Source organism: Pseudophryne corroboree, chromosome 10 (genome assembly GCF_028390025.1).
Source record: "Pseudophryne corroboree isolate aPseCor3 chromosome 10, aPseCor3.hap2, whole genome shotgun sequence".
Taxonomy (NCBI): Eukaryota; Metazoa; Chordata; class Amphibia; order Anura; family Myobatrachidae; genus Pseudophryne; species Pseudophryne corroboree.
In genome coordinates this window covers 327988054-328121256 of record NC_086453.1, presented here as the reverse complement: position 1 = coordinate 328121256, position 133203 = coordinate 327988054, and the positions used below count along the sequence as shown (strand labels likewise).

At 47.0% G+C, this 133203-nt stretch overlaps 2 protein-coding genes across 6 annotated transcripts; one reads left to right on the top strand and one right to left on the bottom strand.

The window, feature by feature from the left end:
• Nucleotides 1-25027: 25027 nt before the first annotated feature.
• On the bottom strand, nt 25028-73074 carry LOC134966665 (T-cell surface glycoprotein CD3 gamma chain-like). 2 transcript variants are annotated; one of them, XM_063943587.1, is made up of 6 exons: nt 72837-73074; nt 71792-71827; nt 54137-54340; nt 52923-53054; nt 27300-27343; nt 25028-25256 (listed from the first exon to the last, which is right to left on the bottom strand). In XM_063943587.1, the coding sequence occupies exons 1-6, from the start codon at nt 73057-73059 to the stop codon at nt 25188-25190; spliced, it is 708 nt and encodes a 235-aa protein (XP_063799657.1). In that variant the 5' UTR covers nt 73060-73074; the 3' UTR covers nt 25028-25187. The 2 variants fall into 2 exon arrangements, with proteins under 2 accessions (XP_063799657.1, XP_063799658.1); XM_063943588.1 differs by lacking the exon at nt 72837-73074 and adding an exon at nt 72089-72248.
• Nucleotides 28118-131863, top strand: UBE4A (ubiquitination factor E4A). Of its 4 annotated transcripts, none has more exons than XM_063943584.1 (20): nt 28118-28219; nt 82814-82989; nt 85361-85534; nt 86513-86625; nt 86741-86893; nt 87006-87165; nt 108679-108881; nt 115123-115314; nt 116794-117127; nt 117450-117576; nt 119348-119655; nt 120561-120693; nt 120962-121149; nt 121235-121335; nt 121422-121535; nt 122817-122991; nt 123603-123783; nt 123905-124052; nt 129215-129372; nt 131011-131863. In XM_063943584.1, the coding sequence occupies exons 2-20, from the start codon at nt 82848-82850 to the stop codon at nt 131147-131149; spliced, it is 3243 nt and encodes a 1080-aa protein (XP_063799654.1). In that variant the 5' UTR covers nt 28118-28219; nt 82814-82847; the 3' UTR covers nt 131150-131863. The 4 variants fall into 4 exon arrangements, with proteins under 4 accessions (XP_063799654.1, XP_063799656.1, XP_063799653.1 ...); XM_063943586.1 differs by lacking the exon at nt 28118-28219 and adding an exon at nt 78274-78495 and having other exon boundaries at nt 82814-82968; XM_063943583.1 differs by lacking the exon at nt 28118-28219 and adding an exon at nt 78274-78495.
• The last annotated feature ends 1340 nt before the right edge of the window (nt 131864-133203 follow it).

Genomic DNA, 133203 nt, shown 5'->3' with positions numbered 1-133203 from the left:
ATGATCTTTGCGTATGCTCTGTGCGGATGCTCTGTGCGTAGGCTCTGTGCGTATTATCTGTGCGTATGCTCTGTGCATAGGCTCTGTGCAGATGCTCTGTGCGGATGCTCTGTGCATAGGCTCTGTGCGTATGCTTTGTGCGTAGGCTCTGTGCATATGCTCTGTGCGTAGGCTCTGTGCATAGGCTCTGTGTATAGGCTCTGTGCATATGCTCTGTGTGTAGGCTCTGTGCATAGGCTCTGTGCATATGCTCTGTGCGTAGGCTCTGTGCATAGGCTCTGTGTATAGGCTCTGTGCATATGCTCTGTGTGTAGGCTCTGTGCATATGCTCCGTGCATAGGCTCTGTGCATAGGCTCTGTGTGTAGGCTCTGTGCATCGGCTTTGTGCGTATGCTCTGTGCATAGGCTCTGTGCATATGCTCTGTGCGTAGGCTTTGTGTGTAGGCTCTGTGCGTAGGCTGTGTGCGTAGGCTCTGTGCATATGCTCTGTGCGTATGATCTGTGCGTATGCTCTGTGCATAGGCTCTGTGCATAGGCTCTGTGCATATGCTCTGTGCAGATGCTCTGTGTGTAGGCTCTGTGCATATGCTCTGTGCATAGGCTCTGTGTGTATTCTTTGTGCATGGGCTCTGTGTGTATGCTCTGTGCATGGGCTGTGTGCATAGGATTTGTGCATATGCTCTGTGCGTATGATCTGTGCGTATGCTCTGTGCATAGGCTCTGTGCATAGGCTCTGTGCATATGCTCTGTGCAGATGCTCTGTGTGTAGGCTCTGTGCATATGCTCTGTGCATAGGCTCTGTGTGTATTCTTTGTGCATGGGCTCTGTGTGTATGCTCTGTGCATGGGCTGTGTGCATAGGATTTGTGCATATGCTCTGTGCGTATGATCTGTGCATATGCTCTGTGCATAGGCTCTGTGCAGATGCTCTGTGCGGATGCTCTGTGCATAGGCTCTGCGTGTAGGCTCTGTGCGTTGGCTCTGTGTGTAGGCTCTGTGCATAGGCTCTGTGCGTAGGCTCTGTGCGTATGCTATGTGCATAGGAGATGATATGGGGGACTGAGGCAGAGGAGGTGATATGGGGGAGTGATGCATAGGAGATGATATGGGGGACTGAGGCAGAGGAGGTGGTATGGTGGAGTGAGGCACAGGAGGTGAGATGGGGGAATGAGAGGAGCAGGAGAGTGAGGCACAAGAGTGAGAGGTGCAGGGGTTAAGATAGAAGCAGAGGATGAAGGGGTAGCAGGGAGGGAGAGGTGTAGGGGTAAGTAAAGGAGAAAAAGATGCAGGTGATTAGACATAAAGGAGAGTATATAGGGAGTGAGAGGGTTACCTAGGATGAAGATATGAACACATGAGGACAGTGACAGAAAAAGGAAACAGAAGGGACACATGGAAGACATAAGAGAGGTGAGCAAAGGTTGTTCAACATATACTGCTACATTGCGAACCACATCTAAAATTGTGGGGGGGGGGGGGACTGCTGTGGGCATTGTGTGTGTAAGTGGCACTGCTACTGTGGGCATTGTGTGTGTAAGCGGCATTGTTACTGTGGGCATTGTGTGTGTGTAAGTGGCTCTGCTACTGTGGGCATTGTGTGTGTAAGTGGCATTGCTACTGTGGGCATTGTGTGTGTAAATGGCACTGCTACTGTGGGCATTGTGTGTGTAAGCGGCATTGCTACTGTTGCCATTGTGTGTGTAAAGGGCACTAATATGTGGGGCAATGTGAATACGATTGTGCTACTGTGAGGCGTTGTTTTGAATTAGGGGTACTATTGCGTGGCCACGCCCCTTCCTAGTGAGGCCACTCACCCTTTTTGCGGCGCGTGGCTGGTGAGGGAGATGAGTTCCCCCACCTCTCCAAGAACACTTTAAGCCCTGTATATACAGTGTGTATACATATCTGAGTTATGACGGGGCTACAAGGATGGTTTTCTCAGTGCCTTTGCAAGATGTGGCAGCTGTTTATGGACTGTGGACCAAAAATGAGGAACATCGGGTCTAAGGGTAGCTCTATTGCCATACTTGCCGACCTAGCTGCCCCCTCGTCCGGGGGCATGGCCGGTGGGAACTAGAGTTGCTGGGAGCGTGACCGGCAGGGTGGTGGGTGTGCCATGGGCGTGGCCTTGAGAATGTGTCATTGTGGCTCCACCCCCACTCTACAATGCCAATGAAACAGGCACTGTTGAGCAGGGGGCGGGGCTACGATTACACTATTCAGCGCAAATCGCGTCATTGGCCCCAGCACCGCCCATTTTCACTCAAATCTGAAGAGGATTAGATCCGGGACACTTGCCTCTCCCAATTTTTGGGAGCCTCCCGGCCTTTCCCGGAGGGTTGGCAAATCTGCCTATGGCTATGACGACAGGCCGCGGCAGTAGCAATGCTGGTGCCATGTGTCGCAGCTGAAGGCTAATACATGCCCCAAAAACAGCCATGACGCACCTCCGTTTTTGTTGCCACTCCCCATTACCTCCCCCAAGTGGTTCCTTCCTGTCAATCACTCTGCGGCTAAGTATTCACTGCAACCGTGATGGCAAGAGTACCGTGGCGCGTGCGCACTGCGATCGTGGCACATGTGCAGTCTGTGATAATCGCTGCGTTGCGTGAATATCGGCATTGCACACAAACATGAATTAGGCTCAGTGTACAGTAAAGTTGGCAGATGATTGTTTTATAAGAAGAAGTTTACCTTTAGTGATATATTATGTGTAGATGGGTAACATGACTCCCCAGCAGGTGGTGTGTGTGCATTCCCAGGGTTCCCCTCTATGTCAGTTGGTGGTCAGGCTGAGGTCTGTGAGCAGATTCTCCAGCACATGGCACTTGTTATACACAGAATGCATTAAGGGAAAGTAATATCTATAACCGACAATGGAAGCAGCTAGTTTATAGGCTGGTACATTGGGGGTCATTCCGAGTTGATCGCTCGCTAGCAGTTTTTAGCAGCCGTGCAAACGCTATGCCGCCGCCCACTGGGAGTGTATTTTAGCTTTGCAGAAGTGCGAACGGTTGTATCGCAGAGCGCCTGCAAAAAAAATTTGTGTCGTTTCAGAGTAGCTCAAAACCTACTCAGCGCTTGCGATCAATTCAGACTATTCAGTTCCGGATTTGACGTCACAAACCCGCCCAGCGTTCGCCCAGCGTTCGCCCAGCCACGCCTGCATTTTCCCTGGCACGACTGCTTTTTCCCTGGCACGCCTGCGTTTTTCCTAACACTCCCTGAAAACGGTCAGTTGCCACCCAGAACCACTCTGCGGCCACCAGTGCGATTGAAATGCATCGCTAGACCCTGTGCAAAACTGCATCGGTCGTTGTGCTCGTACGTCGCGCGTGCGCATTGTGCCACATACGCATTCGCAGAACTGCCATTTTTTTGCCTGATCGCTGCGCTGCGAACAAATGCAGCTAGCGATCAACTCGGAATGACCCCCAAATTCAGGAGACTCGGCAACCTGGCCTGAAGAAGTGATTTTATAATATTACCGGCAGTTCCGTAACAGGGCTCAAGTTTGTGCGTCCGGAGTGTCCTGGGGATGATCCGATCAGCTGTAGACTGCAGGGTTCCTTCCTGGAGCGTCCTAAGGATGCTCCAGCGGTGCAGCAGGCACCCTGCTAGCCAGAAGCAAGTGGGCGGCACTGAATGCATGAACCTAGTTACAGCCCTGACTACTGATACTGGGTCATGCTGAATAAAAACTAGGGGGTCTATTTATCACCATCCGCATCTGATGATACGGATGACAGGTGATAAACTAGACCAAAGTTGCACTGCTAGAATTGAGTACATCGCATTGATGTATCAATTATCACATGCAGGGACAGAGCTTGTGGGCAAGCTCTGTCTCTGCGATACCTCTCCGCAGCATCATTGGGGTATATTTCATAAAAATACCCCGATGTCCTGCTGCGCATGCGCCTCTCCGTCACTACTATCCCCACACCGCGAAAAGCACCCCCCTCCCCCAGGATTTTATAGTTACCAGTCCCTGGAGCCGGTGTTCACTACTCCAGGAGGCTTCCGGGTCCTTCTTCTGTGCTGTGACCCCCGGTGCTGTAAAGTGAGCTGCCGTTTTGCAGCGTCACTTTACTGCACCAGGGTCACAGCGCAGCATATGGAGGACCCGGTGCCCGACAGCACTCACCGGAGCACCGATCACCGGCTCCTGGGACAGGTACGTATGTTTTGGTTTTTTATTACACACTGGACGATATCGACGGTTAATTTGGACGATATGAGAGTACATACATCTATATCATCCAAATTGACTTAAGGGCACTACACATTCAGCGATCCGCCGCCGAGCTGCCCGACGGCGGATACGACTGACAGGTGACCCAGCGGCGGGGGGGGGCAGTGACGAGGGGAGTGAAGTTTATTCACTCCCCCCGTCACCCGGCTCCATAGCATCGCAGGCAAATATGGCCGAGATTGTCCATATTGGCCTGCATGCACAAGCGACGGGGCACCAGCGATGAACAAACGCACGGCTGCACATCGTTCATCGCTGGTGCCTCCACACTGAAAGATATGAATGGTATCTCGTGCATCGATGAACGAGATCGTTCATATCTTTGACTATTATCGCCCAGTGTGTGGGGCCTAGAACATGTATAAATAAGGATAGATCAACGATGAACTATCGCGGGGCCACGCATCGTTCATGCATACACACGCGCACAGCATCTATTCCCGATGTCCTGCTGTAGGGTGAACCAGTGACCAGCTAGGCATGGACCAAAAGGTGTTGTATGAATCTTGGTTCAATGTGGCAGTCGTGTTGTACAGGTCGCCGGCTGGGCAGGCAGCAAAAGAGTCCTAGACCATCAAGCTTCCTTCTCCATGTGTGACAGTTGGTGTCACAGGAGTATACGCTTCCCGGTGTGTTAAATCCCACCGTTTAAAAGGGCAATGCTTTTGTTTTGCTATTCAAAGCATCGCCCTTTTATATGTAGGGCATAAGCACAACAGAAAGTGATGATTTTTACAAAGTTTTGGAGTGTGCTAAAGACCTCCAGTACAGGAACAAGAATGGGACACATTCCTAATGGAGGTCATCGCCAAAGTGTCACAAAATGGGGATGAAAGACTTTATCTGATGCGGACGGGGTTTGTACTTGGGCCAATGCTCCTTAATTCCTTTATTGATGACATTATCTAATGATACTGAAGGTAATAATCTGTCTTTTGCAGATACCACAGAGATGGGTTGGGTATGTGTGACCACTGCTGGGGATACTGGTGGTCAGCGTACCAACCGCAGGATCCCGGTGACGGAATGCCGGCAGGGGGGGGTGCAACAAGCCCCTTGCGGGCTCAGTGTGCACTCGCCACAAGTTCCATTCCCACTCTATAGGTGTTGTGGAATAGTCCCTGTTAGTTGGCAATGCCAACTTTGGGGATTTAGTGGGGATTTAGAGGGGGCGGGATGTAGATGGAGGTATTGTGACCAGCGGTCTCCTGACTGCCGGTCATATAACTACATCCAACAGAGATACAGTATGTTACATGACAGAAGCCGAAGCTCATACCCTGCTTTATTCCGGGTTTTTAAATACAGGTTGGACCCCGTGCAACAGTTCCTACACACTGCAGATTGTAACTGGGTCATTCCCGAGTTGACCCCTTTCACACTGAACCTGGGTCTGCCAGGTAGATACTCCCTTGAGACTGGCCCCCAGATACGCAGCCAATCAGCAGCTTTGACCCTTTAACCCTTGTTGCACCCTGTCAGACAGCAGGCAACCCGGTTTCGACCCTGGAATAACCCTGGTAGCGAGCAGGGTCACGGTCCCCGTAATTTGGACCCAGGTAGACCCTTTCACACAGAAAAAGGACCCGGCAAATTCCTGTATCAAATTCTCTGCCTGCAAGGGGGTATGATTGATGATCTAGGTAGACTAGAGGGTCCAGGGTGTTGTAATTACAGTTCAATGTGAAAAAATAAAAAATCACCGTCTTCGGTTCCAAATAATCCCAAAACTGGATAAAGTACTAATGACATTAATGCTGCATTCACACCGCAAATGCCGGGTCCTACCCGGTAAGACAAACGTGTACTTACCGGGTGGGATCCGGCATTTGCGCTCCGTTGCAGGCTTCCCGACCCGGCAATATACCGGGTCGGTTGCCATGACAACGGAGGCCGCAGCAGCAGCAGGGGCGGGGGTGGAGGCGGCGTCGGGAGATGAGCTCATCTCCAGCGCCGCCTCTCCCTATCTTGTGAATGGGAACCGTGTCGCATCGACACGGCTCCCATTCACACCGCACCTGACCCGGTAATCAACCCGGGTAAAACCCTTCTTTTTTACCGGGTTGATTTACCGGGTCAGGCGACCCGCTAAATCGCCCAGTGTGCTTTCACATCGCACACTGACCCGGTTCGACACGGCAATATGCCGTGTCGGTACCGGGTTATTTGTGCGATGTGAAAGGGGTATAATATATCAACAGCTGGGGATGAAAGGAATCTGGGATCCACTATATCAGGAGATGTATAGGAAGGGAAACAATGTAGCAAGGGCAAGCCAGCTGGATGCTAGGCTGCAGAGGGAGATAGATTTCTGCAGAGACCACATCTTAAACACTCAGTTGAGTTCTGTGTGAAGGAAACTACTAGTAGATTAGAGATTGTGCAAAGAATGACAAATAAATGGTACGTTACAAAATTTACCAAATGTTACTGAAGGATCTAAACATATAGGGGGTAATTCCAAGTTGATCGCAACAGGAAATTTTTTAGCAGTTGGGCAAAACCATGTGCACTGCAGGGGAGGCAGATATAACATGTGCAGAGAGAGATAGATTTGGGTGTGGTGAGTTAAATCTGCAATCTAAATTGCAGTGTAAAAATAAAGCAGCCAGTATTCACCCTGCACAGAAACAAAATAACCCACCCAAATCCAGTGCCAGATTAAGGTCCTCATTGGCCTGGAGCTGAAATTTCTGAAGGGCCTATTGTGTGCCACTGCGGGGGGGGGGGGGGGGGGGGGGGGGCAGCATAGTTGGGGTGTGGCTACTGATATTGTGGCGTGACCAGTGCTATGTGTGTGTAATTGTATGTATGTGTGTGTGTGTGTGTGTGTATATATATATATATATATATATATATATATTTATATCTCCATAGCAAAAACAAGAGCACACATTGGAGTTATTTCAGCAGTAGTCGCAGCTACTGTACGTCTTTTGGCAGTCATGAATCTTTGGCTTTATGCAGATGTTGGTACAAGCACTTCCTGTGTGTACAAGTGCAAGGACTGAGATGCCAACTGTTACCATCTATATACACAGTCCTTACAGCCACCATCAGTCACACCATAGGAACTTGCACCTGCCCAATGGCCATTTGAGTATGGCTTCCAATTAGAGATGAGCGTGTTCGGTTCCTCGAGATCCGAACCCCCCCGAACTTCACCCATTTTACACGGGTCCGAGGCAGCCTCGGATCTTCCCGCCTTGCTCGGTTAACCCGAACGCGCCCGAACGTCATCATCCCGCTGTCGTTTTCTCGCGAGATTCGTATTCTATATAAGGAGCCGCGCGTCGCTGCCATTTTTCACTCGTGCATTGGAGACATAGGTGTGCGCAGGGGGGGTGCCTGGTGCGCACAGCCACCCCCTAATATCTGGCACCCCGATCTCACATGCCTGATGCAGTGATCGCCGAGCAGGCTGATTACTGTCCCCTCTGCACTGCACCCTGTCAGGACTGCATTACTGACCGGACACCTGGGTTAATCAAGGGTGCCACTGCCACCGGCTTTCAAACTCCCGGCTCCACCTCCATGTACAAAAACAGCGTGATGTGACGTGATGACATCAAGCTGCTTGCACGCCCACCCGTCACACGCCCACCTCTCTCCTTCTATTCTATGCCAATGCCAGCCAATGATGAGGATCAGCATGCAGCCAGCCTTCCTCTTAGGAAGACAAATTCAATACTGGCAGGCGGTCGGCAGCAACTTTGACACGTCACTTGTTTTTCCAGCAGCAGCAGTACTAGTCTGCGACTGTCAGTGTAAGTGAGTGACTGACTGTAAGTAAACTGCTGCAGCTTGCAGGGGAAAGGGAGGGGGTGGATATATACTTACCTGTACAACCAGATCACATCGAAGGCACACAAGGACTCTAACAATGGTATCATTTGAGTAGGTCATCTAAGTGAATCTAATTTCTGTTATGGTTTCATAATATGTATATTTTGGGATTACGTTTCTGACACCCGTGTGGGACTATGAAACATCCCACAAGAATGGGGACAAATGTGAAACAATATACCATCCAATAAGTGACATTGCAGTATATGTTTTCATGGTAATTGTATGATATAATATGGAATATGGAGAAGATGTTTTAAAATCCACATTAAGATGAGTTTATTCAGGACACGTACTTAACAGCACCATGTTTTATTCAAGCGCTTTAATAATTTATACCCTTCTTTTGAGCTTTGTAAAATAATTGGAACAATACACACTGAGATCTCGAAGGACCCAATCATGTGATCGGGTCGAGTGTTTACACTGTAACCATGTAATGAAGAAGTGACGTCGGATATCACGTGATCGGAGCGGGCCGAGTGTTTACACTGTAACCATGGAATGAAGAGTGACGTCGGATATCACGTGATCGGAGTGGGCGAACGTCATTGCCCATGTGACCAGTGCCCAGAATGGGACGCAGGTGCGCCGCGATTGGCGGAACAGCTCACATGATCTGCATCTGACCCACGATTGGCTGCGGTCAATCCTAGAAATCAGGCTCACGGAAGGCAATCGGGTTCAGCCTCGTTAAAGCTATACAGCGAAACGTGCACGTCGGCGTTTCAGTGGCCTGCCACACTCCTTAAAAATGTATTAAATGGTGTAGAAATTATTGGATAGATAGTCTCTGTAGACCTCTTGATACCCTTGAACATTGAGGTGATAGCAATTAATGCAAGTATCAGGATAGGTTATCAGAGGAAGTTACTAAGAGTGTCTAAACTGTATAATAATTCAGACTCTCAGATACTGATTGCAAATGAATGAAACTCTTGCTTAATATATGTGCAAGTCTAATTACCCAGGCGCTTGACTTAGCATGTATTAAGACATAGATTATAAGGAAGGATGTTAATGTTTAACACATGTGTATGTCAGTAGTAGCACTGTGTTGTCACCTTGCAATTTATTTAAATGGATGCTACTTATAGCAAGTGGTAATTATATAAGATACTTACCATACTCTACAGTGAGAGTAGTTGATTGATGGTAACCATGCGCAATACAGCGCTTCACTTACTAATATAAAAAGATTGAACCAGTGATCTATGGTAACCATACACAATACAGTGCTCCACTTATTAATATAAAAGACTGAACCAGTGATCAAGTATATACTTTCTAGCCCCCAAGCAGAACCTAGTGACACACAAGTGAAGTGTATTGTGCAGTATAACTCGATACATTGTATAATCACAAACACATGTGCAGCCAGACTAATAACAGCAATGCAGCAATAGTATTCACAAGTGAAGTGTATCGTGTAGTATAACTCGATACATTGTATAATCACATACACAGGTGCAGCCAGATTAATAACAGCAATGTAGCATTATCATTCCTGTGTTATTTATTACAAATACAGATTGCTACAATACTAAGGTGAAAGCATCACTGATAGATAAATGCTGGCAAGCGCATAGGAGTGCTAGAATTGTCATCTACACAATTTAAAAGCAATAGCACAATTCTGTGATATATCCCTGGATCAGTGTTTACTACAGGGACATTAATTTACTGTATCCCCTTAATAAAAATCTATAAATTGTGAAATGAATAAGTGGAATCTGTCTAAGTATATAAAGAAATAAAAGACATAATTTTCCAGTAATTCAGATCCCTACTGCAGGCGCATCCAATTGTGGGGCACTTTTTCCCAATCAAAAAGTCAGTAAGATTCACATGCAGTGATGGTGTTAATGTATAAAATAAAATGAATAAGAACATGTAGACATATGTATATTTAATAAACACACACCACATCTGCCACAGAAATTTATTGGGATAAGTGATCTTTTACATCATAATCTCACAACACTAGGTTGCAATTAGACATACACCTTCCTATTTTGTAAAACGTCATCTGTTGTAATAGGCTGCATTAACAGTGAATAATCAGTACTGAGCGATCAGATTGAATATTGTATTTGGACTCATAAGGGCACCACAAATTCTATTTTCTACACCACATTGGGAGGTATATGTGGTAGTGCCACTTTTTAAATCTATTCTCACGTATCTTTATTTTTTCTCACTCACTACATGTTTGTATATGTCTAATATTTTTAACCTCTATGTTTTGCTGTGTAATTTCCCAGAGATAAGGGACCTTTTAGAAGGCATAAGCAATAAAAGCTAAGTTTTAAATAACATATCAGAATACAAATTATATCAGTGCGCCCTACTAGGCAACTACTTTCCGATTTCCCTCCCTGTCCTTTCCCTCTCTGTTCATATTTAGTTTGAGTTGTAATTGGGCTGCACCCCCATATAGTGAGATCTATTAATAGACTTATATTTTCCTTATTGGGGTTAAAATATCAGATAAGATTTAATTAACTTATAGACTAGTAAGTGTGCAGATACACTCTCCTTTCCTGTACAGAAAGTGAGGGGGAGCCAGACCAGGCCGAGGAGGAGCACTGTAATTGCAGTGAGTGCCATCAGGGGTGTTTGTTTGGTGCACACCACAACATCTGACAATGTATCTGCTTTATTAGGATTGGTACAAGGGTGGATATTTTATATTGCGTTGACCGTCAATAGATGGTGCTAGACACGCACAAAAGGCAGTGCTAGACACACCCCTCCGATGGTGCACCCCCTAATAAAATGTGCTGCGCACGCCTATGATTGGAGATGATAGCGAGAGGACGTGGCTGGCGTTCTCTCAGTTTCTGTGTTCAGTGTGCTGCAAATATCTGTGTTCAGTGTGCTGCAAATATCTGTGCTCAGTGTGCTGAAAATATATGTGCTCAGTGTGCTGAAAATATCTACGTTCTCTGCCTGAAAAAAAACGCTCCATATCTGTGCTGCATTGTAGTTGTGCACAGTATATAGTAGGAGGACAGTGCAGAATTTTGCTGACCACCAGTATATATATAGCAGTACGGTACAGTAGTCCATTGCTCTACCTCTGTGTCGTCAAGTATACTATCCATATCTGTGCTGCATTGTAGTTGTGCGCAGTATATAGTAGGAGGACAGTGCAGACTTTTGCTGACCACCAGTACATATATAGCAGAACGGTACAGTAGTCCATTGCTCTACCTCTGTGTCGTCAAGTATACTATCCATATCTGTGCTGCATTGTAGTTGTGCGCAGTATATAGTAGGAGGACAGTGCAGAATTTTGCTGACCACCAGTATATATAATATATATATAGCAGTACGGTACAGTAGTCCATTGCTCTACCTCTGTGTCGTCAAGTATACTATCCATATCTGTGCTGCATTGTAGTTGTGTGCAGTATATAGTAGGAGGACAGTGCAGAATTTTGCTGACCACCAGTATATATATAGCAGTACGGTACAGTAGTCCATTGCTCTACCTCTGTGTCGTCAAGTATACTATCCATATCTGTGCTGCATTGTAGTTGTGCGCAGTATATATAGTAGGAGGACAGTGCAGAATTTTGCTGACCACCAGTATATATATAGCAGTACGGTACAGTAGTCCATTGCTCTACCTCTGTGTCGTAAAGTATACTATCCATATCTGTGCTGCATTGTAGTTGTGCGCAGTATATATAGTAGGAGGACAGTGCAGAATTTTGGTGCACCTCTTTTTTTTCTTTGCATCGTGTGCTGTTTGGGGACAATTTTTTTAAGTGCCATCCTGTCTGACACTGCAGTGCCACTCCTAGATGGGCCAGGTGTTTGTGTCGGCCACTTGGGTCGCTTAGCTTAGCCATCCAGCGACCTTGGTGCACCTCTTTTTTTTCTTTGCATCATGTGCTGTTTGGGACCTATTTTTTAAATCTGCCATCCTGTCTGCCACTGCAGTGCCACTCCTAGATGGGCCAGGTGTTTGTGCCGGCCACTTGGGTCGCTTAGCTTAGCCATCCAGCGACCTTGGTGCACCTCATTTTTTTCTTTGCATCATGTGCTGTTTGGGGACTATATTTTTAAGTGCCATCCTGCCTGACACTGCAGTGCCACTCCTAGATGGGCCAGGTGTTTGTGCCGGCCACTTGGGTCGCTTAGCTTAGTCATCCAGCGACCTCGGTGCAAATTTTAGGACTAAAAATAATATTGTGAGGTGTTCAGAATAGACTGGAAATGAGTGGAAATTGTGGTTATTGAGGTTAATAATACTATGGGATCAAAATGACCCCCAAATTCTATGATTTAAGCTGTTTTTGAGGGTTTTTTAAAAAAAAACACCCGAATCCAAAACACACCCGAATCCGACAAAAAAAATTCAGGGAGGTTTTGCCAAAACGCGTCCGAATCCAAAACACGGCCGCGGAACCGAATCCAAAACCAAAACACAAAACCGGAAAAATCTCCGGTGCACATCACTACTTCCAATGTGAGTGATGAAGTTACAATAATGTATACATACATGTGTACACAGGGAGCGCTATGTATACATTATTGTAATTTCTTGTTTGGTTTGAATAATTGCAGATTATTCATTGGGAGCAGCATTGTAGATCTTCCTTATCCAGGTTATTTAAAGTTGGTAATAAGTGCGCCTGATTGCCTCTTTCTAAGTAAAATTAGTGTGAGTTTTATAATGAGTGATGAAGTGTCTGTGTAGAAAAACACTTTAGCAACAGCCCGTGGCACTTCCAGAACACGCCAGTGAGACAGACCATTGTTGTGCGTATTAATAGCCACCTCCAAATCACTACCCAGGAATGCCCATCACTTTTCCAAGACATCTCTGATACCGTGCATCTCAACCACAACAGTGCCTCTGTGCGTACACAGGGCCTTATTCAGAGATGGATGCAGATCGCCCCAAAAATGGTCCCGGCCTGTCCCCTCCCGACAACGCATCGTCACCGCCCCGCGGTGCAGCTGCAGGTGTCAGAATGGTCAGTGCCACTGACCGTTCACACATTGCCCTGTATATTGGCACTCTGATATAGACAGCGGCACATGCAGCACACACCACCACTTTAATACATGGGGGGAAAGGGTATCAGCGCGCATAAATGCCCTGATACCACTTCCCCCATACTGCCGCATAATACATCTACCCCAACATGTGGGATGCGGGTCATGCAAGAGTGTTTCATAACTGATGCTGGCCAGATGAGCACTCACTGTCTTCCCTCCTCATGTCTGTCTGTTTCTCTCTCTCTCTTCCCATGTTTGTCTCTCTCTCTCTCTCTACCGGTGTCTGTCTCTCTCTCTCTCTCTCTACCGGTGTTTGAATCTCCCTCCCTCCCCGTGTATGTTTCTCTGCTCATGTCTGTCTCTCTCTCTCTCTCTCTCTCTCACTGTGTCTGTCTCTCTCTCTCTCTCCTTGTCTGCATCTCTATCGCTCCCTGTCTGTCTCTCCATCACTTCCTTTGTCCGGGATGTACTAAAGAGAAAAATGCGGTAAAACCCCTGTTTTGGGGGGTTTTACCACATTTTCATATGTACTAAACCCCGGCCGCCGCGTTATCGCCCCTGAGGGTATCGACACCCTATAGAAGCCTATGGGCTTCTTAACGCCGACCTCCACAACCCGCCGCCTCCGCCACCCCCCACTGCCTCCGCCGACCCCCCCCCCCCCCTCTCCCCGACATACCTCTGATAAGGCAGGCCAGGTCCCGGAAGCTAAACGCCTCCTCCCCCTAGAAACCCAGCCGGAGGTCCTTCCGGCTGCAGGGGGGAGGAGGAGGCGCCCAGGACAGCCTGCTGTTGCTTCCCGGGCAAGGAGGAGAGAGAGCCCAGGGAGGTGACGCACTGACGGAGACCCCCCGCACACCACCTCACAGGTATCGCGGGGGCCTCTGTTAGTATATATGCGATTAGCATCGATGCGAGGGGCGGCGATGTATTTTAATACATCCCGCCCTTTGTCTCTATCTCTCTCTCCATCTCTTTCTCTCCCTCCCCATTTCTGTCTCTTTTGCCCTCTCCATGTCTGTCTCTTTCTCTCTCCCCGTGTCTGTCTCTCTATTTATCCTTGTGTGTGTCTCTCCCTCCCCACATCTGTCTCTCTCCCTGTGTCTGCTGTCTCTGTGCCTGTCTGTCTCTTATTTTCTCCATGTCTCTCTCTCTCCCTCTCTCTCTGTTCAATATATATATATATATATATATATAAAATAAAGGACGCACTTCTATCTTTAAAAGTCTGGTGAGTGCTGCCTATCTGCTTCACAACGTGTGTGTAAATAAATATATATATATATATATATATATATATATATATATTCGTGTATAATTATATATATATATATATATATATATATATATATTTATATGCAAATCTGGACCCCCACCCCTCCCTAAAAATCCTGCATTTGCCCCTGAAAAATATATTTCTATACACACACACATATATTCACTGCAAACACATATATATAGTTACTACATATGAGTATATATATATATATATAATGTATCCCATATACCAAGGCAATGTCTCAATTATACTTTTTAAATTAGCAGCACCAGGCTGGCAGCCAGCAGGACTGATACCTCACCTCAGGAGGATCAGTCACGATGCCGTGCTCAGGCAGCCTCAACGGAGCTGCTTGCTGTGCTGTCACCGCGCTGCTGCTTCCTCCAGTGCTCACCCGGCTCGGTGGTAGCGGAGCGGTGCCTCTGTGATGTCCCAGTTCCTGACATCACAGCATATGCGGCAGCGGCACAAAGGCACCAGTCCAGGGTAAGCCGTTTCTTTATTCCATCGGCGGCAGTGTTTGATCCGCCGAAGCGGAGTGAGAGGAGAAAGGGGGGGTCGCAACTGGGGGGCGGGGCTTCCGGCGGACTGGGTCAGGCTGCTGTAGCAGGAAAAAATGTTTTCCTGTCTGCAGCCGCAGCAAAGGAGACGCTTTGGGCCTATTTTGATGGGGCGGCCTGGAGCTGCAGCTCCATCCGCCCCATTGTTAATCCGGCCATGCCCAAATCTAACTCTCTCTGCAAATGTTATATCTGCCCCCCCCTGCAGTGCACATGGTTTTGCCCAACTGCTAAAAAATTTCCTGATGCGATCAACTCAGAATTACCCCCATAGCTTCTAGCAGATAAGGGAAGTGTGAGCGAGGTGGATATGATACAAGAGTTTTAACAAGGTAAAGGCAGAAGTAATCTTCTGAAGAGAAGTATTAGAATAAGAGGACCGGCACTAAAACTGGAGGATAGTAAGTCTGTGGGAAAAGTAAGTAAAGTTACTTCTCTGCAATGGTAGTGGATAATGGCCCTCATTCCGAGTTGTTAGCTCGCTAGCTGCTTTTAGCAGCATTGCACACGCTAGGCCGCCGCCCTCTGGGAGTGTATCTTAGCTTAGCAGAATAGCAAACGAAAGATTAGCAGAATTGCTACTAAATATTTTCTTGCAGTTTCTGAGTAGCTCCGGACCTACTCCTAGACTGCGATCACCTCAGTCCGTTTAGTTCCTGGTTTGACGTCACAAACACGCCCTGCGTTCGGCCAGCCACTCTCCCGTTTCTCCAGACACTCCTGCGTTTTTACCCGGCACGCCTGCGTTTTTTAGCACACTCCCTGAAAACGGACAGTTTCCGCCCAGAAACACCCACTTCCTGTCAATCACACTACGATCACTCGAGCGTTGAAAAAACGTCACTCAAGCTTGTGTAAATCTCCAAAGTTTTGTGAAAAATTACTTAACGCATGCGCGTTTTCCACCTAATCGCTGCGTTGCGAAAAACTGTAACGAGCGAACAACTCAGAATGACCACCATGGTGCAATAGCTCCCCAATAGAGGTGGCAGAATTGAACGCTCTACTCCACTCTTTTCACTGCTTCATGAATAGACCCCTAATTGTTTGTATTGATCTACTCTAGGGGGATTCACATGCTGGATTAACATAAGGCTTAAGTCTGTAAAAATCTGTGGATCAAATAGGGTCTTGTGTCATCAGTGAAGGCTAGATGGGCCAAATGTATAATATCTGCCATCCAATTATATGTCTTAATGCCACATGTTCTAGACAATGGTATTGTATTTACAGCCTGCATCAATAGATAGTGAGCATGAGCAGGTTGGGTTCTGAGTGTATACAAAATGTAGAGGACTTGGGCTTATGACATACTGGCCCACTTGGGCATCCCCTATGTGTAGAAGTTGCCCATTGCAACCAATCAGCTGCTCTGTATAATTTTATAGAATGCACTTTATAAATGTTACCTCAACACTGATTGGCTGCTATGGGCAACTTCTCCACTGGCTCACTTCTCCACTCTTTTCACTTCTTCATGAATAGACCCCTCAAACAGCAGGATATAGGGTCTACTACGGTATGCCGGTGCTTGGGATCCTGGCGCCCAGCATACCGGCGCCGGGATCCAAACCGCTGGCATGCCGGCAGTGGGGCAAGTGCAAAAGAGACCCTTGCGGGCACGGTGGTGCGCTAAGTGCGCCACGCTATTTATTTTCCCTCCAGGGGTGTCGAGGACCCAAGAGGGAGAACAGTTGTCAGTATGCCGGCTGTCGGGATTCCGGTGCTGGTATACTGAGCGCCGGGATCACGACAGCCGGCAAATCAAAAGCCTCCTCAGTATATAACAGTAAAAATGCCTTTATTGAGGTATGCAGAATGAAAGCTAATGTAAAGTCTTTCCAGTAGAAGACTGACCCTCTCTGAAGTCACACACGTAGATGATGTATACACATAAAAAAATGGAGAACAAAAATGTGGAGGGTAAAATAGGGAAAGATCAAGATCCACTTCCACCTCGTGCTGAAGCTGCTGCCACTAGTCATGGCCAAGACGATGAAATGCCGTCAACGTCGTCTGCCAAGGCCGATGCCCAATGTCATAGTAGAGAGCATGTAAAATCCAAAACACAAAAGTTCAGTAAAATGACCCAAAAATCAAAATTAAAAGCGTCTGAGGAGAAGCGTAAACTTGCCAATATGCCATTTACGACACAGAGTGGCAAGGAACGGCTGAGGCCCTGGCCTATGTTCATGGCTAGTGGTTCAGCTTCACATGAGGATGGAAGCACTCAGCCTCGCGCTAGAAAAATGAAAAGACTTAAGCTGGCAAAAGCACAGCAAAGAACTGTGCGTTCTTCTAAATCACAAATCCCCAAGGAGAGTCCAATTGTGTCGGCTGCAATGCCTGACCTTCCCAACACTGGACGGGAAGAGGTGGAGCCTTCCACCATTTGCACGCCCCCTGCATGTGCTGGAAGGAGCACCCGCAGTCCAGTTCCTGATAGTCAAATTGAAGATGTCAGTGTTGAAGGGGATCGGTATGAAATACCTCCAATCAAAATCCCGACGTTCAAAATCCCGACACCAATTGACCGATGGCCAAAATCCCGACAAGGTAAAAATACCGACATGGACAAAATACCGACATTTAAAATACCGACAAGGTCAAAATACCGACAGGTCAAAATACCGACACATTTTCTTGTTGTTTTTTGTGTGTATGTCGACATAAGTCAACATGGACACCATATAAAGTGTACCGCGTCCCCTCGAATGGCTCGCTGCGCTCGCCATGCTTCGGGCACGGTGCCTCGCTACGCTCGGCACACTATTATATTCCCCCTCCATGTCCACTGGGATGGTAAAGTATGAACAAGTCGGTTTCAATGAAAAAAATCATGAAAAACTCATGTCGGTATTTTGACCTGTCTGCATTTTACATGTCGGTATTTTGACCTTGTCGGTATTTTGTCCATGTCGTGATTTTGACCTTGTCGGGATTTTGACAATCGGTCAATTGGTGTCGGGATTTTGAACGTCGGGATTTTGATTGGAGGTAAACTGACTGCATCCCCTGTTGAAGTACACCAGGATGAGGATATGAGTGTTGCTGGCGCTGAGGAAGAAATTGACAAGGAGGATTCTGATGGTGAGGTGGTTTGTTTAAGTCAGGCACCCGGGGAGACACCTGTTGTCCGTGGGACGAATATGGCCATTGACATGCCTGGTAAAATTACAAAAAAAATCACCTCTTCGGTGTGGAATTATTTTAACACAAATGCGGACAACAGGTGTCAAGCCGTGTGTTGCCTTTGTCAAGCTGTAATAAGTAGGGGTAAGGACGTTAACCACCTCGGAACATCCTCCCTTATACGTCACCTGCAGCGCATTCATCATAAGTTAGTGACAAGTTTAAAAACTTTGGATGACAGCGGAAGCAGTCCACTGACCACTAAATCCCTTCCTCTTGTAACCAAGCTCCTGCAAAGCACATCACCAACTCCCTCAGTGTCAATTTCCTCCTTACCCAGGAAAGCCAATAGTCCTGCAGGCCATGTCACTGTCAAGTCTGACGAGTCCTCTCCTGCCTGGGATTCCTCCGATGCATCCTTGAGTGTAACGTCTACTGCTGCTGGCGCTGCTGTTGTTGCTGCTGGGAGTCGATGGTCATCCCAGAGGGGAAGTCGGAAGACCACTTGTACTACTTCCAGTAAGCAATTGACTGTCCAACAGTCCTTTGCGAGGAAGATGAAATATCACAGCAGTCATCCTGCTGCAAAGCAGATAACTCAGGCCTTGGCAGCCTGGGCGGTGAGAAACGTGTTTCCGTTATCCACCGTTAATTCACAGGCAACTAGAGACTTGATTGAGGTACTGTGTCCCCGGTACCAAATACCATCTAGGTTCCATTTCTCTAGGCAGGCAATACCGAAAATGTACACAGACCTCAGAAAAAGAGTCACCAGTGTCCTAAAAAATGCAGTTGTACCCAATGTCCACTTAACCACGGGCATGTGGACAAGTGGAGGAGGGCAGACTCAGGACTATATGACTGTGACAGCCCACTGGGTAGATGTATTGCCTCCCGCAGCAAGAACAGCAGCGGCGGCACCAGTAGCAGCATCTCGCAAACGCCAACTCGTTCCTAGGCAGGCTACGCTTTGTATCACCGCTTTTCATAAGAGGCACACAGCTGACAACCTCTTACGGAAACTGAGGAACATCATCGCAGAATGGCTTACCCCATTTGGACTCTCCTGGGGATTTGTGACATCGGACAACGCCACCAATATTGTGCGTGCATTACATGTGGGTAAATTCCAGCACGTCCCATGTTTTGCACATACATTGAATTTGGTGGTGCAGAATTATTTAAAAAACGACAGGGGTGTGCAAGAGATGCTGTCGGTGGCCCGAAGAATTGCGGGCCACTTTCGGCATTCAGGCCTCTATATGCTTCAGAGGATGGAGGAGCAGCAAAAGGCCATTCAAGCCTATACATCTGCCTAAGATATAGGCAAAGGAGGGTGAATGCACCTGACTCAAGCGCAGTGGAGAATGATTTCAACGTTGTGCAAGGTTCTGCAACCCTTTGAACTTGCCACACGTGAAGTCAGTTCAGACACTGCCAGCCTGAGTCAGGTCATTCCCCTCATCAGGCTTTTGCAGAAGAAGCTGGAGACATTGAAGGAGGAGCTAAAACAGAGCGATTCCGCTAGGCATGTGGGACTTGTGGATGGAGCCCTTCATTCGCTTAACCAGGATTCACGGGTGGTCAATCTGTTGAAATCAGAGCACTACATTTTGGCCACCGTGCTCGATCCTAGATTTAAAACCTACGTTGTATCTCTCTTTCCGGCAGACACAAGTTTGCAGAGGTTCAAAGACCTGCTGGTGAGAAAATTGTCAAGTCAAGCGGAACGTAACCCGTCAACAGCTCCTCCTTCACATTCTCCCGCAACTGGGGGTGCGAGGAAAAGGCTAAGAATTCCGAGCCCACCCGCTGGCGGTGATGCAGGGCAGTCTGGAGCGAGTGCTGACATCTGGTCCGGACTGAAGGACCTGCCAACGATTACTGACATGTCGTCTACTGTCACTGCATATGATTCTCTCACCATTGAAAGAATGGTGGAGGATTATATGAGTGACCGCATCCAAGTTGGCACGCCAGACAGTCCGTACGTATACTGGCAGGAAAAAGAGGCAATTTGGAGGCCCTTGCAGAAACTGGCTTTATTTTACCTAAATTGCCCACCCTCCAGTGTGTACTCCGAAAGAGCGTTTAATGCAGCCGCTCACCTTGTCCGCAATCGGCGTACGAGGTTACTTCCAGAAAATGTGGAGAAGATGATGTTTATCAAAATGAATTATAATCAATTCCTCCGTGGAGACATTCACCAGCAATTGCCTCCAGAAAGTACACAGGGACCTGAGATGGTGGATTCCCGTGGGGACGAATTAATAATCTGTGAGGAGGGGGATGTACACAGTGAAAGGGGTGAGGAATCGGACGATGAGGAGGAGGTGGACATCTTGCCTCTGTAGAGCCAGTTTGTGCAAGGAGAGATTGATTGCTTCTTTTTTGGTGGGGGCCCAAACCAACCAGTCATTTCAGTCACAGTTGTGTGGCAGACCCTGTCGCTGAAATGATGGGTTTGTTAAAGTGTGCATGTCCTGTTTATACAACATAAGGGTGGGTGGGAGGGCCCAAGGACAATTCCATCTTGCACCTCTTTTTTTCTTTCATTTTTCTTTGCATCATGTGCTGTTTGGGGACTATTTTTTTGAAGTGCCATCCTGCCTGACACTGCAGTGCCACTCCTAGATGGGCCAGATGTTTGTGTCGGCCACTTGTGTCGCTTAGCTTAGCCATCCAGCGACCTTGGTGCACCTCTTTTTTTCTTTGCATCATGTGCTGTTTGGGGACTATTTTTTTGAAGTGCCATCATGTCTGACACTGCAGTGCCACTCCTAGATGGGCCAGGTGTTTGTGTCGGCCACTTGGGTCGCTTAGCTTAGTCACACAGCTACTTCATTGCGCCTCTTTTTTTTTTTGCATCATGTGCTGTTTAGGGACTATTTTTTCAAGTGCCATCCTGTCTGACACTGCAGTGCCACTCCAAGATGGGCCAGGTGTTTGTGTCGGCCACTTGGGTCGCTTAGCTTAGCCATCCAGCGAACTCGGTACAAATTTTAGGACTAAAAATAATATTGTGAGGTGTGAGGTGTTCAGAATAGACTGAAAATGAGTGGATATTATGGTTATTGAGGTTAATGGCGTCATTCCGAGTTGTTCGCTCGGTAAAAATCTTCGCATCGCAGCGATTTTCCGCTTAGTGCGCATGCGCAATGTTCGCACTGCGACTGCGCCAAGTAAATTTGCTATGCAGTTAGGAATTTTACTCACGGCTTTTTCATCGTTCTGGCGATCGTAATGTGATTGACAGGAAGTGGGTGTTTCTGGGCGGAAACTGGCCGTTTTATGGGCGTGTGGGAAAAAACGCTACCGTTTCCGGAAAAAACGCAGGAGTGGCTGGAGAAACGGGGGAGTGTCTGGGCGAACGCTGGGTGTGTTTGTGACGTCAAACCAGGAACGACAAGCACTGAACTGATCGCAGATGCCGAGTAAGTCTGGAGCTACTCAGAAACTGCTACGAGGTGTGTAATCGCAATATTGCGAATACATCGTTCGCAATTTTAAGAAGCTAAGATTCACTCCCAGTAGGCGGCGGCTTAGCGTGAGCAAATCTGCAAAAATCAGCTTGCGAGCGAACGACTCGGAATGACCCCCAATAATACTATGGGATCAAAATGACCCCCACATTCTATAATTTAAGCTGTTTTTGAGGGTTTTTTGTAAAAAAACACCCGAATCCAAAAAACACCCGAATCCGACAAAAAAATTTCAGGGAGGTTTTGCCAAAACGCGTCCGAATCCAAAACACGGCCGTGGAACCGAATCCAAAACCCGAAAAATGTCCGGTGCACATCACTAATATATATATATATATATATATATATATATATATACACACATACACTTATTCACACACTAAAACACACAAATACTTATACACACACAAACAAAAATTCATACATAGTCACACACATACATAAATTCAGTCACAGACACACATACAGACAGACTATATAGTAACCCCCTCACATTACAGACAGGGTACGCTGACTGCATGTACTTTAGTAGCTCATTGTCCTCTCTTCCTCTGCTCCATGCTGTTGGGCTGCCCGGCAGTGAGTGTCGTGTAGTCCCACCCCCGTGCTTCCACTCCGTCCACGGCCCTAGCCAAATGCCGGCGGCACAGCTCAGCACTAGTGATCACTCAGACTCAAAGTAAACTACAGCTCCTAGCAGCCCTTGGTGCCAGGAGCTCCCAGCAACAAGGGCTGCTGGGAGCTGTAGTTTATGTTGAGTCTGATTACAAGTGAGGTGCAGTGCGCTGCTGCCGGACACTGGCGCCGGCATTAACAGACAGTCACCAAGTGTAACAGTACCACTTGGTTCTACCCCCTGGCCATGGATGGCACAGCCGGATGGTGCCCCCTCCTTGCCTGGCGCCCCTGGCGAGTGCCATCCTGGCCAATAGGTAGATAGACCCCTGTGCAGGTTCATACTTGCCTTACACAGGAGTGATTGTGCAGCTGCGTGGCCCAGATGTCCCTTGTATGCAGTTATTAGCAGTATGATTTACAGACGGACACAATACCGACGGTCAGAATCCCGACAGCCATTGGCCTACAGTCAAAATACCAACATTTATTATGCTGACATGTTCAAAATGCCGACATAGAATACTGGCATTTGAAAATGCAAACGTGAGTTTTTCTGTTTTTTGTGTCAATGTCGACATAGATCAACATGGACACCGTCTAAGTGTACCGTGTCCCCTCGCATGGCTCTCTGCGCTCAGGACACTATTATATTCCCCCTCCATGTCCACTGGGATGTTAAAGCATGAACAAGTCTGTTTTGGGGCAAAAATTCCTTAAAAACGCATGTCGGCATTTTGACATGTCGGCATTTCAAATGTCGGTATTCTGACTATGTTGGCATTTTGAACATGTCGGCCAAACTGTTGGCCTTCCTACAACAGGGCCTGGATTTAGGCCCTCGTCTGGCCTCCCTCAAGGTTCACATTTCTGCCTTGTCGGTTTGGTTTCAGAGAAAGATTGCTGCCCTTCCTGATGTTCATACCTTCACTCAGGGCGTGTTGCGGATTCAGCCTCCTTTTCTCCGGCAGGGTCCACAGGTTATCCGCAGGGTGATGGTGGGATATGGTGGAGCGACGGCAGATTGGCGCCAGATGATCGCAGGCTTTCGGTCCTCCCGGGATGCGACGGGCTCGTCCATGTACTTACACAGGAGGGATTGTGCAGCTGCGTGGCCCAGATGTCTCCCCATCCGACTCTCCACCTCTCTACAAAACTTCAAACGGGCTCTCAAGACCCACTACTCTCCTCCTAACCCTCTTGTCTATGCTCACTGTCTACCCCGTCTACCCCGTCTGTGTCACTCTGGTCTGTTAGCCCCTCACCTTTTAGATTGTAAGCTCGCAAGAGCAGGGACTTCTTTCCTCATGTGCCTTTCCTTTTCTTACTTACACTATCTTATACTCCATACTCCCTTTGATGGCACCTAACCCCGGGTTTTCTATACCTGTCCTATTTTGTCCTGTACTGTAAGTGCGGTTTTCTTGTTTGCTCATTTTATTATGTACTGTGTAATGGGCGCTGCGGATCCCTTGTGGCGCCATATAAATAAAGGATAATAATAATAATAGTAATGAAATGAAAGTCGGTATTTTGACCATGTCAGTATTTTGACTGTCGGGATTATGACCGTCTGTAAATCAACTGCTATCCATTAGCCAGGCTAATCAAGCATTCAGGGCTAAGGTTCATAGTGTTTCATCCAGCGATATAAAGTAACACAGGTGATCACAACATGAAACAATTTATAACCAGAGCTGCAGAAAATTCTTGCTGCGCTGCGATCAGGTCAGATCTGCGCATGCGTATGCAGCGCAATGCACAGGCGCGTTGTACGGGTACAATGCGGATCGTTGCTGAGCGATGGATTTAATGAAGAATCCATTCGCACAGACGATTGCAAGGAGATTGACAGGAAGAAGGCGTTTGTGGGTAGCAACTGACCGTTTTCTGGGAGTGTATAGAAAAACGCAGGTGTGTCCAAGCGTTTGCAGGGAGGGTTCCTGACGTCAATTCCGGTCCCGGACAGGCTGAAGTGTTCGCAGCGGCTGAGTAAGTCCTGGGATACTCAGAGACTGCAGAAGATCTGTTTGTACAGCTCTGCTACACGTGCGATCGCACACTTACACAGCTAAAATACACTCCCCCTGTAGGCGGCGACTATCTGATCGCAGCAGTGCAAAAATCACTGCCCAGCGATCAGTAGCGGATCTTGCCACGGGCAAGCAGGACTTTTGCCCGGGGCGCCGCGTTCCGGAGGGCGCCACACCATGGCAAGATCCGCTACTGCCCCCAGCTGCCCGCTTTGTCCCGCTGCCGCTGTGAAGGGAACTAGACGCGTAGCATCTAGTTTCCCTTCGTGAACAGGACCTTTACTGTGCGGTGCGCGATGACTTCATCGTGCACCGCACAGCATTTCAGCGGCGCTACTCTACAGAACAAGAGGCGTAACTGACCACGCCCCCTGTATGAAGCCACACCCCCATTTCCCGCCCGGGCCGCAAAAAGCGCTGGAACCGGCCCTGCCAGCGATCAGGTCTGAATTAGCCCCTCAGATCCATTCACACAGCAAACTCAGTAGAAGAAGCTGCTACCACTGGGCATGTGCAGCAGCTCCGCTCCGTCCCATAAACTGCATAATGTGGTGGCAGCTCTAGTATTATATACCATTGCTATTGTTGTTATAATGTGAGCCACTTGACAAGAGGAAAGGGGGTTTCTGGGCAACCAGAAAGCCCCCCCCCCCCCCCCCCCCCCGCGTTTGCCTATGACCTCTGAATCGGGCCCCCAGTCTCTTAATCATGCTCCTGTCTTATCTTGCCTTTGACTCAAGGTTTCATGCTGGGCTAGATCACAGGTGGAAGTTTCCTCCCCCTCTCCCACAGCTAAATAATACCACAGAATTTCCGTTGTTCTCATGCTTTTATTTAGCGAAGAAAGACAAATACACATCACATTTTCCAAGACCATACCCTCTAACTTGTGCCACAGACAGCACTTCTCCTGAGTGACGTCATGTTACACAATAAACAGTTGCTGCTCTTTGTTGGCGCTCAGTCCTTGTTAGAAAGCACCTGTCTTCATGCGTGGGGCTGGCTGGCTGTACGGGTCTTCGTTACGGGGTCCCAGAGCCTGGGAGGGGAAGACGAGAGGATAGATGTAACACACACAGGTGTATGGCTCTACACCTACAGTTATGTGCAAATGTTATGCATGAAAACCAAAAAGGAGAACAATGATTTCATGATTAGAGGGGTCTATTCATGAAGCAGTGAAAAGAGTGGAGAAGTGATCCCGAGGCGAAGTTGCCCATGGCAACCAATCAGCTGCTCCGTACTACTGTATGGTATGCAAATTATAAATGTTACTTCAGTGCTGATTGGTTGCCAACTTGCCATGGGCAACTTTTCCACTGGCTCACTTCTCCACACTTTTCACTGCTTCATGAATAGACCCCTAAATCATATACTCTAAATATGTATTTGTATTTATAAGTATATGTATAAGTATATGTACTGTATATTCTAAGTATATGGCATCTATTTTTATATATAAATTGCCAGCACAATAGACTTTATCATATCTAACATAAAGCACAGTAACTCATGTGTTGTTTAAGAACTATTTTATAAAGCTGTATTTACTCCCTTTGCCTGCTGTCATTGTCATTGTTACTAGGGATGACCATCGGTGGCTAATGGCCATCGATGATATAAAACCAATGGGAGGCATTCAAGTTGTGGGCTACCGGGATCCTGGCGGTCAGCATATGGACACCAGAATCCTGACACCCGGTCAAATGCTGAATCCACCATCCCCACTCCGGTGGTGGTCCACGCCACCACCCGAGGGGGAATATAACCTTGTGGCGACCAAAGATCGCCACTGGGCCCGAAGTGTGGAGAGGGCAAGTGAGCCAACGAGAGGACACGATGCGCTTGCCGCCGGTATTCTGGCTGTCAGGATCCCGGCGTCGGTCTCCGGGATATCATACTGAATCCGAACCAACCAAGCAGCAACAATTACCGACAACAATTGACCGACGGTCAATACACCGACGTTGTCAAAATGCAAAAAAGGTCAAAATCCCGGCATTTAAAATACCGACAATGTAAAAAAATGCCGTCATCTAAAATGTCGACAGGCCAAAAAGTCGACAATGTTTTCAGTGTTTTATTTGGTGTGTGTGTCGACATAGGGTAACATGGACACCGTATAAGTGTATCGCATCCCCTCGCTGCGCTCGGCACACTATTGTTTTCCCCCTCCAGGTCCACTGGGATGGTAAAGTATGAACAAATCGGTTCCAATTAAAAAAATCATGAAAAACTCATGTCGACTTTTTGACCTGTCGACATTTTAAATGTTGGTATTTTGGCCTTGTCTGTATTTTGACCGTTGGGATTTTGATGTAGGTAAATTGACCGCATCCCCTACAATTATTTGTCAAATATTATTATATGTCCAACAAGAGAGCGGCTTAGAAGAAACGTCTTACTGATATACAGGCAGGTTGCGGGAAGTAAACTGTGCAGACTTAAATGTATTCCTTATGTATCGTGGCCCTCATTCCGAGTTGATCGCTCGCAAGGCGATTTTAGCAGAGTTACACACGCTAAGCCGCCGCCTACTGGGAGTGAATCTTAGCTTCTTAAAATTGCGAACGATGTAATCGCAATATTGCGATTACAAACTACTTAGCAGTTTCAGAGTAGCTTCAGACTTACTCGGCATCTGCGATCAGTTCAGTGCTTGTCGTTCCTGGTTTGACGTCACAAACACTCCCAGCGTTCGCCCAGACACTCCCCCGTTTCTCCGGCCACTCCTGCGTTTTTTCCGGAAACGGTAGCGTTTTTTCCCACACGCCCATAAAACGGCCTGTTTCCGCCCAGTAACACCCATTTCCTGTCAATCACATTACGATCGCCAGAACGATGAAAAAGCCGTGAGTAAAATTACTAAGTGCATAGCAGATTTACTTGGCGCAGTCGCAGTGCGAACATTGCGCATGCGCACTAAGCGGAAAATCGCTGCGATGCGATGAAATTTACCGAGCGAACAACTCGGAATGAGGGCCCGTGTACGCCTGACCAGAAAGCCTGATCTATGCAAGGAATTTAAAACAAAATGAAAATATTGTTATTACCATTACTTGCTGCATGTATTCCCACTCACCTGATAGGCACCATCGTTCTCAATCAGATTTTGTTTGTCAGAAGCTGTACAAAGAGCAGAACGAGACACTCAGTACTTAATCGAGGCAATGTAATCACTGATCGCAACTGCTGAATCGTTGTATATAATTCCTGCTGAGTCTATTGGCCTAGATAACATAACACAAGGAGCGGAATAAGAGAGGAGGGGTCCGTGTGCAGCCTTCATAGGGGACCCCCTGTGTCGCACATGTGGACACTAGACTAGATTGGTCTTCTCCACCATCAACACTGTGATCTTTTGTATGTGACCAGTTACGTGCCTAGGTGGTCACATATTTAGTGGTTTCTCGTACATGAAAAGTGTGTCAACTGGGTGAGCGCACGGAAGAGAACCATCTACTGGTAGCCTGGTAGGGGCGTGTCATGGGAGTGTCTTGGACGTGTAGCCAGAGTTGCAGATACTGATGAGACACCTATTTCAGACTATGGATGGCCATCGGAGCACTTTCTATCGATGGTTACCATCAACGATGGTAACAAACTATGGGATACTGTACCATTGATTTTTTAACCATCATAGTTCCTGCATGAGTCCAGGAAGCTTTGTTGTGAGGCCCAGAGGTTAAAGTGAGCCGAACTGGGCGGAACTGCGTTCCATCAGTTCCATTTGGAGGTAGAACGCAGTTCCGTCTCCTCCGGCTCACCTAACCCAGGGAGAAGTCGGGCGCCCGCTGAGATTCTGTTACCAGCGGGCGCCAGCTTCTTCCTCTCAGTGGCCACCGGATGCCGGAGCTCACTCCTAAGCTCTGGCTTCCGGCTCAGGCAGTGTGCGCGTGCGGCACTATGGGAGAGACATCATGACGTCTCTCCCATAGATCCGAAGAGCGAGCGGGCGGCCAGGAGGAGGACAGAAGCGGTACAGAAGCAGGAGCGGGGCTGGTGAGTATTGTGTTTTTTTCTATTTTTTTTTGTGTATGTGTGTAAGCGGCGTTACTAGGGGGCACATCTACTGGGGGCACAATGGCTGGGGTCATATCTACTGGGGGCACAACTGCTGTGGGCACAATGGCTGGGAGCACAATGGCTGTGGACACAATTGCTGGGGGCACATCTGCTGCTGGCACATTTACTGGTGGCATAACTTCTGGCTGGGGGCATAATTACTGGGGGCACATCTACTGGGGGCACAACTGCTGGGGGCATATCTACTGGGGGCACATCTGCTGCTGGCACATCTACTGGGGCATAACTTCTGACTGGGGGCATAACTACTGGGGGCACATCTACTGGGAGCTTAACTGCTGAGGGCACGTCTACTGGGTCACGTCTACTGGGTCATGACTACTGGGGCATAATGTCTGACTGGGGCATATCTACTGGGTGTATAACTACAGGGGGCATAACTACTAGGGGCATAACTATTGACTGGGGGCACAACTATGGGGGACATAACTACTGAGGGCATAACTACTGACTGGGGGCACAACTACTGGGGGCGTAACTACAGGGGCATTACTACTGGGGGCAACACTACACGGGGCATTACCACTGGGGGCATTACTACTGGGGGCACTACTAATGAGGGCATTGCATAGGGGTCACTTTATAAGGGGCATCACTCCTGGGGACATAAGGGGCACTACTACTGGGGGCATTGTATAAGGGGCACTATTGCTGTGGGAATTATGTGTATTAGGGGTGCTACTACTGTGGGCTTTGTGTATAAGGGGCACTAATGTGTGTCATAACAAGAAGAAGGGACACTACTATGTGGTGTAATGTTAATAAGATTGTTCTACTGTGCGGCATAATTTGAATTGGGGATACTATTGGGAGACCACGCCCATTATTAGACCACACCCCTTTTTGCGGCGCGCACTCCCTTTATTTCATGGGTGTGGGGGAGGGGGGGGTTCCACCACTTTAAGCACTGGTGAGGCCTGTTGTGACTGGTGGCTGGGCTGCTGACTCACATACAGTGTGTTGGCATGCCAATGTCTTGCCTCACTCTATAGCTGGCTTGACAAGCCCAGCTATCAGTCAGCAGCCCTGCACTACCTCCGGCAATTACACACATTGCAGCACTGTGTAAGGGGGAGGTGCCATCCGGACCACGGCAACCATCGATGGAAAAACCATTTAACTTCGGCTGGAGACAATCGATGGTTTTCAACCGTCGATGGTCAGTGGCCATCCCTAGAGGGGACACCCGTTTCAGACAGGTGTAAGTCCTGTTCTAGTGATGACAGCTGCACTGGCAAAAGGAAAATGGTAGCAAAATATTGGCATCCTGAATGTGGTCGCATACAAGGCTGCGTGCTACCCAGAACCAGGCCCGCTGTGTGCAGACTGTCAGTTGTTGGTAGGAATGACTGTCGCTATATGACTGTCGCTATATTGTATGACTGTCGCTATATGACTGTCGCTATACTGTATGACTGTCGCTATATGACTGTCGCTATACTGCATGACTGTCGCTATATGACTGTCGCTATACTGTATGACTGTCGCTATACTGTATGACTGTCGCTATATGACTGTCGCTATACTGTATGACTGTCGCTATATGACTGTCGCTATACGACTGTCGTTATACTGTATGACTGTCGCTATATGACTGTCGCTATACTGTATAACTGTCGCTATATGACTGTCGCTATACTGTATGACTGTCGCTATATGACTGTCGCTATACTGTATGACTGTCGCTATATGACTGTCGCTATATGACTGTCGCTATACTGTATGACTGTCGCTATATGACTGTCGCTATACTGTATGACTGTCGCTATATGACTGTCGCTATACTGCATGACTGTCGCTATACGACTGTCGCTATATTGTATGACTGTCGCTATATGACTGTCGCTATACTGTATGACTGTCGCTATATGACTGTCGCTATACTGTATGACTGTCGCTATATGACTGTCGCTATATGACTGTCGCTATATGACTGTCGCTATACTGCATGACTGTCGCTATACGACTGTCGCTATACTGTATGACTGTCGCTATATGACTGTCGCTATACTGTATGACTGTCGCTATATGACTGTCGCTATACTGTATGACTGTCGCTATATGACTGTCGCTATATGACTGTCGCTATACTGTATGACTGTCGCTATATGACTGTCGCTATACTGTATGACTGTCGCTATATGACTGTCGCTATACTGTATGACTGTCGCTATATGACTGTCGCTATACTATATGACTGTCGCTATACTGTATGACCGTCGCTATATGACTGCCGCTATACTGTATGACTGTCGCTATACTATATGACTGTCGCTATACTGTATGACTGTCGCTATACTATATGACTGTCGCTATACTGTATGACTGTCGCTATACTGTATGACTGTCGCTATATGACTGTCGCTATACTGCATGACTGTCGCTATATGACTGTCACTATACTGTATGACTGTCGCTATATGACTGTCGCTATACTGTATGACTGTCGCTATACTGTATGACTGTCGCTATATGACTGTCGCTATACTGTATGAATGTCGCTATATGACTGTCGCTATACTGTATGACTGTCGCTATATGACTGTCGCTATACTGTATGACTGTCGCTATATGACTGTCGCTATACTGTATGACTGTCGCTATACTGTATGACTGTCGCTATATGACTGTCGCTATACTGTATGACTGTCGCTATATGACTGTCGCTATACTGCATGACTGTCGCTATACTGTATGACTGTCGCTATATGACTGTCGCTATACTGCATGACTGTCGCTATACTGTATGACTGTCGCTATATGACTGTCGCTATACTGTATGACTGTCGCTATATGACTGTCGCTATACTATATGACTGTCGCTATATGACTGTCGCTATACTGTATGACTGTCGCTATATGACTGTCGCTATACTGTATGACTGTCGCTATATGACTGTCGCTATACTGTATGACTGTCGCTATACTGTATGACTGTCGCTATATGACTGTCGCTATACTGTATGACTGTCGCTATATGACTGTCGCTATACTGTATGACTGTCGCTATACTGTATGACTGTCGCTATATGACTGTCGCTATACTGTATGACTGTCGCTATATGACTGTCGCTATACTGTATGACTGTCGCTATACTGTATGACTGTCGCTATATGACTGTCGCTATACTGTATGACTGTCGCTATATGACTGTCGCTATACTATATGACTGTCGCTATATGACTGTCGCTATACTGTATGACTGTCGCTATACTGTATGACTGTCGCTATATGACTGTCGCTATACTGTATGACTGTCACTATATGACTGTCGCTATACTGTATGACTGTCACTATATGACTGTAGCTATACTGCATGACTGTCGCTATACTGTATGACTGTCGCTATATGACTGTCGCTATACTGTATGACAGTCGCTATATGACTGTCGCTATACTGTATGACTGTCGCTATATGACTGTCGCTATACTGTATGACTGTCGCTATATGACTGTCGCTATACTGTATGACTCGCTATATGACTGTCGCTATACTGTATGACTGTCGCTATATGACTGTCGCTATACTGTATGACTGTCGCTATATGACTGTCGCTATACTGTATGAATGTCGCTATATGACTGTCGCTATACTATATGACTGTCGCTGTATGACTGTCGCTATACTGTATGACTGTCGCTATATGACTGTCGCTATACTGTATGACTGTCGCTATATGACTGTCGCTATACTGTATGACTGTCGCTATATGACTGTCGCTATACTATATGACTGTCGCTATATGACTGTCGCTATACTGTATGACTGTCGCTATATGACTGTCGCTATATGACTGTCGCTATACTGTATGACTGTCGCTATATGACTGTCGCTATACTGTATGACTGTCGCTATATGACTGTCGCTATACTGTATGACTCGCTATATAACTGTCGCTATACTGTATGACTGTCGCTATATGACTGTCGCTATACTGTATGACTGTCGCTATATGACTGTCGCTATACTGTATGACTGTCGCTATATGACTGTCGCTATATGACTGTCGCTATACTGTATGACTGTCGCTATATGACTGTCGCTATACTGTATGACTGTCGCTATATGACTGTCGCTATACTGTATGACTCGCTATATAACTGTCGCTATACTGTATGACTGTCGCTATATGACTGTCGCTATACTGTATGACTGTCGCTATATGACTGTCGCTATACTATATGACTGTCGCTGTATGACTGTCGCTATACTGTATGACTGTCGCTATACTGTATGACTGTCGCTATATGACTGTCGATATACTGTATGACTGTCACTATATGACTGTCGCTATACTGTATGACTGTCGCTATATGACTGTCGCTATACTATATGACTGTCGCTATATGACTGTCGCTATACTGTATGACTGTCGCTATATGACTGTCGCTATACTGTATGACTGTCGCTATATGACTGTCGCTATACTGTATGACTGTCGCTATATGACTGTCGCTATACTGCATGACTGTGGCTATATGACTGTCGCTATACTGTATGACTGTCGCTATATGACTGTCGCTATACTGCATGACTGTCACTATACTGTATTACTTTCGCTATATGACTGTCGCTATACTGTATGAATGTCGCTATATGACTGTCGCTATACTATATGACTGTCGCTATATGACTGTCGCTATACTGTATGACTGTCGCTATATGACTGTTGCTATACTGTATGACTGTCGCTATATGACTGTCGCTATACTGCATGACTGTCACTATACTGTATGACTGTCGCTATATGACTGTCGCTATACTGTATGACTGTCGCTATATGACTGTCGCTATACTGTATGACTGTCACTATATGACTGTAGCTATACTGCATGACTGTCGCTATACTGTATGACTGTCGCTATATGACTGTCGCTATACTGTATGACTGTCGCTATATGACTGTCGCTATACTGTATGACTGTCGCTATATGACTGTCGCTATACTGTATGACTGTCGCTATATGACTGTCGCTATACTGTATGACTCGCTATATGACTGTCGCTATACTGTATGACTGTCGCTATATGACTGTCGCTATACTGTATGACTGTCGCTATATGACTGTCGCTATACTGTATGACTGTCGCTATATGACTGTCGCTATACTATATGACTGTCGCTGTATGACTGTCGCTATACTGTATGACTGTCGCTATATGACTGTCGCTATACTGTATGACTGTCGCTATATGACTGTCGCTATACTGTATGACTGTCGCTATACTGTATGACTGTCACTATATGACTGTAGCTATACTGCATGACTGTCGCTATACTGTATGACTGTCGCTATATGACTGTCGCTATACTGTATGACTGTCGCTATATGACTGTCGCTATACTGTATGACTGTCGCTATATGACTGTCGCTATACTGTATGACTGTCGCTATATGACTGTCGCTATACTGTATGACTCGCTATATGACTGTCGCTATACTGTATGACTGTCGCTATATGACTGTCGCTATACTGTATGACTGTCGCTATATGACTGTCGCTATACTGTATGACTGTCGCTATATGACTGTCGCTATACTATATGACTGTCGCTATATGACTGTCGCTATACTGTATGACTGTCGCTATATGACTGTCGCTATATGACTGTCGCTATACTGTATGACTGTCGCTATATGACTGTCGCTATACTGTATGACTGTCGCTATATGACTGTCGCTATACTGTATGACTCGCTATATAACTGTCGCTATATTGTATGACTGTCGCTATATGACTGTCGCTATACTGTATGACTGTCGCTATATGACTGTCGCTATACTGTATGACTGTCGCTATATGACTGTCGCTATACTATATGACTGTCGCTGTATGACTGTCGCTATACTGTATGACTGTCGCTATACTGTATGACTGTCGCTATATGACTGTCGCTATACTGTATGACTGTCACTATATGACTGTCGCTATACTGTATGACTGTCGCTATATGACTGTCGCTATACTATATGACTGTCGCTATATGACTGTCGCTATACTGTATGACTGTCGCTATATGACTGTCGCTATACTGTATGACTGTCGCTATATGACTGTCGCTATACTGTATGACTGTCGCTATATGACTGTCGCTATACTGCATGACTGTCGCTATATGACTGTCGCTATACTGTATGACTGTCGCTATATGACTGTCGCTATACTGCATGACTGTCACTATACTGTATTACTTTCGCTATATGACTGTCGCTATACTGTATGACTGTCGCTATATGACTGTCGCTATACTATATGACTGTCACTATATGACTGTCGCTATACTGTATGACTGTCGCTATATGACTGTCGCTATACTGTATGACTGTCGCTATACTATATGACTGTCACTATATGACTGTCGCTATACTGTATGACTGTCGCTATATGACTGTCGCTATACTGTATGACTGTCGCTATATGACTGTCGCTATACTGCATGACTGTCACTATACTGTATGACTGTCGCTATATGACTGTCGCTATATTGTATGACTGTCGCTATATGACTGTCGCTATACTGTATGAATGTCGCTATATGACTGTCGCTATACTGTATGACTGTCGCTATACTGTATGACCGTCGCTATATGACTGTCGCTATACTGTATGACTGTCGCTATACTATATGACTGTCGCTATACTGTATGACTGTCGCTATACTGTATGACTGTCGCTATATGACTGTCGCTATACTGTATGACTGTCGCTATATGACTGTCGCTATACTATATGACTGTCGCTATATGACTGTCGCTATACTGTATGACTGTCGCTATATGACTGTCGCTATACTGTATGACTGTCGCTATACTGTATGACTGTCGCTATATGACTGTCGCTATACTGTATGACTGTCGCTATATGACTGTCGCTATACTGTATGACTGTCGCTATACTGTATGACTGTCGCTATATGACTGTCGCTATACTGTATGACTGTCGCTATATCACTGTCGCTATACTGTATGACTGTCGCTATACTGTATGACTGTCGCTATATGACTGTCGCTATACTATATGACTGTCGCTATATGACTGTCGCTATACTGTATGACTGTAGCTATATGACTGTTGCTATACTGTATGACTGTCGCTATATGACTGTCGCTATACTGCATGACTGTCACTATACTGTATGACTGTCGCTATATGACTGTCGCTATACTGTATGACTGTCGCTATATGACTGTCGCTATACTGTATGACTGTCACTATATGACTGTAGCTATACTGCATGACTGTCGCTATACTGTATGACTGTCGCTATATGACTGTCGCTATACTGTATGACTGTCGCTATATGACTGTCGCTATACTGTATGACTGTCGCTATATGACTGTCGCTATACTGTATGACTCGCTATATGACTGTCGCTATACTGTATGACTGTCGCTATATGACTGTCGCTATACTGTATGACTGTCGCTATATGACTGTCGCTATACTGTATGACTGTCGCTATATGACTGTCGCTATACTATATGACTGTCGCTGTATGACTGTCGCTATACTGTATGACTGTCGCTATATGACTGTCGCTATACTGTATGACTGTCGCTATATGACTGTCGCTATACTGTATGACTGTCGCTATATGACTGTCGCTATACTATATGACTGTCGCTATATGACTGTCGCTATACTGTATGACTGTCGCTATATGACTGTCGCTATATGACTGTCGCTATACTGTATGACTGTCGCTATATGACTGTCGCTATACTGTATGACTGTCGCTATATGACTGTCGCTATACTGTATGACTGTCGCTATATGACTGTCGCTATACTGTATGACTGTCGCTATATGACTGTCGCTATACTGTATGACTGTCGCTATATGACTGTCGCTATACTATATGACTGTCGCTGTATGACTGTCGCTATACTGTATGACTGTCGCTATACTGTATGACTGTCGCTATATGACTGTCGCTATACTGTATGACTGTCGCTATATGACTGTCGCTATACTATATGAATGTCGCTATATGACTGTCGCTATACTGTATGACTGTCGCTATATGACTGTCGCTATACTATATGACTGTCGCTATATGACTGTCGCTATACTGTATGACTGTCGCAATATGACTGTTGCTATACTGTATGACTGTCGCTATATGACTGTCGCTATACTGCATGACTGTCACTATACTGTATGACTGTCGCTATATGACTGTTGCTATACTGTATGACTGTCGCTATATGACTGTCGCTATACTGTATGACTGTCACTATATGACTGTAGCTATACTGCATGACTGTCGCTATACTGTATGACTGTCGCTATATGACTGTCGCTATACTGTATGACTGTCGCTATATGACTGTCGCTATACTGTATGACTGTCGCTATATGACTGTCGCTATACTGTATGACTGTCGCTATATGACTGTCGCTATACTGTATGACTCGCTATATAACTGTCGCTATACTGTATGACTGTCGCTATATGACTGTCGCTATACTGTATGACTGTCGCTATATGACTGTCGCTATACTGTATGACTGTCGCTATATGACTGTCGCTATACTATATGACTGTCGCTGTATGACTGTCGCTATACTGTATGACTGTTGCTATACTGTATGACTGTCGCCATATGACTGTCGCTATACTGTATGACTGTCACTATATGACTGTCGCTATACTGTATGACTGTCGCTATATGACTGTCGCTATACTATATGACTGTCGCTATATGACTGTCGCTATACTGTATGACTGTCGCTATATGACTGTCGCTATACTATATGACTGTCGCTATATGACTGTCGCTATACTGTATGACTGTCGCTATATGACTGTTGCTATACTGTATGACTGTCGCTATATGACTGTCGCTATACTGCATGACTGTCACTATACTGTATGACTGTCGCTATATGACTGTCGCTATACTGTATGACTGTCGCTATATGACTGTCGCTATACTGTATGACTGTCACTATATGACTGTAGCTATACTGCATGACTGTCGCTATACTGTATGACTGTCGCTATATGACTGTCGCTATACTGTATGACTGTCGCTATATGACTGTCGCTATACTGTATGACTGTCGCTATATGACTGTCGCTATACTGTATGACTGTCGCTATATGACTGTCGCTATACTGTATGACTCGCTATATGACTGTCGCTATACTGTATGACTGTCGCTATATGACTGTCGCTATACTGTATGACTGTCGCTATATGACTGTCGCTATACTGTATGACTGTCGCTATATGACTGTCGTATACTATATGACTGTCGCTGTATGACTGTCGCTATACTGTATGACTGTCGCTATATGACTGTCGCTATACTGTATGACTGTCGCTATATGACTGTCGCTATACTGTATGACTGTCGCTATATGACTGTCGCTATACTATATGACTGTCGCTATATGACTGTCGCTATACTGTATGACAGTCGCTATATGACTGTCGCTATATGACTGTCGCTATACTGTATGACTGTCGCTATATGACTGTCGCTATACTGTATGACTGTCGCTATATGACTGTCGCTATACTGTATGACTGTCGCTATATGACTGTCGCTATACTGTATGACTGTCGCTATATGACTGTCGCTATACTATATGACTGTCGCTATATGACTGTCGCTATACTGTATGACTGTCGCTATATGACTGTTGCTATACTGTATGACTGTCGCTATATGACTGTCGCTATACTGCATGACTGTCACTATATGACTGTCGCTATACTGTATGACTGTCGCTATATGACTGTCGCTATACTATATGACTGTCGCTATATGACTGTCGCTATACTGTATGACTGTCGCTATATGACTGTCGCTATACTGTATGACTGTCGCTATATGACTGTCGCTATACTGTATGACTCGCTATATGACTGTCGCTATACTGTATGACTGTCGCTATATGACTGTCGCTATATGACTGTCGCTATACTGTATGACTGTCGCTATATGACTGTCGCTATACTGTATGACTGTCGCTATATGACTGTCGCTATACTGTATGACTGTCGCTATATGACTGTCGCTATACTATATGACTGCCGCTGTATGACTGTCGCTATACTGTATGACTGTCGCTATATGACTGTCGCTATACTGTATGACTGTCGCTATATGACTGTCGCTATACTGTATGACTGTCGCTATATGACTGTCGCTATACTATATGACTGTCGCTATATGACTGTCGCTATACTGTATGACTGTCGCTATATGACTGTCGCTATACTGTATGACTGTCGCTATATGACTGTCGCTATACTGTATGACTGTCGCTATATGACTGTCGCTATACTGTATGACTGTCGCTATATGACTGTCGCTAAACTGTATGACTGTCGCTATATGACTGTCGCTATACTGTATGACTGTCGCTATATGACTGTCGCTATACTATATGACTGTCGCTGTATGACTGTCGCTATACTGTATGACTGTCGCTATACTGTATGACTGTCGCTATATGACTGTCGCTATACTATATGAATGTCGCTATATGACTGTCGCTATACTGTATGACTGTCGCTATATGACTGTCGCTATACTATATGACTGTCGCTATATGACTGTCGCTATACTGTATGACTGTCGCAATATGACTGTTGCTATACTGTATGACTGTCGCTATATGACTGTCGCTATACTGCATGACTGTCACTATACTGTATGACTGTCGCTATATGACTGTTGCTATACTGTATGACTGTCGCTATATGACTGTCGCTATACTGTATGACTGTCACTATATGACTGTAGCTATACTGCATGACTGTCGCTATACTGTATGACTGTCGCTATATGACTGTCGCTATACTGTATGACTGTCGCTATATGACTGTCGCTATACTGTATGACTGTCGCTATATGACTGTCGCTATACTGTATGACTGTCGCTATATGACTGTCGCTATACTGTATGACTCGCTATATAACTGTCGCTATACTGTATGACTGTCGCTATATGACTGTCGCTATACTGTATGACTGTCGCTATATGACTGTCGCTATACTGTATGACTGTCGCTATATGACTGTCGCTATACTATATGACTGTCGCTGTATGACTGTCGCTATACTGTATGACTGTCGCTATACTGTATGACTGTCGCTATATGACTGTCGCTATACTGTATGACTGTCACTATATGACTGTCGCTATACTGTATGACTGTCGCTATATGACTGTCGCTATACTATATGACTGTCGCTATATGACTGTCGCTATACTGTATGACTGTCGCTATATGACTGTCGCTATACTATATGACTGTCGCTATATGACTGTCGCTATACTGTATGACTGTCGCTATATGACTGTTGCTATACTGTATGACTGTCGCTATATGACTGTCGCTATACTGCATGACTGTCACTATACTGTATGACTGTCGCTATATGACTGTCGCTATACTGTATGACTGTCGCTATATGACTGTCGCTATACTGTATGACTGTCACTATATGACTGTAGCTATACTGCATGACTGTCGCTATACTGTATGACTGTCGCTATATGACTGTCGCTATACTGTATGACTGTCGCTATATGACTGTCGCTATACTGTATGACTGTCGCTATATGACTGTCGCTATACTGTATGACTGTCGCTATATGACTGTCGCTATACTGTATGACTCGCTATATGACTGTCGCTATACTGTATGACTGTCGCTATATGACTGTCGCTATACTGTATGACTGTCGCTATATGACTGTCGTATACTATATGACTGTCGCTGTATGACTGTCGCTATACTGTATGACTGTCGCTATATGACTGTCGCTATACTGTATGACTGTCGCTATATGACTGTCGCTATACTGTATGACTGTCGCTATATGACTGTCGCTATACTATATGACTGTCGCTATATGACTGTCGCTATACTGTATGACAGTCGCTATATGACTGTCGCTATATGACTGTCGCTATACTGTATGACTGTCGCTATATGACTGTCGCTATACTGTATGACTGTCGCTATATGACTGTCGCTATACTGTATGACTGTCGCTATATGACTGTCGCTATACTGTATGACTGTCGCTATATGACTGTCGCTATACTATATGACTGTCGCTATATGACTGTCGCTATACTGTATGACTGTCGCTATATGACTGTTGCTATACTGTATGACTGTCGCTATATGACTGTCGCTATACTGCATGACTGTCACTATATGACTGTCGCTATACTGTATGACTGTCGCTATATGACTGTCGCTATACTATATGACTGTCGCTATATGACTGTCGCTATACTGTATGACTGTCGCTATATGACTGTCGCTATACTGTATGACTGTCGCTATATGACTGTCGCTATACTGTATGACTCGCTTTATGACTGTCGCTATACTGTATGACTGTCGCTATATGACTGTCGCTATATGACTGTCGCTATACTGTATGACTGTCGCTATATGACTGTCGCTATACTGTATGACTGTCGCTATATGACTGTCGCTATACTGTATGACTGTCGCTATATGACTGTCGCTATACTATATGACTGCCGCTGTATGACTGTCGCTATACTGTATGACTGTCGCTATATGACTGTCGCTATACTGTATGACTGTCGCTATATGACTGTCGCTATACTGTATGACTGTCGCTATATGACTGTCGCTATACTATATGACTGTCGCTATATGACTGTCGCTATACTGTATGACTGTCGCTATATGACTGTCGCTATACTGTATGACTGTCGCTATATGACTGTCGCTATACTGTATGACTGTCGCTATATGACTGTCGCTATACTGTATGACTGTCGCTATATGACTGTCGCTAAACTGTATGACTGTCGCTATATGACTGTCGCTATACTGTATGACTGTCGCTATATGACTGTCGCTATACTATATGACTGTCGCTGTATGACTGTCGCTATACTGTATGACTGTCGCTATACTGTATGACTGTCGCTATATGACTGTCGCTATACTATATGAATGTCGCTATATGACTGTCGCTATACTGTATGACTGTCGCTATATGACTGTCGCTATACTATATGACTGTCGCTATATGACTGTCGCTATACTGTATGACTGTCGCAATATGACTGTTGCTATACTGTATGACTGTCGCTATATGACTGTCGCTATACTGCATGACTGTCACTATACTGTATGACTGTCGCTATATGACTGTTGCTATACTGTATGACTGTCGCTATATGACTGTCGCTATACTGTATGACTGTCACTATATGACTGTAGCTATACTGCATGACTGTCGCTATACTGTATGACTGTCGCTATATGACTGTCGCTATACTGTATGACTGTCGCTATATGACTGTCGCTATACTGTATGACTGTCGCTATATGACTGTCGCTATACTGTATGACTGTCGCTATATGACTGTCGCTATACTGTATGACTCGCTATATAACTGTCGCTATACTGTATGACTGTCGCTATATGACTGTCGCTATACTGTATGACTGTCGCTATATGACTGTCGCTATACTGTATGACTGTCGCTATATGACTGTCGCTATACTATATGACTGTCGCTGTATGACTGTCGCTATACTGTATGACTGTCGCTATACTGTATGACTGTCGCTATATGACTGTCGCTATACTGTATGACTGTCACTATATGACTGTCGCTATACTGTATGACTGTCGCTATATGACTGTCGCTATACTATATGACTGTCGCTATATGACTGTCGCTATACTGTATGACTGTCGCTATATGACTGTCGCTATACTATATGACTGTCGCTATATGACTGTCGCTATACTGTATGACTGTCGCTATATGACTGTTGCTATACTGTATGACTGTCGCTATATGACTGTCGCTATACTGCATGACTGTCACTATACTGTATGACTGTCGCTATATGACTGTCGCTATACTGTATGACTGTCGCTATATGACTGTCGCTATACTGTATGACTGTCACTATATGACTGTAGCTATACTGCATGACTGTCGCTATACTGTATGACTGTCGCTATATGACTGTCGCTATACTGTATGACTGTCGCTATATGACTGTCGCTATACTGTATGACTGTCGCTATATGACTGTCGCTATACTGTATGACTGTCGCTATATGACTGTCGCTATACTGTATGACTCGCTATATGACTGTCGCTATACTGTATGACTGTCGCTATATGACTGTCGCTATACTGTATGACTGTCGCTATATGACTGTCGCTATACTGTATGACTGTAGCTATATGACTGTCGTATACTATATGACTGTCGCTGTATGACTGTCGCTATACTGTATGACTGTCGCTATATGACTGTCGCTATACTGTATGACTGTCGCTATATGACTGTCGCTATACTGTATGACTGTCGCTATATGACTGTCGCTATACTATATGACTGTCGCTATATGACTGTCGCTATACTGTATGACTGTCGCTATATGACTGTCGCTATATGACTGTCGCTATACTGTATGACTGTCGCTATATGACTGTCGCTATACTGTATGACTGTCGCTATATGACTGTCGCTATACTGTATGACTGTCGCTATATGACTGTCGCTATACTGTATGACTGTCGCTATATGACTGTCGCTATACTATATGACTGTCGCTATATGACTGTCGCTATACTGTATGACTGTCGCTATATGACTGTCGCTATACTATATGACTGTCGCTATATGACTGTCGCTATACTGTATGACTGTCACTATATGACTGTCGCTATACTGTATGACTGTCGCTATATGACTGTCGCTATACTATATGACTGTCGCTATATGACTGTCGCTATACTGTATGACTGTCGCTATATGACTGTTGCTATACTGTATGACTGTCGCTATATGACTGTCGCTATACTGTATGACTGTCGCTATATGACTGTCGCTATACTGCATGACTGTCGCTATATGACTGTCGCTATACTGTATGACTGTCGCTATATGACTGTCGCTATACTGCATGACTGTCACTATACTGTATTACTTTCGCTATATGACTGTCGCTATACTGTATGACTGTCGCTATATGCCTGTCGCTATACTATATGACTGTCACTATATGACTGTCGCTATACTGTATGACTGTCGCTATATGACTGTCGCTATACTGTATGACTGTCGCTATATGACTGTCGCTATACTATATGACTGTCACTATATGACTGTCGCTATACTGTATGACTGTCGCTATATGACTGTCGCTATACTGTATGACTGTCGCTATATGACTGTCGCTATACTGCATGACTGTCACTATACTGTATGACTGTCGCTATATGACTGTCGCTATATTGTATGACTGTCGCTATATGACTGTCGCTATACTGTATGACTGTCGCTATATGACTGTCACTATACTGTATGACTGTCGCTATACTGTATGACCGTCGCTATATGACTGTCGCTATACTGTATGACTGTCGCTATACTATATGACTGTCGCTATACTGTATGACTGTCGCTATACTGTATGACTGTCGCTATATGACTGTCGCTATACTGTATGACTGTCGCTATATGACTGTCGCTATACTATATGACTGTCGCTATATGACTGTCGCTATACTGTATGACTGTCGCTATATGACTGTCGCTATACTGTATGACTGTCGCTATATGACTGTCGCTATACTGTATGACTGTCGCTATACTGTATGACTGTCGCTATATGACTGTCGCTATACTGTATGACTGTCGCTATATGACTGTCGCTATACTGTATGACTGTCGCTATACTGTATGACTGTCGCTATATGACTGTCGCTATACTGTATGACTGTCGCTATATGACTGTCGCTATACTGTATGACTGTCGCTATACTGTATGACTGTCGCTATATGACTGTCGCTATACTATATGACTGTAGCTATACTGCATGACTGTCGCTATACTGTATGACTGTCGCTATACTGTATGACTGTCGCTATATGACTGTCGCTATACTGTATGACTGTCGCTATAGGACTGTCGCTATACTGTATGACTGTCGCTATATGACTGTCGCTATACTGTATGACTCACTATATGACTGTCGCTATACTGTATGACTGTCGCTATATGACTGTCGCTATACTGTATGACTGTCGCTATATGACTGTCGCTATACTGTATGACTGTCGCTATATGACTGTCGTATACTATATGACTGTCGCTGTATGACTGTCGCTATACTGTATGACTGTCGCTATATGACTGTCGCTATACTGTATGACTGTCGCTATATGACTGTCGCTATACTGTATGACTGTCGCTATATGACTGTCGCTATACTATATGACTGTCGCTATATGACTGTCGCTATACTGTATGACTGTCGCTATATGACTGTCGCTATATGACTGTCGCTATACTGTATGACTGTCGCTATATGACTGTCGCTATACTGTATGACTGTCGCTATATGACTGTCGCTATACTGTATGACTCGCTATATAACTGTCGCTATACTGTATGACTGTCGCTATATGACTGTCGCTATACTGTATGACTGTCGCTATATGACTGTCGCTATACTGTATGACTGTCGCTATATGACTGTCGCTATACTATATGACTGTCGCTGTATGACTGTCGCTATACTGTATGACTGTCGGTATACTGTATGACTGTCGCTATATGACTGTCGCTATACTGTATGACTGTCACTATATGACTGTCGCTATACTGTATGACTGTCGCTATATGACTGTCGCTATACTATATGACTGTCGCTATATGACTGTCGCTATACTGTATGACTGTCGCTATATGACTATCGCTATACTGTATGACTGTCGCTATATGACTGTCGCTATACTGTATGACTGTCGCTATATGACTGTCGCTATACTGTATGACTGTCGCTATATGACTGTCGCTATACTGCATGACTGTCGCTATACTGTATGACTGTCGCTATATGACTGTCGCTATACTGCATGACTGTCGCTATACTGTATGACTGTCGCTATATGACTGTCGCTATATTGTATGACTGTCGCTATATGACTGTCGCTATACTGTATGACTGTCGCTATATGACTGTCGCTATACTGTATGACTGTCGCTATATGACTGTCGCTATACTGTATGACTGTCACTATATGACTGTCGCTATACTGCATGACTGTCGCTATACTGTATGACTGTCGCTATATGACTGTCGCTATACTATATGACTGTCGCTATATGACTGTCGCTATACTGTATGACTGTCGCTATATGACTGTCGCTATACTGTATGACTGTCACTATATGACTGTCGCTATACTGCATGACTGTCGCTATACTGTATGACTGTCGCTATATGACTGTCGCTATACTGTATGACTGTCGCTATATGACTGTCGCTATACTGTATGACTGTCGCTATACTGTATGACTGTCGCTATATGACTGTCGCTATACTGTATGACTGTCGCTATATGACTGTCGCTATACTGTATGACTCGCTATATAACTGTCGCTATACTGTATGACTGTCGCTATATGACTGTCGCTATACTGTATGACTGTCGCTATATGACTGTCGCTATACTGTATGACTGTCGCTATATGACTGTCGCTATACTATATAACTGTCGCTGTATGACTGTCGCTATACTGTATGACTGTCGCTATACTGTATGACTGTCGCTATATGACTGTCGCTATACTGTATGACTGTCACTATATGACTGTCGCTATACTGTATGACTGTCGCTATATGACTGTCGCTATACTATATGACTGTCGCTATATGACTGTCGCTATACTGTATGACTGTCGCTATATGACTATCGCTATACTGTATGACTGTCGCTATATGACTGTCGCTATACTGTATGACTGTCGCTATATGACTGTCGCTATACTGTATGACTGTCGCTATATGACTGTCGCTATACTGCATGACTGTCGCTATACTGTATGACTGTCGCTATATGACTGTCGCTATACTGCATGACTGTCACTATACTGTATTACTTTCGCTATATGACTGTCGCTATACTGTATGACTGTCGCTATATGACTGTCGCTATACTATATGACTGTCACTATATGACTGTCGCTATACTGTATGACTGTCGCTATATGACTGTCGCTATACTGTATGACTGTCGCTATATGACTGTCGCTATACTATATGACTGTCACTATATGACTGTCGCTATACTGTATGACTGTCGCTATATGACTGTCGCTATACTGTATGACTGTCACTATACTGTATGACTGTCGCTATATGACTGTCGCTATATTGTATGACTGTCGCTATATGACTGTCGCTATACTGCATGACTGTCACTATACTGTATGACTGTCGCTATATGACTGTCGCTATATTGTATGACTGTCGCTATATGACTGTCGCTATACTGTATGACTGTCGCTATATGACTGTCGCTATACTGTATGACTGTCGCTATATGACTGTCGCTATACTGTATGACTGTCACTATATGACTGTCGCTATACTGCATGACTGTCGCTATACTGTATGACTGTCGCTATATGACTGTCGCTATACTATATGACTGTCGCTATATGACTGTCGCTATACTGTATGACTGTCGCTATATGACTGTCGCTATACTGTATGACTGTCACTATATGACTGTCGCTATACTGCATGACTATCGCTATACTGTATGACTGTCGCTATATGACTGTCGCTATACTGTATGACTGTCGCTATATGACTGTCGCTATACTGTATGACTGTCGCTATACTGTATGACTGTCGCTATATGACTGTCGCTATATTGTATGACTGTCGCTATATGACTGTCGCTATACTGTATGACTGTCGCTATATGACTGTCGCTATACTATATGACTGTCGCTATATGACTGTCGCTATATTGTATGACTGTCGCTATATGACTGTCGCTATACTGTATGACTGTCGCTATACTGTATGACTGTCGCTATATGACTGTCGCTATACTGTATGACTGTCGCTATATGACTGTCGCTATACTGTATGACTGTCGCTATATGACTGTCGCTATACTGCATGACTGTCACTATACTGTATGACTGTCGCTATATGACTGTCGCTATATTGTATGACTGTCGCTATATGACTGTCGCTATACTGTATGACTGTCGCTATATGACTGTCGCTATACTATATGACTGTCGCTATATGACTGTCGCTATACTGTATGACTGTCGCTATATGACTGTCGCTATACTGTATGACTGTCGCTATATGACTGTCGCTATACTGTATGACTGTCGCTATACTGTATGACTGTCGCTATATGACTGTCGCTATACTGTATGACTGTCGCTATATGACTGTCGCTATACTGTATGACTGTCGCTATACTGTATGACTGTCGCTATATGACTGTCGCTATACTGTATGACTGTCGCTATATGACTGTCGCTATACTGTATGACTGTCGCTATATGACTGTCGCTATACTGTATGACTGTCGCTATACTGTATGACTGTCGCTATATGACTGTCGCTATACTGTATGACTGTCGCTATACTGTATGACGGTCGCTATACTGTATGACTGTCGCTATATGACTGTCGCTATACTATATGACTGTCGCTATATGACTGTCGCTATACTGTATGACTGTCGCTATATGACTGTTGCTATACTGTATGACTGTCGCTATATGACTGTCGCAATACTGCATGACTGTCACTATACTGTATGACTGTCGCTATATGACTGTCGCTATACTGTATGACTGTCGCTATACTGTATGACTGTCGCTATACTGTATGACTGTCGCTATATGACTGTCGCTATACTGTATGACTGTCGCTATATGACTGTCGCTATACTGTATGACTGTCGCTATATGACTGTCGCTATACTGCATGACTGTCACTATACTGTATGACTGTCGCTATATGACTGTCGCTATATTGTATGACTGTCGCTATATGACTGTCGCTATACTGTATGACTGTCGCTATATGACTGTCGCTATACTATATGACTGTCGCTATATGACTGTCGCTATACTGTATGACTGTCGCTATATGACTGTCGCTATACTGTATGACTGTCGCTATATGACTGTCGCTATACTGTATGACTGTCGCTATACTGTATGACTGTCGCTATATGACTGTCGCTATACTGTATGACTGTCGCTATATGACTGTCGCTATACTGTATGACTGTCGCTATACTGTATGACTGTCGCTATATGACTGTCGCTATACTGTATGACTGTCGCTATATGACTGTCGCTATACTGTATGACTGTCGCTATATGACTGTCGCTATACTGTATGACTGTCGCTATACTGTATGACTGTCGCTATATGACTGTCGCTATACTGTATGACTGTCGCTATACTGTATGACGGTCGCTATACTGTATGACTGTCGCTATATGACTGTCGCTATATGACTGTCGCTATACTGTATGACTGTCGCTATATGACTGTTGCTATACTGTATGACTGTCGCTATATGACTGTCGCTATACTGTATGACTGTCACTATATGACTGTAGCTATACTGTATGACTGTCGCTATATGACTGTCGCTATACTGTATGACTGTCGCTATATGACTGTCGCTATACTGTATGACTGTCACTATATGACTGTAGCTATACTGCATGACTGTCGCTATACTGTATGACTGTCGCTATATGACTGTCGCTATACTGTATGACTGTCGCTATATGACTGTCGCTATACTGTATGACTGTCGCTATATGACTGTCGCTATACTGTATGATTGTCGCTATATGACTGTCGCTATACTATATGACTGTCGCTATATGACTGTCGCTATACTGTATGACTCGCTATATGACTGTCGCTATACTGTATGACTGTCGCTATATGACTGTCGCTATACTGTATGACTGTCGCTATATGACTGTCGCTATATGACTGTCGCTATACTATATGACTGTCGCTGTATGACTGTCGCTATACTGTATGACTGTCGCTATATGACTGTCGCTATACTGTATGACTGTCGCTATATGACTGTCGCTATACTGTATGATTGTCGCTATATGACTGTCGCTATACTATATGACTGTCGCTATATGACTGTCGCTATACTGTATGACTGTCGCTATATGACTGTCGCTATACTGTATGACTGTCGCTATATGACTGTCGCTATACTATATGACTGTCGCTATATGACTGTCGCTATACTGTATGACTGTCGCTATATGACTGTCGCTATACTGTATCACTGTCGCCATATGACTGTCGCTATACTGTATGACTGTCGCTATATGACTGTCGCTATACTGTATGACTCGCTATATAACTGTCGCTATACTGTATCACTGTCGCCATATGACTGTCGCTATACTGTATGACTGTCGCTATATGACTGTCGCTATACTGTATGACTGTCGCTATATGACTGTCGCTATACTGTATGACTGTCGCTATATGACTGTCGCTATACTGTATGACTGTCGCTATATGACTGTCGCTATACTGTATGACTGTCGCTATATGACTGTCGCTATACTGTATGACTGTCGCTATATGACTGTCGCTATACTGTATGACTGTCGCTATATGACTGTCGCTATACTGTATGACTGTCGCTATATGACTGTCGCTATACTGTATGACTGTCGCTATATGACTGTCGCTATACTGTATCACTGTCGCCATATGACTGTCGCTATACTGTATGACTGTCGCTATATGACTGTCGCTATACTGTATGACTCGCTATATAACTGTCGCTATACTGTATCACTGTCGCCATATGACTGTCGCTATACTGTATGACTGTCGCTATATGACTGTCGCTATACTGTATGACTCGCTATATAACTGTCGCTATACTGTATCACTGTCGCCATATGACTGTCGCTATACTGTATGACTGTCGCTATATGACTGTCGCTATACTGTATGACTGTCGCTATATGACTGTCGCTATACTATATGACTGTCGCTGTATGACTGTCGCTATACTGTATGACTGTCGCTATACTGTATGACTGTCGCTATATGACTGTCGCTATACTGTATGACTGTCACTATATGACTGTCGCTATACTGTATGACTGTCGCTATATGACTGTCGCTATACTATATGACTGTCGCTATATGACTGTCGCTATACTGTATGACTGTCGCTATATGACTGTCGCTATACTGTATGACTGTTGCTATATGACTGTCGCTATACTGTATGACTGTCGCTATATGACTGTCGCTATACTGTATGACTGTCGCTATATGACTGTCGCTATACTGCATGATTGTCGCTATATGACTGTCGCTATACTGTATGACTGTCGCTATATGACTGTCGCTATACTGCATGACTGTCACTATACTGTATTACTTTCGCTATATGACTGTCGCTATACTGTATGACTGTCGCTATATGACTGTCGCTATACTATATGACTGTCACTATATGACTGTCGCTATACTGTATGACTGTCGCTATACCGTATGACTGTCGCTATATAACTGTCGCTATACTATATGACTGTCACTATACTGTATGACTGTCGCTATATGACTGTCACTATACTGTATGACTGTCGCTATATGACTGTCGCTATATTGTATGACTGTCGCTATATGACTGTCGCTATACTGTATGACTGTCGCTATACTGCATGACTGTCGCTATACTGTATGACTGTCGCAATACTGTATGACTGTCGCTATATCACTGTCGCTATACTGTATGACTGTCGCTATATGACTGTCGCTATACTGTATGACTGTCGCTATATGACTGTCGCTATACTGCATGACTGTCACTATACTGTATGACTGTCGCTATATGACTGTCGCTATACTGTATGACTGTCGCTATATGACTGTCGCTTTACTGTATGACTGTCGCTATATGACTGTCGCTATATGACTGTCGCTATATGACTGTCGCTATACTGTATGACTGTCGCTATATGACTGTCGCTATACTGTATGACTGTCGCTATATGACTGTCGCTATACTGTATGACTGTCGCTATATGACTGTCGCTATATGACTGTCGCTATACTATATGACTGTCGCTATATGACTGTCGCTATATGACTGTCGCTATACTATATGACTGTCGCTGTATGACTGTCGCTATACTGTATGACTGTCGCTATATGACTGTCGCTATATGACTGTCGCTATACTATATGACTGTCGCTATATGACTGTCGCTATACTGTATGACTGTCGCTTTATGACTGTCACTATACTGTATGACTGTCGCTATATGACTGTCGCTATACTGTATGACTGTCGCTATATGACTGTCGCTATACTGTATGACTGTCGCTATATGACTGTCGCTATACTGTATGACTATCGCTATATGACTGTCGCTATACTGTATGACTGTCGCTATATGACTGTCGCTATACTGTATGACTGTCGCTATATGACTGTCGCTATACTGTATGACTGTCGCTATATGACTGTCGCTATACTGTGTGACTGTCGCTATATGACTGTCGCTATACTGTATGACTGTCGCTATATGACTGTCGCTATACTGTATGACTGCCGCTATATGACTGTCGCTATACTGTATGACTGTCGCTATATGACTGTCGCTATACTGTATGACTGTCGCTATATGACTGTCGCTATACTGTATGACTGTCGCTATACTGTATGACTGTCGCTATATGACTGTCGCTATACTGTATGACTGCCGCTATATGACTGTTGCTATACTGTATGACTGTCGCTATATGACTGTCGCTATACTATATGACTGTCGCTATATGACTGTCGCTATACTGTATGACTGTCGCTATATGACTGTCGCTATACTGTATGACTGTCGCTATATGACTGTCGCTATACTATATGACTGTCGCTATACTGTATGACTGTCGCTATATGACTGTCGCTATACTATATGACTGTCGCTATATGACTGTCGCTATACTATATGACTGTCGCTGTGCTGCCATACGAAATGCTGTATTTAAAGAACGTAATGTAATAATATGGTGCTAAACAGAACATACAGTACTTGTATTTAAATGATGTCTATATCTGAAGCGTGCAGTTTATTCTTCCCCACATCTTACACAATACAAACAGCAATCAGTTATCATATAGCATGCTTACAGTATAAGAATCATGCATTTCTCATACTATAAACAAGTGCAATACATGCACCATTCATTCACCTTATAGGATACGCATGATACAAGCACTACTTATGTGTAATATATAACATATATAATAAACAACATATATATTACAAGTACCATTCGTTCATCCTATAAGACGCACACAATTCAAGCACCATTCATGTGATTTAAAAAGTATGATATATGTACCTGACAATTACTTTCCGTCTACCCTATGATCATGGTACAATGGGGGTAATTCAGAGTTGATCGCAGCAGAAAATTTGTTAGCAGTTGGGCAAAACCATGTGCACTGCAGGAGGGGCAGATATAACATGTGCAGAGAGAGTTAGATTTGGGTGGGTAATATTGTTTCTGTGCAGGGTAAATACTGGCTGTTTTATTTTTACACTGCAATTTAGATTTCAGTTTGAACACACCCCACCCAAATCTAACTCTCTCTGCACGTGTTATACCTGCACCCCCTGCAGTGCACATGGTTTTGCCCAACTGCTAACAAATTTGCTGCTGCGATCAACTCTGAATTACCCCCTCTACACGTTATATACTGTATATGATCTCACCTCGTCCAGGTCTGCGGGTCTCCACGCCGGAAACAAAATATACAGCCATGGCAATAAGACCAATCATAATGACATCAGCCACAAGGAATCCGGAGATAGTTCCGGTGTCCAGCTCTATGCAGTTCTGGCACTCTGAGAAGAAAACCATAGACGATCAAACCAGGGACTATTTGTGTGATGCGCAGAAGATGGAATAGAAGAGGAAGATGGGAAATAGAGTTATGTGATACGGCTAATTAGACGAGGGAGAAAACCAGAGAAGATAAGACTACAGGGTCGGACTGGCCCACAGGGGTACAGGGGAAACCACCAGTAGGCCCCGCTGCCTGAGGGCCCACTCCTTCCTCTAGGGATCAGATTCCAGACTGTGCACTTGTATATTTATACATGGTAGATATGTTGCATTACACTGCACTAGACTATTGTACATTTCAAGTCTTTGTGGAGGCTGGCCACACCCCCTTTGTAGATTGGCCACACCCCTAAGTATGGGCCCCTATTACGGCATTCTCCCGGTGGGCTCTTCATACCCCAGTCCGACACTGTGAGACTGTATGCCAGACACGTGTATACATATACTGTACATTTAAGTATAGAACATAACAGGAACAGATGTTACTTTCATGGTACCAGGTCATGGACCTATTATCTTGATATGCAGCTTTGCTTGATTAAATCAATACCTTAACCAGTAAGCCCTCACCCCATTGTTTCATAACAGATATGTATTGTATTATGCCCTCTCCTCTGGTTCTTGTTCCCTTATATTCTGGGCTTGTTGGATGATGTGTAAGAAACACACTGCTTTTACCAGGATATGGGGTTGGCTATAAAATAATCAAAAAAGAAGAAGCAATGGACATCGGAAGCCTATCATCGAATGGTGGGCAGGCTTCTGGCATTGAATCTTCCGATACAATCTTATCTTACCATCCCGTCATGTGTAATTAAGAACCATCGCGAACAGTTGTTTACAGCCATATTTTTATCATTGGAAGACCACTGCTTCCACCCCATTCGTAGGTGGCGAAGCTCAAGAAGCCACCATCGAATAATAATACCACCAGCATCGGAAAATAAACATTGACTATCCATGTTCATACCTAGTTAGAAGTCACTTGCAAGAAGAGAGCAGAAAACAAGCAGATGGTACCTTGTACCCACCCTTCTGCCCTATGCTATAGTGGCAGCGACTGCTTCTCACGGCTACTCACTTCTCACGTGCACATGGATATATTGCGGTGCTCTCGGGTCAGGTGCTGCATCCCAGCAGGAGTAGACTCCGCGAGGATCATTCCACAGAGAGCCCAAGTCCAGGTCTGTATTATTAAATTCCAAACCTAGATCGCTGTCGTCCTTTTTCCAGCTGTACTGATTGAAGGAGCAGTGGAGGAACAGCTTTTCATTTTTCTCATATGCTAGTGGGGAGAAGAAGTGACTGGTCAGGTGAAACGCAAGTACCCATATGGGAGAGGTGCAACTGATGCATTTAAATATCCATTTACTAACATACATTGGCCTGATTCTGATTTGCAAGCAAAGCCAAAAGGCAAGCAACTGGGCAAAACTATAAGGCACTGCAGGTAGGGCAGATGTAACATGTGCAGAGAGACTGTGATGATGTGTACCCAGCCGATATGTCAGGTTTTAGGTCCTGGGTAGACATTGAACGATGTTATGAAGGTTGGGTCGACTTAACGCTCCTTCCTTCATTACATATGTCACAGTTATTGCACGGTTGACCAACTGGGCAGCGTTACTAGCGACTGCGGGCACCCACAATTCGGGAACACACACTGAGTGATATGCCCGATATGTTGTTCCGATTCGTCCGGAAATTACAAAACGGGCCGATATATTCCCAATGTGTATCCAGCTTAACATTTGTGGGCTACATGCAAAAGCAGCCAGTATTCACCCTGCACAGAAAAAAATATAAATGTATTTGTTCCCATTGCATGGCAACATGGATTGCTCCAGACACATAGTTAGTTACTTGCTTTTTTTCTGAATCAGGCCCAATGATATAACACCCTATGTTCCTCTACAAACCATTAAAAAAATAAAAAATGTACAGTGTAAACATATAAATATAAATATATATATATATATATATATATATACTGTATATATATAATATATGTATATATTTACACCAGTGTTCTTGTTCATCCTGTGCCGATTGCTGTGGACCAGATCCAGCCTGTTCCTAACCACTGCTATCATGTCCGTCCCCCTGATCTGTCTGCCTATCTCTCCATAACAAACCAGCTTGGGCCATTCTCCTTGGTCCCTATTCTATAACTTGCATCTCTGTCTCATCTGGTAATTGCAGCTAGCTATATGAAGGCGGCAGTTAGATGACTGTGACTTGCGGACTCCCAGCAGCAAAGTCCAATCTGATTACCCTCTCCAGCCTATTGTGCCTAATCCATTTGTGTTGTGGCTATATGATATGTGTCTGTTTAGATTTCATATATTTAAACTAGTGATGTGCACCGGAAATTTTTCGGGTTTTGTGTTTTGGTTTTGTGTTCGGTTCCGCGGCCGTGTTTTGGATTCGGACGCATTTTGGCAAAACCTCCCTGAAATGTTTTTGTCGAATTCGGGTGTGTTTTGGATTCGGGTGTATTTTTACAAAAAACCCTCAAAAACAGCTTAAATCATAGAATTTGGGGGTAATTTTGATCCCATAGTATTATTAACCTCAATAACCATAATTTCCACTCATTTTCAGTCTATTCTGAACACCTCACACCTCACAATATTATTTTTAGTCCTAAAATTTGCACCGAGGTCGCTGGATGACTAAGCTAAGCGACACAAGTGGCCGACACAAACACCTGGCCCATCTAGGAGTGGCACTGCAGTGTCAGACAGGATGGCACTTCAAAAAAATAGTCCCCAAACAGCACATGATGCAAAGAAAAAAAGAGGTGCAATGAGGTAGCTGTGTGACTAAGCTAAGCGACCCAAGTGGCCGACACAAACACCTGGCCCATCTAGGAGTGGCACTGCAGTGTCAGACAGGATGGCAGATTTAAAAAATAGTCCCCAAACAGCACATGATGCAAAGAAAAAAAGAGGTGCACCAAGGTCGCTGGATGGATAAGCTAAGCGACCCAAGTGGTCGACACAAACACCTGGCCCATCTAGGAGTGGCACTGCAGTGTCAGACAGGATGGCAGATTTAAAAAATAGTCCCCAAACAGCACATGATGCAAAGAAAAAAAGAGGTGCACCAAGGTCGCTGGATGGCTAAGCTAAGCATCACAAGTGGCCGACACAAACACCTGGCCCATCTGGGAGTGGCACTGCAGTGTCAGGCAGGATGGCACTTCAAAAAGATAGTCCCCAAACAGCACATGATGCAAAGAAAAATGAAAGAAAAAAGAGGTGCAAGATGGAATTGTCCTTGGGCCCTCCCACCCACCCTTATGTTGTATAAACAGGACATGCACACTTTAACGAACCCATCATTTCAGCGACAGGGTCTGCCACACGACTGTGACTAAAATGACTGGTTGGTTTGGGCCCCCACCAAAAAAGAAGCAATCAATCTCTCCTTGCACAAACTGGCTCTACAGAGGCAAGATGTCCACCTCCTCCTCATCGTCCGATTCCTCACCCCTTTCACTGTGTACATCCCCCTCCTCACAGATTATTAATTCGTCCGCACTGGAATCCACCATCTCAGGTCCCTGTGTACTTTCTGGAGGCAATTGCTGCTGGTGAAAGTCTCCACAGAGGAATTGATTATAATTCATTTTGATGAACATCATCTTCTCCACATTTTCTGGAAGTAACCTCGTACGCCGATTGCTGACAAGGTGAGCGGCTGCACTAAACACTCTTTCGGAGTACACACTGGAGGGGGGGGGGGGGGGGCAACTCAGGTAAAAATAAGATTTTACTCACCGGTAAATCTATTTCTCGTAGTCCGTAGTGGATGCTGGGACTCCGTAAGGACCATGGGGAATAGCGGCTCCGCAGGAGACTGGGCACAACTAAAGAAAGCTTTAGGACTACCTGGTGTGCACTGGCTCCTCCCACTATGACCCTCCTCCAGACCTCAGTTAGGATACTGTGCCCGGAAGAGCTGACACAATAAGGAAGGATTTTGAATCCCGGGTAAGACTCATACCAGCCACACCAATCACACCGTATAACTCGTGATACTATACCCAGTTAACAGTATGAAATATAACTGAGCCTCTCAACAGATGGCTCAACAATAACCCTTTAGTTAGGCAATAACTATATATAAGTAATGCAGACAATCCGCACTTGGGATGGGCGCCCAGCATCCACTACGGACTACGAGAAATAGATTTACCGGTGAGTAAAATCTTATTTTCTCTGACGTCCTAAGTGGATGCTGGGACTCCGTAAGGACCATGGGGATTATACCAAAGCTCCCAAACGGGCGGGAGAGTGCGGATGACTCTGCAGCACCGAATGAGCAACTCTAGGTCCTCCTCAGCCAGGGTATCAAACTAGTAGACTCTTGCAAAAGTGTTTGAACCCGACCAAGTAACAGCTCGGCAAATTTGTAAAGCCGAGACCCCTCGGGCAGACGCCCAAGAAGAGCCCACTTTCCTCGTGGAATGGGCTTTTACAGATTTAGGGTGCGGCAGTCCAGCCGCAGAATGTGCAAGTTAAATCGTGCTACAGATCCAGCGAGCAATAGTCTGCTTAGAAGCAGGAGCACCCAGCTTGTTGGGTGCATACAGTATAAATAGCGAGTCAGTTTTCCTGACTCCAGCCGTCCTGGAAACATATATTTTTCAGGGCCCTGACTACGTCCAGTAACTTGGAATCCTCCAAGTCCCAAGTAGCCGCAGGCACCACAACAGGTTGGTTCACATGAAAAACTGATACCACCTTAGGAAGGAATTGGGAACGAGTCCTCAATTCCGCCCTATCTATATAAAAAAATCAGATAAGGGCTTTTGCATGACAAAGCCGCCAATTCTGATACACGCCTGGCCGACGCCAAGGCCAACAGCATGACCACTTTCCACGTGAGGTATTTTAGCTCCACGGATTTAAGTGGCTCAACCCAATGCGACTTCAGGAAATCCAACACCACGTTGAGATCCCACGGTGCCACTGGAGGCACAAACGGGGGGTGAATATGCAGCACTCCCTTAACAAAAGTCTGAACTTCAGGCAGTGAAGCCAGTTCTTTTTTGGAAGAAAATGTACAGAGCCGAAATCTGGACCTTAATGGAACCTAATTTTAGGCCAATAGTCACTCCTGACTGTAGGAAGTGCAGAAATCGACCCAGTTGAAATTCCTCCGTTGGGGCCTTCCTGGCCTCACACCAAGCAACATGTTTTTGCCATATGCGGTGATAGTGTTTTGCGATCACATCTTTCCTAGCCTTAATCAGCGTAGGAATGACTTCCTCCGGAATGTCTTTTTCCTTTAGGATCCGGTGTTCAACCGCCATGCCGTCAAACGCAGCCGCGGTAAGACTTGGAACAGACAGGGTCCCTGCTGCAGCAGGTCCTGTCTGAGCGGCAGAGGCCATGGGTCCTCTGAGATCATTTCTTGAAGTTCTGGGTACCAAGCTCTTCTTGGCCAATCCGGAACCACGAGTATAGTTCGTACTCCTCTCCTTCTTATTATTCTCAGTACCTTGGGTATGAGAGGCAGAGGAGGGAACACATACACCGACTGGTATACCCACGGTGTTACCAGAGCGTCCACAGCTATCGCCTGAGGGTCCCTTGACCCGGCGCAGTATATTTTTAGCTTTTTGTTGAGGCGGGACGCCGACATGTCCACCTGTGGCCTTTCCCAATGGTGTACAATCATTTGGAAAACTACCGGATGAAGTCCCCACTCTCCCGGGTGGAGGTCGTGCCTACTGAGAAAGTCTGTTTCCCAGTTGTCCACTCCGGGAATGAACACTGCTGACAGTGCTAACACATGATTTTCCGCCCATCGGAAATCCTTGTGGCATCTGCCATCGCCATCCTGCTTCTTGTGCCGCCCTGTTGGTTTACATGGGCGACCGCCGTGATGTTGTCTGACTGGATCAGCACCGGCTTGTGTTGAAGCAGGGTCTAGCCTGACTTAGGGCATTGTAAATGGCCCTTAGTTCCCGAATATTTATGTGTAGGGAAGTCTCCTGACTCGACCATAGTCCTTGGAAGTTTCTTCCTTGTGTGACTGCCCCCCCAGCCTCGAAGGCTGGCATCCGTGGCCACCAGGACCCAGTCCTGTATGCCGAATCTGCGGCCCTCTAGAAGATGAGCACTCTGCAGCCACCACAACAGCGACACCCTGGCCCTTGGAGACAGGGTTATCAGCCGATGCATCTGAAGATGCGACCCGGACCACTTGTCCAACAGATCCCACTGGAAGATCCTTGCATGGAACCTGCCGAATGGATTTTCTTCGTAAGAAGCTACCATCTTTCCCAGGACTCGCGTGCATTGATGCACCGACACCTGTATTTGTTTTAGGAGGTCTCTGACTAGCGATGACAACTCCTTGACCTTCTCCTCCGGGAGAAACCCTTTTTCCTGTTCTGTGTCCAGAACCATACCCAGGAACAGTAGACGCGTCGTAGGAACCAGCTGCGACTTTGGAATATTCAGAATCCAGCCGTGCTGTTGTAGCACTTCCCGAGATAGTGCTACTCCGACCAACAACTGCTCCCTGGACCTCGCATTTAAAAGGAGATCGTCCAAGTAAGGGATAATTATAACTCCCTTTTTTCGAAGGAGTATCATCATTTCGGCCATTACCTTGGTAAATACCCTCGGTGCCGGGGACAGACCAACGGCAACGTCTGGAATTGGTAATGACAGTCCTGTACCACAATTTTGAGGTACTCCTGGTGAGGAGGGTAAATGGGGACATGCAGGTAAGCATCCTTGATGTCCAGTGATACCATGTAATCCCCTTCGTCCAGGCTTGCAATAACCGCCCTGAGCGATTCCATTTTGAACTTGAACCTTCGTATATAAGTGTTCACAGATTTCAATTTTAGAATGGGTCTCACCGAACCGTCTGGTTTCGGTACCACAAACATTGTGGAATAGTAACCCCGGCCTTGTTGAAGGAGGGGTACCTTGATTATCACCTGCTGGAAGTACAGCTTGTGAATTGCCGCCAGTACTACCTCCCCTTTCTCCGAAGGCAGCAGGCACGGCTGATTTGAGGTAACGGCGAGGGGGAGTCGCCTCGAACTCCAGCTTGTATCCCTGTGATACTACCTGCAGAACCCAGGGATCCACCTGTGAGCGAGCCCACTGTTCGCTGAAGTTCCCGAGACGCGCCCCCACCGCACCTGGCTCCACCTGTGGAGCCCCAGCGTCATGCGGTGGACTCAGATGAAGCGGGGGAAGATTTTTGATCCTGGGAACTGGCTGTCTGGTGCAGCTTTTTCCCTCTTCCCTTGTCTCTGTGCAGAAAGGAAGCGCCCTTGACCCGCTCGCTTTTCTGAAGCCGAAAGGACTGTACCTGATAATACGGTGCTTTCTTAGGCTGTGAGGAAATCTGAGGTAAAAATGTTTTCCTTCCCAGCTGTTGCTGTGGATACGAGGTCCCAGAGACCATCCTCAAACAATTCCTCACCTTCATAAGGCAGAATCTCCATGTGCCTTTTAAAGCCAGCATCACCTGTCCACTGCCGGGTCCCTAATACCCTCCTGGCAGAATGGACATTGCATTAATTTTGGATGCCAGCCGGCAAATATCCCTCTGTGCATCCCTCATATATAAGACAACGTCTTTAATATGCTCTATGTTAGCAAAATAGTATCCCTGTCTAGGGTATCAATATTATCTGACAGGGTATCAGACCATGCTGCAGCAGCACTCTCCATGCTGAGGCAATTGCAGGTCTCAGTATAGTACCCGAGTGTGTATATACAGACTTCAGGATAGCCTCCTGCTTCTTATCAGCAGGCTCCTTCAAAGTGGCCGTATCCTAAGACGGCAGTGCCACCTTATTTGACAAACGTGCGAGCGCCTTATCCACCCTAGGGGATATCTCCCCACGTGACCTATCCTCTGGCGGGAAAAGGTACGTCATCAGTAACTTTTTAGAAATTACCAGTTTCTTATCGGGGGAACCCACGCTTCATTCACTCATCTGATGGGGGAACAAAACACTGCCTGCTTTTTCTCCCCAAACATAAAACCCCTTTTTTTTTTTTTGTGGTACTATGGGTTAATGTCAGAAATGTGTAACACATTTTTCATTGCCGAGATCATGCAACGGATGTTCCTAGTGGATTGTGTATATGTCTCAACCTCGTCGACACTGGAGTCAGACTCCGTGTCGACATCTGTATCTGCCATCTGAGGTAGCGGGCGTTTTTGAGCCCCTGATGGCCTTTGAGACGCCTGGGCAGGCGCGGGCTGAGAAGCCGGCTGTCCCATAGCTGTTACGTCATCCAGCCTTTTACATAAGGAGTAGACACTGTCGGTTAATACCTTCCACTTATCCATCCACTCTGGTGTCGGCCCCACAGGGGGCGACATCACATTTATAGGCCTCTGCTCTGCCTCCACATATCCTCCTCAAACATGTCGACACAGCCGTACCGACACACCGCACACACACAGGGAATGCTCTGACTGAGGACAGGACCCCACAAAGTCTTTTGGGGAGACAGAGAGAGAGTATGCCAGCACACACCAGAGCGCTATATAATGCAGGGATCAACACTATAACTGTGATTTTTCCCAATAGCTGCTTGTATACACAATATTGCGCCTAAATTTAGTGCCCCCCCTCTCTTTTTAACCCTTTGAGCCTGAAAACTACAGGGGAGAGCCTGGGGAGCTGTCTTCCAGCTGCACTGTGAAGAAAAAATGGCGCCAGTGTGCTGAGGGAGATAGCCCCGCCCCTTTTTCGGCGGACTTTTCTCCCGCTTTTTTTATGGATTCTGGCAGGGGTATTTTACACATATATAGCCTATATGACTATATATTGTGTAGATTTGCCAGCCAAGGTGTTTAATATTGCTGCTCAGGGCGCCCCCCCCCCCCCCCCAGCGCCCTGCACCCGTCAGTGACCGGAGTGTGAGGTGTGCATGAGGAGCAATGGCGCACAGCTGCAGTGCTGTGCGCTACCTTGGTGAAGACCGAAGTCTTCTGCCGCCGATTTCCAGGACCGCTTCTTGCTTCTGGCTCTGTAAGGGGGACGGCGGCGCGGCTCCGGGACCGAACGATCGAGGTCGGGTCCTGTGTTCGATCCCTCTGGAGCTAATGGTGTCCAGTAGCCTAAGAAGCCCAAACTATCTCCAGTCAGGTAGGTTCGCTTCTTCTCCCCTTAGTCCCTCATAGCAGTGAGTCTGTTGCCAGCAGATCTCACTGAAAATAAAAAACCTAAAATAAACTTTCTTTTTCTAGGAGCTCAGGAGAGCCCCTAGTGTGCATCCAGCTCAGCCGGGCACAAGATTCTAACTGAGATCTGGAGGAGGGTCATAGTGGGAGGAGCCAGTGCACACCAGGTAGTCCTAAAGCTTTCTTTAGTGGTGCCCAGTCTCCTGCGGAGCCGCTATTCCCCATGGTCCTTACGGAGTCCCAGCATCCACTTAGGACGTCAGAGAAATAAAGCCAGTTTCTGCAAGGGCCTCCAAATTGCCTCTTTTTCCTGCCAGTATACGTACGGACTGTCTGACGTGCCTACTTGGATGCGGTCACTCATATAATCCTCCACCATTCTTTCAATGGTGACAGAATCATATGCAGTGACAGTAGACGACATGTCAGTAATCGTTGGCAGGTCCTTCAGTCCGGACCAGATGTCAGCACTCGCTCCAGACTGCCCTGCATCACCGCCAGCGGGTGGGCTCGGAATTCTTAGCCTTTTCCTCGCACCCCCAGTTGCGGGAGAATGTGAAGGAGGAGCTGTTGACAGGTCGCGTTCCGCTTGACTTGACAATTTTCTCACCAGCAGGTCTTTCAACCCCAGCAGACTTGTGTCTGCCGGAAAGAGAGATACAACGTAGGTTTTAAGTCTAGGATCGAGCACGGTGGCCAAAATGTAGTGCTCTGATTTCAACAGATTGACGACCTGTGAATCCTGGTTAAGCGAATTAAGGGCTCCATCCACAAGTCCCACATGCCTAGCGGAATCGCTCTGTTTTAGCTCCTCCTTCAATGTCTCCAGCTTCTTCTGCAAAAGCCTGATGAGGGGAATGACCTGACTCAGGCTGGCAGTGTCTGAACTGACTTCACGTGTGGCAAGTTCAAAGGGTTGCAGAACCTTGCACAACGTTGAAATCATTCTCCACTGCGCTTGAGTCAGGTGCATTCCCCCTCCTTTGCCTATATCATAGGCAGATGTATAGGCTTGAATGGCCTTTTGCTGCTCCTCCATCCTCTGAAGCATATAGAGGGTTGAATTCCACCTCGTTACCACCTCTTGCTTCAGATGATGGTAGGGCAGGTTCAGGACTGTTTGCTGGTGCTCCAGTCTTCGGCACGCGGTGGCTCAATGCCGAAAGTGGCCCGCAATTGTTCAGGCCACCAACAGCATCTCTTGCACGCCCCTGTCATTTTTTAAATAATTCTGCACCACCAAATACAATGTATGTGCAAAACATGGGACGTGCTGGAATTTGCCCACATGTAATGCACGCACAATATTGGTGGCGTTGTCCGATGTCACAAATCCCCAGGAGAGTCCAATTGGGGTAAGCCATTCTGCGATGATGTTCCTCAGTTTCCGTAAGAGGGTGTCAGCTGTGTGCCTCTTATGGAAAGCGGTGATACAAAGCGTAGCCTGCCTAGGAACGAGTTGGCGTTTGCGAGATGCTGCTACTGGTGCCGCCGCTGCTGTTCTTGCTGCGGGAGGCAATACATCTACCCAGTGGGCTGTCACAGTCATATAATCCTGAGTCTGCCCTGCTCCACTTGTCCACATGTCCGTGGTTAAGTGGACATTGGGTACAACTGCATTTTTTAGGACACTGGTGAGTCTTTTTCTGACGTCTGTGTACATTTTCGGTATCGCCTGCCTAGAGAAATGGAACCTAGATGGTATTTGGTACCGGGGACACAGTACCTCAATCAAGTCTCTAGTTGCCTGTGAATTAACGGTGGATACCGGAAACACATTTCTCACCACCCAGGCTGCCAAGGCCTGAGTTATCCGCTTTGCAGCAGGATGACTGCTGTGATATTTCATCTTCCTCGCAAAGGACTGTTGGACAGTCAATTGCTTACTGGAAGTAGTACAAGTGGTCTTCCGACTTCCCCTCTGGGATGACGATCGACTCCCAGCAGCAACAACAGCAGCGCCAGCAGCAGTAGGCGTTACACTCAAGGATGCATCGGAGGAATCCCAGGCAAGAGAGGACTCGTCAGACTTGACAGTGACATGGCCTGCAGGACTATTGGCTTTCCTGTCTAAGGAGGAAATTGACACTGAGGGAGTTGGTGGTGTGGTTTGCAGGAGCTTGGTTACAAGAGGAAGGGATTTAGTGGTCAGTGGACTGCTTCCGCTGTCATCCAAAGTTTTTGAACTTGTCACTGACTTCTGATGAATGCGGTCCAGGTGACGTATAAGGGAGGATGTTCCTAGGTGGTTAACGTCCTTACCCCTACTTATTACAGCTTGACAAAGGCCATACACGGCTTGACACCAGTTGTCCGCATTTCTGTTGAAATAATTCCACACCGAAGGGGTTGATTTTTTTTGTATTTTGACCAGGCATGTCAATGGCCATATTCGTCCCACGGACAACAGGTGTCTCCCCGGGTGCCTGACTTAAACAAACCACCTCACCATCAGAATCCTCCTTGTCAATTTCCTCCCCAGCGCCAGCAACACCCATATCCTCATCCTGGTGTACTTCAACAGTGACATCTTCAATTTGACTATCAGGAACTGGACTGTGGGTGCTCCTTCCAGCACTTGCAGGGGGCGTGCAAATGGTGGAAGGCGCAACCTCTTCCTGTCCAGTGTTGGGAAGGTCAGGCATCGCAACCGACACAATTGGACTCTCCTTGGGGATTTGTGATTTAGAAGAAGCACAGTTCTTTGCTGTGCTTTTGGCAGCTTAAGTCTTTTCATTTTTCTAGCGAGAGGATGAGTGCTTCCATCCTCAGGTGAAGCTGAACCACTAGCCTTGAACATAGGCCAGGGCCTCAGCCGTTCCTTGCCACTCCGTGACGTAAATGGCACATTGGCAAGTTTACGCTTCTCCTCAGACGATTTTGAGTTAGATTTTTGGGTCATTTTACTGAGCTTTATTTTTTTGGATTTTACATGCTCTCTACTATGACATTGTGCATCGGCCTTGGCAGACGACGTTGATGGCATTTCATCGTCTCGGCCATGACTAGTGGCAGCAGCTTCAGCACGAGGTGGAAGTGGATCTTGATCTTTCCCTATTTTACCCTCCACATTTTTGTTCTCCATTTTTTAATGTGTGGAATTATATGCCAGTAATAGATCAACGTATAATACTGGTGGTCACTGGTCAGCAAAACTCTGCACTGTACTCCTCCTATATAATACTGCTGGTCCCCAGTCCCCACAATAAAGCAGTGTGAGCACAGATATATGCAGCACACTGAGCACAGATATGGAGCGTTTTTCAGGCAGACAACGTATAATACTGGTGGTCACTGATCAGCAAAACTCTGCACTGTACTCCTCCTATATAATACTGCTGGTCCCCAGTCCCCACAATAAAGCAGTGTGAGCACAGATATATGCAGCACACTGAGCACAGATATGGAGCGTTTTTCAGGCAGACAATGTATACTGGTGGTCACTGGTCAGCAAAACTCTGCATTGTACTCCTCCTATATAATACTGCTGGTCCCCAGTCCCCACAATAAAGCAGTGTGAGCACAGATATATGCAGCACACTGAGCACAGATATGGAGCGTTTTTCAGGCAGACAACGTATAATACTGGTGGTCACTGGTCAGCTAAACTCTGCACTGTACTCCTCCTATATAATACTGCTGGTCCCCAGTCCCCACAATAAAGCAGTGTGAGCACAGATATATGCAGCACACTGAGCACAGATATGGAGCGTTTTTCAGACAGACAACGTATACTGGTGGTCACTGGTCAGCAAAACTCTGCACTGTACTCCTCCTATATAATACTGCTGGTCCCCAGTCCCCACAATAAAGCAGTGTGAGCACAGATATATGCAGCACACTGAGCACAGATATGGAGCGTTTTTCAGGCAGACAACGTATAATACTGGTGGTCACTGGTCAGCAAAACTCTTCACTGTACTCCTCCTAAATAATACTGCTGGTCCCCAGTCCCCACAATAAAGCAGTGTGAGCACAGATATATGCAGCACACTGAGCACAGATATGGAGCGTTTTTCAGGCAGACAACGTATACTGGTGGTCACTGGTCAGCAAAACTCTGCACTGTACTCCTCCTATATAATACTGCTGGTCCCCAGTCCCCACAATAAAGCAGTGTGAACACAGATATATGCAGCACACTGAGCACAGATATGGAGCGTTTTTCAGGCAGACAACGTATACTGGTGGTCACTGGTCAGCAAAACTCTGCACTGTACTCCTCCTATAATACTGCTGGTCCCCAGAATAAAGATATTTGCACTGCAGCCCCCTGAAACAAAGTGAGAGGATGACAGCCACATCCTCTCACTATCATTTCCAATGCACGAGTGAAAAATGGCGGCGACGCGCGGCTTTATATAGAATCCGAATCTCGCGAGAATCCGACAGCGGGATGATGACGTTCGGGCGCGCTCGGATTAACCGAGCAAGGCGGGAAGATTCGAATCTGCCTCGGAACCGTGTAAAAAGGGTGAAGTTCGGGGGGGTTCGGATTCCGACGAACCGAACCCGATCATCACTAATTTAAACCTTACCACAATTGTGTCAAAGAAGCAGAACATTCTCTTTGTACTCAGATGTGATGGGCAGTCCAATCAACACATTTAATTAGTATCACTGTAAAAAGATGTAATTTCTCAAGTTGTACTTCAGAGCATAGTTACCGACATTCTGGCTGCTCTCTGCGGGAGAGAGCAGCCAGGTCGGCTGAGAGGGCGGGCAGGGGAGGCTGTGACGAAGAGGAGGGGGTGGGCCGGAGGCGGGACGGGGGCGGAGCAAGGGCGGGCGGGGGTGGAGCAAAGGCGGGGTCACAATGACACCTCCTTTAAGCCACACCCCCGCTCTGTAATGCCGCGATCACCGGCATTACACTGCAGGGGGCATGGCTATGATGACGCGATTCTTGCAGAATCGCATCATCGACTGGCCGGACCGCCCACTTTACGCACTAAGTGGGCAGACGGGCAGGGGGGACCCCGCGAATCGGGAGACTTGCCTGCTCTTCCGTGGGGCCGGGATGGTCACCCGATTTTCGGGAGCCTCCCGGCCAATCCGGGAGAGTAGGCAAGTATGCTTCAGAGGTAACCATTGAAATATAGAATGTGACGGCAGATAAGAACCACTTGGCCCATCTAGTCTTCCCCTTTTTTTTTTTTTACCATTTTTTTTAATCCCAAACCTTATTTGATACTTATTTCTTTGTAAGGATATCCCTATGTCTATCCCGGGATCCGGTCTGAAGATCGACAGTGTCTAGGTCGACAATGTTTAGGTCGACCACTATAGGTCGACAGTCACTAGGTCGACATGGATGGAAGGTCGACAGGGTTTCTAGGTCGACATGTGCTAGGTCGACAGGTCTAAAGGTCGACATGAATTTTTCACATTTTTTTGGGGGGGGGGGATTTTTTCATACTTAACGATCCACGTGGATTACGATTGGAACGGTAAAGTGTGCCGAGCGAAGCGGTAGCGGAGCGAAGGCACCATGCCCGAAGCATGGCGAGCGAAGCGAGCCATGCGAGGGGACGCGGTGCACTAATTTGGGATCTCGGTCACTCTACGAAGAAAACGACACAAAAAAAATAAAAAAATCCTCATGTCGACCTTTAGACCTGTCGACCTAGCACATGTCGTCCTAGAAACCCTGTCGACCTTCCATCCATGTCGACCTAGTGACTGTCGACCTATAGTGGTCGACCTAAACATTGTCGACCTAGACACTGTCGATTTGATGAACCACACCCGTCTATCCCAAGTATGTTTAAATTGCTCTACTGTGTTAGGCTCTACCACCTCTGACGGGAGGCTATTCCACTTGTCCACTACCCTTTCTGTGAAGTAATTTTTCCTCAAATTTCCCCTGAACCTCCCCCCCTCCAGTCTCAGTGCATGTCCTCGTGTCCTATTGCTTCTCTTCATTTGGAAAATGTTTCCCTCCTGGACCTTGTTAAAACCCTTGATATATTTGACTAGACTAGGAATAAAGTTATGTTTTGTTTTATTTGTGGGGGGGGGGGGGGGGGGCACTGTGTAATGCAAGTTATTAGTAACTCTGTAAAGTAGCCCTGGACATTCCAAAAGTCACCATGATCAGTTAATATACAGTGTGCTGTTAACGGTAGTAGGTAGCTCTAATTGTCAGGGGACTAGTTGTCTGGGGGCACTAGGATGTGAGAGGTGCGGACCTCTTGTGATAGTGTGGGATTATTGCACTGTGTTTGCACCAGTAGTCCTGGCCAGGGGATTGAGCGCCAGCCAGAATGTGAAAGGGACTAGGCTGACCCCCTGCGATTGCGAGGATTCTTCTCAGAAGCTCGGGACATCCTCCTGGCTGATTATCAGAGCCGGCCTTAGGCATAGGCAAACTAGGCAACTGCCTAGGGCATTTGGCATGCCTAGGGGCACAAGCAGCTTCTGATGATTAAAATGATGTGCGGCATGCCTATATTCTGTGTGTAGCATTTTGTATGCAGATACAGCAGGGCCGTTTCTAGACAATTTGGCTCCCAGTGCGAGATTTCAAAATGCGCCCCCCCCCCCCCCCCTATTGCTCTAAAAAAAAAATAAAAGTGTGCCCCCCCATATAGCCATAAAAAGAAAAAGCATGCGCGCGCCGTAGGCGCGCACGCTCCCGACAAGGGTGTGTGGCCTGATTAAAATGGGCGTGGTCTCATTAAAGTGGGCATGGCCTCATCTGATATCATCACACCCACCACAGTACGGAAAAAAATAAAAATGTCCCCTTTTTACACATTACAGCAGGCAAGTGTCCCCATATTACACAGCGCGGCAGGCAGGTGTCCCCATTTTACACAGCGCGGCAGGCAGGTGTCCCCATTTTACACAGCACGGAAGGCTGGTATCCCCATTTTACACAGTACGCAGGCAGGTGCCCCCATTTTACACAGTACGCAGGCAGGTATCCCCATTTTACAAAGTGCAGCAGGCAGGTATCCCCATTTTACACAGCGCGGCAGGCAGATATCCCCATTTTACACAGCACAGCAGGCAGATATCCCCATTTTACACAGCACAGCAGGCAGATATCCCCATTTTACACAGTACGCAGGCAGATGCCCCCATATTACACAGTACGCAGGCAGATGCCCCCATATTACACAGTACGCAGGTAGGTGCCCCCATATTACACAGTACGCAGGTAGGTGCCCCCATATTACACAGTACGCAGGCAGATGCCCCCATATTACACAGTACGCAGGCAGATGCCCCCATATTACACAGTACGCAGGCAGGTGCCCCCATATTACACAGTACGCAGGCGCCCCCATATTACACAGTACGCAGGCAGGTTCCCCCATATTACACAGTACGCAGGCAGGTGCCCCCATATTACACAGTACGCAGGCAGGTGCCCCCATATTACACAGTGTGGCAGGCAGGTATCCCCATAGGCAGGTGCCCCCATATTACACAGTGTGGCAGGCAGGTATCCCCATAGGCAGGTGCCCCCATATTACACAGTGTGGCAGGCAGGTATCCCCATAGGCAGGTGCCCCCATATTACACAGTGTGGCAGGCAGGTATCCCCATAGGCAGGTGCCCCCATATTACACAGTGTGGCAGGCAGGTATCCCCATAGGCAGGTGCCCCCATATTACACAGTGTGGCAGGCAGGTATCCCCATAGGCAGGTGCCCCCATATTACACAGTGTGGCAGGCAGGTATCCCCATAGGCAGGTGCCCCCATTTTACACAGTGCGGCAGCGGCAGGCAGGTTTCAAGCTGAGGAGAAGGAAGGGGGAGAGAGAATACTTACGTCTTCCCGCTCTTCGGTCCCGCCGCCTCACGTCCCGCGCCGGCCGCCTCCTCCTTCTTGCCTCTCCCGAGCGCTCCTGCTCGGGGGGCGGGGCTTTGCGGAATGACGCGTTTGCGTCGTGACGTCACGACGCAACGCGTCATTCCGCGAAACTCCGCCCCCCGAGCAGGAGCGCTCGGGAGAGGCAAGAAGGAGTAACTAAGTGCCGCGGCGGGCGCCCCGTGCAGTTGCACGGCTCGCCCGCCCCTAGAAACGGCACTGAGATACAGCCACAGTCACACCCCGTATATAGGCATGCAGCATATCATTTTAATCAGCAGAAGCTGCATGTGCATCCTAGCCACATAGTAATGCAAACAAGATGCATTTTCATCAAAAATAGGCACCTGCCTTTAGCAGAGTTGCCAGTTGACTCACACCAGGAATCTCCTGCTGCATGGCGCACTGAGGCAAGATTTATGAGGACACATCTGTATCCAAGCAGAGGCAGAGGTCACAGTGTTAGTGGTCATGTGAGTGCTGTGTTTGTGTGAGTGGGTTGGTTGTGTAATAGTGTTCGGCATATGTATAAGGGGCAATAAGTGTGTCATGTGTATAAATACATTCATAATGTGCAGCATATGTGTAAGGGACATTATGTGTGTCTTTATGTGTATAAGGGCATTAATGTGTGGCATATGTGTAAGGGACATTAAGTGTATAAGGCCCTTAATAAAGCTTGGCATAATGTGTAAGGTGCATTATGCTTATAAGGACATTAATAATGTGTGTCATATATGTAAGGGGCATTACTGTGTGGTATTATGTGTATAAATGCATTATTAATGTGTGGCATTATGTGTATAAGATGCTCTACTGTGTGGCGTAACATATAGAAACGGCACTACTGTGTGTTCTAGCGTGAATATAGAGCAATATGGTGTGGAGTAATGTGCATAAGGAGCAATTCAGTGTGATGTAATGTGAATAAGGGGCACTACTGTGAGGAGTAACATATATAAGGTGAAGTGGTATTACTGTGTGATTTAACATGAATTAGGGACACTATCACATGATAAATTGTGAATAAAGTTGCACTACTGTGTGGCATAATTTGAACTGGGGGCACTAAGGTGTGGCCATGTCCCTTGCCAGCAAAAACACGCTCCTTTTTGGGCTGTGCGCCAGATGTGCGCAATGTTCCTGTTTAAAATATAGGGGGTGGGAAGGAACACAAAATAAGGACTGCTATGGGTGAGGTGTGATGGTGCTGGGAAAGGGGTGCAGGGTCAGAGGTGGAACTAGCGGTGGCGCTAGGGGGCACCAACCAAAATCTTGCCTAGGGCATCATTTTGGTTAGAGCAGGCTCTGCTGATTATGGTGGGGTCTGCACACCGAAATACTCCTTTTACCATACCTGGCCCCCTGTAACCTTAGGCTAGGCACCAAAACCTCATGTAAAAGTTCACTGCATACATAAGAGTAACACATTTGGGAGTTTGGGGCCCACTACCTCGTCCCTGTTGAGGTTTGTGGCCGCCCTTTGCAGAATCTCCAGGCACCTCTGCTATGAATAACAAGTCACAGTAGCCATTAGTTTAATACCTAGTAATAAATAAAAATGCTACTCATCCGCCCCCTTGTTATATAATATATATATACTAGTATAATACTAAATACACAATAATTAGAAATGTGACATTGAAGTTACTAGTTATAATTGTGTCTTTTCTCACTGTACTTATTCTTAAACATGTGAAGCTGCAATCTTAATAAATAAATGTGATGACTTACGTTTAATGGGCTCAGGGTTGCTGGTAACGTCGGCGTCTTTTCAAGAGAAGATCAGCACAAAACAGAAACAAATAAAACAGATTGTAAATGAAAGCTGATTTCTGTATTAAGTCATCACCACTCGTTATTGTACCTTCTAATAATCGGATATCTCTCTACCGGGATCCGGTCTCTAGGTCGACAGTAACTAAATCGACCTAGTTATTTCCATCAGTAAACCAATATCCTGGAGCCACTACACGGGACATCTGCTATCTCTGGAAGGCATGAAGCATCTCAGATATTTCTCCTACCTACCTTGCGCGGAGGTGCCTGTATGTAGGCAGATATAAGCTAGACAACACAGGGCTATAGCAGGATATGCCATAATGCTCCGTCTAGTTGATTCTTAAAGTTTTGATGAAGATCAGTGTACTTGTCTGTACCTTGCTTGTACCGGAAGCCAGCTGTAGGGAGCATGGCTTAGCAGAATATACCACAGATATCCTGTGCACTCTTTACTGTGCACAACCTCCCTTGAGTTTAAGGGGGACATTTACTAAGCAGTGATAAGAGTGGAGAAGTGAGCCAGTGGAGAAGTGCCCATGGCAACCAATCCGCACTGAAGTAACATCTATAATTTGCATACTATAAAATGATACAGAGCTACTGATTGGTTCATGGGGCAACTTCTCCACTGGCTCACTTCTCCACTCTTATCACTGCTTAGTAAATGTCCCCCAAAGTCACTTAGGCTGTCCATAGTATTCTACCATAGCTACCAAGAGAAACCCAAAGCTTTACATCATCGTGTGGTATCCCAAATAATATTTCTATGTATTTGTTTACTCTGTTGTGGTATATGGATTCTAAGGAATAACCCTGCACAAGAGTTACAGGGCAGTCCTGAAGAAAGGGCATGTGAACCTTGAAACGTAGGCAGCAATATGTCTGGTGGTTTGCTTACAGTGATGGCTCCTACCTCTTTATCCAAGCGGGTGTGCAGGTCTGAAATGTGCGCATTTGTGGGATCACGATCCCGCAAGTGCAAACAAATCCACATTACCTGTTGGTATTAGCCTCCTGTTGGTGATGCCTGCAGCGAGTCCCGGACAGCTGGCTGTGTTGCCGGGGGAGAAGGAGGCTGGGGGATCCGGGAGGCAGCCAGCACAGGAGTGAGGGGGGCCAGAGTGAGTGGTGCTGGGCAGCTGAGGCGGCGGGATGTGAAAAAAAGCCTTTAGGACAGTAAAAGCTGGCGTTAGCCTCTGCATCGGTAAGTGAGCGTCCATGGCTTTGTACGTATGAAATTGGGGTAAATACATAAAACATTTTTTTTTAACGCATGTTTCCTCTAGTACATGCCACCCACAGGCTTCTAGAAGCCAGCTAGGACTGCTGTTATAGCAGCAAAGAGGCTTCCCATTGTAGCTTGTACTGGCAGTCCCAGGGGAAGAAAACACTGCTTCTCCGGCTGTGACTAGCAGAGAGCACTTCCTATGGGAAGCCATTGCTAGGCAGGCCCTGTGGGTGCTGGATTTTACTGGGGGGTAGGGGGCTGCAGTCCTGCAGCCCCAAGGTAAAATCCGCCACTGTTTCTTTATATTCCATAGACGCAATCTGTAATTATGTACTGAGAATCTGTATGCAATAATACAGTTCCTGTCAATTTGATACTAAAGGGATGATGTATCAAACAGTGAAAAGAGTGGAGAAGTTGCACAAATCAGCTTTGAGGTAGTATTTATCATGTACATTCTATAAAATGATAGGTAGCAACCAGTAGCGGATCTTGCCACGGGCAAGCAGGACTTTTGCCCGGGGCGCCGCCTTCCGGAGGGCCCCGCACCAGGGCAAGATCCGTTGCTGCTGTGCCGCCCGCTGGCCGCGGAGAGGTCCTTTACTGTGCGGTGCGCAATGATGTCATCGCGCACCGCACAGCAAAGGTCCTCTCCATGAAGGGAAACTAGACATGACGTCATCGCGCACCGCACAGCAAAGGTCCTCTCCACGAAGGGAACTAGACGTTACGCGTCTAGTTTCTCTTCGTGGAGTGGACCTTTGCTGTGCGGTGCGTGAGGACGTCATCGCGCACCGCACATTAAAAGACCTCTCCACGAAGGGCTTCACAGCGGCCAGCGGCAGCGGGGGGCACATTTCAGAGCGCTACAGTAGTCTGTATAGGGGGCGTAAATGACCATGCCCCCTGTACGAAGCCACGCCCCCCATTGCCGCCCGGGGCGCGCAAAGCCCCAGAACCGGCCCTGGTAGCAACAAGATGTAGTTATGTGACCGACACCGGAAGCCCGAGCGCTGGACAGCCTGACAGTCAGCATGCAGACTAACAGGGACTTTTCCCAGTCGTGGGAATACAACCTGTGGCAAGCACAGCGAGCCACCAATCCCGCAAGGGGCTTCTTTGCACTCCCCCCCCCGGCATTCTGGAGACCGGGATCCCGGGGTCGGTATGGTGACCACTGGGATCCCAAACATCGGTCTCCCAATACCAACCCGTAGCAACTCATTGGTTGCTGTTGCAGCTGGTCCACTTCTCCCCTCTTTCCACTGCTTGATACGTTAAACCTTAAATTATGTGTCATCTGTTGTTTTAACTAGAACATGTGCATGTGCTTCAGTGGTGTAACTAGACATTTTAGCGATGTATGCAAGAAACAGCATCGGCGCCCCCCACCACATATAAAAACAGGGCCAATGCGCGCCGCAGGTGCGCACCAAAAAATGTAGGGGCGTGGCTTCATGTGGAAGGGGCGTGGCCACATAGCTCTCTTTTACACAGTACGGCATGCAGAGTCCCCATTTTACATAGTACGGAGAGCAGTGTCTCCCTATTACACAGTACGGCAGGCAGAGTCCACCTTTTACACATTACTGCAGGCAGAGTCCCCCTTTTTTACACATTAGGCCGGCAGAGTCCCTGTTTTTACATATTAGGCAGGGTCCCTGTTATTACACATTACAGCAGCAGAGTCCCTGGTTTTACACATTATGGCAGCAGAGTTCCCGTTTTTCACATTATGGCAGCAGAGTCCCCATTTTTACACATTAGGCAGGCAGAGTCCCCATTTTTACACATTAGGCAGGGTCCCCGTTTTTACACATTACGGCAGCAGAGTCCCCGTTTTTACACATTACGGCAGAAGAGTCCCCGTTTTTACACATTATGGCTGCAGAGTCCCCGGTTTTACACATTATGACAGCAGATTCCCCGTTTCTACATATTAGGCAGGGTCCCCGTTTTTACACATTATGGCAGCAGAGTCCCCATTTTAACACATTAGGCAGGGTCCCCGTTTTTACACATTACGGCAGCATAGTACCCGTTTTTACACATTACGGCAGAAGAGTCCCCGTTTTTACACATTACGGCAGCAGAGTCCCCGGTTTTACACATTATGGCAGCAGAGTCCCCGTTTTTACATATTAGGCAGGGTCCCCGTTTTTACACATTATGGCAGCAGAGTCCCCATTTTAACACATTAGGCAGGGTCCCCGTTTTTACACATTACGGCAGCAGAGTCCCCGTTTTTACACATTACGGCAGCAGAGTCCCCGTTTTTACACATTATGGCAGCAGAGTCCCCGTTTTTACGCATTAGGCCGACAGAGTCCCCGTTTTTGCAGAGTCCCCGTTTTTGCAGTGTCCCCATTTTTACATATTAGGCGGGGGGGGGGGGGAGAGACTGTGTGTCTCACCTGAGGCGGCAGCTGAAGACAGGCGGTGGGTGCGATCCGGCATCCAGGGCCACACACACACACGTCCGGGAGCTGCCTGCGCTCCCACTTCCGTCCTCTGGCGGCGGCGGGTCTTAGTGGCTGAATAACGGCACAGGAGTGTGTGTTGCGACATACACCCTGCAGCACCGCTCCCCATCCCTTGCAGAGGCGGCAGCTGGAGGCAGGTGGTGGGGGTTGATCCGGCAACCAGGCTTCACACTTCCGGGAGCTCCCGCTCCCACTCCCTTGCAGAGGCGGCCGCGGCTCTCAGTGATGAATAACGGGACGGGGTTGTGCTGCCACATAGCGTCTGTGGCACCGCTCCCTGTCACTTCAGCGGCAGCGGCGGGATTTCAGTACTCAGTCACTGGACATGATGACCATACGGAGGGGTGTGCTGCCAGATGGTGCGCCCTCAGTGCATTTGCACTGTGGGCAAGGCACCATCGGCACACACCTAGTTATGGCCCTGATGTGCTTCACCCCAATCTCTGTCTCAATTCTGTCGTTTCCAGCTACGCAACATTACTCGCATCAGGCCATTCCTCTCCCAGAGTGCGACTAAACTTATTATCCACTCACTGGTCATGCAACATTCTCCTCACTGGCCTCCCACTCCCATCTCGCTCCACTCCGATCTGTTCTCAACTCCGTGACATCATGACTGTGGTTTTTGTGAACCCTGCGTGTATGTGAAGTCCGTGCAGGTAACTGGAGGACTATGTGTATATTTGGCTGGTCTGTGGGAATCAGTGAGATTAAGTAGTAAGGAGCAATCCCTGACCGGGGTCAAACCCGGGCCTCGGCAGAGGGACCCGTATCCTGACCACTGGATCACCAGGAACTTGGTGTTGATAGCAGGATGGTGAATGTATTGATGAGAACAAACTGGATATACTGTCACAGGAGTAGGTGTTTGTGTACTCAAGGTTACTATGAAACAGGTTCTCTGGCGTTGCGCAGAACAGGGAGGAGTACTGAAGACGTTGAACCGGACTGGTTACCGGTGAGATTGAGAACTGCACTGTGAACTGGGCTGGGTACTGGTATAACTGGAACACAACTGTAATCCGGGCTGGTACCGGATATAACAGGAAACGCAACTGTATGTAGAACAATGACTGTGGCTGGGACTTTAAGATGAGGCTGAAGAAGAACTGAGGACTGTAGCTGTGACTTTAGGACGAGGCTGAAGTAGAACTGTGACTGTATCTTTAAGACAAGACTGAAGAATACTGTGACTGTGGGGGTGATTCAGAGTTGATCATTGCTGTGTAAAATTTAGCACAGTTACGATCATCCACACTGACATGCGCGGGGACGCCCAGCACAGGGCTAGTCCGCCCCGCATGTCAGGCCCGGCCCCACCGCACAAGTACAAAAGGATCGCACAGCGGCGATGCTTTTGTACTTGAAGAGTAACTCTCTACCAGCGCAGCTCCTGCATGCTGGTAGGGAGTTACTCGTCATTGTGATGGTCACAGCAGCTGCGTGTGACGTCACGCAGCCGATGCGACCCGCCCCCCGCACGGTCCGGCCACGCCTGCGTTGGCAGGACTGTGCCCACAAAACGCAGCCGTGCCGCCCCCTCCCGCCCAGCGAATGCCACTGCCTGTCAATCAGGCAGAGGCAATCGCTAGGCAACGACAGCCGTCGGCTGTCTGGCATTCGCCGGCGCATGCGCACTTCTGACCTGATCACTGCGCTGCGATGAACGGCAGCGTGCGATCAGGTCAGAATGACCCCCCACAGTCTTTAAGAGACTGAAGAATACTGAAGACTGTGACTGTAAATTTAAGATGAGAATGAAGAATACTGCGGCTGTCTCTTTAAGATGAAACTGAAGAATACTGCGGCTGTGACTTTAAGACGAAACTGATACTGGATATAACTGGTAACACAACTGTTATGGAGTCCCTGCAGTCCCCACCCTGAAGATTTCTCCAGAGTGGCCACAACAGGGCCAAGGTGAAGCAGCCCAGCCTGATCCTGTCACCGGCTACGGTGTGGTGGTACCTACTGCCACTTGAGACTGACCACCCACTGCGCTGCTTCTACCTGCTGTGGGGGGCCAATATATTGGCCGTGGGGGGCCAATATGATTGGGTTTTTGCCTGTGGGGACCAATGTGTTTATTTTTTCCTATCAGGGCCAATGTGTGTGTGCTTTTTTCCCTGTAAGACCAATGTGCATAGTTTTCAATAATAAAACTTTGAATAATAAAAGTATTAATTATGCATAGAGCTGAATGTGGGGGCTCCAAAATGTCCTGCCCAGGGTGCTGGCAGACCTGAAGCTGACCCAGGGTGGGCACTACGCTGCACCTGTATCGTGGTGTGCTAATGTGTGTGTGATGGCATTAGCTATATATATTCACAAAATATATTTGACAATAGTGTTTATATACCCTCCAACATTATCAGAGTACATTGTAGCAAGCCCACACATTACATGACACTGGTGTCACATTGCTGACAGTGCATTTAGATGTAACCCTGACACTGAACCACAGCAGCTAGTGCAACCTTTGACTTTGCTGTAGATTACCACATTATCAACACTGGCTGCTGCAGGCTGTGGCACAGCGCACATTTTGCAGCCAAATACAACGCTACGGTACTAAATGACAACGGTGACAAGACTGCAGCTGCAGTTCCCACAGTCCCCGCACGATGTCGCTGCAGCAGTAACCAAAGCAGCAGTGACAGGTAAACACGGGCATCACCTGACACGAAGCCACGTGCTCCTGCTGGAGGCGGAGCCTCGCACTGCGCGACTCTAGTAGTATCAGCAAGCCCGGCGGCGGAGGGTGGGCCTCCCAGTACGAGTCGTACAACCACCACCAGGGGGGCGTGGCCTCGGCGCACCTCGCGCCTCACCTCTGACAGCTGCTCCTCCTCCAGTCACTCCGGCGGCTCCATCCCCGGTGGGTGGGCGTTTCCGCTGAGCCCAGATGTGAGGGCGGAAGCGGAAGTGTCAGGAAGGTGGAAACGGTGAGTCAGAGAATCTGAGGAGGTGTTTACTCGTGTAGTGTGTGTTCCTAGCATTATATATATATATTTATATTTATCTGTAGCTGTCATTACCAGGGGGATGCACACAGACCCACACACAGGTATTCCCTCACACATACACATCCTGCCCAATCACAGCACGACACAGGGCATATGGTGTTATGGTGGTAGAGCTCATTCTGCTTTCTAAGCTCTGCTTGCCTGCCTGGTGATACAGTATAACTGCGTTGTACGTATATATACAGCGTGCCTGCGTTGCATGGTGTACATACAGCGTGCCTGCATTGCATGGTGTGTATATATACAGTGTGCCTGCATTGCATGGTATACATACAGCGTGCCTGCGTTGCATGGTGTATATATAAACAGCGTGCCTGCGTTGCATGGTGTGTGTATATACGGTGTGCCTGTGTTGCATGGTGTACATGCAGCGTGCCTGCATTGCATGGTGTGTATATATACGGTGTGCCTGTGTTGCATGGTGTGCATACAGCGTGCCTGCATTGTATGGTGTGTATATATACGGTGTGCCTGTGTTGCATGGTGTACATACAGCGTGCCTGCATTGCATGGTGTGTGTGTATATATACAGTGTCCCTCTGTTGCATGGTGTGTATATATATATACAGTGTGCCTGCGTTGCATGGTATACATACAGCGTTCCTGCGTTGCATGGTGTGTATATATACAGTGTGCCTGTGTTGCATGGTGTGCATACAGCGTGCCTGCATTGTATGGTGTGTATATATACGGTGTGCCTGTGTTGCATGGTGTACATACAGCGTGCCTGCATTGCATGGTGTGTGTGTATATATACAGTGTCCCTCTGTTGCATGGTGTGTATATATATATACAGTGTGCCTGCGTTGCATGGTATACATACAGTGTTCCTGCGTTGCATGGTGTACATACAGCGTGCCTGCATTGCATGGTGTGTATATATACAGTGTGCCTGCATTGCATGGTGTATATATAAACAGCGTGTCTGCATTGCATGGTGTACATACAGCGTGCCTGCATTGCATGGTGTGTATATATACAGTGTGCCTGCATTGCATGGTATACATACAGCGTGCCTGCGTTGCATGGTGTATATATAAACAGCGTGCCTGCGTTGCATGGTGTGTGTGTATATACGGTGTGCCTGTGTTGCATGGTGTACATGCAGCGTGCCTGCATTGCATGGTGTGTATATATACAGTGTGCCTGTGTTGCATGGTATACATACAGCGTGCCTGCATTGCATGGTGTATATATAAACAGCGTGCCTGCATTGCATGGTGTGTGTATATATACAGTGTCCCTCTGTTGCATGGTGTGTATATATACAGTGTGCCTGCGTTGCATGGTATACATACAGCGTTCCTGCGTTGCATGGTGTACATACAGCGTTCCTGCATTGCATGGTGTGTATATATACAGTGTGCCTGCATTGCATGGTGTACATACAGCGTGCCTGCATTGCATGGTGTGTATATATACAGTGTGCCTGCGTTGCATGGTGTACATACAGCGTTCCTGCGTTGCATGGTGTGTATATATACAGTGTGCCTGCGTTGCATGGTGTACATACAGCGTTCCTGCGTTGCATGGTGTGTATATATACAGTGTGCCTGCGTTGCATGGTGTACATACAGCGTGCCTGCATTGCATGGTGTGTATATATACAGTGTGCCTGCGTTGCATGGTGTACATACAGCGTGCCTGCATTGCATGGTGTGTATATATACAGTGTGCCTGCATTGCATGGTGTGTATATATACAGTGTGCCTGCGTTGCATGGTGTACATACAGAGTGCCTGTGTTGCATGGTGTGTATATATACAGCGTGCCTGCGTTGCATGGTGTGTATATATACAGTGTGCCTGTGTTGCATGGTGTGTATATATACAGTGTGCCTGCGTTGCATGGTGTGTTTATATACAGTGTGCCTGCGTTGCATGGTGTGTATATATACAGTGTGCCTGCATTGCATGGTGTGTTTATATTCAGTGTGCCTGCGTTGCATGGTGTGTATATATACAGTGTGCCTGCGTTGCATGGTGTGTATATATACAGTGTGCCTGCGTTGCATGGTGTGTATATATACAGTGTGCCTGCGTTGCATGGTGTGTATATATACAGTGTGCCTGCGTTGCATGGTGTGTATGTATACAGCGTCCCTGCGTTGCATGGTGTACATACAGTGTGCCTGCGTTGCTTGGTGTGTATATATACAGCGTGCCTGCGTTGCATGGTGTACATACAGCGTGCCTGCGTTGCATGGTGTGTATATATACAGTGTGCCTGCGTTGCATGGTGTGTATATATACAGCGTGCCTGCGTTGCATGGTGTAGATACAGTGTGCCTGCGTTGCATGGTGTGTATATATACAGCGTGCCTGCGTTGCATGGTGTACATACAGCGTGCCTGCGTTGCATGGTGTGTATATATACAGTGTGCCTGCGTTGCATGGTGTGTATATATACAGTGTGCCTGCGTTGCATGGTGTGTATATATACAGCGTGCCTGCGTTGCATGGTGTAGATACAGCGTGCCTGCGTTGCATGGTGTGTATATATACAGCGTGCCTGCGTTGCATGGTGTACATACAGCGTGCCTGCATTGCATGGTGTGTATATATACAGCGTGCCTGCGTTGCATGGTGTAGATACAGCGTGCCTGCGTTGCATGGTGTGTATATATACAGCGTGCCTGCGTTGCATGGTGTGTTTATATACAGCGTGCCTGCGTTGCATGGTGTGTATATATACAGTGTGCCTGCGTTGCATGGTGTAGATACAGCGTGCCTGCGTTGCATGGTGTGTATATATACAGCGTGCCTGCGTTGCATGGTGTAGATACAGCGTGCCTGCGTTACATGGTGTGTATATATACAGCGTGCCTGCGTTGCATGGTGTGTATATATACAGCGTGCCTGCGTTGCATGGTGTAGATACAGCGTGCCTGCGTTACATGGTGTGTATATATACAGCGTGCCTGCGTTGCATGGTGTGTATATATACAGCGTGTCCTTACCAGTGCTAGCACCTTTTTACTTTATTTTGCTACACTGATGGAATTGGCAAACTATTAAATGCTGTCCCTTATATACAATGTGTTATCTCATTTGAATATAAATGCTCTTTGTAATAACAGAAATAAGACTCAATATTTGGAAATGTGAGTGAGCTGACAACACTTTGGGGGAATTCAATTGCCAACAAAGGGGGCAAATTGGCATTGCTGCAATATTTAAATGCTGGCAACGGCAGCCTGATTCGCCTCCTGCGCCCGACTGATCGCGCACCTTTTTGCCCAGAAGTGTTAGCTACGCTATGGGGTAGCAAACACTTTTGAGCAAGCTCCCTTAGCAGTAAAGTGTAGTGAGTGTCACATGAATTTGGCCGGGTGAGATACTTGCATTCTCCCCTTCACCTCAAATTTGACCCTTAATATTGCATATGTTATGGATACAGAATACTTTAACATGTACTAAAATGTGCACCAAACTTTCATCTGTCAGATTCCAAAATGGAAGCAACTGTCAGATTAGTTGCTATGGTTCGCTGCAAATTTTATACAAATACTTTGGCCTCATACTATCCCTCTTAGTGGGATGCATTTTGCGCCACTCGTGGTGCAGGTCTTGGTATACGTTGAGCAGTGTAATGAGAAGCTTTCACTTCACTACAAGTTAGAGCTCATTCTTTCAGTGGCCAGACCCAAGCTGCAGAGGACAAGTCAAGCCACTCGACATTAAAGTGATCTAACGCAGGTGTACTACTGTGTGAAATAACCAAGCACCAAGTTGTCCAGTTTTTGTTTCGCTCGGCATCGCTCGCAGATGCCGTCCCAAACTAGGGGGGTAGAGTTACTAAAGCCTCTAAAAATTAAAGTAGTGTTGTTGTCCATAGCAACTGATCAAATTTTGTCTGTTAGTTTCTAGGACACAATATAGAAGTCAGAGCTAGAATCACCACTTTTCATTTATAGAAACTTAATAAATTTACCCCTAGAAGTACACAAAGTTGTGCCGAAAGGCAGCAAAATCTACTGCAGCGCAGGAAAGTGAACAGGTCATATTACCGTCCAACTTCCTACAGCTTAAGGAACACACACCTATATACCCACACCATTCAGAAAATCTATTGCTCTGTTTTGAGCCAAATATTCCCCTTGCAAAAGTTGATTGTAGTTTCAAGGAATCATGAAAGGGAAGGGACATTAGGACGGTTTTACATGTGGAACTTCTGTATATGTAATAATGTAAAGACAGTGCTTTACTTTATCTCTGCTTGTCTTACATCTCGGCAGATAAGGAATTACATGGAACTGGCAGCTGAGTAAAATGACGGATCAGGAGAACAACAACAGCATATCGGCAAATCCTTTTGCTGCACTCTTCGGGTCTCTTGCAGAAGCCCGGCAATTTGTTGCAGGGCAGAAGGAGCAGGTCCGACAGCAGAGAGGTAACTGTAATAGTATAATAGGTGAGAATTCCATTAAGTGTGAGGGCCACATGGTGCTTTTGGTACTGTTGAGGTACAATGGAAAATGTTTGGCTACTATATTAAGTGGGATTATGGGGGTCATTCCGAGTTGATCGCACGTAGCAACTTTTTGCTGCTGGTGCGATCAACTAGACGCCGCCTATGGGGGAGTGTATTTTAGCATAGCAAGGCTGCGATCGCTTGTGCAGTTCTGCTATGCTAAAAAAGTTTTGTGTAAAAGATCAGCCCTGCAGTTACTTACCCTGTGCGATGGATCCAGCGATGAAGGTCCCGGAATTGACGTCAGACATCCGCTCTCCAAACGCCTGGACACGCCTGCATTCGGATCTCCATGCCTGGAAAACGGTGAGTAGACGCCCCGATCCGCCTGTTAATCTTCTTTCGGTCCGCGCTGCGACCGCTTTCTTCGTTCCCGGCGTCGTTGCCCAGCGACTGCCGTCGCGACTGCACATTGCGTCTGCCGCTCAAGCGCAGAACCGACCCGTTCGCGCCGCAGCGTGCGAACGGGTTGGAATGACCCCCCCCATGTGCACTGCAGGTGGAGCAGATGTAACATGTGCAGAGAGAGTTAGATTTGGGTGGGTTATATTGTTTCTGTGCAAGGTAAATATTGGCTGCTATAATTTTTACACTGCAATTTAGATTTCAGTTTGAACACACCCCACCCAAATCTAACTCTCTCTGCACATGTTATATCTGCCCCCTCTGCAGTGCACATGGTTTTGCCCAACTGCTAACAAATTTGCTGCTACAATCAACTCTGAATTACCCTCATTGTACAGCTGAACATCGCAGCAGCACATTATGCTGAATTTAATTCCCTCCTGGCATACATTACACCATACATAGAGAAATAGGGGCTGATTCTGAATTGGATTGGATCTCTGTGCACGGATGCAAACGGCGAGTTTGTGCATACAGCGCATTTCTAAACTGCAAATTTACGCATTTTTGCGTATGACTTTACTATTCTGAGTTAGATGGAACTTGGCCGGATCTATCTTTCTGTGAAATTAGGCAGAGCATGGTGGGAACTGATGACTAACGATGACAGTGCAATCACAACAAATTGCCCTGACTTGTGGGAGTGTCATGATCATGTTCGGACGTGCTTCTAAAGCTCCATGCAATTCTGAGTCATGCATACAGGGTAGGAAAGCCTGCTTATTACAGATCTCTTCTAGCGTGGGGCTGGTGCAGATTCTAATGATGACTGATGTAAGACAGCGCAGTTTGTTTGCAGAAGCACAGGCCTTCATGTCAGTCAATCGTGTGTCACTCAATAAATGTTTGGTGAAAATGATACAGCAATATATACTGCATAGATAAATCCAGAGGTTAAAGTGAGCCGGAACGGGGCGGAACTGCGTTCTATCGGTTCCAATTGGAGACGGAACGCAGTTCCGCCTCCTCCGGCTCAACTAACCCAGAATGTGCGCCGCATGGGGATGCCGGGCGCCCGCTGAGGTTGTTTTACCAGCGGGCGCCGGCACCTTCCCCTCAGCGGCAGCCAGCTCCGGTTTCCGCTGTGTGTGGCTTTGCGGTGCTATGAGCGGGCGCCAGGCAGAGGTCAGCAGTCTGGAAGCAGGAGCGGGACTGGTGAGTATTGTGTGTTTTTTTTTCCGGGGGTGGTGGCAGCCTCTACTGGTGGCAGCTCTAATAGGGGCATAACTACAGGGGGCATCTGTCCTGAGGGCATAACTACTGGGGGCAGAACTACAGGGGGCATCTGTACTGAGGGCATAACTACAGGGGGCAGTTTTTACTGGGGGCATAACTTTAGGGGGCATCTGTACTAGGGGCAGCTTCTACTGGGGGCATAACTACAGGGGGCATCTGTATTGGGGGGCGTAACTACTGGGGGCAGAACCACAGGGGGCATAACTACAGGGGGCAGCTTTTACTGGGGGCATAACTTTAGGGGGCATCTGTACGGGGGGCAGCTTCTACAGGGGGCATAACTACTGGGGGCAGCTTCTACAGGGGGCATCTGTACTGGGGGCAGCTTCTACAGGGGGCATTTGTACTGGGGGCAGCTCTACATAATTGAAATTGAGGATACTATTGGGTGACCACGCCCCTTTGTTTTTTGAGACCACGGCCATTCTTTTACGGCGCGCACAATCCTTTTAGGGCGGGGGTGAGTTCCACCACCTCTGACCACTTTAAGCACTGGATAAATCTAGGAAACAGATAATGCTGTAACCGGATTGCATGTTTCTCAGGAATATACACGATACACCGCTCTAATTCTACTCTCTGTTTACTGCAGACAGCCCTAATAGAATTGCTTAGTTGGTGGGGCTGAGGTTTTTGTATTGGTCAGTAAAGTTTCTCTCCACCTCCATAGACGATGCAGGGGAGAGTCAGGATGATTCCGACAACAGCGTTTCGGAAAGCCTGGACGACTGCGATGACTCTGTGGCTGAAATAAGTCGCTCGTTTCGCTCTCAGCAGGAGATCTGTGAGCAGCTGAACATTAACCACATGATTCAGCGAATCTTTCTGATCACGTTGGACAACAGTGAGTACGACAGGCTCAATGCTGAATAGACGTATTTTCGTTTTTTTGTTTTTATAGGTTTTTTTTGTTTTTTTTAAACCAATCTTCAAAATAGCCGCAGTGCATTTGTTTGTATCTCAATCCCTTCTATTATATTTGAAGAGTGCTATAATAAAAATAAGTACAAGCACTGCTACCTGTCATACTTGGGTATTTATTGATCATTTGCTTTAAATAGTATTATTAAAGGTTTTCTTTTGTTTGGTTATGTCAGACTTCCCGGAATTGAAGAACTTACCTTTTGGCTGAGCGTTGAAGCTACAGTTTCTCACTGTAATTACCTCTATCAGCCACTTAAATGTTCAGCACAAAGAGGAAAAAACATGGCCTCATTTCACTGTATTCAGTGAAGAAATAGCAGCAGCTACAGTTCTTTTTTTTTTTTTATATACTTTAACAAAACTATTTTCTTTTATCCACCTGTGTGTTCCTGTTAAAGCTTAAATTAGGGGAGTTACGTTTTGGCCACTGGAGTAACCATGACAGCAGTCATTGGGCGGTATTCAATTCTTTTCACCCCCTTCCACACCTGTTCTGTTTCTGCTGGAGGGCGTGGTATCATAATTTCAGCTCGCTACCCCTAGGGTAGCGAGTCGCCCTAAGCCTTTACACAGCTAAACCTGATTACTATGGGTGCGATATGCGCGATAACGGGGATCACTTTAGAAAGGAGATTGGGCGGGATATATTGTTTAAATACCACCCTTTGGGGGAGATTCAAATATTTGAAAAGTCGGTTGGGTGTCTGTTTTTTCCTATCGAATAGACATGAAAAAACAGACACCCAACCGACTTTTCAAACATTTGAATCTCCCCCTTTGTTTCATCTCTAAGGAATTTGTGCACAAAGCCACGGTGCTTCTGATGGTGTTTATGCCAGATATTTAAAAGGGCAATGCTGTTGCTAGCAAGACACGGCTCTGTGTTTTCATATCGCAGGTGACCCCAGCCAGAAGAGCGAGAATGGCATACCTCTGCGTTGTGTGTACCTGGAGGAGATGGGTTCAGAGCTTGATGGGCAGGACTGGTTGGACATGGATAATGTGGAACAGGTACACTCAGTGGAGTATACAGGTGTTATGCCCAGTAGGAGGGGTGAGGTTGTTACAGTAAGCCCCTAGAGCAGAGATTTTCAACATGTTACAACTCTCTCTCACTCTCTTTCAGGCCGTATTCACGCGGCTTCTTCTCCCTGAACCTGGGAAATATCTGATCTACATGACGTCCTCCGGAGTCCCTAATCTGTCTGCAGAGAGAGATGCGGGAGAGGAGCACATCATCCCGTTCCTGTTTTCCTGTTTCCAGAGAGCCATGAAAGAGGTGAGAATCCATCTGTGCTAGGAGCAACATCTTCTCCTCCTCACCGTGGTGTGCCACCTTTGCCCTTTCACCTTGTAACCTGTAACACGAAGACATGACTTTGTCTCTGCAGGTCACTAAAGTGCCAGAGAATCTGCTGCCATATGCAGTGCGCTGCAAAACATTAACCGTCTCTAACACACGTACGGTGCTGCTTACCCCCGAGATCTATCAGGGGCAGGATGTCCCAGCTCAGGTGGTGGACCTTATGCTTGAGGGACTCCGGGGAGCATGTGAGTGCTGTGTTCTTTTGTACGACAGGCTAAGCTTAAAGGGCGTAATGGCTACATAGCTATGTGTATCTTGTCTTGCCACGCTTCGGCAGGATAGGTAGAGGATAAGTTCTTTCTTTTGCAGCACGCGCATTGTTTGCAATCTTTTGTGTATGTTATTTGTCATAATCCAAATGGATAATTCCATAGGTAAAAGTTCTGAATGTTGAAAATGAGATCCAGGATAATTTGGACGCTGTCTTTTCCCTTGGCAAGTACTCACAGAGGGGTCACGGTGCTTCTTGTTTTGCTTGTCCTGGGACCCTGAATTTGCACACTGGGATCCGCAAGCTGCATTCCAGGAGTCCGCAGGGACTGTACTATACTATATGCAATGATTAATTGCTGTGCTATTGTGTTCTAGAAATTTATAGAGCCCCAGCTTTGAGAGTAAATAAAAATCCTTTATACATTTCTATAGCATCCATAAGGGATATTGGGGGGAAACTAGTACGATGGGGTATAGACGGGGTCCAAAGGAGCTGCTGCACTTTAAATTTCTTCAACTGGGTGTGCTGGCCCCTCCCCTCTATGCCCCCTCCCACTGGCAGTTTAGAAAAAGTGCCCTCAGGAGAGGATGCATATATCTGCAGCTCCAGATAGTTTTTTTTTTTTCAATTTCTTTTAAATCTTTTATTTTTTCCCCCGGTATGCTGTATGGGCAACCGTGGGAGTTAAGGGGGGGGGGGGGGGGGTCACCGGCCTTACGAGGTGCAGAGGCGCTTCCCAGCTGCTGCAGGACCACTGTCGTGATGGTTGGTTGTTCAGTGGGGCACTGCGCCTCGGCTGTCACAGCCGCAGCACGCCACACACCCCTAACGCTGCCTGAAGGTGACATCGGTGGTGAGTACAAACCGGGGGCCCCACTAGGGGGGGTCCCTGGTCCAAAGTGCGGCTGACCACGGGCGCAACGTACGGGACCCTCCCGGGGGGGTCCCGCTAAGATTCCCCGTGTAGAATTGGTACAAAAGGGCTTGACTAGCACTTGTGTGATGTTTTAAGCTTAAAAGGAGACTTTTGCGAGTATAATCTATGTATGTAACTCCGGCGCCATAGGAGGGGGCGGAGCTACCTTAGAACGGGACCTGAGGCGTTTTGGCACCTTCCTCCGCTTACTGCAGCACAGACAGCACTTCCTGGTCCTCAGACATGCTGGATATCTGGTACAGGGTGTAGCAAAAGGGGGAGAGCCACTATTGTACACTATCCTGATCCTATCTAGGACAATGGGGGTCATTCCGAGTTGTTCGCTCGCAAGCTGCTTTTAGCAGCTTTGCACACGCTAAGCCGCCGCCTACTGGGAGTGAATCTTAGCATAGTAAAATTGCGAACGAAAGATTAGCAGAATTGCGAATAGACACTTCTTAGCAGTTTCTGAGTAGCTCCAGACTTACTCGGCATCTGCGATCAGTTCAGTCAGTTTCGTTCCTGGTTTGACGTCACAAACACACCCAGCGTTCGCCCAGACACTCCCCCGTTTCTCCAGACACTCCCCCGTTTCTCCAGACACTCCCCCGTTTCTCCAGACACTCCCCCGTTTCTCCAGACACTCCCCCGTTTCTCCAGACACTCCCCCGTTTCTCCAGACACTCCCCCGTTTCTCCAGACACTCCCCCGTTTCTCCAGACACTCCCCCGTTTCTCCAGACACTCCCCCGTTTCTCCAGACACTCCCCCGTTTCTCCAGACACTCCCCCGTTTCTCCAGACACTCCCCCGTTTCTCCAGACACTCCCCCGTTTCTCCAGACACTCCCGCGTTTTTCCCAGAAACGGTAGCGTTTTTTCACACACTCCCATAAAACGGCCAGTTTCCACCCAGAAACACCCGCTTCCTGTCAATCACATTACGATCACCAGAACGAAGAAAAAACCTCGTAATGCCGTGAGTAAAATACCTAACTGCATAGCAAATTTACTTGGCGCAGTCGCACTGCGGACATTGCGCATTAGCGACTAATCGCTCCGTTGCGGAAAAAAAAAACGAGCGAACAACTCGGAATGACCCCCAATATTTGTTAGTGTTTACTGTATAATAGGGAGCTGATAGCCTCACTGGGGCAGTGCAGCTCAGGGTGTTCTGGTGTCCTCTCTGTGTGTCTCCTCTCACATACAGTAGGGCAGGCTTGCATTATAACTGTCTGTGTGTATGTGCATGTTATTGTGCTTACTGTGAAACATGGGTAAACACAAACTGTGCAGTGTATGTCACACTAGATTCTAATGACTCTGTTTCCTGTGAACAATGCAGTCAATCTTCACAAATCAGTGAAGGCGCTGGGGGAGATTGTCCAGAGCCCCACTGGTTAGGGTCTCTAAAAACTATTATGTCAGCTATGTCATCCCAGCTCACTGCTAATGTGCAGAAGACTCGGTTACTACAACAAGCCGCTAGGGCTAATGCACAGCCCCCCCTCTCTCATGCAGGTCCCCAGAAGCGTGGTTTACGTGCTATTCTATCTGATACAGATGATGATGATGTACAGGATGATGGGGATGACCTGGACCCCGTTAGTGGGGATCCCGTTGCTGCTCAGGATATTGAACCCCTCATTTTGGCTATAAGGGATATGTTACAGCTCCCTCTAGAGGACGCTGCATCACAGCTGTCATTTTTCTTTGTACAAAACAAGCCTAATGTCACTTTCCCTGACTCTACAGAGTAGATGACCTATTTAAGCAGGCCTGGAAACATCCAGACAAAAAATTCCAAGTGTCCAAAAAGTTTTTGCGCACTTTCCCATTTGCTCGTGAAGGTAGAAAATTTTGGGAGGAACCCCCTGGGGTGGATGTCTCAGTGTCTCGCCTGTCTAAAAATGCAGTGCTACCCGCCCCGGGCTCCTTTACCATGAAGGATCCTGGGGATAGGAAGATCGAGACTACCCTAAAATCTATATACACAGCAGCGGGTATATCGCAAAGACCGGTCATTACGAGTTGCTGGATGACCCATGCTATTCATTCCTGGGCCACTCAAATTCAGGAGGGCCTCTCGGGAGATATGCCCTTAGTTACTATGGTAACCCTCCTGAAGCACATTCAGGAAACTTCCCGTGTCCTCTGTGATTCTCTCAAGGAGATGGGGAACATTAATGCTCAGACTTCTGCCATGGCAGTGTCAGCGCGCAGGGCCTTGTGGTTGCGTCGGTGGATTGCGGACGCAGAATACAAACGTAGTGTGGAATCCCTCACCTTTTCAGGGTAATGGCTTTTTGGGGTTGAATTGGATACCTGGATTTCCGAAGATACGGCTGGGAAATCCACGTTTCTCCCCTCTGGGGCCCTGCCAGCGAGACGCTCCTATCCGGGGCCGTCTGTCTAGTCCTTTCGGTCATACAGATTTCGTTCTAAGGCTAGAGGTGCCCCCAATGTGGCTAGAGGCACCAGAGGTAAGTCCAGAAAACCTGCAAGCACCAGTTCTCAGGAACAGTCCACCGGTTCTGCTTCCACTAAGGCCTCAGCATGATGGTGCCCACCCACCTCGAGGTGGGAGCTCGACTGCGCCACTTCAGCCGCGTCTGGGAGACCTCCTGCCAGGATGCCTAGGTCAGAGATCTCATTTCTCAGGGCTACAGGCTGGAGTTCGACAGTACTCCCCCTCAACGATTTATCAAATCAAGCTTACCAGCTTTGAAGGATATGCAAGTTACATTGCAACAGGCAATCCGAAAGTTGATTCAGTCCCGTGTCATTGTACCAGTACCAATATCGCAACGTGGCACAGGGTTTTACTCTAACCTGTTTGTGGTGCCGACGAAACTGGACGGTTCGGCCAGACCCATTTTGAATCTCAAATCCTTGAATCCTTATTGAAGGTGTTCAAGTTCAAGATGGAGTCCCTGCGAGCAGTGATTGCGGGCCTGGAAGAACAGGAATTTATGGTCTCTTTGATATCTTCATATTCCGATTTGGCCGCCTCATCAGGCGTACCTGCGGTTTGCCCTCCTGGACAATCTCTTCCAATTCCAGGCACTACCCTTCGGTCTGTCCACAGCCCCGAGGGTATTCACAAAGGTGATGGTGGTGATGATGTTTCAACTCCGGGTCCAGGAGGTCAATGTGGTCCCTTATCTGGACGATCTTCTGATAACTGCACAATCCAGGGAGCTTTTGTTGCTCCATATCAACCGCACCATCCATCTTCTTTCGGACCATAGGTGGATCCTCAACTTGCAGAAGTCCCACCTGGAGCCAACTCGGAGGCTTCTGTTCCTGGGGATTTTGCTGGATTTTGTGGCCCGGAAAGTGTTTCTGCCAGAGGACAAGGCGAAAACACTTCAGGAGATGGTCCACATGGTGCTCCGGCCTACTCAAGTGTCCATCCATCTTTGCATAAGATTGCTGGGAAAAATGGTTGCCTCATACGAGGCGATCCAGTACGTGAGGTTCCATGCCAGAACATTTCAATTGGGTCTCCTGAGCAAGTGGTCCGGATCGCATCCCCAGATGCACCGGATGATTCAGCTGTCACCTCAGGCCAGGATTTCCCTCCTGTCATGGCTACAGTTCTCCAATCTCCTGGAGGGCCGGAGTTTCAGGATTCAGGATTGGAGCCTCCTCACGACGGATGCAAGTCTACGGGGATGGGGAGCTGTCACCCAAGGGACGCAGTTCCAGGGCAGGTGGTCAGCCCACGAGGCCCTCCTTCCGATCAACATTCTGGAACTTCGGGCGATCTGCAATGCTCTGCTTCAGGCTTTTTCTCTGCTCAGGGATCACGCGATCCAGGTACAGTCGGACAACGCCACGGTAGTGGCATATATCAATCGTCAAGGAGGGACAAAAAGCAGATCCTGCATGCGAGATGTGTCAAAAATACTCCTCTGGGCGGAAAGAAATGCAAGAGCAATGTCCGCAATCTTCATTCCGGGTGTGGACAACTGGGAGGCGGACTTCCTGAGTCGTCACGATCTCCACCTGGGGGAGTGGGGGCTCCACCATCTGGTGTTCCAACAGATCATCGACCGGTGGGGTTGCCCACAAATAGACATGATGGCTTCTCGGCACAACAAGAAGCTTCCCTGGTACTGCTCACAAACCAGGGACCCTCAGGCGAGGGCAGTGGACGCACCGGCTGGTCTACCTATTTTCTCCGATTCCATTGCTCCCAAGGGTTCTAAAGCGAATCAGGCATCTGGGTGTCCAAGCAATTCTGATTGTTCCTGATTGGCCTCGGGAGGACGTGGTACGCGGATCTTCAGACATGTCCGTCAAAGACCCTTGGCCTCTACCACTAAGAAGAGATCTCCTTCAACAAGGACCGTTAGTTTGACGGCATGGAGGTTGAGTGGAACATCCTAGCTCACGAGCTTTTCCACAAAGGTCATTGTGACCATGATTCAGGCCAGGAAACCTGTGACGTCAAAACACTATCATCATATCTGGAGGAGATATGTCCTCTTAGTGCGAGGAACGCACGTATCCGCCTGCAGTGTTTCACTTGGGATGTTTCCTGCAGGCTGGTGTGGATAAGGGCTTACGTCTGGGTTCCATTAATGTCCAGATCTCAGCCCTCTCCGTTTTCTTCCAATAGAATATGGCAGTGTTGCCTAAAGTTCAGACCTTCTTGCAAGGGGTACTCCACATAAAAACACCTTTTGTGTCGCCTACAGTACCCTGGGATTTTGATGTAGTGTTGAAATTTCTACAGTCCTTCTGGTTTGAACCTCTGAGGATGATAGAAGACAAGTACCTCACGTGGAAGACGGTGATGTCACTGGCCCTGGCTTCTGCTCACCGTGTTTCAGAATTGGGGGCCTTATCGTGTAAAAGTCCGTATTAGACAGCAGTTCCTGCCAAAGGTTGTCTCCGCGTTTCATCATCCTCCGAAGGCATTGAATGCCGTGCGTGCCTTGAAGATCTATGTCAAGCGTACAGCTCGGGTCAGAAAGACTGATTCCTTGTTTATGCTCTATGATGCGCAGAAGAAGGGTTGCCCTGCTTCAAAGCAGGCCATTGCTCATTAAATTAGGCTTACGATTCAACAGACCTATGTGTCGGCAGCCTTACCTGTTCCTAGGTCTCTAAAGGCCCACTCTACTAGATCAGTGGTGTCTTCCTGGGCGGCTGCCCGTGGAGTCTCGGCCTTGCAACTATGCCGAGCTGCTACCTGGTTGGGGAAGAACACTTTTGTGACGTTCTACAAATTTGATACCCTGGCCTAAGAGGATACCCAGTTTGGGCAGGGGGTGCTTCAGCAGTCTCCACACGTTCCCACCCGTTATGGAAGCTTTGGGACGTCCCCATCGTTCTAGTTTCCCCCAATATCCCTTATGGATGCTAGAGAAAATAGGATTTTAATACCTACCAATAAATCCTTTTCTTGTAGTCCATAAGGGATATTGGGCGCCCGCCTCGGTGCATGGACTTTTCTGCAGGTTCTTGTTGTATGGTCATCTGTTCAGCTGTTGCTGGTTGTTCTTGCTGGTGTGTAAATCTCACCACCCTTTGTTATCATGTTCCTTCTCTCATATATGTCCTTTCTCCTTCGGGCACGTTTTTACCTATAACTGCCTGTGGGAGGGTGCATAGAGGGGGGGAGCCAGCACACCCAGTTGAAGAAATTTAAGGTGCCCTAGCTCCTTTGGACCCCGTCTATACCCCATCGTACTAGTTTCCCCCAATATCCCTTATGGACTACGAGAAAAGGATTTTCTGCAGCAGGGTACACTGGAATTCCACAGGGAATAACATTGGGGTGTAGAGTTGGATCTTGATCTGAAGCACCAACAGGCTAAAGCTTTGACTGTTCCCAAGATGCACTGCACCGCCTCCTCTATATCCCCGCCTCCTCTATATAGGTACTGGAGCTCAGTTTGTAAGTTGGTGCCTGCAGTGCAGGCAGCTAACAGGGAGGGCTGCGTTAGGCAGCCCTGAAAAGAGCTTTTCTGACAAGAAAGAAGACTTCAGGGGCTGCAGCATAGGCACTTGGTGCTATATGTCATGCTGACATATCGTGCTGCGGCTCCTTCACCTCCCCCAGCGGCGCTGTATACTCCCGCGCCCTGGTTGCTGGGTACTTACAGCGGAGGCACTCCGGTCTCATCAGGCACACATCACCGCTGCTGCTCTCCTGGATCGCGTGGCCGCACTTACAGGGAGGAGGAAAGAGGGGCCCCCAGGTGGGTCCTGCCGAAATCTCGATCCGGACGCTGTCCTAGGAGACGGACCGTGCCGCTGGAGTGGACACTGTGGCCGTGCAGGGACCCCACTATATCCACCAGGGCAAGTAGCACAGGTAGGATTTACTAAAATCCGTTTATTATAGGCTCCATAGTACCCGGTGGTGAAGTCCAGCAGAAGGGATAAGGAGCTGACCTGTAGCCCCTCCCCCAGGCGCCATCTACAGCAGATGTTCCCGCCCTGGAGCTGCATCTCTCTCTCTCCCTGTCAGCGTTTGGGCGCCATTACACAGAGCTGCGCTGATTCTGGGACTGCTGGGCACTGTTTCCTCTGTATAGCCACCTGTCTCATCAGCGCTGTGCATTTACAGGACACTTAAGTATTCTACATGTCATTTAGACAGTGTTGGTTAAGAACAAGTGCATAACTACAAGAATATTTAGTACAAGTATTCTGTGATAGACATCCAGTGTTCACTGTGCATTGTTATATCTGTATACATACATATCTATATGTAGTATTGCTAGTCCAGTGCAGTCTTATTGTTGTGTGTCATAATTTCTACATTATACATGTGACTGGTGTGCCTATAGCTGCCGTGTGGTTTCCATTCCATGTATCACGTCTTGCTATCACTATATTCTGTACCCTGTGGGGGCTAAATGCGTCTGGGTTATATAATCCTCTGTCTGTGTTCTGCATTGGCAGTCACACTCCACAGGTTTTTTTGTCAGGTACTGTGTCTGGCTATATTGTACTGTTACGCCCTAAGGCTACGTTTCCGTATAATGTCTGCTACACAGGGCGGGAGATCCATGGCTGATCCTGCATCATGCAGTGCTGACGCCGCAGAATTATCTGAGGTAAATATTTCAGCTGTGGTCCAGGTAACGGGGGTTCCGTACCCCTCAGTCAGTCTGCAGCACCGGTGGGACACCAAGACCCACCTTGGGCTGCTTTTTCTAATGTACTGACTACGCTAGTAACAAGACTTACGCCCGCTGTGGGACCTCCTGTGCCATTACAGCCACATATTGTCCCTGTGGTTAATCCGCCATGGGCGGATACTCTGTCTATTCAGTTACAGCAATTAAATCAGTCTTTGGATAAACAAAAGCCTAACCCTCACCCTCCTAGGACCAAAGTGTCATCTAAACGGGCCATTTCTTCCTCACAATCCACTCATGATTCGGATACTTCATCCGATGAAGATGGGGTATATACTGACACATCAGACACTGGTGCAGACGCTTCTGATGAGGAATGTAAAACGCAGGTTGATGTTCCTGACCTATTGGAGGCTATCAAACTGATTCTTCAGATTGAGGATGAAAGTGATCCTCCAGATACGTCTAAGAAACCTGATAAGTTTAAACGTCAGAAGGTTACTAAGTTAGTTTCTCATACGTCCTAGAGGATGCTGGGGATGCTTCAAGAACCATGGGGTATAGACGGGATCCGCAGGAGACATGGGCACTTTAAGACTTTAAATGGGTGTGAACTGGCTCCTCCCTCTATGCCCCTCCTCCAGACTCCAGTTAGATTATGTGCCCAGTGAGACTAGATGCACACTGAGGAGCTCTCCAGAGTTTCTCAGAAAAAGACTTTGTTAGGTTTATTATTTTCAGGGAGACCTGCTGGCTACAGACTCCCTGCATCGTGGGACTGAGGGGAGAGAAGCAGACCTACTTCTCTGAGTTCAAAGGCTCTAGTTCTTAGGCTACTGGACACCATTAGCTCCAGGGTCCGATCACTTGGTACGCCTAGCTGCTCGTTCCCGGAGCCGCGCCATCACCTCCCTTGCAGAGCCAGAAGATAGAAGCCGGGTGAGTATTAAGAAGATCAGAAGGCTGCGCGCCATGCTCCCACTTTCAGAACGGCACTGCAGGGTGCAGGGCGCAGGGGGGGCGCCCTGGGCAGCATTAATCCTCATTGTAGCCACTGGCAAAAGTGTATAACGTGCTGGGTACTAATTACAGACCCCCGCCAGTATAATAAATATGAAAATAAGCGGGACTGAAGCGCGCCATGATGGGGGCGTGGCTTATCCCTCACGGCTCTGACCAGCGCCATTTTCTCTTCACAGAAGCTGCAGAGAACGCTGAGCCTGGCCTCCCACACTGCTGTACAAGTAACAGGGTGCAAAACGGGGGGGCACAAGAAATTTGGTGCTAATTATTGTAATGTAAAAACGTTAGCAGGTCTGGGCAGTTTTTTACTCGCTTCAGAACCGGGATAGGCGCTGGGTTGTGAGCTGGCAGAACTCCCTCTGTGTTTCTCTAACAGGCTTTGTTGTGGGTCTGTCTCCTATAGCCCCAGTGTGGTTGAGGGTGTCGGTACGTGTGTGTGTCGACATGTCTGAGGCTGAGTGCTCTTCTCAGGAGAAGGCTGGAGTGGGAACAGAAAAGGCTGTGGGGAGTGACCGTGTCGGCACCGCCGACGGCTGATTGGGTAAATATGTTGAGTGTTTTGAATGCTAATGTGACTCGGTTGACAAAGAGATTGGATAAATCTGAGTCTAAAAGCCAGACATGGAGGAAATCCATGGATGAGGCATTGTCACAAGCTCAGACCCCTTCGGGGTCACAGAAATGTGCATTTGCTCAGTTAACAGATACAGATACCGACACGGTCTCTGATTCCAGTGTCGACTATAGTGATGCCAGGTTAAATCCTAAACTGCCCAAGAGCATTCAGTACATGATTGTGGCGATAAAAGAAGTGTTACATATAACAGAGGACCCTGCTGTTCCTGATACTAGGGTCTGTATGTATAAAGGAAAGAAACCTGAGGTAACGTTTCCTCCCTCTCATGAACTGAACGCTCTCTTTGAAAAGGCTTGGGAAAATCCTGACAAGAAGGCACAGGTTCCCAAAAGAATTCCAGTGGCATATCCCTTTCCTTTTGGGGACAGGGAAAAGTGGGAGTCAACCCCCACGGTGGATAAAGCTCTATCACGTCTATCCAAAAAGGTGGCGCTTCCGTCCCCTGACACGGCAGCCCTAAAGGATCCTGCGGATCGTAAGCAGGAAAATACACTGAAATCCATTTATGTCACTACGGGTTCGCTACTCAGGCCTGCCGTTGCTTCGGCATGGGTGAGTAGCGCTATTGAAAAGTGGGCAGATAACTTGTCATCTGAGGTAGATACCCTAGACAGGGATAGTGTGCTTTTGACTCTGGGTCATATCAGGGACGCTGCAGCATATTTAAGAGAAGCTGTAAGGGATATTGGCCTTTTGGGATCAAGGGCCAATGCCATGGCAGTCTCAGCTAGGAGAGCATTGTGGATTCATCAATGGAATGCTGATGCCGACTCTAAGAAGGTGGTGGAGTCTCTACCGTTTAATGGTAGTGTCTTGTTTGGTGACGGCCTCACTGACCTGGTATCTACGGCTACAGCAGGTAAGTCGTCATTTTTACCTTATGTTCCTGCACAACAAAAGAAAATGCCCCACTATCAGATGCAGTCCTTTCGGCCCAATAAATTCAAAAAAGGACGAGGGTCCTCCTTCCTTGCTGCGAGAGGAAGAGGACTGGGAAATAGGTCACAGGCTGTGGCAGGTTCCCAAGAGCAGAAGTCCTCTTCGGCTTCTACCAAATCCACCGCATGACGCTGGGGCTCCTCTGTGGGAGTCCGCACCGGTGGGGGTACGTCTCAAACTCTTCAGTCAGGTCTGGGTGCGCTCGGACCTGGATCCTTAGATAGTGGAAATAGTAACCCAAGGGTACAAATTAGAGTTTCAAGACGTGCCCCCTCACCGATTTTTCAAATCGGCCTTGCCAGCTTCTCATCTAGAAAGGGAGGTGGTATGCGCGGCAATACTAAAGCTGTGTCAAAATCAAGTCATTGTTACGGTACCCCCGTCACAACGGGGGGAGGGTTTTTATTCGAGTCTTTTCGTGGTTCCGAAGCCGGATGGCTCAGTTGGACCGATTCTGAACCTAAAATCCCTCAATTTCTTTCTGAAAAAAATTCAAATTCAAGATGGAATCTCTCCGAGCAGTGATCTCCAGTCTGGAGGAGGGGGAGTTTATGGTGTCGGTCGACATAAAGGATGCTTACTTACATGTCCCCATATATCCTCCACATCAGGCATACCTGAGGTTTGCGGTTCAGGATTGTCATTACCAATTTCAGACGTTGCCGTTTGGTCTGTCCACAGCACCAAGGATTTTCACCAAGGTTATGGCGGAAATGATGGTTTTCCTGCGCAAGCAGGGAATTACAATTATCCCATACTTGGACAATCTCCTCATAAAGGCGAGATCCAAGGAGCAGTTGCTGAAAAATGTTGCGCTCTCACTGACGATTCTGCAACAACATTGTTGGCTCCTAAACTTGCCAAAATCACAATTGGTTCCGACGACACGGCTGTCGTTCCTGGGTATTATTCTGGATACAGAATTGCAGAGTTTTTCTTCCAGTGGAAAAGGCTCTGGAAATACAGAACATGGTAAAACAGATTCTGAAACCGGCAAAGGTGTCAGTCCTTCAATGCACTCTGTTGCTGGGGAAGATGGTGGCGGCCTACGAGGCCGTTCCGTACGGCAGGTTCCATGCCAGAGTGTTTCAGTGGGACCTGTTGGACCAGTCGTCCGGGTCTCACCTGGACATGCACCGGAAAATAATTCTATCGTCCAGGACCAGGATCTCCCTTCTGTGGTGGCTGCACAGTTCTCACCTTCTGGAGGGACGCAGGTTCGGGATTCAGGATTGGATCCTGGTGACCACAGATGCAAGTCTCCGAGGCTGGGGAGCAGTCACACAGGGGAGAAACTTTCAGGGAAAATAGTCAAGCCGGGAAGCTTGTCTGCACATAAACATTCTGGAATTAAGGGCCATTTACAACGGCATTCTGCAAGCGGAACATCTTCTTCGCGGTCTGCCGGTCTTGATTCAGTCAGGCAACATCACAGCAGTGGCGTGCACAAAGAGCAGAGTGACGATGGCCGAGGCCACGAAAGTTCTTCGCTGGGCGGAAAGTCATGCAAGCGCTCTGTCAGCAGTCTTCATTCCAGGAGTGGACAACTGGGAAGCAGACTTCCTCAGCAGACACGATCTCCATCCAGGAGAGTGGGGTTTTCATCAAGAGGTCTTTGCAGAAGTGACAAGTCGTTGGGAAATTCCTCAAATAGACATGATGGCGTCCCGCCTCAACAAGAAACTTCAGAGATATTGTTCCAGGTCGAGGGACTCTCAAGCTATAGCGGTGGACGCCTTAGTGACACCGTTGGTGTTTCCGTCGGTCTATGTGTTCCCTCCTCTTCCACTCATTCCAAAGGTGATAAAGATTATAAGAAGAACAAGGGTGCAGGCGATACTCATTGTTCCAGACTGGCCAAAGAGGGCCTGGTATCCAGATCTTCAGGAGTTGCTCATAAAAGATCCCTGGCCACTTCCTCTACGGGAGGACCTGTTACAACAAGGTCCGTGCGTGTATCAGGACTTGCTGCGTTTGACGGCATGGCGGTTGAACGCCAAATCCTAGCCAGAAAGGGTATTCCCAGTGAAGTCATTCCCACTCTTCTTCAGGCTAGAAAGGAAGTAACGGCAAAGCATTACCACCGTATTTGGAGAAAATATGTGTCTTGGTGTGAATCCAAGAAGGCTCCTACGGAGGAATTTCAGCTGGGGCGTTTGCTCCATTTTTTTACAAGCAGGTGTGGATGCGGGCCTAAAGTTAGGCTCTATTAAAGTACAAATTTCGGCCTTATCAATTTTTTCTTTCAGAAAGAATTGGCCTCCCTTCCAGAAGCTTTGAAGATCTATGTCGCCAGAACGGCGCAGATTAGGAAAACAGAGGCTCGGTTTGTCCTGTGGGCTCCCAACAAGATTGGGGCTCCTGCTTCCAAGCAGACTATTGCACGCTGGATCTGTAATACGATTCAGCAGGCTCATTCTACGGCAGGATTGCCTTTACCGAAATCGGTGAAAGCCCATTCTACCAGAAAAGTGGGCTCATCCTGGGCGGCTGCCCGAGGGGTCTCGGCATTACAGCTTTGCCGAGCTGCTACCTGGTCGGGTTCAAACACCTTTGCGAACTTTTACAAGTTTGATACCCTGGCTGAGGAGGACCTCTTGTTTGGTCAATCAGTGCTGCAGAGTCATCCGCACTCTCCCGCCCGTTCTAGAGCTTTGGTATAAACCCCATGGTTCTTGAAGCATCCCCAGCAACCTCTAGGATGTATGAGAAAATAGGATTTTAATACCTACCGGTAAATCCTTTTCTCTTAGTCCGTAGAGGATGCTTGGCGCCCGTCCCAATGCGGGCTGTATCTGCAGTTATTGGTTACGGTTACACACATGTTGTGTTGAGTTCAGTCAGTCTGTGGCTGATTTTAGTCATGCCGTTGCATGCGTTGTTGTTGAATGCCATGTTGTACGGCGTGTTTGAGGTGTGAGCTGGTTGATATCTCACCTTAGTTTAAAATAAATAAATCCTTTTCCTCGAAATATCCGTCTCCCTGGGCACAGTTCCTATAACTGGAGTCTGGAGGAGGGGCATAGAGGGAGGAGCCAGTTCACACCCATTTAAAGTCTTAAAGTGCCCATGTCTCCTGTGGATCCCGTCTATACCCCATGGTTCTTGAAGCATCCCCAGCATCCTCCACGGACTAAGAGAAAAGGATTTACCGGTAGGTATTAAAATCCTATTTTTGCCACATTCTGACTATTTGGTTGACATGCGTCAGGAATCCTAGGAGTCTCCAGGGGAAAAATTCTCCGTGTCTAAAAAGATGCTAGCTCGTTATCCCCTCTCTGCAGAGTTAAGTAAGAATTGTGAAACACCACCACCGGTGGACTCGCATGTAGCTCGTCTTGTGGTGTCTTCTACTCTGCCGGCCCATTCTCAACCTCAAATCTTTGAACAAATTTGTGAAGGTATCCAAATTCTGTATGGAAACTCTACGCTCTATTGTTCTGGCTTTGGAACCCAAGGATTATATGGTATCCCTGGACATTCAGGATGCTTACCTACACATACCTATTGCCATATCACATCATCAGTATCTGCGGTTTGCTATTGGCAACCTACATTATCAATTCCAAGCCTTGCCCTTTGGACTGACTACAGCTCCTCGGAACTTCACCAAGGTCATTGCAGTCATGACCGCCATTCTCCGTCGGCAAGATATCGGGATCCTGCCGTATCTGGACGACTTGCTGATCCTGGCGAACTCACCAGAGGTTCTCACACGTCATCTGGAACTGATGGTCCAATTCCTGCAAGTACACGGGTGTCTCATCAATTGGAAGAAATCCTCACTGGTCCCTGCTCAGGGCATGGTGCACCTGGGGGCATTACTGGACACGCAAAACCAACGTTTGTTCTTGTCTCCAGAGAAGGTCCTGAAGCTTCAGTACAGGATAAGATGCTTCGTGTCTCGCAGACGAGTGTCTATACACTCTGTGATGCAAGTACTAGGCCTCTGCTTTCGACATGGTAGAGTACACTCAATTTCACTCTCGCTAATCCTTGCCACGTGGGACGCCCTGTCTCACCGGATCAGATCTCACATGATCTCCTTGACTCCGGAGGTTCGTCCCTCACTGAGCTGGTGGCTACAGGACCAACAATTGAGCAGGGGTCGTCCCTTTTGGATCTTCAACTGGGTCTTCCTAACGACGGATACCAGTCTGCGGGGTTGGGGCGCGGTGTTGGAGCAACACTCTCTTCAGGGTCGGTGGACCAGGGAGGAATCTCTCTTCCCGATTAATATTCTGGAGTTGCGGGTAGTGTTCAATGCTCTGAAACTTGCACTGCCTCTGGTACAGAACAGGCCTGTTCAAGTACAGTTGGACAATGCCACCACGGTGGTGTACATAAATCATCAAGGCGGCACGCAAAGTCGCATGGCAATGTTGGAAGTGTCAAAGATTCTTCAATGGGCGGAACGCCATCTGCCAGCCATATCGGCAGTGTTCATTCCGGGGGTCCTCAACTGGGAAGCGGACTTACTCAGTCGTCAGGACGTACACGCCGGAGAGTGGCTCCTTCATCCAGAAGTGGGGCCTACCAGATGTAGACCTGATGGCGTCTCGACACAATCACAAGGTCTTCGGAGCAAGAACAAGGGATCCTCGAGCAGCGTTTGTGGGCGCACTGGCAATTCCATGGAATTTTCGGCTGCTTCTGTGTTCTTTCCGGTGTCGCTCCTGCCCAGGGTAATATGGAAGTTCAAGCAAGAAGGAGGAATACTACTTATAATCGCTCCAGCGTGGCTTATGCTTAAGGTCTTATTTTAGCTGGCTAGACGGGTTTCAGACTTGGGTGCCTTGTCTTGTCTGTCACCCTTTCTGATTTTTCACCATGACCGTGAACTAGTGATGAGCGGGTTCGGTTTCTCGGAAACCGAACCCCCCCCCGAACTTCACCCTTTTTACACGGGTCCGAGCCATACTCGGATTCTCCCGTATGGCTCGGGTAACCCGAGCGCGCCCGAACGTCATCATCCCGCTGTCGGATTCTCGCGAGATTCGGATTCTATATAAGCAGCCGCGCGTCGCCGCCATTTTCACTCGTGCATTGGAAATGTTAGGGAGAGGACGTGGCTGGCGTCCTCTCCGTTATTGTTGAACTTGATTGTGCTGTGCACTATTGCTTAATTGTGGGGAGGGCTGGGGAGCAGCTGTATAATATAGGAGGAGTACAGTGCAGAGTTTTGCTGATCAGTGACTACCAGTATTATCCGTTCTCTGCCTGAAAAAAACGCTCCATATCTGTGCTCAGTGTGCTGCATATATCTGTGCTCACACTGCTTAATTGTGGGGACTGGGGAGCAGCTGTATTATATAGCAGGAGTACAGTGCAGAGTTTTGCTGACAGTGACCACCAGTATACGTTGTCTGCCTGAAAAACACTCCATATCTGTGCTCAGTGTGCTGCTTTATTGTGGGGACTGGGGACCACCAGTATAATATTATATAGGAGGAGTACAGTGCAGAGTTTTGCTGACCAGTGACCACCAGTATATAATATATAGCATTACGGTACAGTAGGCCACTGCTGTACCTACCTCTGTGTCGTCATTAAGTATACTATCCATCTACATTCTATACCTGTGGTGCATTTTAGTTTTGCAGTTTGCTGACACAGTGACCACCAGTATACTATATATAGCAGTACGGAAGGCCACTGCTGTACCTACCTCTGTGTCGTCATTAAGTATACTATCCATCTACATTCTATACCTGTGGTGCATTTTAATTTTGCAGTTTGCTGACACAGTGACCACCAGTATACTATATATAGCAGTACGGAAGGCCACTGCTCTACCTACCTCTGTGTCGTCAAGTATACTATCCATCCATACCTGTGGTGCATTTCAGTTGTGCGCAGTGTATATATAGTAGTAGGCCATTGCTATTGATACTGGCATATAATTCCACACATTAAAAAATGGAGAACAAAAATGTGGAGGTTAAAAAAGGGAAAGATCAAGATCCACTTCCACCTCGTGCTGAAGCTGCTGCCACTAGTCATGTCCGAGACGATGAAATGCCATCAACGTCGTCTGCCAAGGCCGATGCCCAATGTCATAGTAGAGAGCATGTAAAATCCAAAAAACAAAAGTTCAGTAAAATGACCCAAAAATCAAAATTAAAAGCGTCTGAGGAAAAGCGTAAACTTGCCAATATGCCATTTACGACACGGAGTGGCAAGGAACGGCTGAGGCCCTGGCCTATGTTCATGGCTAGTGGTTCAGCTTCACATGAGGATGGAAGCACTCATCCTCTCGCTAGAAAAATTAAAAGACTTAAGCTGGCAAAAGCACAGCAAAGAACTGTGCGTTCTTCTAAATCACAAATACCCAAGGAGAGTCCAATTGTGTCGGTTGCGATGCCTGACCTTCCCAACACTGGACGGGAAGAGCTTGCGCCTTCCACCATTTGCACGCCCCCTGCAAGTGCTGGAAGGAGCACCCGCAGTCCAGTTCCTGATAGTCAAATTGAAGATGTCACTGTTGAAGTACACCAGGATGAGGATATGGGTGTTGCTGGCGCTGGGGAGGAAATTGACCAGGAGGATTCTGATGGTGAGGTGGTTTGTTTAAGTCAGGCACCCGGGGAGACACCTGTTGTCCGTGGGACGAATATGGCCATTGACATGCCTGGTCAAAATACAAAAAAAATCAGCTCTTCGGTGTGGAATTATTTCAACACAAATGCGGACAACAGGTGTCAAGCCGGGTGTTGCCTTTGTCAAGCTGTAATAAGTAGGGGTAATGACGTTAACCACCTCGGAACATCCTCCCTTATACGTCACCTGCAGCGCATTCATCATAAGTCAGTGACAAGTTCAACTACTTTGGGTGACAGCGGAAGCAGTCCACTGACCACTAAATCCCTTCCTCTTGTAACCAAGCTCCTGCAAACCACGCCACCAACTCCCTCAGTGTCAATTTCCTCCTTACCCAGGAAAGCCAATAGTCCTGCAGGCCATGTCACTGGCAAGTCTGACGAGTCCTCTCCTGCCTGGGATTCCTCCGATGCATCCTTGAGTGTAACGCCTACTGCTGCTGGCGCTGCTGTTGTAGCTGCTGGGAGTCGATCGTCATCCCAGAGGGGAAGTCGGAAGACCACTTGTACTACTTCCAGTAACCAATTGACTGTCCAACAGTCCTTTGCGAGGAAGATGAAATATCACAGCAGTCATCCTGCTGCAAAGCAGATAACTCAGGCCTTGGCAGCCTGGGCGGTGAGAAACGTGGTTCCGGTATCCACCGTTAATTCAGAGCCAACTAGAGACTTGATTGAGGTACTGTGTCCCCGGTACCAAATACCATCTAGGTTCCATTTCTCTAGGCAGGCGATACCGAAAATGTACACAGACCTCAGAAAAAGACTCACCAGTGTCCTAAAAAATGCAGTTGTACCCAATGTCCACTTAACCACGGACATGTGGAGCAGGGCAGACTAAGGACTATATGACTGTGACAGCCCACTGGGTAGATGTATTGCCTCCCGCAGCAAGAACAGCAGCGGCGGCACCAGTAGCAGCATCTCGCAAACGCCAACTCGTTCCTAGGCAAGCTACGCTTTGTATCACCGCTTTCCAGAATAGGCACACAGCTGACAACTTCTTACGGAAACTGAGGAAGATCATCGCAGAATGGCTTACCCCAATTGGACTCTTTTGGGGATTTGTGACATCGGACAACGCCAGCAATATTGTGCGTGCATTACATCTGGGCAAATTCCAGCACGTCCCATGTTTTGCACATACATTGAATTTGGTGGTGCAGAATTATTTAAAAAACGACAGGGGCGTGCAAGAGATGCGGTCGGTGGCCCGAAGAATTGCGGGCCACTTTCGGCATTCAGCCACCGCGTACAGAAGACTGGAGCACCACCAAACATTCCTGAACCTGCCCTGCCATCATCTGAAGCAAGAGGTGGTAACGAGGTGGAATTCAACCCTCTATATGCTTCAGAGGATGGACGAGCAGCAAAAGGCCATTCAAGCCTATACATCTGCCCACGATATAGGCAAAGGAGGGGGAATGCACCTGACTCAAGCGCAGTGGAGAATGATTTCAACGTTGTGCAAGGTTCTGCAACCCTTTGAACTTGCCACACGTGAAGTCAGTTCAGACACTGCCAGCCTGAGTCAGGTCATTCCCCTCATCAGGCTTTTGCAGAAGAAGCTGGAGACATTGAAGGAGGAGCTAAAACAGAGCGATTCCGCTAGGCATGTGGGACTTGTGGATGGAGCCCTTAATTCGCTTAACCAGGTTCACGGGTGGTCAATCTGTTGAAATCAGAGCACTACATTTTGGCCACCGTGCTCGATCCTAGATTTAAAACCTACGTTGTATCTCTCTTTCCGGCAGACACAAGTCTGCAGAGGTTCAAAGACCTGCTGGTGAGAAAATTGTCAAGTCAAGCGGAACGTGACCCGTCAACATCTCCTTCACATTCTCCCGCAACTGGGGGTGCGTGGAAAAGGCTAAGAATTCCGAGCCCACCCGCTGGCGGTGATGCAGGGCAGTCTGGAGCGAGTGCTGACATCTGGTCCGGACTGAAGGAACTGCCAACGATTACTGACATGTCGTCTACTGTCACTTCATATGATTCTCTCACCATTGAAAGAACGGTGGAGGATTATATGAGTGACCGCATCCAAGTAGGCACGTCAGACAGTCCGTACGTATACTGGCAGGAAAAAGAGGCAATTTGGAGGCCCTTGCACAAACTGGCTTTATTCTACCTAAGTTGCCCTCCCTCCAGTGTGTACTCCGAAAGAGTGTTTAGTGCAGCCGCTCACCTTGTCAGCAATCGGTGTACCAGGTTACTTCCAGAAAATGTGGAGAAGATGATGTTCAGCAAAATGAATTATAATCAATTCCTCCGTGGAGACATTCACCAGCAGCAATTGCCTCCAGAAAGTACACAGGGACCTGAGATGGTGGATTCCAGTGGGGACGAATTAATAATCTGTGAGGAGGGGGATGTACACAGTGAAAGTGGTGAGGAATCGGAGGATGATGATGAGGTGGACATCTTGCCTCTGTAGAGCCAGTTTGTGCAAGGAGAGATTGATTGCTTCTTTTTTTGGTGGGGGCCCAAACCAACCAGTCATTTCAGTCACAGTCGTGTGGCAGACCCTGTCGCTGAAATGATGGGTTCGTTAAAGTGTGCATGTCCTGTTTATACAACATAAGGGTGGGTGGGAGGGCCCAAGGACAATTCCATCTTGCACCTCTTTTTTCTTTTCATTTTTCTTTGCATCATGTGCTGTTTGGGGACAATTTTTTTGAAGTGCCATCCTGCCTGACACTGCAGTGCCACTCCTAGATGGGCCAGGTGTTTGTGTCGGCCACTTGTGTCGCTTAGCTTAGTCACACAGCGACCTTGGTGCGCCTCTTTTTTTTCTTTGCATCATGTGCTGTTTGGGGACTATTTTTTTGAAGTGCCATCCTGCCTGACACTGCAGTGCCACTCCTAGATGGGCCAGGTGTTTGTGTCGGCCACTTGTGTCGCTTAGCTTAGCCATCCAGCGACCTCGGTGCAAATTTTAGGACTAAAAATAATATTGTGAGGTGTTCAGAATAGACTGGAAATGAGTGGAAATTATGGTTATTGAGGTTAATAAAACTATGGGATCAAAATGACCCCCAAATTCTATGATTTAAGCTGTTTTTTAGGGTTTTTTGTAAAAAAACACCCGAATCCGACAAAAAATTTTCGGTGAGGTTTTGCCAAAACGCGTCCGAATCCAAAACACGGCCGCGGAACCGAATCCAAAACCAAAACACAAAACCCGAAAAATGTCCGGTGCACATCACTACAGTGTGATCTCGCCCTGGTTATCTACCTAAGGTGTGGTCATCTTTCCACCTTAACCAAGAGATTGTGGTTCCGGCCTTTATCTCTACTGATTGTCCTCCAAAGAGCAGTCTTTGGATGTTGTACAGGCTCACCGTATCTATGTGAAGAGAACCGCCTCCCTTAGGAGATCTGATTCTCTCTTTATCCTTTTTGGTTTTCACAAACGTGGCTAGCCTGCGAATAAGCAGACCTTGGCCAGATGGATTAGAATAGTGATTGCACAAGCTTATGCACAGGCTGCTATTAAGGCCCATTCTACTCGGTCTGTTGGACCTTCTTGGGCAGCCCGCCGTGGTGCATCCCTTGAACAATTGTGCAAGGCGGCTACGCGGTCTTCAGTGAACACATTCATCAGGTTCTTTGCCTTTGATACCTCCGCCTCCCAGGATGCTTCCTTTGGATGCCGGGTTCTTGTGCCCGCTACAGTTCATCCGCTCCCTTGAGGAACTGCTTTAGGACATAATGTATTCCCTGTGGAACACAGTGTACCCCGCTGCAGAAAAGGAGATTTATGGTAAGACTTACCATGGTTAAATCTCTTTCGGCGAGGTACACTAGATTCCACAGGGCGCCCACCCTGACGCACTTAGCTTCTTTGGGTTTGTATGGCATTAGCCGCTGGTACCTTCTCCTGTCGTGAGAATGTGGTTCTATGTGGCTAACATCTACTGTCTCTTTTACCTGCTACTGCATTGGACTGGTTAACAAAACTGAGCTCCAGTGCCTGGAGGCGGGGATATAGAGGAGGCGGTGCAGTGCATCTTGGGAACAGTCAAAGCTTTAACCTGTTGGTGCCTCGGATCAAGATCCAACTCTACACCCCAATGTTATTCCTTGTGTAATCCAGTGTACCTTGCAGAAAGAGATTTAACCATGGTAAGTCTACCATAAATCTCCTTATTTGTGTATTATTGCTATATGTTTTTGGTGCGTGGTGTAGCAAGCAAACCTAAGAGTGTGGTATAAATGGTTAAGCCCTGTACCTCTACAGTCATCCTGTCAAACACTTGTCTTTCAGATTTTGATGAGGTAGTGGAGTTCCTGGAGGAGGTAATGGAGTCTCTCCTGGCAGATGAGGAGGTGCAGTCCTTTAGTGAAGTCTTCCACCCTGTCTTCGATGTGATCCTGGAACGCGTCAGGGACTTGGACCTGTGCCAGATGCTGCTTTACAGTTATCTTGACCTCCTTCTATACTGCACCCGACAGAAGGACCTTGCTAAGGTGACCAGAGTGACTTAGGTCTATTCATGAAACAGTGAAAAGAGTGGAGAAGTGAGCTAGTGGAGAAGTTACCCATGGCAACCAATCAGCATTGAAGTAACATTAATAATTTGCATTTCTCTGACGTCCTAAGTGGATGCTGGGGACTCCGTCAGGACCATGGGGAATAGCGGCTCCGCAGGAGACAGGGCACAAAAGTAAAAGCTTTAGGATCAGGTGGTGTGCACTGGCTCCTCCCCCTATGACCCTCCTCCAAGCCTCAGTTAGATTTTTGTGCCCGGCCGAGAAGGGTGCAATCTAGGTGGCTCTCCTAAAGAGCTGCTTAGATTAAAAGTTTTGTTAGGTTTTTTTATTTTCAGTGAGTCCTGCTGGCAACAGGCTCACTGCATCGAGGGACTTAGGGGAGAGAAGTGAACTCACCTGCGTGCAGGATGGATTGGCTTCTTAGGCTACTGGACACCATTAGCTCCAGAGGGAGTCGGAACACAGGTCTCACCCTGGGGTTCGTCCTGGAGCCGCGCCGCCGACCCCCTTGCAGATGCCGAAAAGTGAAGGTCCAGAAACCGGCGGCAGAAGACTTTTCAGTCTTCATAAGGTAGCGCACAGCACTGCAGCTGTGCGCCATTGTTGTCATCACACTTCATAGCAGCGGTCACTGAGGGTGCAGGGCGCTGGGGGGGGCGCCCTGGGCAGCAATGATAGTACCTTATTCTGGCTAAAAATACATCACATATAGCCCCTGGGGGCTATATGGATGTATTTAACCCCTGCCAGGTCTCAGAAAAACGGGAGAAGAAGCCCGCCGAAAAGGGGGCGGGGCCTATTCTCCTCAGCACACAGCGCCATTTTCCCTCACAGAAATGCTGGTGGGAAGGCTCCCAGGCTCTCCCCTGCACTGCACTACAGAAACAGGGTTAAAACAGAGAGGGGGGGCACTTATTTGGCGATATGTATATATATAATAAAATGCTATAAGGGAAAAACACTTATATAAAGGTTGTCCCTGTATAATTATAGCGTTTTTGGTGTGTGCTGGCAAACTCTCCCTCTGTCTCCCCAAAGGGCTAGTGGGGTCCTGTCCTCTATCAGAGCATTCCCTGTGTGTGTGCTGTGTGTCGGTACGTGTGTGTCGACATGTATGAGGACGATGTTGGTGAGGAGGCGGAGCAATTGCCTGTAATGGTGATGTCACTCTCTAGGGAGTCGACACCGGAATGGATGGCTTATTTAAGGAATTACGTGATAATGTCAACACGCTGCAAGGTCGGTTGACGACATGAGACGGCCGGCAAACCAATTAGTACCTGTCTAGGCGTCTCAAACACCGTCAGGGGCGTTAAAACGTCCTTTTACCTCAGTCGGTCGACACAGACACGGACACTGACTCCAGTGTCGACGGTGAAGAAACAAACGTATTTTCCTTTAGGGCCACACGTTACTTGTTAAGGGCAATGAAGGAGATGTTACATATTTCTGATACTACAAGTACCACAAAAAAGGGTATTATGTGGAGTGTGAAAAAACTACATGTGGTTTTTCCTGAATCAGATAAATTAAATGAAGTGTGTGATGATGCGTGGGTTTCCCCCGATAGAAAATTATTGGCGGTATACCCTTTCCCGCCAGAAGTTATGGCGCGTTGGGAAACACCCCTTAGGGTGGATAAGGCGCTCACACGCTTATCAAAACAAGTGGCGTTACCGTCTCCAGATACGGCCGCCCTCAAGGAGCCAACTGATAGGAGGCTGGAAAATATCCTAAAAAGTATATACACACATACTGGTGTTATACTGCGACCAGCGATCGCCTCAGCCTGGATGGGCAGCGCTGGGGTGGCTTGGTCGGATTCCCTGACTGGAAATATTGATACCCTTGACAGGGACAGTATTTTATTGACTATAGAACATTTAAAGGATGCATTTCTATATATGCGAGATGCACAGAGGGATATTTGCACTCTGGCATCAAGAGTAAGTGCGATGTCCATATCTGCCAGAAGATGTTTATGGACACGACAGTGGTCTGGTGATGCAGATTCCAAACGGCACATGGAAGTATTGCCGTATAAAGGGGAGGAGTTATTTGGGGTCGGTCCATCGGATCTGGTGGCCACGGCAACAGCTGGAAAATCCACCTTTTTACCCCAAGTCGCATCTCAGCAGAAAAAGACATCGTCTTTTCAGCCTCAGTCCTTTCGTCCCCATAAGGGAAGAAGACTGCAGCAGGCAGCCCATTCCCAGGAACAGAAGCCTTCCACCGCTTCTGCCAAGTCCTCAGCATGACGCTGGGGCCGTACAAACAGGTGCGGTGGGGGGTCGTCTCAAGAGTTTCAGCACGCAGTGGGCTTACTCGCAAGTGGACCCCTGGATCCTACAAGTAGTATCCTAGGGGTACAGATTGGAAATTCGAGACGTCTCCCCCTCGCAGGTTCCTGAAGTTTGCTTTACCAACGTCTCCCTCCGACAGGGAGGCAGTATTGGAAACAATTCACAAGCTGTATTCCCAGCAGGTGATAATCAAAGTACCCCTCCTACAACAAGGAAAGGGGTATTATTCCACACTATATTGTGGTACTGAAGCCAGACGGCTCGGTGAGACCTATTCTAAATCTGAAATATTTGAACACTTACATACAAAGGTTCAAATCAAGATGGAGTCACTCAGAGCAGTGATAGCGAACCAGAAAGAAGGGGACTATATGTGTCCCTGGACATCAAGGATGCTTACCTTCATGTCCCAATTTGCCCTTCTCACCAAGGGTACCTCAGGTTCGTGGTACAAAACTGTCACTATCAGTTTCAGACGCTGCCGTTTGGATTGTCCACGGCACCCCGGGTCTTTACCAAGGTAATGGCCAAAATGATGATTCTTCTTCAAAGAAAAGGCGTCTTAATTATCCCTTACTTGGACGATCTCCTGATAAGGGCAAGATCCAGAGAACAGTTGGAGGTCGGAGTAGCACTATCTCAAGTAGTTCTACGACAGCACGGGTGGATTCTAAATATTCCAAAATCGCAGCTGTCTCCGACGACACGTCTGCTGTTCCTAGGGATGATTCTGGACACAGTCCAGAAAAAGGTGTTTCTCCCGGAGGAGAAAGCCAGGGAGTTATCCGAGCTAGTCAGGAACCTCCTAAAACCAGGCCAAGTGTCAGTGCATCAATGCACAAGGGTCCTGGGAAAAATGGTGGCTTCTTACGAAGCGATTCCATTCGGCAGATTCCACGCAAGAACTTTTCAGTGGGATCTGCTGGGAAAATGGTCCGGATCGCATCTTCAGATGCATCAGCGGATAACCCTGTCTCCAAGGACAAGGGTGTCTCTTCTGTGGTGGCTGCAGAGTGCTCATCTACTAAAGGGCCACAGATTCGGCATTCAGGACTGGGTCCTGGTGACCACGGATGCCAGCCTGAAAGGCTGGGGAGCAGTCACACAAGGAAAAAATTTCCAGGGAGTGTGATCAAGTCTGGAGACTTCTCTCCACATAAATATACTGGAGCTAAGAACAATTTACAATGCTCTAAGCTTAGCAAGACCTCTGCTTCAAGGTCAGCCGGTATTGATCCAGTGGGACAACATCACGGCAGTCGCCCACGTAAACAGACAGGGCGGCACAAGAAGCAGGAGGGCAATGGCAGAAACTGCAAGGATTCTTCGCTGGGCGGAAAATCATGTGATAGCACTGTCAGCAGTGTTCATTCCGGGAGTGGACAACTGGGAAGCAGACTTCCTCAGCACGACCTCCACCCGGGAGAGTGGGGACTTCATCGGGAAGTCTTCCACATGATTGTGAACCGTTGGGAAAGACCAAAGGTGGACATGATGGCGTCCCGCCTGAACAAAAAACTGGACAGGTATTGCGCCAGGTCAAGAGACCCTCAGGCAATAGCTGTGGACGTTCTGGTAACACCGTGGGTGTACCAGTCGGTGTATGTGTTCCCTCCTCTGCTTCTCATACCTAAGGTACTGAGAATTATAAGACGTAGAGGAGTAAGAACTATACTCGTGGCTCCGGATTGGCCAAGAAGGACTTGGTACCCGGAACTTCAAGAGATGCTCACAGAGGACTCATGGCCTCTGCCGCTAAGAAGGGACTTGCTTCAGCAAGTACCATGTCTGTTCCAAGACTTACCGCGGCTGCGTTTGACGGCATGGCGGTTGAACGCCGGATCCTAAGGGAAAAAGGCATTCCGGAAGAGGTCATTCCTACCCTGGTCAAAGCCAGGAAGGAGGTGACCGCACAACATTATCACCACATGTGGCGAAAATATGTTGCGTGGTGTGAGGCCAGGAAGGCCCCACGAAGAAATTTCAACTCGGTCGATTCCTGTATTTCCTGCAAACAGGAGTGTCTATGGGCCTCAAATTGGGGTCCATTAAGGTTCAAATTTCGGCCCTGTCGATTTTCTTCCAGAAAGAATTGGCTTCAGTTCCTGAAGTCCAGAAGTTTGTCAAGGGAGTACTGCATATACAAACCCCCTTTTGTGCCTCCAGTGGCACTGTGGGATCTCAACGTAGTTCTGGGATTCCTCAAATCACATTGGTTTAAACCGCTCAAATCTGTGGATTTGAAATATCTCACATGGAAAGTGACCATGATGTTGGCCTCGGCCAGGCGAGTGTCAGAATTGGCGGCTTTGTCTCACAAAAGCCCATATCTGATTGTCCATTCGGACAGTGCAGAGCTGCGGACTCGTCCCCAGTTTCTCCCTAATGGTGTCAGCGTTTCACCTGAACCAGCTTATTGTGGTACCTGCGGCTACTAGGGACTTGGAGGACTCCAAGTTGCTAGATGTTGTCAGGGCCCTGAAAATATAGGTTCCAGGACGGCTGGAGTCAGGAAAACTGACTTGCTGTTATCCTGTATGCACCCAACAAACTGGGTGCTCTTGCTTCTAAGCAGACGATTGCTAGTTGGATGTGTAGTACAATTCAGCTTGCACATTCTGTGGCAGGTCTGCCACAGCCAAAATATGTAAATGCCCATTCCACAAGGAAGGTGGGCTCATCTTGGGCGGCTGCCCGAGGGGTCTCGGCTTTACAACTTTGCCGAGCTGCTACTTGGTCAGGGACACACCCTGGCTGAGGAGGACCTGGAGTTCTCTCACTCGGTGCTGCAGAGTCATCCGCACTCTCCCGCCCGTTTGGGAGCTTTGGTATAATCCCCATGGTCCTGACGGAGTCCCCAGCATCCACTTAGGACGTCAGAGAAAATAAGAATTTACTTACCGATAATTCTATTTCTCGTAGTCCGTAGTGGATGCTGGGCGCCCATCCCAAGTGCGGATTGTCTGCAATACTTGTACATAGTTATTGTTACAAAAATCGGGTTATTATTGTTGTGAGCCATCTTTTCAGAGGCTCCGCTGTTATCATGCTGTTACCTGGGTTCAGATCACAGGTTGTACAGTGTGATTGGTGTGGCTGGTATGAGTCTTACCCGGGATTCAAAATCCTTCCTTATTGTGTACGCTCGTCCGGGCACAGTATCCTAACTGAGGCTTGGAGGAGGGTCATAGGGGGAGGAGCCAGTGCACACCACCTGATCCTAAAGCTTTTACTTTTGTGCCCTGTCTCCTGCGGAGCCGCTATTCCCCATGGTCCTGACGGAGTCCCCAGCATCCACTACGGACTACGAGAAATAGAATTATCGGTAAGTAAATTCTTATTATTACACAATTGTACAGAGCAGCTGATTGGTTGCTGTGGGCAACTTCTCCACAGGCTGTCGACCTAGTGCATGTCAACCAATAGTGGTTGACCTAATAACTGTCGACCTAAGTGTGGTCGACCTAAGGATCCATAACCGGTTGTTTTATAATGTTTATATATCCCAGAGCTGGCCAAACCGGTCCTCGAGATCTACCAACAGTTCACATTTTCCAGATCACCTAGCTGGTGCACAGGTGTAGTCATTATTAATTAAGATGTGCTGCATTCATTCCTAACTGACGATTCTACAGGTCTCCAGGAGGCCTGGAAAACATGAACTGTTGGTCGATCTTGAGGACCGGTTTGGCCAGCCCTGATATATCCAGATATACATGCGGCGGAGTGTGCGCTTACCCGCTAATCTGTCTAAAAGTATCTCCAGCCTATCTTCCAGAAAATATACAATGCAATCCATTTCTTTTTCTATTATCTGATGTGTGGTGTATTCATCCCATAGATGATCGCTTTCCACATAGCAGGTATAGTCAGACACTAACATGTAAAATAAAGGCTTTCTTTCCTTTTTGTAGGTTTTTGTGAAATATATTCAGCCTCAGGATCCAAATAATGGGCACCAGTATCAGAAGACCTTGCTGGGTGCGATCCTCAGCATTTCCTGCATATTGCGCACACCAGGTGTGGTCGAGAATCATGGCTACTTTGTGAACCCATCTCGCTCTAGTCCCCAGGAGATAAAAGTGCAAGAATCTAATATCCATCAGGTAATATGGTCCTTTCAGTTCTGCAGACCCCACATTAAACCATCCCCAATGTGCCCAATTCCTCAACAAGGAAATGAAATCTCATAGAGAACTTTGTATCATTCACTCATGGGGGGTAATTCAGAGTTGATCGCAGCAGCAAATTTGTTAGCAGTTGGTCAAAACCATGGGGGTGATTCCGAGTTGTTCGCTCGCTAGCTGCTTTTAGCAGCATTGCACACGCTAGGCCGCTGCCCTCTGGGAGTGTATCTTAGCTTAGCAGAATTGCGAACGAAAGATTAGCAGAATTGCGAAAAGAAATTTCTTAGCAGTTTCTGAGTAGCTCGAGACCTACTCACAAATAGCGATCAGTTCAGTCAGTTTCGTTCCTGGTTTGACGTCACACACACGCCCAGCGTTCGGCCAGCCACTCCCCCGTTTCTCCAGGCACTCCCGCGTTTTTCCCTGGCACGCCTGCGTTTTTCCGTACCCTCCCAGAAAACGTCCAGTTTCCGCCCAGAAACACCCACTTCCTGTCAATCACACTACGATCACTTCAACGATGAAAAATCTTCGTTCGGGCGTGAGTAAATCTACTAAGTTTTGTGTTAAAATACTAACCGCATGCGCACTGCGAACCATGCGCATGCGCATTTTTGCCTTTAATCGCTCCGTTGCGAAAATCGGCAACGGGAGAACAACTCGGAATGACCCCCCATGTACACTGCAGGTGTGGCAGATATAACATGTGCAGAGAGAGTTAGATTTGGGTGGGTTATTTTGTTTCTGTGCAGGGTAAATACTGGCTGCTTTATTTTTACACTGCAATTTAGATTTCAGTTTGAACACACCACACCCAAATCTAACTCTCTCTGCACATGTTATATCTGCTTCCCCTGCACTGCACATGGTTTTGCCCAACTGCTAACAAATTTGCTGCTGCGATCAACTCTGAATTAGGCCCATTCTCCCACACCGTATAAATCACTGTGCTTGCAACACTCTGTCTTCTCTTTCTTGCTCTGTTCACGTTGTCTTCTCTTTCTTACTCGGTTCACGCTGTCTTGTCTTTCTTACTTGGTTCACGCTGTCTTCTCTTTCTTGCTCAGCTCACGTGTCTTCTCTTTCTTGCTCAGCTCACGCTGTCTTCTCTTTCTTGCTCAGCTCACGCTGTCTTCTCTTTCTTGCTCAGCTCACGCTGTCTTCTATTTCTTGCTCGGCTCACGCTGTCTTCTATTTCTTGCTCGGCTCACACTGTCTTCTCTTTCTTGCTCGGCTCACGCTGTCTTCTCTTTCTTGCTCTGCTCACGCTGTCTTTTCTTTCTTGCTCTGCTCACGCTGTCTTTTCTTTCTTGCTCTGCTCACGCTGTCTTTTCTTTCTTGCTCAGCTCACGCTGTCTTCTCTTTCTTACTCGGCTCACGCTGTCTTCTCTTTCTTGCTCCGTTCACGCTGTCTTCTCTTTCTTGCTCGGCTCACGCTGTCTTCTCTTTCTTGTTCAGTTCATGGCTCAGTTCCACGAGAAAATTTACCAGCTTCTGAAGAACCTTCTCCAGCTGTCCCCAGACACCAAGCTCCTCATCCTGTCCTGGCTGGGGAACTGTCTGCATGCCAATGCCGGGCGTGCTAAAATCTGGGCCAATCAGGTGCCGGAGATCTTCCTACAGACGTATGCTTCCGACAGCTTCTTTCTGAACTTGGGTGCTGCCCTGCTACGCCTGTGCCAGCCGTTTTGTAAATCGAAATCTGCTCATTTGCTGACGTTCAATCCCACGTACTGTGCTCTGCGGGAACTCAATGAAGAGGAGCGTAAAAGCCGTAATGTGCACATGAAAGGTGAGAAGAAACCTCGTGCCTCCTTTTATTTTTACTATTTCTGTAACCATTACTATTATTATCGTTACTACGTCTTGTAACGTATGCTGCCATAATATCAGCCATCACTCTCATTAACACTAAGTATGTAACATCCTTTACACTAACATTTCGCCATGTAGTTTCTCTAGCCTGTTCTCAAGTACGCCACAGTAATGTGCTTCCTGGGGTTGGAAATGAATCCCCATTTTCTGAGAGAGACATCATATCTGATCTGGTCTCCAACTCTGCATAATCTCTTCTGTTACTCTCAGCCACTGCATTTTCTTATCTCTCCTCACAGGACTGGACAAAGAAACCTGTCTGATTCCGCCTGCAGACGACCAACAACCAGATTTTCCCCAGAATTTCAACTTGGTGACAGAGAACCTGGTGCTGACACAATACACGTTACATCTAGGCTTTCACAGGTACCGGATGCTCACTGTATGTATGCCAGGTGCTCCAACACCAATCGCTTTTAGTGTGCATATACTTATGCACGCTGGGATTTACAGCATGGGAACATATGATATTAATCCCTTTGTTAAACAAAGTGCTACATTATACTGTGAAAAAATATATTTTATCTAAACGCTGGCCCAGGCTTAAGGTTGCAAGATGACATGGTTGGTAAGGGTGTGCCCGACACTTTGTATTAAAAAAATCCACTGGCTGGGGGAATCCTTGTAGTGGCTAACATATCCAGTGGCATCTCCGGTGTGAATTGGTGCCCCAAATAGAAGCTAAAAAGGGCCGTGGCCTTGTGGAAAGGTGTCGTGGCCTTGTGGCAGGCCCCCGTTTTTATCACACTGGGGGCGTGGCCAGTAATCTCCGAGATACTGGGCTGCCCCAGATACTCTCCCTGCACTGCCGGCTTCTACTCTATGACTACTCCTCTTGTAGTTTAGACTTATAATTGCGCTTAAAGGGATCTGTCTCTTATTACAGTCTTTTGTTATTGAGCTCACTTAACAGCCTAAAGCATGTTCTCAGATTATTAAAATTGAATAGTGCATGTGATAACAGTATTGAGCTTTAAGTGTTGTCAGTCGAGCTGGATTATAACTAAAGTAAGCAGCCATTTCTATGTGTTGCATAAACTTGCCCCTATGGCTCCAACTGCTGTTGAAACAGGACGGATTTAGCGTAGGAGGGGAACCAGCCATTAAAGGAGGAAGCAGACAGAATGGGGGTGCAGTAGAGCTGGGGAGGGGACAGACAGAATGGGGGCGGAGCAGAGCTGATGGAGAGGGCAGACAGAATGGGGGCGGAGCAGAGCTGGGGAGGGGGGCAGACAGAGGGGGTGGAGCAGAGATGATGGGGAGGGCAGACAGAATTGGGGCAGAGCAGAGCTGGGGAGGGGGGCAGACAGAGGAGTTGGAGCAGAGCTGATGGGGAGGGCAGACAGAATGGGGGCGGAGCAGAGCTGGGGATGGGGACAAACAGGGAGGGGGCGGAGCAGAGTTGATGGGGAGGGCAGACAGAATGGAGGCGGAGCAGAGCTGGGGAGGGGGCGGAGCAGAGCTGATGGGGAGGGCAGACAGCATGGGGACGGGGCAGAGCTGGGGAGGAAGGCAGATAGAGGGGGTGGAGCAGAGCTGATGGGGAGGGCAGACAGAATGGGGGCGGAGCAGAGCTGGAGAGGGGGTGGAGCAGAGATGATGGGGAGGGCAGACAGAATGGGGGCAGAGCAGAGCTGGGGATGGGGACAAACAGGGAGGGGGCGGAGCAGAGTTGATGGGTAGGGCAGACAGAATGGGGCGGAGCAGAGCTGGGGATGGGGGCAGACAGCATAGGGGCGGGGCAGAGCTGATGGGGAGGGCAGACAGCATGGGAGCGGGGCAGAGCTGGGGAGGAAGGCAGACAGAGGTGGTGGAGCAGAGCTGATGGGGAGGGCAGACAGAATGGGGCGAAGCAGAGCTGGAGAGGGGGTGGAGCAGAGCTGATGGGGAGGGCAGACAGAATAAGGGGCAGAGCAGAGCTGGGGATGGGGACAAACAGGGAGGGGGCGGAGCAGAGTTGATGGGGAGGGCATACAGAATGGGGGCAGTGCAGAGCTGATGGGGAGGGCAGACAGAATGGGGGCGGAGCAGAGCTGGGGACAGGCTGAGGTGACCAGGTGGTATACACAGATCTATAATTCACCTTATCGTTTTGAAGCTGTTCTTACTCATGTTTGTCTCGCAAATGATTTTCCAGGTTGCATGAACAGATGGTGAAGGTGAACCAGAGCTTGCACAGACTACAGGGGGCATGGCGCGATGCCCAGCAGAGTGGTAGTGCCGGCGCTGAGAACCTGCGAGAACAGTTTGAACGGCTTATGACAATCTATCTGTGCTTGAAGGCAGCCTTAAGTGAGCCTCAGTGCCTCCAGAACTGCCTCCAGCTGCAGGTCTCTACTGCACTTCTCTTAGTGCAGATTGCTTTGGGAAACCGAGGCACGGAACCTGTTCCACTCACCTTTCCTGTGCCCGATGTACAGCACAGTCCCCTCGCATACGTACCAGGTAAATAGGCTGAACTTACATTTGAGTAACACCCATCCAGCATCCATCGTACGTAAAAACACGCATCTGTTAAGGGCATAATCGCTTCTATTAGAATATAATTGGCAGCATCATGTATGCATGCGAACTGTGTGCGTTACACCCCCACGGAGACACTTTTACTGTTCACTATTCCCACCATCTAGTGGCTTGGGGAAAAGAGTGGCTGCATTTTCATCCGTTGAAAAGCTTCATTTGGATGCTTTCTTGTACAACCAATTTAACCGTTTAGAAAATCATTGTTTTCTGAATGGAATGCAACATTAGTATATCAGCAGCTTGTACCTATTGATTCCTATTCCCTGCTGTCTACACAGTCCACATGGAAGTAATGAAGCAGTTAACTTTTTCTTATGGCCCCTTTTGTCCATGTGTAGAATGTATTATATGCCATTGCAGGACAGCCATCAGGGGGGAACTGTGGGGACTGGTGTCCTGGGCCCTTACAGATTGGGGTGGCCACCACTTGCTCCTACCGCCAATACCTGGAGAGCTGTACCAGGCTGTAAAACAACAGTGGGCTGATGCGCAGAAATTACTTTTTAAAACAAGCCTTCCCTGCGCATCAGCTCTCTGTGAACCATTCCTGTAGGTCCGCAATGCTCCGCCTATATGTAAAATCACAATATATGACATCACGTAGGGTTGGAGCGTTGAGGCAGAATCTTTTTTTTTCAGGGGGATGGGCCCTGTATATTTTCTCAGTCCCGGGCCCCACAATTTCTCATTTCCGATGGCAGCCCTGTGCCATGGCATAGCGATCAGGAAAATATACTTGCATCATTTTCCGTCCAGAGTGCAGTGCAAGATTGTGTCAGTCTGTGCAGGTCAGTAAACCTGTTCTCTCGTCTTTCTTGGCTTTACAGAGTTCTTTGCCGATAACCTGGGAGACTTTTTCATCTTCTTGAGACGGTTTGCAGATGAGGTTTTGGAGACCGCTGCAGAATCCCTAGAACAGATACTGGATTTTATTACAGTGTTCACAGGCAGTGTTGAGAGGTAGGGCATGGCAAATAGTACAGGAAAAAATATAATCATGAATAAGCATCCTCTTTTATTTGTAAGTTGAGGGGGAATTCTACCTCGTGTACCTGGCAATACTATTCTGTAGACTAAGTATAAAGTAAATGCTGACAAAACAATATTACATTTTTCTTCCGTCCTGTTAGATCTATTGAAGATGAGTTATAATTCAGGCTTTTGTTGTATTGTATTAAATAAAATGACTGTAAAGAAATATAAATCTAAAAAAAAGTGTTTTCTTCAGGATGAAAAACCCTCACCTGCGTGCCAAGCTGGCAGAGGTTCTGGAGGCTGTAATGCCCCACCTGGAACATACTCAGAACCCACTTATCTCTAGTGTCTATCACCGACAAAGGATCTTCTGTTCTTACCGACACGCGGCACGCCTTGCGGAAGCGCTGATAAAGGTGTTTGTTGACATAGAATTTACCGGTATGTGAAAGAACCGTTTTTTTCACTGAAAGTCTAGACAAAACATTACACACCAGAGCTATTAATATGTGATCTGTATCTCCAGGTGACCCACATCAGTTTGAGCAGAAGTTTAACTATCGGCGTCCTATGTATCCCATCTTACGGTACATGTGGGGGCAGGACGCCTATCGAGAGAGTATAACTGTAAGCCGCCCTATAAGCGATCATGTTATTGTGGGTGTTATTGTGTATTAACGTCTAAAAGAAGCAACTTGGTTTCTGCTCCATAGAACTTGGCGGATTATGCGGCGAAGAACCTTGAAGCTGTGAACCCCCCGCTGTTTCTGCGATTCCTCAATTTGCTGATGAATGATGCAGTGTTCCTACTAGATGAGGCCATCCAGGTATATTACACCAGTGGTTCACAAACGTTCTTCAATCACAGTGCCCTGGAGTACCAGCATTTATTTCATGGCACCCCTAGGCCAAAAGTTTCTTATTGAGAAATTTAGAAAAAAAACTATTAAATTAAGTGGGATGTAGTTATGTGACCGGTAGTCAGGAGACCGCTGGTCACATGGCCTCTCCCTACATCCCACCCCCTGAGAATCCTTATGATCGGCATGAACAAGAGGGACTATTCCCACTCGTGGGTGTCCACGACACCCATAGAGAGCCCGCAGAGTGGCGAGCACAGTGACCCGCAAGGGGCTTGCTGCGTACTTTCTTTCCCCCCCCCCCCCCCTGCCGGCATTCCACTGCCGGGATACCGGCAGAGGTATGCTGACCAACCGCCGGTCACACATACCCATCCCAATTAAGTCAGCTGTACTTATAGATGATCCTTAGGTTCAGTTGGGATGTAGTTGGCATCCCGATGTACTGGATACCGGCGGTCAGAATACCAACATTGGATCCCGACATGCTGTCGGACTGCTGATGCTGAATTGTGCTCCCCATTGCTGCAATGAAATGTGCTCCCCATTGCTGCAATGAAATGTGCTCCCCATTGCTGCAATGAAATGTGCTCCCCATTGCTGCAATGAAATGTGCTCCCCATTGCTGCAATGAAATGTGCTCCCCATTGCTGCAATGAAATGTGCTCCCCATTGCTGCACATTGCTGCAATGAAATGTGCTCCCCATTGCTGCACATTGCTGCAATGAAATGTGCTCCCCATTGCTGCAATGAAATGTGCTTCCCATTGCTGCACATTGCTGCAATGAAATGTGCTCCCCATTGCTGCAATGAAATGTGCTCCCCATTGCTGCAATGAAATGTGCTCCCCATTGCTGCAATGAATTGTGCTCCCCATTGCTGCAATGAAATGTGCTCCCCATTGCTGCAATGAAATGTGCTCCCCATTGCTGCAATGAAATGTGCTGCACATTGCTGCAATGAAATGTGCTCCCCATTGCTGCAATGAAATGTGCTCCCCATTGCTGCACATTGCTGCAATGAAATGTGCTCCCCATTGCTGCAATGATATGTGCTCCCCATTGCTGCAATGAAATGTGCTCCCCATTGCTGCAATGAAATGTGCTCCCCATTGCTGCAATGAAATGTGCTCCCCATTGCTGCAATGAAATGTGCTCCCCATTGCTGCAAAGCTTTTCTTAATATCCGTAAGTTTTATATACGTTACATTTTGTTCTTACTAATTTATATTTTTCTTTATTATTCAGTACCTGAGCAAAATTAAAGTCCTGCAGATAGAGAGGGACCGGGGCGAGTGGGACGGTCTGAGTGCTGACAGCCGACGGGAGAAGGAGTCCAATCTGCTCATGTTTGGCCAGTTAGCCAGGTTCCACAATATCATGTCAAATGAGACCATTGGGACCTTGGCTTTCCTCACCTCTGGTAAAGACACACTACGTTACTAGCAGTGCCTGAGCTACAGATTTGTCCTCGTACACCAAGCCTCAATACGCCATACGGCCTGAAACACCTGACGCAGCTGGGCTGCACAGAGCGGTGTAAAGTAGCGACTTTTTCTGTATATTTGCTTTGTAGATGCAGCAAAACAAAGTGTACTAGTAAGCCTCGACCACTGCATTGTAGCACCAGATATACAGATTCAAACCTATTCTCACACATGTACATTTGTCGCTCGTCACATTGATCAGTGCAGTCTAGCTAAGTTATTGTCACCTTTTGAGCCTTGGCGCGCCTAAGTACGAACGAGAGGGACTGTGTGGCGCAACTGCACCCACAGTGAATGAGGACACATCTGTGTACGTTTTCTATTTCTAACTTTAAATAAATTGTACATTTTGTTATTTTTGACAAGTCTGTTAATGGTCTTTCAATTTCACGATCGATCATCTGGAACACAAGCGAGCTCTCAGCGGATCGTGCTGTAGACGGCAAGATCTCAATTCTAAACCGTGTGCAAATGATAAATGAGCAAATGTAAAAGTCACGTTCCAGGCTGGTAATTGCTATTTGGCACATCTGTTTTTCCTCCTCAGACATACACTCGCTCTTCGTCCAGCCGTTCTTAGCGGAACGTATCATCTCCATGCTCAACTACTTCCTCCAGCACTTAGTGGGCACCAAGATGGGCGCATTGAAGGTGAAAGATTTCAGTGAGTTTGACTTTAAACCGCAGCAGTTGGTTTCGGACATAATCACCATCTACTTGAATTTGGGGTAAGTTGGGACCGTGGCAGGTGCAGAGGGTCCTGTAAAATGTACTATGCAGGGCTAGGAGGGCGCATACAGCTGGATGGACGACGAAGTGTAAATTAGTGCTGTATGATTTCTGTTCCAGGGATGAAGAGAACTTCTGTGAGTCGGTACCAAAGGACGGCCGCTCATATTCACCAACACTGTTCGCTCAGACTGTGCGGGTGCTCAAGAAAATTAACAAGCCTGGGAATATGATCGTGGCTTTCACAAACATGGCTGAGAAAATTAAGGTGAGAGAGAGAGATGCTTCAGCTTCACAGGTATTCTTACTCTTTCGGCTGAAGCCAATGGGAAATAGTGTTCATTCTAGCACCTTGCACCTGTCACCACCCGTGCAGTTCCTCTTTCCTGTCTAGGTGTCACTTTCTGCTATGGTGCTTCTACCACACTCCGGTCTGTATCTCTGTGCTGAGATACAGACCAGAGAGTGCTAGAAGCACCAGAGCAGAGAGCAACACCTAGGCATCAAAGAGGAATTGCACGGGTGGTGATGGGTGCAGGGGTGCTACAAACACTAGGAATGAAATCCACTGCTTGTCTGCTATTGATGTACACAGTGTTGGGGAAAAAAAACATATTCATGGTACTATATTCTTTCAGTATGAGTTCATGGCTTGTACCCTGCAATAAATGAACCGCTTAGTGTTAAATATAAGTCGCTTTAGGTTAAGCGATAGAAATATAAACCTAGATGTGAAAGTATATGTAGCTTGGTGGAGCTGAAGACATTTGAGTTAAAGTTCAGCTGGACTGCACACCCTAATTTTAAACACGAAGTGCTCTCTTGCTGAGACTTGTAATGCCTCACAATAAAAAAGGAAAAATGCAGGTGCACACTCTAAGCACTAAGAACACTTGTAATCAAAACAATTATAATACATTCTACAATTTAACATGGAGTAAAATTCTGGTTCTTACCATAATTATTGCCCTTAATGTGTGCCTACTTACCATGTCACAGTTACCCCATCAGATGGGTCCCTAACATCCCTAATACTGACATTGTATACACTTATCCAGATCTTACCTATCATAGTGCCCATCCTAATATGTAGACACAAATGCAAGGACCCATACTAATTAAAAATATCTAAGGGCAGGTGGGTGGGGGCTAGTCCAGATAGAAGTGTACCTTCAAGTGTACATACATACACAATTACAGAGTAAAGGGAGGTGGTCTGCACACCCTAATTTTAAACATAAGAGGTGCTACCTTGCTAAGACTTTTAGTGCAACACAGAAAAAAAAAGGAAAATGCAGGTGCACACTCGAATCCAGAGGTTCTCAAACGCGGCCCTCAAGGCACCCCTACGGTCCAGGTTTTAGGTATACCCATGGTTCAGCACAGGTGGTTAAATCAAATTGACTGTGGTGCTAATTAAGTCATCTGTGGCCAAGCATGGCTAAACATAAAACCTGGACTGTTGGTGTACTTTGAGTACCACATTTAAGAACCTCTGCTCTAAGCTCCAAGAACAATGGTAATCAAAACATTCATAATAATAATCATACTTTATAATTTAACATGGAGTGAAATTAAGGTTTTTAGCACAATTTCCTACCAAAAATTGTGGGCCCATCTACAACGTTACGGTGACTTCATCAGCTGGATCCCAAAACATCCCGAAAGGTCATAAGGCGCTTCAGTACTTTTATATCAAAGTCCAAGGTCAGGACCAGCAATACATGATAAGTCATAGAGAACAACCAAGGATAACGGAAACACAGAGTGTAAGGGGAAGGCCTCTGGGGAACAGTACATATGCTGGAGATATTACAGAGCAGTCCCTAAGGGAGGATATGTTTATAATAGCGTTGAGCACCCTATGGGCCAAAAGTATCATCCTATGGATGCAACATTGTAACTTTTCGGAGTTCTATGAATATGTAACCTGAAGACTGTGAGTGCTGAGGCATGAAGCCTTAAAGGCTTAGTCTAACAACCACTTCCAGATCCATCACTCTGGTGAAGGAGGGCTCCAGACTTCACAGATCTGATTTTGGAAGCAACCAGAACAATGTGTCCTCAGCCATACCTACAATGCCTGCCTACCATGAGTTTCTTGGCCAGTTCAGACCTACCAGAATCACACACACTCACTCCCTGAACCTTTTGTGCACCCACAACAGCCTTGCTACTAGACTAAACAGGTACAGTTGTGCTCATAAGTGTACATACCCTAGCAGAATTTGTGATTTTCTGGCCATTTGTCAGAGAATATGAATGATAACTCACAAACTTTTCTTTCACTCATGGTTAGTGGTTGGGTGAAGGCATTTATTGTCAAACAACTGTGTTTACTCTTTTTAAATCATAATGACAACAGAAACTACCCAAATGACCCTGATCAAAAGTTTACATACCCTGGAGATTTTGGCCTGATAACATGCATACAAGTTGACACAAACGGGTTTGAATGGCTTCTAAAGGTAACCATCCTCACCTGTGATCTGTTTGCTTGTAATCAGTGTGTGTGTATAAAAGGTCAGTGAGTTTCTGGACTCCTGAAAGACCCTTGCATCTTTCATCAAGTACTGCACTGACGTGTCTGGATTCTGAGTCATGGGGAAAGCAAAAGAATTGTCAAAGGATCTGCGGGAAAAGTTAATTGAACTGTATAAAACAGGAAAGGGATTTAAAAAGATATCCAAGCAATTAAGAATGCCAATCAGCAGTGTTCAAACTCTAATTAAAAAGTGGAAAATGAGGGATTCTGTGGAAACCAAATCACGGTCAGGTAGACCAGCAAAAATTTCAGCCACAACTGCCAGGAAAATTGTTCGGGATGCAAAGAAAAATCCACAAATAACTTCAGCTGAAATACAGGACTCTCTGAGAAAAAGTGGTGTGGTTGTTTCAAGATGCACAATAAGGAGGCATTTGAAGAAAAATGGGTTGCATGGTCGAGTCGCCAGAAGAAAGCCATTACTACGCAAATGCCACAAAGCATCCCGCTTACAATACTCCAAACAGCACAGAGACGAGCCTCAAAACTTCTGGAACAAAGTCATTTGGAGTGATGAGACCAAAATTTAACTTTTTGGCCACAACCATAAACGTTACATTTGGAGAGGAGTCAACAAGGCCTATGATGAAAGGTACACCATTCCTACTGTGAAACATGGAGGTGGATCGCTGATGTTTGAGCTACAGAGGCACTGGAAACTTGGTCAAAATTGATGGCAAGATGAATGCAGCACGTTATCAGAAAACACTGGAGGAAAATTTGCACTCATCAGCCCGGAAGCTGCGCATAGGACGTACTTGGACGTTCCAACATGACAATGATCCAAAACACAAGGCCAAGTCGACCTGTCATTGGCTACAGCAGAATAAAGTGAAGGTTCTGGAGTGGCCATCTCAGTCTCCTGACCTCAATATCATTGAGCCACTCTGGGGAGATCTCATACGTGCAGTTCATGCAAGACAGCCCAAGAATTTACAGGAACTGGAGGCTTTTTGCCAAGAAGAATGGGCAGCTTTACCATCTGAGAAAATAAAGAGCCGCCTCAACAACTACCACAAAAGACTTCAAGCTGTCATTGATGTTAAAGGGGGCAATACACGGTATGAAGAACTGGGGTATGTAAACTTTTGATCAGGGTCATTTGGGTAGTTTCTGTTGTCATTATGATTTAAAAAGAGTAAACACAGTTGTTTGACAATAAATGGCTTCACCCAACCACTAACCATGAGTGAAAGAAAAGTTTGTGAGTTATCATTCATATTCTCTGACAAATGGCCAGAAATCGCAAATTCTGCTAGGGTATGTAAACTTATGAGCACAACTGTACATCCAATGGTAGCTCCAAGAGAGCAACATAGGGGTAATTCAGACCTGATCGCTCGCTAGCTGTTTTTTGCAGTCCTGCATTTGCATAGTCGCCGCCCACTGGGGAGTGTATTTTAGCTGTGCAAGTGTGCGATCGCATGTGCAGCCGAGCGGTACAAAAAAACTTTGTGCAGTTTCTGAGTTGCCCAGAACTTAGCCGCTGCGATCACTTCAACCTGTCCGGGGCCGGAATTGACGTCAGACACCCGCCCTGTAAACGCTTGGACACGCTTGCATTTTTCCAACCACTCCCTGAAAACGTCAGTTGCCACCCACAAACACCTTCTTCCTGTCAATCTCCTTGCGATTGGCTGTGCGAATGGTTTCTTTGTAAAACCCATCGCACAGCAATGATCCGCTTTATACCCACGCGACGCACCTGCGCGTTGCGGTGCATACGCATGCGCAGTTCTGACCTGATCGCAGCGCTTCAAAAAACAATAGTGAGCGATCAGGTCTGAATTACCCCCATGGTGTCTTCCAGAAACTCTTTTAGAGTCTTTGTCTTGGATCCAAAGCCCTCCACCCTCTGGGCCAACAGAGATGCCATCATGTCAACTTTGGCTGATCTCACCTGTACGCAGTCTTCTGGAAGACATCCGACTGTCTGCTGTATAATATACATCCCAGTTTCTGCTGCACTGATTGGGACATTAATCCCTGGTCATTGCATGACCTTTCCAGTGTTCCTCTTGACGCAAGGTACCATTAGTGACTCCTTGATAAGATAGGTAAACCACTGACGTGACAGTGTCCTGGATTCTGATGACTCCTGCTCGTAAGGATTGGCGTCCTCTAACTAGAACATTGGAACTGGTTTGATTTCCAATGTCTGTTTCAGGAGCTTTGACATGTCCAGAATACAGACTTTTAACTGATGCCCCCTTCCCGCCTCAGACTAGCGCCTGTTGCACAATCAACAAGTCCTAGATGCAAACTGGTGACCCTTTGTAGAGGGTTGTCCTATTCCATGCTGTAGAAGAGCAACCTCAAAGACCTATGTTTCAGGATCTGAACATTTTAGGCCCAGAATGTGTTAAATAAATCAAGTGGATCTGTTCAGACTCTATCTTAAGGAGAGATTTCTGTAAAACCCTAGCCACTACTCTGTACACATTACGGAAATAACTACCTAATTGAATGGCTTCCCTTAGGGCAAAATGCAATGTTGTGTCCTCAGGGAGAGTGGTGATTGTGCTTGGATGGAGACTTCAGATGATCCATGATGATCGCTGATCACCTGTCAATATAACTTGCATTTCACTCCGACTATGTGCCTGACCACATTTTCCCTGCTTAAGGGTTGTTTCCTTCATATCCGAGTTGTCATACAGGGCCTACAAACCCTGAATGGTGGCACAAAACAGACTTTTTGGCTTAATATGCTGGCCATTTTTCAGATCACTGCAACTCTCCAGTTCTCCAGAAAAGATTAAAGCCGGTTACTGGTACATGTTGGATTGCGGAACGATTGTGGGTCACTTAATACAGATTGTTCGTGGCGCTCATACGGTCAAAAGTCACAGTTCAATGAATGATTTCTCGTCTTCTGATTTCAGTCCTTGGCAGACCAGCAGCAGCGAGATGAGGAAACCTACGCTGATGCACCTGATGAGTTCTTGGATCCTATTATGAGTACAGTCATGTCAGACCCAGTTATTCTCCCATCCTCTCGTGTCACCGTGGAGAGGTCAACCATTGCTCGACATCTGCTTAGGTAAATGTTATATAAGTATAGGTGGCTGTTCCCATCATGTGTTTCTTGTAGAAAAGTAAGGCATAAATGGCTTCCCTTTCTGTGGTCATGGCCACTGAGGGAAACAACACCCGATTAGAGACCCACATGCACTTGAAGCATTAAGAGATGTATAATGGGTGGAAGGGAGATGTTGGGGTGAAGGTGGCACCTGATTGGACAGGAGCAGTGACCGCCAGTGAGATGTTCTTCACTGTAACACATAATGGGGTAGATGTATTAACCTGTAGAAGGCATAAGGAAGTGATAAACCAGTGATAAAGCAGTGTTAAGTGCAAGGTGATAATGCACCAGCCAATCAGCTCCTAACTGTTAATTTACATAAGGGAGCTGATTGGCTGGTGTGTTTATCACCTTACATTTATCACTGGTTTATCACTTCCTTATGCCTTCTCCAGGTTAATACATCTGCCCCAATGAGTTTCTCTTGATGAAGCGGCCACGGAAGCTAGTTTACATCAGCGGTGGTGACCTGCAGAGCAGGCAGTCCGATTTGTGTGACAGCCTCCAGTAACCGTACAATTATTTCCACAGGACATCGTCTTTGAAAATAAATAAGTAAATGAATAAATAGCTGGAGGTAACAAAGCCACAGAACAGGCTGTAGTGTGACCGCAAGCTAAGGAGAGGATGTGATAAATATTTAGTATTTCTTATGTCTATCGTTTTAGGGTTTGTTGAATATGCACAAAATGCTGACAACTGATTTTGCTTCAGTATTTAATTTTTGTTTTCTAAAAAAAAAGGCAAGAATAAAATAGCACAGGACTGCACTCAAAGATAGTTTTTACCTTAAAAAGAAAATCATTATTGTTGCTATCTAATACAACTTACTGGAATGGTTCCTGACACTTGAAGTATGCTATTGGTCCTCGGCTTACTCAGGCCCGCTGTCGCGAGGCGACTTGTAAGGCCAAGGAATCTGCATCTTGCGATCCAGTCCTTGTCCTTGCCACTCCCAGAAGACAGGGGCGACTTCAATCAGGCAGTGGCGTTCGCAATCCTGCGATGCGGTCACAGGACCCGTACCGCGCATGTGCAGAACGGGTCCCGCGGTTGGGAAACTGCGCAGGGGATCACTTATGCGACCCATCCTGAAGAACTCCCTTTGACCGCTGTTGCCATGGGAACATCAATGCAGTGTCACAGATTTTTTGGAATAAAGTTCCTATGGAAGGTCATATATTTAATTTCAGCGACAAAGGTGTTTCTTCGTTGCAATAGCTGATTTCAGGCATGCGTTCTATTCCAAAAAGTTGTGGTACCCAGTTGTCGTTTTATTTCTACAGTACCACTTTTTTAATTGGCCTTAATTTTATTCAATGTAAATAACGGAACAGCTGTGTAATAAAAATAATCCAAAACAAGGATTTAAGAGTATATCGCACGTACCTGATTTTTATTCAGTAGTGTGACACGTGCAGCTTTTCGTCCCTGGTGGACCCCTTACTATTTAATTTTGGGGATTGTTACATTTAGAGAGAGGTTCTCAAAATGTTGCCCGTCTATACGTTTGTTGGTGCCTGGAGTCCTGTAAGAATGTTTTTGTACCAGATGTGATGTGTTTATGAATACATGTATGTGTACCTTTCTCTGCAGCGACCAGACGGACCCTTTTAATCGCAGTCCTCTGACCATGGATCAGCTAAAACCGAACCATGAACTTAAGGAAAGGATCTTGCAGTGGCTGGCTGAGCGCAAGCAGCTGTGCGAGAACAGAGGACGTCAATCTTTATAGACTGATTTACAGACTGCAATGAGACATCTACTGTAAGCAGCGCTTGTGCAGCAGGGAATTGCAGTGTAGAACCCAGGCGCACACTCCCTGCTGCACGGCGGGCGTGTGTGATGGAGTACGGCGACAACTGGAACACAGCGGCCACAGACTGATGAGCCACACCTAACTACTTACCTGCCAAAGTGGTTTTACCGGGTCAATTTCAAGCTTGCCTGCTAATGTAATTTGGGGGGTGTTTGTAGAACTTGTAGTTCCCCTTTCCACACCCGCACATGTATCCTCTTTACAAGATCCAGTTCTGTGACTAATATGGTGACGTACCTGCAATGAAATGTAATTCACCCAAATATTTTATTTTACCAGTTCTTCCGCCATGTTTACAGCAGGGGGGAAACCGGCCTTTTGGCTTCTCAGCTGTTCAGCTACAAACCTCAGTCTTGCTGTGATTTGTAGTTCAACAGCAGCTAACAAGGGCCTGGATCACAAGCATGGTTTGCAACCATAATGGCAAATAAAACTGAGCCTGTATATTAGATTTAAAAAAAAAAAAAAAATATATATATATATATATATATATATATATGGAGAGGGAGAGTGATAATGTGAAAGCAGGACGAGACATCTACATACGTAACCTGATGTAAGGTAGGTCCTGACTGCCGACCTGTACATGTATAATAATCCTGGCTAATAAATGCTAACATTTTCGTTTAATCCCTTGCAGTATCCACTTTTACGGTTACTTAAAGCTCTGCTCCGGGGCCCGTCTCTATACCGCCTGTCTGCTCTCACAGCTGCCTGGGTGTTACATGTGCACATATGTGTGATATGCTATTATAGCACAGGTGTCTGTGCATATTCATACGTCAGCTCTGCCTAACTCCGTCGCTGTGAGCAGCACTCTTTTTAAAGCAACTTTGCAGAGTGCTGTTATTAGAAACCCAAAAATGTAAGAACAGCATACTGTGGGCCTGATTCTGAGTGCAGTAGCCCACATACACACCTTTCTATATCTCTGAGCGACTCTGAGACAGATGCAACTTGCCTGCCTCTCTCCATGGGGGAAATGTATCAAAGCTTAGAGAGCGATTAAGTACAAACCAGTCACCTTCTGTTTTATTTTTTTAAAGCACAGCCGGTAACGTGGCAGTTAGGAGCGGATTGGCCGGTACTTTAGCTCTCTCCGTGCTTCGATACATCTCCCCCCCATATGTGACATAGGTGTTTGGGTGACAATTGGGAGAACTCACGGAAGAGAACCATTGTGTGGGAGTGCAGCCAGAGTTGATTCCTCTCCTAAGTCCTGCATATGTGGTGGTGGTGTGGGTAGGGGGGCTTTTACATGTGGATCTCTTGCATACAGCATGGGGTAGATGCAAGTTCCGATACTGGGACTAGGGGGTAAATTTACTAAGGTGGGAGTTTTTTTTAGAACTAGTGATGTTGCCCATAGCAACCAATCAGATTCTACCTAACATTTATCAAGCTGCTTCTAGAAGATAATAGATAGAATCTGATTGGTTGCTATAGGCAACATCACCAGTTCTAAAAAACTCCCACCTTAGTAAATTTACCCCTAGGTGTCTAGATGCCAGTGCTGGAAGATGTGCATGTAGTCGCATTAGTGTTTCAATTAGCTAAGTATTCACATGTAATGGGGTGTGTGTGCTCACCATGGGTGTAACATATTAAGGGGTCTATTCATGAAGCAGTAAAAAAGAGTGGAGAAGTGAGCCTGTTTAGAAGTTGCCCATGGCAACCAATCAGCTGCTCCGTACAATTGTATAGTATGCAAATTATAAATGTTACTTCAATGCTGATTGGTTGCCATGGACAACTTCTCCACTAGCTCACTTCTCCACTTTTCACTGCTTCATGAATAGACCCCTAACTCTTAGTATTGGTGCATATAAGGATTGTATCCTGTGTTGATTAGCAAGCTGCTGTACAGAGAATTCTGTGCCTAAGCAGGGATATCCTTAAAACCTGGACTGTTGGGGGTGCCTTGAGGACCATTTTTGGGATGCAGTGGGCTATATACAGACATTGGGATA

Excerpts from the sequence above, each read along its gene's own strand:
- LOC134966665 (XM_063943587.1), bottom strand. The coding sequence starts at position 73,059 with ATGGACGCTCACTTACCGATGCAGAGGCTAACGCCAGCTTTTACTGTC. Across the intron at positions 54,341-71,791 it reads CAACCCTGAGCCCATTAAAC|CATATGAGAAAAATGAAAAG; the intron begins GTAAGTCATCAC and ends TCTCCCCACTAG. Across the intron at positions 27,344-52,922 it reads GACCCGCAGACCTGGACGAG|CTTCTGACAAACAAAATCTG; the intron begins GTGAGATCATAT and ends CTCTTTGTACAG.
- UBE4A (XM_063943584.1), top strand. The coding sequence starts at position 82,848 with ATGACGGATCAGGAGAACAACAACAGCATATCGGCAAATCCTTTTGCT. Across the intron at positions 85,535-86,512 it reads TCTGATCACGTTGGACAACA|GTGACCCCAGCCAGAAGAGC; the intron begins GTGAGTACGACA and ends TTCATATCGCAG. Across the intron at positions 129,373-131,010 it reads ATTGCTCGACATCTGCTTAG|CGACCAGACGGACCCTTTTA; the intron begins GTAAATGTTATA and ends CTTTCTCTGCAG.